Genomic DNA, 106,194 nt, shown 5'->3' with positions numbered 1-106,194 from the left:
ACACAATGCAACAGATGTCTCAAGCTTTGAGGGAGTGTGCCATTGGCATGCTGACCGCAAGAATGTTTACCCAAGCTGTCACCTGTGAACAAAATGTTCATTACCATAAGCTGTCTCCAATGTCGTTTCTGTGAATTGGCAATACATCCAACCACACAGGCTCAGGACCTCCACATCCAGCATCTTCACCTGCAAGATCGTCTGAGACCCGCCACCCGACTGCTGATGTAACAGTTGGTCTGCACAACTTAAGAATTTCTGTCAGCCAGATAGAAACAGTCAGAAACCATCTCAGGGAAGCTCATGTGCATGTTTATCGTCCTCACCTGGGGCAACCAACACCAACCAACACATTTTCACTCTGACCTTGTCACATATTGACGTTTGGTCATGGACTTTGCATGTCCAGATTCAACATCAAAGGTACTCTGGGTGCATTGGTTGTTGATGTTCTGGGACACCTTGTAAAGTTCTGCCTGTTACATGCATTGTCTTCTTTTAAAATACACCTTTGTTTTCATAGGAAATGTACTTTTTACACAGTCTCTTCTAAAATAAATGCCACTGCGAATTGAGGTTTTTCTGCCGTCAACTAACGCACATGGTTTGGTTTAGGTTACAAAAGCACGTGGTTAGGTTTAGGAAAAAATAACAGGGTTTGGCTTTATAGTCTTGACGTGAACACTGCACTCCAGGGTGAAAGTCTGTGTTTGTTTGACCCATCCACCACCTCTCCGAGTGAGACCGGGTTCTTGTTGTCTACTTTGTTGTTGTCACCAACTTCATTGATTGTGTTATACTACCAAATTCACAGAAATGACACTGAAGACAGCTTATGGAAGTGAAATGAACATTTAGCTCACAGGCAACAGCTGTGGTGGACATTCCTGCAGTCGGCATGTCAATGACACACTCCTTCAAAGCTTGGCACACCTGTTGCAATGCAGCTCTAGCAAAAGTTCAGTCAGAAGGACAATACTTTTCATGCTCAGGCTTTAAGTTTCTTTCTCAGCCTGCCATTCACTCCTTGCATGAATGCTCACTCACTATCTCCAGGTGTCACTGTTTGGGTAGGTCAATTGAGTCATCAGCTGATTCGCAATCAACCAATAGCACAGCGACACACCTTCTCTATCAGCCTATCATCTATCTGCCGTAGTTCTTTCTTGCTGCTGTCGTGTGCGCCCTCCACCTTCCCATCACCACCCAGCCTTTGCAGATTCATCAGCCTCATGCGCCTCAGCAGTCAGCAGCCTTATCAACCACCAGCACCAGTGTCTGGACTCCATGGGGGGATTTATCTTGCTGCTGCTCAGATGTCCCTCAATCACAAAATATCTCCCTTTGGTGTCCAAGCACCAAAGACTTCTGTTAAATCTTAATCGGCACAAATCATCTATTAATCTGTACACTCATATTCTATATTTAATATTATCTTTACTTCTGACCATCCCAAGGCACCCCTGTGTAGTCATGATGCTGTTTAATCAGCATCTTTTTATGCCACACCTGTCAGGAGGATGCATTATCTTGGAAAAGGGAGAAGTGCTCACTTACATGGATTTTAACAAATTTGGGACCAAAATTTGAAAGAAAAATATATCTACTGAATGCATGAAAAAGTCTTAAGTCTCTACCTTAAATCTATGAAAAATGGTGTTCCATTCAAATTTTTGCTCAGTTTTTCTTTTCTTTACTTCCTTCTCTCTTGTATTTGACAATCACTGGGGGAAACCATGATGCGACACACAACAGTGCAATGATGCAGAGCTGTGTACGCAATCAAACATTTCAGTGGCTTTACAGGTCTTCGCATTTCCTCATTCATGAGGAAAATAGCTGTTTCGGATTTGTCTTCAAAAATAAACCAACACATTGTTGTGATTGCAGTCTTGTGCAACACTCACCCCAAAGCTGTGAAACAATGGAGAGAAATTCCCTCTTTGAGGCTCTAAATGAGTTGATGGAGCAAAAGGCGTGTCTTTAAAAGGTCAGAGGAAGACGGATGTTGTGGAATGCTTCTCTCACAAAACGAATCCATTTTCCAAAAATCTACTTTGAGTTACATAAGACCCTTCAAACATGGTGGATGTGTTGCTTTCTTCCAGTAGAAATCAAACTGCTGTATAAATTATATATTCAGGAACAGTGAAAACCAAGAAACTCGTTGTGTGTGTGATTCACATCTTGTCAGAGTGTGGGCTGTGGGACTTTGGTCACATACTTCATCACTTATATGCTGCTGTCATCAGCAGACATACACATGACACACATGGGTTCCCCCTAATTATTTTACAGTGAGGTAAGTTGTTGATGTGGTGTCATTTCCTATTCCCAGACAGAAATATTACCTCAGCCTCACTGGGATATGATAATGGATGCCTTTTGCTTTGATGTCACCTTTAAAAAATAAATATTGTCCTCTCACCCATTGTGCCATTTATTAATCTGTTCTTGTGTGAGCTGCCGAGTGTTGGAGATATCGGCCGTAGAGTTGTCTGCCTTCTCTGTAATATAATGGAACTAGATGGCACTCGTGAACAGTGTCATGTCAGAACAGTTTTCTTTCTCCCAAACTACACCCACCAACCATATCAAGCATGCATCTATTGAAGGCTCACCCACCGAGTTAGCTTACGTTACAACTCAGCCGAGGAGGATGCTGTTAGTGTTTACATCTCGCGCTGGCACAAATACAAGCTTCTCATCCTTAAGTAGATGCACACTTTCTTCTGTGTGGGGATACAGCTGGTGAGCGTAGTTTGGTAGCAAGAAAAAACAAACTGAGTGCCATTTAGTTCCATTGAATTCAAAAGAAGGGAGACATCTCTGCGGCCGATATCTCCAACACCCAGCTCCTCACACCAAAACAATCTAGACTGATAAATAGCACAAGAAATAAGAGGAAAAATATGTATTTTAGATTTTTCAGTGAACTGTCCCTTTAAGGAAAACATTTGCTTTTTACACCCAATTAATGAAAAAAGAAACATCAAACTTAGTATTTAAGTAACTATTTAAGGTTATTATCTAAGTGATTTTAATAACATTTGGGTTACATCAAATCCAATTTATTTATATAGCACATTTAAAAACAATCACAGTTGACAAAAGTGCTACCCAAATTAAAACACTGACACAAATATATAACAATATAACACGTACACATGTATTAAACAGAATAAAAAATATTATAAATATTAAAACCACTACGGGCAACCAAAGGCAAATGAAAACGTACGTCTTAAGATTTGTCTTAAACGTGCCAGTGGAGGGGGAGCATTTGATTGAGAGTTAAAGCCTATTCCAAAGCTTTGGAGCAGCTGCCACAAGGGCACGATCTCCCTTACCCAGCAGCCTCGATCGTGGGACAGTTAAAAGACACTGTTCTGAAGATCTAAGAGGTCGGGAGTTGGAGTAGGAGCAGAGAAGTTCAGCAATGTACGGTGGTGCCAGCCCGTGTATGGCTTTGTCACTATAGACAAGAATAATTTATTATTTTAAAATGATAACATCACAGTATCTGTATCTGAGATCATTTTGAATCTTGGCTTCCCTTGCAGATCAGGTAGACCCTATATGATCATCAGTACAGATTATAATTTGCTACTGTCATATAGTTATATCCCTCTTTACCCCTGCAATACACAAACTTCCATAAACGTTGAAGTATTTTTATGGACTTTGTCAAACGGATCCAATCACATCCTGGTGAAAGTTGACAGTGTGAGATACGATTAGAGGTTTTAGTAGCAGTCATAAATGACTCAAAGACTTCAGCAGATAAAATACATAACATCAACATCCTCTCTTACTGAAAAGGAAACTGTGTGTGTCTGTGGACCAAGCCCAGAGTTATTTTAAGTATGTCCTACTTCCCTTCAACAATAAGCACAACAACAACAGGTTTTAGCACAGCCAAAATGAGAAGGCTGTTTGGTTGAAAGACTTGTGGCCTTGACTTAAGTGGGGCTGAAGGGTGTTGACCTTTGCTTAGCATGGTGGAGATTCCCTGTGTGTGTGTGTGTGTGTGTGCGTAACACCTAGGTGTGTCAGTTAATCAACCCTGCAGTCCCTTTACAGCTACTGAGTGTGATGCAGTAGCTGTTGTTAAAAGGATTCCGGTTCATTTGTCTTTTTCTCTTCCTCCTTCCTTCTCGTCTTGCTTATAACTTACGGGAAACAATTATCAACAAGTTTAAGGTGTTCCCGTCAGATGATCATATTCTTGATGGGTTGCATTGCATTGTACTGCATTACAGTGCAGCGCATAGAAAGGCTGCAGTGTGTAGTATTATTTTAAAGAGAATATAAACCATGGGTGCGCCTCATGCAGAGTATATGGAGTTGAGTGTATACTGTACTGTAATACAAATCAAGTTGAGACTAGCAGAAGGGGACATTTGATTTTAATTCATGTCTGACAGAAAGGCCTTTTGATTAATAAAAACTACGCCCTGCTTTAATAACTGTATGTCGATGAAACTTTTGACACTCGTCTTGCAGGAACAGTAATTACCACATTCAGGGTGCAACAAACAGGGAATGTTTCCCCTGATTCACACACTATATAGTTTGCAACAGGAGTAAAAGGAAGTAAATATCCGTAGGAAGGAGAGGCTGATGCTGCAGCTCTACGATATCCTTATCTGAACTTTATGTTAAGTACTTACTGTAAATGCCTCCAGGCAAAAATCTGACTTCTTTGACTTCTTATTTTATAGATTAATGGCTCTTAGGTTAGCAGGTGAATTGCAGCCTGCTTTTGGTGAATACATCCTAAAACAGAAACATGATGATGTGTTTAATTAACATGAACACAACATAATTACAGTAAGTCATATGAGGTAAGGAAGGAAAATCATGATAGTATTTATGGTATGAATTGTTGGCTGTGTGACAACACAAACATTCAGCTGGAGGAGCTCGCAAAGGCTTTGATTAAAGAAAGGGTTTGTGTTGACACTGGATGAGTCAACAGCGTTATTCAGTAAAGGAATTATCCTTGAAATACCACACTTAAATACTTAAATCAGTATTTGTCTGTTTTGTTTACTCTCTCCACGTGTTTTATATTTTCATAACCCTGTGTACGTTGTGCTTATTGTATTCTGAGGTATGACATTTTTAGACTTTTCTGCCAACCATATCTGACAAAACAAACAGGATTAGTCTGCAGGTAAAATGGCCAGATTTCAGTGAGGATAACTGTGGTGATAAAACACCGTACCTTTGCAGTGAAACCACAAGGCGTTACACAAACCAGAGAAAGCAGATAAGTGCCTCAGTGCCCGAGAGCTCCAGGCTTATTGGTTCAGTTCATACTGTGCTTTAGTGGTGATGCATATTCCTAGTTGTTTAATATACTAACACAAACCTGTTGAAACGCTTAGATGGGTCCAGCTTTATCGGGTGACCTGATCTTGAAAACAGAGAACTGTTGTTACAATAAAAGTGTCAGGGGCCCTCTGGCTTTCACCTGCAAAATGTCACCCAAATTAATGCATACCAACCAGAAAGACACTCAAAATTGCCACAAAAAGATGCAAAGAAACTGCAAAGAGACACAACACAATTACAGACTTGAGACTGCACCAACTTCTCCCAGTTCAAATCACTCATCCAAACTCATCTTTTCAAAACGGCTTAATGTGTTAATGATGTTGTGTGTATTGTACTGTAATCTATTTTATCATAATTTTTAACTGATGTAAAGTGTCGTTGAGCACTATAAGCACTCTATAAATAAAATGTATTATCATGCTATTACAGAGAGAAACAGAACAGCAAATGGATGCATATTGATACAAAAAGACATAAAACAAACACAAAAAGAGGCAAAAATGCAAAGCCTGTGTTTCTTGCTCTGATGTAGGAGAGGTGGGGCCTTTTGCATAACTGCGCTTAGGGCCTATTGTGTCATGACCCGCCCATGAAACATATCCGATGTCAGTGTTATGTTATTATGTTATCAGATTAACATGTAAGCAGCATTTTAATGTTGTAGCTTGGCCGTGTCTGCTGGAGCCTATTATTACTGCTTTATAGGCATTAGCCTATATGTTATAAATAATGACTGAATGGCTGTCAGATCAATGGAGTGAAGTAGAAAGTTAAATATAGTAGTATAGAAGTATAAAGTGGAATAAAAAGGGAATACTCAAGCAAAGTCAAGTGCTTCAAATGAGTCCTTATGCAAAAATGCACTTATATTGTAGCACTAGCTGATGGCAAAAGCTATCACATAATTCTTATTGCATGAAAAATTACCTCTGTTTAAATTTAAGACAATGCTCGTAGATTTTAAAGGACTTTAGTGCATCAGTTTCTTATAAATCTGTCAGGTTTCCACACCTTTGGTACAAACACGACACATCATGGCAGATTTCTAACGGCGCTACACTGCTGACACCTGGCGATAACGGCGCGTCACTACACTTTAAAATGAAAGTTTTCACTCGAATATCTTAGCTGCACTAATATCATATTAATAATTTACACTTGATTGCTCGACAGTAAAACGTTTTATTTCACCACACCTGTACAATATCACCTCTGTGACACTGAAGTTTTGCACCTAACGGTTATTAACGCACCAACTTTCCCTTTAAGAAATCTGAGCAGACGCTCAGCGCCCAATCGCGGCGCGGAAACTGAACTTTGTTGTTGTCAGCAACTACCAGCTAATATGGTAGTGAGCTAGCGTTAGCCGACCGAGCAGCTAATAGCACACCCTCGTTTGTCTCATTCATAGCCAGAAAGAGGTAGTGTTCACTTACATTTCGGTTGTAACGGTCACAAAAGTCGGTCTCACCGGCTGTCCGTCTCCAATATCAGGAAACATGACTTCTTCACCGGTGAGTGAACGTTAGCTTCATGGAACTTGTCTGAGCTGAAGTTGGTTTCTTGTTTGTAGCTTTACAGTAGCTTCTTAGAAGTTAACGCTAATAGAGGCAATATTAAGTTATCTTGTATGATATGGGAACTTTCTCTTGTACATAATATACTCTAACCGTGTTTGCAGCAAGGCTTAATTAGAAATGAGGCTCATTTTACCCCTGTGGTGTGTGAGTTTGAGTGGGACTTTGTAATTAATGTGTATAATTCGACATAACATTAGGTCACAATGAATGATGTCACAAATATGGCAGTGAATTCCAGATAATATACTCTTCAGTCTGTAGGCTACAGGTCAAGTCTACAGAACAACTGCAGTAACATCAGAAACAACCCACTGTGACATGACACTTTGTTGTGTGACAGTTACATTGAATTACTATTCTGTTTGCGGTGCTTTCACATCAATCTATACTTTTTTACTTGTGTAATAAACATGGCATGTGGTTATGAAATTAGGCTGCATGTCAAACAATTTAACTTGCAGTGAACTGTGCAAATGAGAAAGTATTTTAGTTTATCATTTCATGTATGCTGTATAGCATCTCATATGAAGGTTGTAGTTGTGGTTTTGGTGCATTATTTGCAACTCTAAATTAGAGTAACTGACTTTGTAAGCAGACAAACACAAATAACATGATTTAAATATGTCAGGTAGTAGGGTAGATTCAGATTTATAAGCACATGCGAGGTGCTGATGAGATTTTCAGTGGGAGATGTAATACCTGGAGGAAGGAATCACATATGGAGGGTTTTTTTTTGCCATAGACAGTGTCAGCAACAATGAAGAATGTTGAACTCCTGGAAAGATTTCAAATAGATTGAAAAGCTCTTGAAAGCTGTAAACAGTACACACCAGGTTTTGACTGATTTTACTGTGCAAGTTACTTCTGTGTAGCAGATTTTAGGTGTGAATGCAGTTCAGTGAAATCTGCAGAAAACTGCATTTGTAAGAACCATCTAATTATGTAGTTTAAGATCGTGTTGCTCAAGTAGGTGATCTTTGTAGAGCTTGTTAAATACCTTCAACAGCTTGAATCAGTTCATTTCCAAGTCCTGGGTGTATGAGACAAGTGTGGGGAAGTTTATTCATATAGCAGCCTGATTCATGCATGTATGGCTTGTATCTTCATAGCTACCAACAGTGTAATCTCTCAAGACAGATTCTGCAAAAAAAAATTTTTTTACCGATGGATTTCCAGATTGCCAACAATGTAACTTATTTAAATTCATCCTGTGTTTATGTGCTGAAAAATATCAATGACAAATTCACCCACATTGGGTGCCTCATAACCAAGAGGTTGGCTTATGGATGTCAGTCAAGGTATAACATATAATTGAAAATAAGTTAGTGAGTAAGTCTAAGTTATAGGCAATGTAGTGTGTTGTAGGAAACATTTTCTTTTGGACAGGATAATTTGGATTTGAATCATTCAGCTTAACTCAAACGTGCAATAATAGGTCAACATGTGCAGTACTACTTTTAATGTATTTTTTTGTATATTTTTTGGATTTGGATGATTGTGTTATGTATTTATTACTGTCTGTTTTAAATTATATATATATATATATATATTTCAGGCATGGCACAGCAAATTTGGTTGTACTTCTTGTGCTATTCTAAATCATTTTTAATTCCTAGCTTATAATTAACAATGAAGAAAAGTATGCTCTATAACTGAGAATGATGTGGTTACTCTCCATCCATTAACTAACGCCTGCTAATCAGAACCAGGTTTATTGCCAAGTAGGTTTTCATTTACAAGGAATTAGCAATGGTGCATAAAATACAATCCATCTGACATTAGGAGAGAGTGGTCTCATGATGACATCAACAAGAAGCCAACTTCGTTATGACCATATTTTCTTTATTTACAATAACGTTAGTGTATAAAAACACAATAGAATTTGGAAAAAAATGTATAAAAGTGTACTAAAAACACAGAAGACATCCGTCCACCTGCACAATATAAAAGTTTCCAAAGTCTTTTCCATTTCACCGTGTTAACTCTCGACGCCATATTTGTCGAGGTGCCTCAGGATGATGCCGAGCTCCAGCTCCACGGTCCCCATAGCTTCGGTGTGCAGTCTGTATCTGTCCGCCCCGCTGTAGATAATGTCCGTGCTGCGGAGCTGAGGACCTCCGCCGACAAACATTTGAGCCAGCTGCTCCTGCCAGGAGCCGAGCGGCCTCCAGGTCACACAGCTTATCCGGTGGTGTCCGGGGCTGGAAGGGACGTGGCAGTACCCGTAACCGTACAACTCGCAGCGCCCAAAGGAGTCCTGGTGCCACACCTGGAGGTGAAGCTTTGGCCAGCCCTGGAGTCCCTTGGTCGTGTAGTGCAGATCAATCGGGTGACTCCAGTACGCCATGTCTCCTATCTGGGGGATATCCACCTGGGTCTGACCCTCCTTCAGCCCAGTCAGGAGACGCCATGCTCCTCCCGTGTGAACTCCCCATTTGCAAAATAGGCTGTTCTGCGGGAAACCACTGGCCCCGATGATTTGGCCTATGATGTGCAGCTCTGCCATGTTAGGAAACTCCCTTTACACAAAGACATGCAGCACCGAGAGTCCTCTCTTGTCCTCCCCCGAGCTTAACGGCTAGCAGTGACTTGGCCTACAGCTCTCGTCTCCTTGGTAACCCAGCCTGGTAACTTGCGGCAGTGGGAAACCCTGAGTTTGGCGTCTCAGGCAGCACTTCCTGTCATGGTGCGACCAGTTCCTGCGTGCTTCAATATGATTTAGAGACGTAAAGCCCGGCTATTGCAAGATTTGTGTACTTTGTCCCAACACAGTGTCTGACTAAAAGCTTGTTCAACTGGGGCACACTTCATGCCGTGGCATACATTTGAAAACTGTTGCCTGACAGGCAAAGCAGAGGGCATAATCAGTATAGTCTAGCTGCGTTTGACGTGTTTGCCTGTAAAATAACAAATATGGACTGGAGACAAAATAAGATATAAGGACATGTTCATTCATCATAATTGACCAGTGATGATGACTACATTCAGCCTCACCGCTGGTTTGAAAACTAGAATTGTTTTATTGGTTTGTCAGGAATTACAAGCATTGATTTAAACAGGCTTTGAAGTCTCGGAACAAGTAACACTGAGAAACAGCGCCACCCCACGGCTGCACTGCTTCCAGCTCCAGCCACTATGTTTGGTAAAAGAAAATGCTTTTTGTGTATGCTTTGCTCTGGGTCTGTTTTTCATTGATTTACTTCAAATCTTGTGGAACATTTTCCCCAGAGGTGTGAAGGCTTTTATGATAGAGTATAAATGCCCATGGTTAAGGAATTTATATATAAGGAGTTGCTGTTATAACTTTTATTTTTGAGGAGACATTTGACTTGTAGCTACTTGTACATGACCAATAACTCAGTTCTATTCAGTATCCCCAGCAAGTCATGGCAGTGAGCCAGCATGAACAACACCAAGACCCTTAAACTGAAGTAGCTAAATACACTGAACAGTTAAACACAACACTTTTGTTTTTACACCTATTTTTCACAGTTTAAGTTAAAGATTCAAGACTTTTTTTATGCACTCTCATATTTTGGTAATTTTGTTTGAATCAGTGTTAGTGAGCACTTCTCCTTTTCCAAGATAATCCATCCTTCTGACAGGTGTGACATATCAAGATGCTGATTAAACAGCATCATGACGCCACTGGTGTGCCTTGGGATGGCCACCAAAAAAGACCACTCTAAAATGTGCGGTTTGGTCAAATACAATGCAACGGATGTCTCAAGTTTTTAGGAAGTGTTTTATCGGCATGGTAGCGGGAAGATTGTTTACCAGAGCTGTTTTCCTGAGAAATGAATCTTCATGTCACCACCATAAACTGCCTCCAGTGTTGTTTCTAAAATGGATTTTAACAAACCTGGACCAAAATTTGATAAACGTATAACTTTGGGGAGCATAAAAAGTCTCAGATCTTTAACTTAAACCAGTGAAAAATGGGAGCAAAAACACGAGTTGCATTTAATTTTTTTGTTAAGTGTAAAATTCAAACATCATTGATTTTATTATCAACACCTGTGTTTTTTTTTTATACAGTGACTAGGAATAGGAATTGATAATATTTTAGGTGCCCTTATTGATTCTGCTTCTTGGTCTGATTCTGAACAGAGTGGATCAAAAGAGAGAATATTTTTACAGTATTCGTTTTTATTATTTTTCTTAGTCAAAGAAAAAATCTGCCAAGCCAGTGGTGCTAATGTTATTGTAACAGAATATTAACCCTCGCTAACAGACACGATGCTGCTAAGTTGGGCAGCACGGCACATAGACTTTGTCAAAAACATAGCATTCCTGGCAATTTAGCTCATATTACGTAGCAGATGAAAAGGTTTCCCCTGCTTTACATGCCTACAAGCTGAGTTGAAAAGAGATTACAGTCTGCCACAAACTCTTAACTCATTGCAGAGAATGTTATCAGTTTCTAGCTACGTATGACAATTATAGGGTTGTTTGTTTATGTTGCCAGGCTGCTGCCGATCATATCACACTCCCACACAGTCCTGATGAAGCAGAATTTTAATTACTGCTTATTTTGTCATGACTGTTTTATGTTACTGAGTAATACTTAAAATTTGAATCAAGTTTTCACAGGCTTTAATATGTGGCCGCTGCAATCTGTCTCTGTTCTCCTTATAGTCTGATCCAACTCTAGAGAGACATTTCAAGGGTCACAGGGAGACTGTGACGAGTGTGGACTTCAGCTGCAACATGAAACAGATTGGTAACTGCTACTTAATTTTACTCTTTATGTCTATTTGTGGCCAGATTATTTGCCGCACCTGTTTAATGTGTTATTTTATTTTCTGTATGGTATGTTTTCTGCATTTATACATAATGTGTTGAGTTCACACACACTTGTGCTCCCTCCTCCCCCAGCCACAGGCTCTATGGACTCCTGTGTGATGATCTGGAACATGAAACCTCAGATGCGAGCGTATCGTTTTGACGGACACAAAGATGCTGTCATGTCTGTTCAGTTTTCTCCCTCCGGCCACCTGGTGGCCTCGGCCTCCAGAGACAAGACTGTACGTCTTTGGGTGCCCAGCATGTGAGTTTGGAAGTGTTCCATCTTTTGCTTTGTTTCGTGTCTCACTATCATCTCTCATTATTATTGTAGTGCACTACAAAGCTGTTGCAGAGGACAATGATGCTGACTCATAAAAACAACAAAGCTAGACAGTTGTACTGAATCTCCTTTGCCAGCACAGAAGAAGGCACACATTTCTGAACACCCACTGGTTTTTGATAGTTTGTTTTAAACTTTGTCTTGGTGTTTGTGTGTGTGTTTACAGGAAGGCTGAGTCAACAGCTTTCAGGGCTCACACTGCCACCGTGCGCAGCGTTAACTTTTCTGGTGATGGACAGAGTCTGGTCACAGCCTCTAACGACAAGACTATCAAAGTGTGGACGGTCCACAGACAAAAGTTTCTCTTCTCTCTCAGCCAGCACATCAACTGGGTCCGCTGTGCCAAGTACGATGCACATACATACATACAGTTTTCCCAGTTAGAAAATACTGGCTGCTGCTCATACTTCTGCTTATTCTATTGTTTGTTGTTGTCACATATAGATAGATTTTATACATTTCTGAATTGTTTGACAACTTAAATGAATACATGTCATCATTAAACGTGAAACTGAAGACATAGATAATGAACAGCTTTTGATCTAGAATTTTCAATACATTTTTGCAGATTTTCTCCAGACGATCGCTTGATTGTGTCGTCCAGCGATGACAAGACCATAAAGCTGTGGGACAAGAATAGCAGAGAGTGCATTCATTCTTTCTATGAACATGCTGGGTGAGCACTTGAGACCAAAAAGAAGATGCATGGAAGAATCTGGATAAGAAATGTTCTGATATGTGTGGGAGAAATAATTGCAGGAATCTACATCTGTTTGTCAGTGTTTCTTCTGGTATGACTGTAAATGTTTAGGGTTAACACATTAACATTAACACTCATGTTTCAGCAACAACAGTTGAAAAAAGTGACAGGTCCCATAACCATGTGCTCTGTCAATATCCCTGTAACCACTGAACACCTACTCATTCATTACAAACGTGTCTAAAAGCATCCGCTAAAAGCCTCACATGTCGAGTGTTTTTGAACAGTGTAAAACATACATAGGAGCAGGAAATATTCTTTAGTGGGTGTCTCCAAGTAATATTTTTGATTAAAGCTTTTTTGTTAGTTTAATTAACCTGCTGGAATAACAAATTTTAAATACTTTAAAAGCTTGAACAAATAATAATTTAACTTTTAATAATGACGTGTCTTCATTTAAGTTGTCATGTTTTCTGTCTCTCAAGTTATGCAAACCATGTGGACTTCCATCCCAGTGGAACATGTATCGCTGCAGCCAGTACTGACAACACTGTCAAGGTGTGGGACATCAGATCTCATAAGATGTTACAGCACTACCAAGGTAAAGACTCAAAAACTGTATAAAGGAAGTATTTAGATTGCTTACATCTATCTCAAGCTCACCTAGCACCACTGAGGGAGCTAGCGTTACAGCTTAGCTAGGGAGGACACCATTAATGTTTACATCTCATGCTGTCATGAACACAAGCCTCTCTCCATGAGTAGATGCATTCTTCCTTCTGTGCTGTGATATGTAATGCACAAGTAGGAGAACTATGGTGGCCAATGTGTGAACGTGAATGACCCTATCTAGAGCCAATGTCTGGTTTGTGCGTTCTGGTCTACGGTAGAAACAACATGGCAGACTCTGTGGAATAGCACGCGCTACTTATGTAGATATAAACAGCTTATTCTGAGGTAATGAAACACAGTAATTCTTATTTTCAAGTGGTTATAAACTAATAAACATACATACTGGACCTTTAAACAACACAGGCGAGCTCTACAGACTTTTGTAGTGGACTGAATCCCTAAGGCACTTGCAAAACCACAGCCCAGTGTTTGTTTTTGGCTTATATATTTTATGGCAAACAGTCAAAGTCTTGTCATCCACTTCCACCAGACTCTGCAACACAGCTAAAGTAAAGCCTCACCTTTAAACACAGTGAAAAGTGCAGCGAATTACCAAAATAACACTGAGGTAAAATTAAGCTTTAAAGCTCACGATTCAAGTGGTAATCAAGATTCCTTGCATAGTCAATAAGCCAAATGTTGATGCCTTTTGTCAGTCTGCCTCTCAGTCTGATTGTTCTAATCAGCTCTCTTAAATGGATTTGAGTTGTGAGATCTAATAATGGATAATCACATCTGTCTGAGGAGATGGGGCATGAAGATAAAGCTTTTTCTCTCCTCTCCCTTTCATAGTGCTTCACTTTACATACTGTAGTTGATCACCAACTGTGCCAGTCTAAAGCGTGTAATTGTGGTTAAAATGTGGTGTGGTTACTGTTAGAGACAAAGGAGAATTATTGGTAATGGGTATGTTTAGTTGTCTTTGTTCTCCTAGTCATTTTGCCTGCTCTTTGGTGGGTAAATCAACTGGTTTTGATTTTATTGAGGTGTTTACATTGCTCACTACTCTTGCATAAACCTAAGCCATACCCAAATATTACCTTCCCCCTGATCTCGGTATAGCTGGATGCTGTTTTTCCAGCATTTTTTTGCACCTAGAGGTCTCAGCACATCTTATACATGTCATAGCACCTTGCAGCCAGCAGAGGGAACATGTTGCTTGTCGAATGACTTGCCTTCCTCTTATTTGTCTCAGTCAAGAACCCAGTCACCTCATGGTAGATTGATTTCAGGTCCAGGGAAGTTTTGATTTGCTGCTATAGGCTGCTATACTTGACGTAATAATTTGATGCTAATGTAAACCTGATGTTGAGCCATTCTCAAGTGACACAGCAACTAAGGCAGCCTGATGTACAGCAGCAGTGCACTTTAGTGGGATCCAGGCAACCATGATAGCAAGCATCTGGCCTGTTGAAGTGTCCTTGAGCAAGACACTAACTCTTAAATGCCCCTTAGGTGCTGGTGTATAAATAGAATTGTCATCTAATGTTAAATTTCAGAGAGAAAAGGTAAAGATTTCCAAGTGGCTTTAGATTTTTTAGGATTAACTTTGACAAACGTTAATTATTTTGTCTATATCTCAAATGTTATATATCTTTAAACTGTGCCACAGACATTGTTATTGTCATCATAATAATGTTCATCATAATCAATCAGTCAATCATAATCATTCCAAATTATTTAACAGGCAGAAAAAGGGAATTTTTAAAGCTGCAAAATACAGTACAATTACTTTATGTCTTTAATTGCACAATGATACACATTTGAATTACAATAACAAAAAGTGTGTTCTAGTCCTGTCATAATGTGTGTGTGTGTGTGTGTGTGTGTGTGTGTGTGTGTGTGTTTCAGTCCACAGTGGTGTGGTGAACAGCTTGTCTTTCCACCCGGCTGGTAATTTCCTCATCACTGCATCCAGCGATTCCACAGTGAAGATACTGGACCTTGTAGAGGGCAAGCTACTGTATACACTGCATGGACACCAGGTAGACACACACACACACACACACACACACATACACACACACGCTTATGACACATGGATACCATTTATATATCCTACAGGCCTAACTGTGCAGTTAACCCAGTCATGATCATGATAGGTCATGTCTGTAGTCTGCTGTTTCTCAGTGTGTGTGTGTGTGTGTGTGTGTGTAAGGTTTGGTGTGGACAGTTACGTGTGAGTGTGTTTGACATCTCCTTTGTGCATGTTTGATTCTGTGAAGTGTGTGAGCGTGTGTGCGTATGATGCCTTTTTTGTACGTGGTGTATTTTAGTACTTGCCAGGCGAGCGGGCTGCCCACTCATGATGACTCATCTCAGGGTTGTTGGAAGGAAACAGAACTGTGTTTCTGCCTCCGTTTCTCTGGATCCTCTCCTCCTCTTCTTCTCTTCCTCCTCCTCTCCGTTTCTGTCCCGTCCTTTTATTACGACTTTACCACTCCTCTTTGTGCGTTATCGGGATGTTTCAGCATTGCCGCCATCATTACCATCTTCGTTTTCCTCCCTGTCCTTCTCTATTAGCTCCCACCTCTCGTGCACTCACATTTTGGCTGGCTGGACCAGTAGGCCGGACGACTCGCTGACTGTATCTGTTTGTTTGAACAGCTGATGGACTGGCTTGCTGGCTAGTTGTGGAAATCGGTGGCTTGCCAGTACCACATGTGGTCCATCTGTTTATCTGTCCCTTTGTATACGTTGCCCGTCTCTCATTTCTGGCTTTTTTTTGTCTGAGTCTTTTGTCGTACTTCTCTTCAGCAGCTTGCCAACATTCTTCTTTTTGTCAAGATAAAAAAGCACTTTTCCCCCCTTCTAGCTTCACACCTCCAAATTTGTCATCTCCTTCACTCTGTCTCCGTTTCTGTTGTTGTTCTTTTTGGCTCAGTGGTGACTTTGCCAATCTGTTGGTGCTGGGAGCGCTCCGGGTGTTAATTGTCTCTCCAGTCGCATAGCTTGAAAATGGGAGAGACCCCCATCTGTTCAGTGTGGGTGTGTAGGTTTATATGTGTTTATGTGTCTGCTTGTCTGTGTATGTGTGCACACCCGTGTGCATGTACTCTATATGAAAACACATGAGGGCTCTAAGGGAGTGTTTTTTCTGTTGGATCTGACAAACGTGTTGTTTATCTCGCCTCAGGGGTTCCTTACCTGGCTGGGTAGAATCAGCGAAACTTAGGTTAATTTGTCTCTCTGCTCTGCTGTCTGACAACTGACTTTCACAGTGTGATCCCAAACTTTTTAATGAAGAAAGCCTTAAACTTTGTACACAAGTACACTTTAACTTTTAAAGACCCTGTGAAAGAGATGAGATGCAAGTGTTTAAATGCACTGCTAATTGAAACTGGTTGTAAGATGTAAAATAATGTCAGGTGAGATTTGATTTTAAAAGTTAAGTATGCAAAGAAAAAAATTATACTGATAGCCTTCATGCTGTTTTATAAAAGCTGGGGTGCTCAAAGTTTTTGTGACTAAATGCCCATTCACGAAGCCAGCAAATGATTGAGGGCCGCACAGGAAAATTATACACATCTCAATTCCACATTAAATTGCTAAACTGCGTCCTCAAAAACATCATCAGTGCTAACCAGCGTTGATGACAGAATGCAATTCCTGTAACACCCACAAGGTGCCGCTAGTTGCCATGCAGCCATTAGCGTTCTACAAGATGTCATTCCTAACCTGACAAACGCTTGTTGGTGGATGCAGTTTGATTCAGTAGCCAAGTAGTGTGTGAAATCTGAGCTTTTAAAATATAATAGGGCTATAGTTAGGGCTTTAACTATAGACTGAACACTAGCATTTTCATATGCCCGCCAACACAGACACAAAGAGTATAGAAGCAGATCAAGAGAAAGACCCGCCTCTCTTCTTTCCCTTATGAACTTGGATCGTACTCCAATCAGTTGGTAAAACTAAGCAGTGCTGATCAAATATAGACCAATATTCTGTTAATGCGTTGCTTATTTCTCCTCTAAAATGTCTTCAGAAACATATTCTAGCTAATCCTTTAACCATTATTTGAGATTGTTTGTTACCAGCTGGCGGCCATATTGCTTTCTATGTCAAAACAGACAAGCTTGCATTATGCCAACCACTGGTAGTGCGTTTATTGGTCATGTGCAGTGCTGTGCATTCTGGTAGTTGGTTGTTAGTTTTTTACCTCTTAATCAAAGTGAATGCCACAGTCCTTTTCTTCTGTTTTCTCAGTACAAGGTACCTTGTGGATTTTTTTTTACCAGTAGGAGTGCAATGAAGCAATGCTTTCAAGAGTGGGTCACTGTTGTGCTTGGTGCGTAGTGCATATGGATGATGTGATACACAGTCCTACTAAAGCTTTCATGCTGTTCCACCTATCAACAGTTAGTCGTGGTAAGAAATGTAACAATGCCCCAACAAAGACGAGGCAGAGGAGGACTTCAAGCAGGCGAATGGATGTAAACAATGTGGATTTCATATTCTTTCCAAATTAGTTTTTTGATAAAGGAAATTATTTGGCATTAAGGATACACATAATGTGTTGGATTTGATTGTTTACAGGAAACTCCACGGGGTACCTTTAAAATAAATGCCTATGGTGTACCAAGATGGCATCTGTTCATTTCAGTGCAATTTGCATTGCTGTTGCAAGGTGACGCCCAAATATAAACACGTTACTGGTGCTAGTGTGAGTTAAAGGACAAATGTAGACCTGCAGGTTTTCTGTGACGACAGAGTTCTACTGTTAACATCCTAAAATCTATGAATAGATTTTATTGGTTGGAATCTTAATGCTCCTGAGTGCCATTTATGTGTGATATACTGTATGTGTTTACAGTGGGAGGAAAGTGCAGAACTTTCTCCACAGTGTCAATTCTGACATGGAAACTTTTTAAATTGAATGCCTGTTTATCTCCTTTAAATGTAACTGGAGACATTCACATTCAAGACATTCTTTTTAAACGCTTGTGGAAATGTTAAATATTATTTTAGAAACACTACGAGACCGCATCATTACAGTTTTATAGCAGCATGGACTGGACACAGTGGATCAGTCATACATAAATGTAACCCTCTTTAACAGCTCTAAATGTATATTTTAAAGAAATAACTGCGTACAAAACATAACTAGTTCAAGCATGTAATCAGTTTTGTTAGTCATAACTTTATGGAGAGCACCGTGTGGGGCCTGTCTGCTTTCTGCAACCCCTGTTCATTTATCAGTACATAAAATGTGCCAGCGAGGTTCATTGCCCTGTCAGACTCCCTCCCTCTCTCTGTGTATGTGTGTGTGTGTGTGTGTGTGTATATGTGTGTGTGTGTGTCTGGCCATGGCAAGTGCCAGCCTGGCAGCAGGCATTAGTCAGAGCAGAGACAGAACATGCTGTCTGTCAGGCCGTCGCGTTGCCATAGTGACACTGTCTGCTTCTCTCAGGTGCTTCTGGGAAACCATTCCTCACCCAAACCAGCCTGTCTGGGTGCCAGCCGTAGGACACACAGCTCCTTTTTTTCCTCCCAGCAGCCTCCCCTTCCATTCCTCTCCCCGTCTTTTATTTCTTCTCTCCTTCATCCTCTCTTTGAACACAGTCAGAGGGCTCAGGCTGTAATCGTTGACCCTATTCTGCATTGTTATGAAGAGAAAAGGGAGGGGAAGAAAAGGTTTCTGAGTTTTTCAAGCTGGATTCTGTCTGCGCTCCAGGTTCATACACACACAACATGCCAAGCTGACATCTGCAGGTGATCCTTTTTGGCTCTGACCATGTGTGACCTCACCTCACCTGAGTCTCCGCTTTCTGTTATTGATTGCTCTGCCTCAGCCCCACACGCCCACTCCTTCCTCCACACACAGAAACACACACACATGCAGGAGCTGCTGTTCTTGAACATAATTCTCTTTCCTCAAAGAGGCAGAGTTTCCTAATGCTATGAGCTATAGACACAAAAAACACATAGTCTCCAGCTTCCATCTCATCATTGTACATCATGTATATAACCTTTGACATGAGTGTTAATTTATGGAGTGCTTACTTCCTCCCATTTTTGATATTAACATCTATACTTTCTTTGTAGCCATATTGTTTGTCAATTTGAAAATTAATTCATTCCATATTTTTTGAAAGGTAAACTTCACAGGAGTTGCTGTTTTTTGTCTGTAAAAAATATCACCAGCAAAAGCAAAAAACCAACCCCAGATTCACAGTCATTTGCTATATTTGTGTTTGTTTAGTTGCTGCGATTTTTGTAGCCTCCTCTTGGATCCGTGCTGCTGGCCTGGCACCTGGTCGCTACTCTTTTATAAAGTCTCCATCCCACCTGAGCACTGTGCCCAGGAACATCCTGACTGTAGCAAACAGGAAGAAAATTAAAAAAATACAGGCAGAGGGCCTGTATGTAACACCGAGTCGTTACCACCTAACAGTAAACGTAAATATGGGTTGTAAAAAGCTGCTTGTACAGCTTACCTGTGCAGTCATTCTTTGGGGGAGGACGGTCTTCTAGTATCATCTTCATTCTTCATCTCTCTTTTTCTCTTTCCCCTCACTCCAGGGTCCAGTGACCTGCGTGGCCTTTTCCAGGACAGGAGAGTACTTTGCCTCTGGAGGTTCTGATGAACAGGTGATCCTGACCAGATATAGCCTATTGATTAGCCATATTATATGTCTTGCTCATACAACTGATAGTGATGCAGAAAGGTGTATTGACAATTTCATCAAACAACACTCAAAACAATTAATTAAGAACTTCTTAAAGAGAAAGCAAAACTTTATTTACATGGCACATTTCATTCTTTGTTTGTAGGATTGTTGGTAATTTGTATTATTTTGAAATAAGCAATGATTTGCTTTCATCCTACAGGTAATGGTTTGGAAGAGCAACTGTGCTGAAGACAGTGATGGTGTCAGGCTGCAGCATAAAACTACTTCCAGCTTGCAGGCACTACCAGCCAGCTCCACAGCTCACCCCTCCTTTTACTCACATCCATCTGCACTGCGCAGCCAGGTAAGTTCAGACAGCTGGAGACAACCACATCCAACTGACAGCAAGTCTGCTTTGATGTCTCATTCAGATCCAGCTTTTTATGCAGTTACTTTTTATCCTAGACATGGACACAGCATGTACCCTTTCCTTTCCCCAACACACCTAACTCTTACTAGCACATGTTACTATGGTCTTTGGTGAATATTTGTTCCTGCACTGTTTAGATTTGATCAGGAAATCTCTGCATCATGTGTTTACATCATGATTATTGGCAGGCTCGGCTTTGATTGTTGATGTGATTTGAACCGATGTGAAGTAGAGTTTTGCCTGACTTCAACTTTTGTCAAGCAGTGTTGTTTGGTAGATTTTATTAAGGTTTTTTGGCATTTTCTGCTTTACTGGATACTTTGACAGTAAAGATACAAGGGCTGGATCTTAATATTTGACTGTTCGGATTTTCATTGGTTGGTTGGTATTCGAACACTGCTTTTTTTTTCTTTTTCTTTTTTTAATTTTGTATAAATATTAATCATATAATTATCAAAATACTAAATGTGTTGGAGTGGGTATGTCGTTTCTGCCCTTCTGTTTCACAGCACTTTGTCAGGCATTGTCTTAAATTCAGAGCCTATTGTTATGAGCATTTATGCAGGTCTGTAATTAACACATGATAAGCAAAATTGTCACAAGCTGTTGTTATGTCACAAATAATGCACTGATAGGACCTTATTCAACCAAAGGATTACAAACATGCATAAAATAAAACAAACCATTTGGAAAGTGTTTTTTAAATTATCAATTAGTGATACAAACAACAGTGCTGTAAAATAACAGTCCTCAAAAGTTATTGAAAGAATACCAAAAAATGGTATACTTTCTTGATAAAAAAAGATAGGGCAAAGTTGGGATATGATTTTACTGAACTATCCAACACGTCCTCATACCTAAATCACAGAATAGATCATTTGTCAGTGACTCCCAAAATGATATATACAACCTAGATAGATAGATAGATAGATAGATTAGATAGATTTAAGAAAAGACTGTGGTTTGTGTTAAAATAAGCATGTTTGTTTCGTGACTTAAGTTATGTACCTAAGTTAAAGTAAGTAAGCTATATCAATAAAAGTGCATTAGGTTGTGTATGCAAGTTAAAATAACTCAACACTGACTTCTGGTTACACATGGGACACAAACAGAGGTCTCATGTGTCAAAGTCCTGTGTTTGTTTGACCCATCCATCCCAACCTCTTCCCTTTTGTATGCCTCGTAACCACTAAGTCACCAAGATGCCCCATATTTCAATTGATTTTGCTCTTTGAAAATGTTTAAGGTTGATGATGTGATCATCTGGAACTTTATGATTTCAAGCCCATGGATTTCCATAACTGTTGCAACTCCAAAACCTTTTGATGCCAGAGGCTGCAATACATGTCTACCATGAAGAACAATTTTGGAGGTTATCAACAACAGAGTGATGACTTCAATATTCTTAGAGCTTTATCAGTCGTGTGGCTAAAATATGATTTTTTTCCTGAGGGCTGCTCAAGGAAAACTTTAATGAAGACTTCAAAACGATGTAAATGAGGGGTCATCTGCCAACTGGGAATAAACTATACACACAAATATACACACATATATGTCTGTGTGTGCAAGTGCTCACATTAGCACCAAAAAGACTAATTGAAACAAGCGTGCACACACATTTGCATGCATCTGTGGCAACTGGCTCAAAAATAAACCTAAAGAAACACGTGCACGTGCACAGATGCCCCTCAGTATTTCATGCTGCCTGTACGGCTGGCTTATTTCCTCCCTGCACATCCTTTGAAGTCTGCAGTGTGGCCCAAAGCTACATTCATATCTCACATGCAGGGCAAGAACTACCTAGTTATTCCAGCATCTACACTTTGATATGCAGGATGTTTTTCCCATCTTTCTGACCACATGAAATTAATGAAATATTAATCTGTGCCCAGCTTTTGATTACATCCTCAGTGCTGAAATGAGGCACTGACAAAGTTATAGGAAAGATGTCAATGAAAATGTTATTCCCTCAAGTGCACGTTATGCTAAGTTACTCACCTGGCTCGTTATGTTTATTTTTTCTTTTCAGAGACAATCCCATTTAAGTGTCTTTTATATTAGACGTCTGTAACTTACTACATATAAATGCTACAAGTTCTAATATCATTGCAGTACACGTGACACTGCACTACCCTGATTCATACTGTTTTTATTTAATTTGACAACTAAGAGGCTTGGACAATATTATGAGTCAATAAATGCCAGAGTCAGTTATACTTAAAAAATATTCGGATGGAGGTTTTCCAGACACTAAAGCTTATTTTGTGGCAGCATCGCCTCCATTTTCTTGACAGTAATTTAATAGAGCATCGGTAGAAGTCTCTACTTGCACTGATCCTACCACACCCTCTCTGGCTGCTATGTAAATATGTCCAGGAAGAAGTACAGATTTAAGCACATAGCTGTAGCACTTCAACCTAGTATTCAGTTTTAAGTGTGGATTTACTTCAGGTACATTCAGACTGGATGCAAAGATGATTTTAGTGGTGTGATTTGAGTTAGGCTGATGTATCATCAATAAAGACAAACAATGGGAACAGAATTTCAGTTTCTGCCCTGTTTTTGCTAAAACTGATTATTTAAGTGCTCGACTTTATTGAGTGGCTAGTAGTAACTCTCTGTAGCTCTACGGGATGCAAATTTGCGTTTCTGAGGATAGCCAAGGCAAAGTCTTGTGTAGCCAGCACTATCTCTGGTCTGGAATAACCAATTTTCTTTCTGCTTTAGGGGAAAAAACTGGCTTGTTTTTGTTTCTTAATCCAGTCACATTCGTCTTGGGTCACTAAACCCAGGATGCAACAATGGTGGTCTCACAAAACAGTGTCTGGGTGGACTTGTTTTGTTGGAACATTTGCACATGGGGAAGTGAGCATTCTCAGTGTGCAAAAGATAGTGTGATTAAACTTACTGGTAAAAGAAAGGCAAACACAATTTAATAATCAGTGCCCTGGAGGTGAAGCCTGACTGTACTTAAGCTCTGGAGGAGCTCACTGGACTCGTTAAAAAGCCAGACGGTTTGCTGACTGTATGTGGCTCCATAAGAACATTATTATGCTGATATCACAGAAGCTTGTGTGAAGTGGAACGGATCAGTACATTGGTGAAGTCAATGTCACTGGCTGTCACAGGTTGTTTTATTCGTTGTAGATCTTAACAATAATTCTCTGAAAGAACAAAGCAGGTGTGCCTTTTGGACAATCCAAATCTTTGTCAAAACAGGCCATTGTCAGTGCGCACGTTGTTGGCCCGGAGGTTGTCGTTATTTCCTGTGGTGAAGGGACTATGGAAACGGTCACATACAGACAGTGGAGGGAAGGGAGAATTCTGGGCCCAGGTGAAGGCTTATAGCCACAGTCTACATTTGGTGACTCAGACTAGCACATTTTCATTACCACTCAATAATACTTTTATTCCCATGTCTATATGGCAATACTGAATCTGTGCAGTTCACTGGTTTTTCAAGTTATTGTTTCTAAAAACAGCAAATTAACACGTTAGACAAACTGAAAACAGAAAATCCTTTCACGTGTGTTTCATGTGTGTGTTTGCAATAAAAGTTAAATGACATGAAGATGACAAGATCAGACCAAAAGATTTATGATTAGAAACAAACAGAAAGTGAGAGAATAGTGCAGCTATTAATGATGTTTAAACACCCAAAGACCTTGTCAGATGTCACACACATGCACACACACACAAACACACACACATGCATACACAAAGGGGACAAGGTGTCACCGGCTGGCGGGGGAGCCTCATGGAATGGTTTGGATTTCAACCCCTTTGACTGCTACAGTGTTACTTACATCAACAAGGGCACAGCCAAGGTCCTCTCTCTCCCTCACACACACACACACACACACACACACACACACACACACACTCGCCTTTGCTTTCTCTTATTGATCACTCTGCTGGAAGTTAAAATCCACTCACAGTGACGCTGCCTTGTCTTTACACTTTACTGGAAATCCAGAATAGCGTAAGACTCATAATTAATAATGTATGTAACAGATGAAAAAAACAGATGTGGTGTGATACTAAACCAGCACAAGTAAGGTTGTCAAAAGTATAAGTAAGTAGTTCTCTGATACCGAGTGTATATGTGTAGATTTTTATTTTGTATTTTTTGTTTGTGTTGTCTGTCTGTAACTTATGTTGCTGCCTGTCATGACCAGGACACTCTTGACAAAGAGATGTTAAACCTCAAAAGGTTTTTTCCTGGTTAAATAAAGGTTAAATAAAACAGCGAACACATGGACAGTTTTAGTTTTGTCATTGAAACTTCAAAATTCTGATGTCTGGTGGTTCTTTGGCCTTCTTAGGCCTAGTATTTGCAAGCAAGTATTTAAGCACCATATGCAAAGGCTGTTATTTCTAACATCTCCTTCACACTGACTTGAGCAGTTTAAGTGCTTTTAATGTCCTTTAAACACCTCTTTTCTTTATCCATGCACCCTTAGGGGCTCTTTTTCCTCTCCTCTGTCTGACTGTGCCTTTCTTTCTCGCTGCTGCAATACAGGATTGTAAACTGATTTTAATAGCTCCTCCACTCAACAGCCGTTATTACAGACGTGCCTCAAAGGGTGATTAGAAAATGGGCAGTTGGACCATGGGGGGAGAGATGATTAGGGCAATGCGTGAAGTGTATTCTCCTTTTCTGAGAACTACTGTTCTTGTAAAAACCCCACTGAAACCTTTTTTTTTTTGGAAAATATGTTGTTTGAAATTCAGCTGTCAAAAAGCTTCACTTTTACTTTGGCTGAGAAACAAGGTGCAAAATGGTTCAGCTGTTTGTGTTGACTCTATTTGAGAAGACACATTTTTGGCATTTCATAATCGTGATAGATGTTTCAAAAATTGCGATTACAGTAGTTACATGATGGTATAACTTGTGCCTGTAATTACAGTGATGCTATAGGTTTTTTGACAGTGCATGAATGCATGTAGAACGTCTCGTGGCTGAATAGACTCTAAACACAGAACCATGAATGTATGATCAGAAAAAAATCGATGCAAACCCTGTGCATGACTGAAGTGATTCATCACGTGTCTGCAAAGGCAACAAGTGTGTGTGGTTGTAATGATGAGGTTGGCTACAGAGAACAGAGACATGTAGGTAGAGTTTGACCTTTTGATTTTTTTGGCTTTTGTTGACTGCTGCATGTTAAACATGTTACTAATGTTGCTGTTACAACAGAGGCTTCTTGTGCAGTGACAGGTATCATATCCACAGGGATCACTCAGCTTTAATTGAAACATAAGTCATAAAAAATTGAAATGGTTGATACAATAATAACAGGCTGCTTTGGCATTTGACTTCACACATTAGTAAACTTCTGCTAATACCTTATAAATATTTTGAATGCTGCATATTTACAGTTAGAGTTTGCGCATACAAATGCACATTAACCTCATTAACCTGAGTCAGTTGCTGGCAGTAATATTTCTTTTATCCTCTTACGAGTTGTCAGATGCCAGTTAAAGTAATAGTAGTAGCTGCACCTGGAAGTGCGAGTTTCCTAGATTTTCCTTTTCATGTATTATTTATCCATTCATAATTTATTATTAATACAGGCCCCTTTCATCTCTCATAAACTGCCGCAAGTCTCAGACACGTGTTGCCTGAGAGGAAGCAGAGAGGAGAAAAATGTCACCAGCTCGCCTAAATGTGCTCGTTTCCTTTTCTCTTGGAAAGAATACTCCAAGGCTTAAAAAGTTTTAAAGGAGAGAATGAAACACAGATAGGCTCTCTAATTAGGGCTGAATGATTAATTGAATTCAAATCGACATCACGTTGTAATAGGATACAATTTGTAAGTTGCAAAAGCTGCGATAAAACACAGGAATCACCTGACACAGTGAAGCTTTCCAAGCTCGCATGCAGCTCTACACTCCATGTGACATTCTGGAAATGAGAGTAAATAAAGATAACAACTTGTTCTTGTGTTCGTAGGACAGTTGAATGGCTTAAAAAACGGACTACCATTGTGTCAAGTAGGCAGACTACCACCCACTAATGCTGACTTGTTTAGACATTTGGCAGAGCAGTCAGGTGTTGAGATTTGTTCATTTCAGTGTGTGTGATTTTTGTTACTGTAACTTAATAAGATTCATACTGACAAACTGATTAAAGAGAGGCACAGAAATCTAGATGTTATCAGCCTGTTTATGCTCACACAATCTTTAGAAATTGGTGGTTGTACATCCAAAACCCCATATACCATGGAAAATACACTGTATAAAACAATAGTTCAACAGCACCACTTACTACACTGTCCAAAATGACCATACAGTTGAATCATACCTTTCTAAAACTAACAAAAACAACAATATATCATTGATAAAGTTATGATTTATTGTAAGGTTGTTGTATTAGACAGAATTAGTTTTAGCTAGGCGTACCTACTGTGATACATCGGCAACTGAGTATGTCTTTTACCTTCAGATATATTTATCTATTTGTCCAGTGTAGCATTTAACAGCTTAACAGTGCGATTATAGGTGCGTTTACACCAAAAGTTTAACAAAAATGTAGTGATAAAAGGTAAATTTGACTAAGTGCAATGGAAACATACTCAGTAAATAAATGATGATGTGCAGTCATGACGTGCTGTCACTGCATTGGCCACTGTAAGCTCTTTTCATTGTCTCTGGATGACTTTTAACTTTCATAGTATTCACATGGTGCTGTTTCCGGCGCTCTTCAAAAACACATAGCTGTAATATTCGTTGCTCAAGACTCTCTGTTTTCAGTGTCCAGTGTGCTCTCTGTTATTCTACATCCACTGTTTTCCTTCATTTCAGGTTCGACTGGTGCTCCTTAAATTTTGTCATTGTTGTGCTCTCTTCTTCTGCAGTGGTGTTTTGGCACCTGACATGAGAATTAGAGCCACTTGCTACTTCTGAATCAACTCCCTCTAGCCTCAAGTGGTCATTTAAAGAACTGCAGTTTTTGGCACTTCCGCACTAGAGGTTGTTTCGATATGTGGTACTAATGCGCTCATAAAACAGTCAGTGTTTTATCATTAACATTACATGTATTATTTTTTCCAGCCAGCACAGTGGTAGATACCCATTAAGATGATAATATTAATAGACAGCCACAGGTCTTTTTCAGAGATAATTGTGGGCTGAGGCTTGTGGCACAGAGTCTGGTCTGGAAAGCGGGCAGAACGACAGCCCTCTAGTCTGGATTTAAATCATCTAATGTGACCTAGGTGTTAAAACCATCCCTCCTTGCTACGCTGAACATCTAGCGAAACACACAACCGCCTTTTGCTATGATTCATTTCACCAGGGAAGAAACTGACTAATGAGACAGTAATGCTGTATTTATTCATACAGATGCAAAGGCCACCCATGGCTGCTGCCCTCTCAGAATAAAATCCACAGGGATTTCATAAGTAGCTAATTTGATATGCTGATCCTTTAATGTACTTGGATGCGAAGCTCCATGATAATTTGCCAGTGATAGGCGCTCTGCCAGGAACATGTAGGCCTATTTGTTAAACACAATAAGCCAGCTTTAAAATGAGGTCTCTCCACCTAAACATTGAGCGCGCGTGCGGTTCAGTCAGGCTGTCTCCGTGCTCGACACAGCTGAGCAAATCTTTATGTGCAGCTCTTTGGGCGTGTGAGAATAGATGTATCAGTGTGTGTGTGTGTGTATGTGTGTGTGTGTGTGTGCGCATGAGTGAGTGAGTGCCAACCATTGCTGACAGGCAGATCAGCTCTCTCTGATCACATCCGCCTTAATCCCTCCATCCATCCCCTCCTCAACCCGCCCTCCCCCCTTCCTGTCTCTAGCTTCACATCTGGGTCTTTCTCCCGCTCACGTGTGCAGACAGACGAGCTGCACACTCACAGCAGGCTTCCCTTCACAGCTCAACACACACACACATCACTGCACCGCTCGACTCAGCTTTAGGATGTGAATCGGAGAGTGGGGAGGGTGTTCTGAGACTGCAGTAGCTGTATGAACTTCTGTCTCTTTCACCATCATTTATCTGTGCTATAGCAGACCAAACTTTACCAGCACTGTCGCCAATTAAAGACTCGACAAGCAGTGAAACAATCCACGAGGATATATTTAAGACCTCAGAGCAGTGTGCTGAAGACTGCAGTTTCTGATATAGTTTGTGGTTGCATGTGTTCATCTTTAAGGTGCTGCTATGGAAAGGCAGGTGGTATTGTTCTGACAGCGGGAGTTGAATGCATTTGACAGCAGGGGACAGAGGGAAAGGCAGGGGTGTGTGACAAGAGAGTGCTGAAAACAAGATAGCAATGGAGTTAAAGAGAGCCTAATGGTCTAGTGGAGCGAGAGAACATCAGCGAGAGGGAGAGGGGAAGGTAGAAAGTGGGAAAACAGGGCGAACACGTGAGCGAGCCACACAACATAAGCACACCGGTGACAAAAAATAAAGAGGGTCGAGATGGTCGAGAAGAGTGGCAATAATGACAATGTGAGAGCCATTATCAGAAACCTGTTAATCATTAAAGACAGAGAGAGAGAGTAAAAGAGATGGGTATCAGGAGAGATATGAAAAAGCGGGCAGAGAAAAGAGTAGTGGGGAGAGAAAAGGGGTTATATAAAAAACAGTGGGGGGAAGCAGTCAGAGAGAAATGGAAAATGAGAGTGAGAAGTTGACTAAGTAGCACTGATAAAGGGGTTTAGTGAGAAACGCCCTCCCGTGTCGATTCTGTAAGCTATAGCCAAGGCCAGAAGCATAAGTCAGAGCTGAGTCACGTCACAGGCTTCATTCATCAAAAAGCATCACTAGCAGTTTGTCATGAAATGTTTGCTCCACTGTAATTAACTGAGATGTCAACAGATGGTAAAAAGATTTGTCTACATCTTATGGCTGTATTGTGACACACACCCACACTCCAGCCTTACCTTTTCAATCAAAGAGAGAGATATTGTTTATTGTATATTTTAATTAGCCTCAGAAGATGGATTGTCTTTGCTTGCAGCAGAATGTTTCAGTCTGTGGAGGGTTTTTTTCACACTGTACAATAATGCACTGCCGACTTTGGCTTCCTCTACAAGATCTGTAATGGCCAGCTGTGCTCGCAGTAATGTAAAGGAAAGGGTGGGCTTGGATGATTGGTATGATTTAGAAGTAAAACACAGACATTATCCTTAAACAGTCAATTTAAGCTCTTAGACATGTTAAAGAGGGACAGCTGGTATGTACACACATTGTACTCCAGGGTCCATATTGCTGTTACTTACGGCATTTGTCTTCCCTCTGTAGATAAGTGGGTGCAACATTACATTAAAATGTCTCCAGTGGAGTTTAATAGGGCTGCCCCCTACATGTCAGTGGTTTGAATCATCAGTGGAGAAGCCCCCTGTGTCGACTTGCATTTTTTAGTTGAGTCACTGCACTTTTTTTAGACAAATTTTAATGCATCAGCCTGAAGTGCAGAGTCTGATTCGGGTACTGGTCCATAGTTTAATAGGAGAACATACAGCTGAACAACTTAAGAAAATATTTACTTGAGATTTTCCTGGCTGATACTGCAGTCGGGATTTAGATTGCAATATTTTCTATACATGAAACTACAGGCCTGTGTTTGCGGTCAGCTTAGAGTTTGTTTACACCTGATAATAATAATAATAGGGGTGTAACAGTTCACAAAATTCATGGTTCGGTTGGATACGACACAGTGGTGTCATGGTTCGGTACGTTTTCGGTACAGAAAAAAAGTAGAAATGCCAGGGGAAATTCTGTGATTTAAAAAAAAAAAACTCCTTTTATTTTATGTAATTTTAATTTAGTTATTTATTAGAACTAACATCATAAAGTATATGGCAGCACGGTGGTGCAGTGGTTAGCATTGTCGCCTCACGGCAAGAGCATTCCTGGTTTGAATCCTGGGCTGGGGAAGCCCCTCTGAGTTGCATGTTCTCCCCCCGTGTCAGCGTGGGTTTTCTCCGTAGTACTCCAGCTTCCTTCCACAGTCCAAAGACATGCAGGTTAATTGCTGACTCTGAATTGTCTATAGGTGTGAATGTGAGTGTGAATGGTTGTCTGTTTCTATGTGTCAGCCCTGTGATAGTCTGGTGACCTGTCCAGGGTGTGCCCTGCCTCTCGCCCAACGTCAGCTGGGATAGGCTCAAGCCATTGAATTGACTACTCAGCAACATTCAAAAGTTGCATCTAATAGATCTAATTATGTCAGCTGCATAGTTTGCCAGTTATGGCAGTAGTGACAAACTGGTAGTAAATCACATCTGACAGTGTTTTGACATCAAATTCACAACCCTAATGCTGCTGTTGACAGCTCTGTACTGTCGCTGCTTGAGCCAACATTGACTGACAGGACCGACTACGTCACCCCTCTGAATCCCGAAGGTCCTAGTTCAAAGCTGTTAAGATGATAACCTTAAAGTGATAATGCTGTGTGACTACAAGTTTATGAATTGTTTCTGAAAACTCTGTTCACTAGCCGTTTAGACTTATGATACAGACACATGAATGCATTATTATTATAGGCCTTTTTCATAGCAGACATTTGGACCTTTCATAGTGGAAAAAGCACAGGTGTTACTAATAACATTAATGGTGACTGTGTTTCATTGAGGTGTCCCTGTAAGCCGTGACAGTGTGACAGTCGGCCAGTGTATACAATACCATGACCCCGAAACTGAATCAGCTAAATAGAATCCAGCCATCATTCATTTTATTATTTACACCTGTATTCCTGCTGTGACATGTCAAAATGTTGTCTAAGAAAACGGAGCAATAGCCAAGAGCTATTTGTGGTTTTCTGTTGACACTTAATTAATATTAATTAGCTGCAGCTGAGTAAGTATGCCAGCTACAGTTGTCACTATAGCCAATGAAATCAACCGCTGCCCGTTTAAACCTCCACTACAGCTTAATGGAGCTTAATACGACATTCAGAGCATATCTATGACACAGCGTTTGAGCCAGAATTGTCTGCACACGGCTCTCAACAGAGCTAAAATTGCTAAGAGTGCTAGCAATGGCAACAATGCTGACAGCGGTAACAGTGTTAATGTGGGGTAGAACTAGAGGGACTGCTGTATGATCATGGTGCAGAACGATGACGATTAGCTAGCCAGTGCACGTGTGGAACAAAGAAGCTTGGATTACAACACACACAAAGGTAACATGCCTTCATTATCTGCTCCGAGCATCATTACTCCACTACATCTGTACGTAGCAAAGTGTTTTACTGCTCTGTTAATTCTCTGAATGCTGTATAGAAGTTATGATCAAAAGCAGCGCTCTTTGAAATTGCACTATCTGCATAGAAATGATGAACCATTCAGCATTTAGGAGAGCATTTTTACAAATAAAACTTTGGTGTTTACATTTTGTTCTAATGTTGAAAGAAATCCTATAAAAGTGTTGGAGATTGTCAGTTAACACTATCCACAATAGACCTGTGTAATGGCAGACATTTTAGACTTTCAAAGCACAGGTGTAACTAATAACATTAATGATGGCTCTGTTAGATGTCCCAGTGTGTATAATACCAGAGCTCTGGCACTGGTGCAAGGTCATGAAATGTAGCCATCCTTAATGTTATTGGTTACACCTGTGTCTGACATGGTGCGTATTGAGTAAACGGCATGACTCGTGCTCTTTCTCAACTGGAAACTCTTACTATCGCAGTCATCGCTGTTATTCACACATAAAACCCAGCTGAATGCAACAAGTTGTAAAGGGTCGGATATGCACCGGCGTCCCTGGAGCAGAAAGAGGATCAAGTTGGATTCAGGGTCATTTGGCAGATGCTTTCTGTTAGGAGAGGTTATACTTGAACCTGTAACTATCAGAACATCACCTTGCTGCGCCTGCTGTGTGAGTTTATGGATTTTTCAAGTTTTGGTGAAGATCAGCTAAAATGTCTTCATGGTATCAGGTGTCTTTAAGGTATATTTGTATTTTTTGTTTATTTATTAATCTGTTTACAGCCATCCTCTGTTGATATGGCCATTTTGCCTGCATATCACTCTGTTAAGATGGAAATTGATTGAGAAACCAGCTGTAAAGAAATTTTACACCTCTCTTCATATGAATGTTTCACTTGCTCTGTTCTCAAAAAAAATCAGGTGCTCTGTGTATAAATGTGTGTGTGTGCATGCATGTGGAGTGATGAACGGTTTTGTTGCAGCTCGCAGGGTGTATTGATGCCTCGCTGTGTCAGACTAAGAGTTTAATTTGGGCCTCAGGAAATTTTCCACTGTTGGTTTTTCCACTCCAGGTGATTCATTACGAGGGTGGTTACTGTGTGTGCCGTGTTTGCGTGTGCACGCGTGTGTACACTTTTGCGTATCAGGGTTTTCCCTGGATCCACGTAAAGCTACGGCGGTACAGGACATGTCGAGTTTGCAGAGGAATATATTGTTTTAGCATCAACACCGCTATGTACACATCATGTAGCAAAGGATGGTATGTAATAAGGTAAAGTCAGGGTACACTGTGTAAACTGTTCTAGTGCTTTACCTCAAATGACAGCTAGAAAAGTTTACTTTTTCATGACTAACCTGAAAGACAAACAGTTCACTCACAATAGTGTAATTTGGTCTGATTTGGCAACGTCAAACATGCAGTGAAAAAACTTGCTAACAAGTGGTGTGAAATTTTAAATGCAAGGAAAAATGCCACATTTATTTTTACCAGTATTTGATAATATTTTGGTTTAAATATTTTTATGTTCAAAACCCTGTGTGTGTATGTGTGTGACAACAAGTGCATATCTGTACGCGTGTATGCCTACGTCCATTTTTGCCTCTGCTTTTCTGTATCAGCATGTGTGTTTATCTGGGGACCAGCGCTCGGTGTGTGTTTAAGCAGCTGTTTTAATACAAAGCTATAAGTCGTACTCTCAACAAGAGTTAATCCAGTCTTGGTGGAGCTTGTAGGCTCAGCAGAACCGCTCCATTGTCTCCTCTCTCTTTCTCTCTCCCCCCTGTCGTTGTGCAGCCTCCAACAGAAGATCAGAGCAGGGAATCAGACTGGTAGCACTATATAATAAAGCACCATAGCAAAATTAGGAAATCTACTGATACTGTTTTTCATTTATTCATCAGGTTCACAGGTGATGATGATCATGTAGTTCACACTTGAATATAAATTATCAGTAGTACTGTGCCATAATTAACCATCTTCATTCAGCATTTTGAACGTTTCCTGGTGACAGAGTGGTCGAAGGCTAATAATACATATGTACATGTAACTGCACTGTCCCTGATTCTCTGTCAACTCTTCCTCCTCAGCTTTACATGAATGTGTCCTGCATAGCAGTTGTCACTACACCAATGACTTAACTTGTCTGCTCCATAAAAGTGTTTTCAAGTTGTCCTTCTGCCTCTCCCATTCTCCTGAACACGATATCCCAGTAAAGCCGTAAGAGAATTTCCTGAAATTTGGCAAAAACCTCCACGTGCGCTGGAATGACCTGATTAGAATTTGGTGGTCAAAGGTCACTGTGACTTCACAAAATATGTTTTGGGCCATCACTCAAGTATTCACAGGTTAATGTCTCACACAGCATCACACAGATGTCTAATAGGATAAAAGATGAAGTGATGACATTTGATATCCAAAAAGTTAAGGTCAACTTCACTGCAACATCATAATGTTTTCTGATCATGATTCAACGCAATACGTCAGGAACAGAGGGGGAGACATTTGGTCAGAGACTGAATTGGTGACACTAATTTTGGTTCTCCACCTTGAAACTGTGCTGATTGTATAGATCTGTGCTGCTGACTTAAAGATTAATGTGAAACATCATTTTTTTTTTAGAATTTGTAGCTTCTTTACAGCGACGTCCGCATTTGAAGCATTATACTGTCATTGGTACAACTTTGTGTCCATCACCAGCTCACTGGTTTTGCTGGTACTGAGCTTCAGATTTAAGTTGCATCATGTAATGAAGCTCTCTATCAGTCCTCTGTGCTCCTCTACATAAGTAGTCTCTAATAGCCTCTACGCTTAATATCTTTTATTAGATTCCCTTAAAGCCTTCTACATATATATTATATGAGTCTAGAGAGACATGGATGTAAACTGCAACCTGACTGGTTGCGGAGGCATGCAGATCAAAATAGTGCTGATTAAATTGGAGTTAGGTATTTGGTTGTATGAGCATAATTTACTTATTTAACATCCAAGTCATTACATGGGAGCATATGACCTGAACATCTATGAAGTTCCTACCTGAAGTTATTACAGTGTGCAGTGACAGTGAAGGTATATTCACTGACCTACTGCTGTAATTCATGGTGTCCACTTGTTGAATAGTCTGAATAGTTTTTGTTATAGATGACTTTGTTCACCTAATTCAAGCAAATATTAAAGCAAAAGAAGGGGCAGGAAAGTTAATCCAGTCATTTAAGGACAAACAGTATCTACATCACTGCACAAACACACGTGCACACTCTCATGGGTACATTTAGATTTTTTAGCAAAACACTGAGTGATTGGGCAGCTTCTTTTCTCTTTATCAGCTTCTTTTCTCTGTATCAGAAGTAACCTGTCTGCTCCTCAGTCTAGGCATGCACCATGTAATATATTGAAATCACACTGAGTACTGAACCAACTGCAAGTTGGTGGCAAAGTGCTGAAGGGCATTTAGTTCCTCCTCTGACATTTTCCTTCTCAGCAGTTGCAATTGATTGTTTCCGTGTGATCTCATTTTCACATCTAACACTTCCGTGCAGAGCGAGCTTTCCTACAACCAACCCTTTGTTTCATTCTTTATGTAATATCTAATGGCTTTGTATCATTTGTTAATCATGTTGATACAGTTTCAGTCAAGGAGTGTCACATTTAGTGAAATTTCTTTCAGTGTTTATTGTTTTATTTAGACAGAACCAGCACAGGAACACATTTAACAAGTCACATCAAGGAGCACCTCATAGCTCGTCATACATGACTGTAGGGAATTGCTGCCCATTGTATAGTGACAGTACCGCTGTCTGTGGTGAATGTGTAGAGCCAGGTGACAGCTGACAACTCTGCTCATCTGGCTTCATTTAGGAAGAGCACAGTTTGACACAGAGGTCTCGAACATGCTTAACTGAGTGTGAATAGAATTCCTGTTGCGTGGTGATGAGTAAAACAGTTGTTGTCTCCCTCACTGAGATGCAGACGAGATGTTGTCGTCTTGGAACAGATGTACACTCACACACATGTACACACACATTGTTCTTCACAACCAGACAGAGGTCTGCCGAGACAGACAGAAATATGGAGACACCTATAGATGTGTGCACACAGTTTTTAGTCACATAGACATGGTTATGGAGAGATGTGGTCACTGACCTCCATGTGTTTATGTCTCACTGAATTAATCACAGAGCAGACAGACTGACTGGCAATTTCAATGTGTGTGTGTGTGTGTGTGTGTGTGTGTGTGTGTGTGTGTGTGAGTGAGTGAGAAAGAGAGAGTCGACAGTTTCCCTCTTTTGACTCAGTCATCTGAAGTCTATGTAAAAGGCTCCGTCATGGAAACAAAATCCATTTAAACAAGGTGTTGATTGTTTTCCAATGTCGGGTGCATTTAAGTTCTTCCTGTGTTGTTACACTCTGTGAGAAAATAAAAGAGAAGTTAATTCGCACTTTATTATTATTATTATTTTTGAACTGTTGTTTTTGTCATTAGTACTTTCCTGCAGAATGTAAATATTATATATCAAAAAAGCAGGGTTTTTTTAAATTTTTTTTGGAACAAGGTTGATTTTTCAGAGCTTTTAAACTACCAATAAAAGCATCAACCAGTCACACTGTATGAAACAGGCCTCACTTCACAATGCCATGGCAATGGCGAACCTGGTGCAAGTGTTGCAAATTTGTTGTGCTGCTGTTATGGCTTTGGTGCAGCTAAATATGTCTCATTTTGGGTCATTTATTTGTCATACCTCCAGTGTGTAAAGAGTGCTGAAAGTCAATTAATCAATAAGTTGACAGAAAAATGAATTGAAAAAGAAATAAAAAAAATATATATATACAGTACAGGCCAAAAGTTTGGACACACCTTCTCATTCAATGCGTTTTCTTTATTTTCATGACTATTTACATTGTAGATTCTCACTGAAGGCATCAAAACTATGAATGAACACATGTGGAGTTATGTACTTAACAAAAAAAGGTGAAATAACTGAAAACATGTTTTATATTCTAGTTTCTTCAAAATAGCCACCCTTTGCTCTGATTACTGCTTTGCACACTCTTGGCATTCTCTCGATGAGCTTCAAGAGGTAGTCACCTGAAATGGTTTCCACTTCACAGGTGTGCCTTATCAGGGTTAATTAGTGGAATTTCTTGCTTTATCAATGGGGTTGGGACCATCAGTTGTGTTGTGCAGAAGTCAGGTTAATACACAGCCGACAGCCCTATTGGACAACTGTTAAAATTCATATTATGGCAAGAACCAATCAGCTAACTAAAGAAAAACGAGTGGCCATCATTACTTTAAGAAATGAAGGTCAGTCAGTCCGGAAAATTGCAAAAACTTTAAATGTGTCCCCAAGTGGAGTCGCAAAAACCATCAAGCGCCACAATGAAACTGGCACACATGAGGACCGACCCAGGAAAGGAAGACCAAGAGTCACCTCTGCTTCTGAGGATAAGTTCATCCGAGTCACCAGCCTCAGAAATCGCAAGTTAACAGCAGCTCAGATCAGAGACCAGATGAATGCCACACAGAGTTCTAGCAGCAGATCCATCTCTAGAACAACTGTTAAGAGGAGACTGCGCCAATCAGGCCTTCATGGTCAAATAGCTGCTAGGAAACCACTGCTAAGGAGAGGCAACAAGCAGAAGAGATTTGTTTGGGCCAAGAAACACAAGGAATGGACATTAGACCAGTGGAAATCTGTGCTTTGGTCTGATGAGTCCAAATTTGAGATCTTTGGTTCCAACCGCCGTGTCTTTGTGAGACGCAGAAAAGGTGAACGGATGGATTCCACATGCCTGGTTCCCACTGTGAAGCATGGAGGAGGAGGTGTGATGGTGTGGGGGTGTTTTGCTGGTGACACTGTTGGGGATTTATTCAAAATTGAAGGCACACTGAACCAGCATGGCTACCACAGCATCCTGCAGCGACATGCCATCCCATCCGGTTTGCGTTTAGTTGGACGATCATTTATTTTTCAACAGGACAATGACCCCAAACACACCTCCAGGCTGTGTAAGGGCTATTTGACCAAGAAGGAGAGTGATGGAGTGCTGCGGCAGATGACCTGGCCTCCACAGTCACCGGACCTGAACCCAATCAAGATGGTTTGGGGTGAGCTGGACCGCAGAGTGAAGGCAAAGGGGCCAACAAGTGCTAAACACCTCTGGGAACTCCTTCAAGACTGTTGGAAAACCATTTCAGGTGACTACCTCTTGAAGCTCATCGAGAGAATGCCAAGAGTGTGCAAAGCAGTAATCAGAGCAAAGGGTGGCTATTTTGAAGAAACTAGAATATAAAACATGTTTTCAGTTATTTCACCTTTTTTTGTTAAGTACATAACTCCACATGTGTTCATTCATAGTTTTGATGCCTTCAGTGAGAATCTACAATGTAAATAGTCATGAAAATAAAGAAAACGCATTGAATGAGAAGGTGTGTCCAAACTTTTGGCCTGTACTGTATATTTTTGCTTTGCTTCGTAGATGATTTTTTTCTCCAAATAATTTCATCAATGTGTGTTTTCATGTTTAATTTTATAGAACATTTTACGATCTTTATTTATTGTTGTTTTGATTTTTATGTTTAATTGATTGTCATACTTTTTAAAACTGACTTATTTTGTTACCAGAACGAAGTTGCACATTTCACTGGATGCATCAAACTGGAAGATTGTGATAGATTCAACCCTGAACATACTGTATATGCTCAGTCAAGTCAGTTTTATTATACAGTTCAATATTACAAATCGCACATTTTCCTCAAAGGCCTTTACAACTTGCACATGACATCCTTTACCCTCTAGACACTTTGGTTCAGGTAAGGACAAACAGAATAGCTCACTCAGCGTTTTTGTCCACTCATGTGGAAATTTGTCTTCAGCTTCACAGACAAACCTACGCTTAAAAACTTCACAGACAAAACTTCCTCTGCCATGGGTTAGAACACATGAGATAAAAACAATAAATAAGTAATAAGTGGGTCAAATGGTTGGGATGAAAGAGCTAAAATATTAACAGTTACTACATGTCTTAAATAGACATAATGAAAAACAGCAGCAGGCAGTAATATCTAATGAAATCCATTTGTTTAATAAGAAGAGAGAGGATGAAATTTTTTTAGTTGCTGTGAATTCCCTTCATTGCTTCCTGTTTACAGTGAAACAGAAAAACTTCAACATGAAAAGAAAGTAAGAGCAACAGAAGTGTGCACAGAATAGTTCAAAATTACCATATGGAAATCCGGATGACAAAATTATAGCTAGACATACTTTTTGTAAGATGTTATTAAACAGAAAGAGATTTGCACACAGTATATACAGTTATACGGAGCATGAGTTGGTGGTAAGTGCATTTTTAGTCCGATAAACATTTGAGTCACAAATGTTTGTGGTATCGACACTCAGCCCATAAAAAATATTCTGACAGAGATCTGAGCAAAATATGTTGCTCATACAAGAGAGTACTGCGAGTAGGAAGTGTGGATCTACTGCTAATGTTACAGCTCAGCCGAGTAGGACGCCATTAATGTTTACATCACGTACTGTCACGAGCACAAGTCTCTTGTCCATGAGTAGATGCACAAGTACCTCTACACAGTGATTTGGCTGGTAGGTGTAGTTCGATAGAAATAGAATAGTTCCTACATGAAACTGCTCACAATAAGGTCTGGAGATTATCTTGAGTAACCAGGTCATGATTTCAGGCAAGAGACATTGCTGTTGAGTTTTTCAAATATATGAGTTGAGTGGCATCTAGTTCTATTATATTGGAGAGAAGGCAGACATTAGCCCTTTTTAGATAGGAGTTGTGCAAATTTGCAGGAAAGCCCAATCAGTCTTCGTTCAGCATTGGCAGTATAAAAACAAAATCGGGGAGTGCAGCGAAATGCCGCCTGCCTACTTTTGTTTATACAGAATGCGCCTTTTTCGGGGCAATGGGGGGCGTGAGCAAGTAACAAAACATGTAGCTCAGCGTGTGACGTAAACAGTGACGTGGAGGGAAGCCACGGCTAGTCAGTCCTTAGGAGATTCTCTCATTAGTCGGCCCGTTCCTCACCATTCCTGTCATTATGGCCTCTTCGTTTGCAAGGACAAGGAGGGTACGCAATTTCTTGTCTCCTCAGTTGTTCATCTTTACAGTGTCCGTCAGGTTTGTGTTTCCCTCTTGCTACTAGCTGCTCGCTAATTCCTGCTATCAGCTGTTTCCTGTTTATCCACCGCCAGTGGGTCGCACGTGCGGCATCATCAACACAAGTCATCAACAGCCCCTCCCGTTGCAGAAGGCCGCCTCGGGCTGTTTGAACTAAAAGGGTTCCGCCAATATGTCTGCCCTACAAGGCGGAAAATTGGGTACCTCAGATCAACTCGCCAATCCGGCTCTGTGTGTCTAAACGCTCGCAGCTTGCCGTCAGAATGGCCCAACATTTGCGGAAAATCTGGCAGTGTAAAAGGTGGTATCTCCACGGGCGATATCTCCAACACTCTTCAACTCACACCGAAACAATCTAGATTAATAAATAGCTCTACAGGTAAGGGAGGAAATGTGGGGTGCACTGTCCCTTTAAGAGAGTTGTGGTTGAGGATTTAAACAAATTACAGCCTGTTTCATTATTTCAACCATTAACTTTTTTCATGGTACACTCAAGGAGCACGAAACAGATGGTGTAGCGCACATTTCAGTGTCTCTGCACAATACAGTATGTAATGTAAAGCACATCAAAGACCATCAGAGCTTGTAACAACTCGTCACCCTTCTTCCTCTCTGATTTTAGGCGTCTGAACCATCAGATCAGTTCAATGGACAGGACTCCCACACACAGAGTGGCAGCCACAGTGGCAGCCACAGCAGAGCGACTCATTCCCAAACCAACAGACACCTCAGCACGAGCACCACCTCCACCCACCAGACACAAACCCAGGGTTTATCGCAGCATTCACCCCACGTTCAAGCACAGTCCCAGGCCTCAGATGGAGGGGTCCCCCCTGGTCTCGCCAGCACCCTGGAACACATCATAGGTCAGCTGGATATTCTCACTCAGGTAAGCAGAAGATGTGTTAATCTCTCATGACAAACTGCATGAGTTGTGCTTTGGCTGTGCCACCTACTCACTCTCTTTTCAACCTGAGGGGCAGAGATGGTTTCAGCAACACAGACACAAATACATCACATATCTGTTCTGTTTGGCTCTGCTTAAGACTGGCACATTGGCTCTACACAGGTGTGTGTTTAAATCCTCACACATAGTTACGTTTCAGTATTTCATTGGCAACTCATCATCATTGTCAATCATCTACAGCAGATAGAAGACACTGATTCTGTCCACAGCAAGTTACCTGGGACAAAAGACACATCACTGTCAGGTTTTAGAAATGTAACTGACCCTTTCACCTCTTGCAAATCTCTGCACTTTTAATATGCATGAACTGACCCTCTAACATGCATACATACACTTTAGAAACAGCAACAATTTGAGGTACAGGCAGCACCATGCCCGTTCTCCTTAATTCCCTTGTTCTTTTTGTCACTAATATCGTAAATTGCACTCAAGTGTTCACATGAGTTTTTCTCTATAATGTTTTTTTTAATTATTATAATTATATGAGATAATGTATGTGTGGTTTTTATCTTGTGTGTCTCGCTCTGTGTTGTTTCATTGCCACTGCGGCAGAACCAGCTGCCCCTCAGGGACAAATTAAGGTCTTGAATCTTGAATCTGAATACACACCAGAGTGGCAGATAAGCGGTTACTGTAACACTAGATTGCACTGAGACAGACATTTGCACATTTATTCCTTCATTCATTACTTGGGACAAGTAGAAGAGACTGTAATGAGGCCCATAGGTTGCTTTGGTTATTGCCAGTCATTACTGTAATGATTATCATTGCACAATCATTTTTCTCTGCATCCAGCCTGTACAAGTGTGACATATTCGTGCCATGATCCTTGCAGAGATATTTGAGTTAAAGGGACAGTTCACCACAAAATCAAAACACATATTTTTCCTTTTACCTGTATTGGAATTTATTAATGTAGATTAATTCTGTGTGAGTTGCTGAGTGTTGGGGATATCATCCGTAGAGATGTCTGCCTTCTCTCTGATATAATGTAACTAGAAGGCACTGAGCTTGTGGTGCTCACAGTGCCAAAAATACATTTGAGAAACTCACCAACAATGTCTCTTTCCAGAAATCATGACCTGGTTACTCAAGATAATCCACAGACCTTGTTGTGAGCAGTTTCATGTAGGAACTATTTTCTTTCTACTGAACTACACCCGCCAACCCTATCACCATGCAGAAATAATTGTGCATCCACTGCTAGTTCACCAAACACCACTGAGCAAGCTAACGTTACAGCTGAGTCGAGGAGAACTCCATTAATGTTTTTACATCTTGCACTGGCAAGAGCTTCTCTTCCATGAGTAGGTGCACACTTCTTTCTTCGTGGTGATACGCTTGGCAGGTGTAGTTTGGTAGAAAGAAAATAGTTCCTATGAAACTGCTCACAGCAAGGTCTGTGGATTATCTTGAGTAAGCAGGTCATGATTTCTGGAAAGAGACATTGCTGTTGAGATTTTTAAATGCATTTTTGGGGGGCTTTGAGCACCACAAGCTGAGTGCCACCTAGTTCTGTTATATTGAAGAGAAGGCAGACATCTCTTTGCGGCCGATATTTCCAACACTTGGCAACTCACACCAAAACAATCTATATTGATAAATAGCACTACAGGAACGAGAAAAAATATGTTTTTGATTTAACTGTCCCTGTCTGTACCAGTTAACTTGGTGAAATCCTAAATGTACACAGTGAGGACAGAAAACTGTTTTGGAAAGCCAGACCACACCAGAGCCTGCAGGACTAAAAATAGATCCTTGAACAAAAAACAGAAAAGAACAGCAAGCACTTAATCCGAAGGTCTGCTTCTTATCAATTTATGTCTATTTTTATGTTGTTTGCGTTTGTTTAGCTTCACAGATGTGATCAGTGAGGCTCTGTGAGGTTGCTGTAAACCTGAGGGAAACTGCAGTTACAACTTACTGCTTTGAGTATGAAATATGAAATGGATTGACTGCACTTGTTGAATCTTCAACTTGTATAAATCAGTACTGTAAACATTAAGTGCACTGGACATCAATACATCTTTTTGTTGCCCTTGATATTTTTATTCAACTGACCCAATTTCCTGGCAAAGCCTGAGGCTGCAGCCCGTGGCAGCTTTGCACCAGACCACACCTCACTGCAAGGTGTTCCCAGCACCTTTCTAATTTATTTATACTTTGTTTTTTTCCTTTCACGGCCGGAATACATGGGACATGGATGCAGTGTGTCCGTTATAACAAAGTGAAGCTGCTACACTGACCATAGAAACCGCACTGCTCAGCGTTATTTTTACATGTCTGTTCAATTATTTTTCCTCTACTCGTAGCTCCATGGCCCTTCAGCAGGTAGTAACTACATAGAACTGTGTAAAACTGACTGTCTTTTTTAACAGTGACAAAAATGAATACCTCATTATAACAGGAAATGTGAAGCAGCAGAATAACCTTGTGTGTGTTTTTACATTTCACAGTAAAATAACTCAGTCAATGTAATGCATCCTGTAGTTAAAACTCTCCACTTGATTAATTCACTCCCAGTTAATATAGCCTATGCTTCCAAACTCTGCATAACCAGCTGCGTTATCGCTTATTAAACCTCAACACACACAGTAAAGCTGACAGCAACCACACACCGCAAAGACAGAGCCTGTGTAGCAGGTATAAAAGCTCTGCCTATGTGATGCGTTGTGTCTGTGCCCCATGTATTTCAGCTGTCAGTGATACTGTAAAGGAACACTCTCTGCAGATGATTAGAAGCCATAATTCCTGTGGATTGTAAAACGTGCAGCTGTGGATGTCAGATACTGAAAAGAATCCCCCATTAGTTTAAAAGGCAGTGCATTCCTCATATAATCAAATTAAACTTTTATTTCTTTTGGTGATCCTAATGCGTCTGCTGGCTGGGGAGTGTTTGATTAAAATCATTAATTTACATTATTTAACATCAGTCTATAATTGCTGCACATTTTCTCCTCAGTATTTAGTTTGGACTTGTTGAAAGGATCACCACATGAGTGATGTTGCACCAAAAACAGACTTCTGATCTCAAGGCAACATTTAAGACCCATTTCTTTTATTGAATACCACCAACTCTGGTATTGATTTGAGGATGTGTGCATTTTATGCTGATAAACTGTATTTGATCTCATAAATATAAGACACAGTGGGCCGTTTCTCACAAGCTCACGTTATAAATATAACTGTTTTCTCCTCGTAAGCAACAATACCTCTGGATAATGGTTCGAGTGCTACAATAAATAGTGAAGGATTTGGACATAAGTGCATCTATAAAAGCAGAAAGAGAGAGTTTTTTGCCTCGTTATAGCAAAGAGTATATTCACAGAAACAGCTGAATGAAGGAAATGTTTGAGTAAGGTGAGGAGGAGACGTGGAAGAGGAGGAACAGGAGGAGAGATGGGAGTTGAATGAGGAGTAGAGAGAGCACAGGGAGGCTTGGTGTGTGTGCACGTGCGTGTGTGTGTGCAGGGTTTTAGCTGCAGGTTGTGAATGTGCCCTGAGGGAAAATGCATCATTCATATATGAGCGCTGGCAGCACTCTGCCTCTCACTGATAGTAAGTGTAAATGCTTAATGGCAGAAACACTTCTTCTTCGTGTGTGTTTCAGGCTTTTCTTGTCTTCTTTCTTTCTTGCTCCTTTTTCTTTCAAGCTGCAGTCCAGCATGTGGGAGCATTTAATATTGGCCCAGTGCAGCCAGGCAGCTAGCTCACCCCTCCCGAGGGGGGGAGTGCCAACCTCTTCCTTTCAAGCCCGCTGTACCCCAACTCTGATACCAGATGGATCGTCTGCCTCTGGTTTTATCCTTCTGCTCTTTTCTGGATTCAATCTTCTTGTTTAGATTAGGACAATAGACTGAGGTGACTGGTAGGAAATCATGTACAGTGTTTTTTTTTTTAAATATTGTATATAAATGCAAATTTCTGACCACCTCTCTGACCATATTAGGCTGTTATTGAAAAACTGTGCCCTTGTGGCTTTGCAGTGACTTCAAGTAGTGTCAATCCAGTACAGAACGTTGTCATTATTCTTTATATGGCTTTTAACTTGTGTTTTATAGGCTTTTTTTTACTGAGCTGTTGCACCAAAGAGAGAAAAACTAATAAAAGAATAAAATAAAAGAATCTAAGAAAAATTTAATGGTGCCATGTGGAGACCTCTAGTTCTCTAGTAGCGCTATGGAGCTGTTTTTTGTTTGTTGTTTTCTAAATATTTAAAAATTGTCTTTGCAAAATAGACCTCCAGGATATACGCAGCGAGTTGTGGTAAGTAACATCAAATATAAATGTAGTATTTTTTGTTCAGAAGAAAACTCTACAGGGCACCTTTAATTTTCCTACCAAGGTGTTGACTGGAATGTGAAACTGAGGAACCTCAGATTGGCGAGAGGATCCACACAGTGAATTATACATGTGAACCTGCGTAGAAGCTTGCATAAAATTTGATATAAATGGAGCAAACAGCACAGCTGGTACAAGCTTCGACTCGCTTTTCCACCCATACAGATGTTAGCACTGACAGATCAGTGATATGCACATCACCCGCTGTTTTATACACAGTTTGTTGATGAGAGTTTTAAAAGTGGTTTCTACAGAACATGGTGTATTTTACGCAACCTCTAGTTAAATGTGATCAGCATTATGTTGTAAAAACAGCATGCAACTACTCATTCAGACCACTGGAACTTCAAGTAATTATGAAATGTATGAAATGTAACAAGCAGGAAACAGGTTTGTGAAGCACAGAAATGGCTCCACTCAAACTAAAAATCAGTTTTAAGAGTTTTTTCATCGCTGGAAAGGTGGTGCTTTTACATAAAACTGGGCTTTTTATGCAGCAGAAAGACACAGATACTTTTGAAACTGGTGTTATATTACTAGAGAAAAAGGTCTGAGGCATTTGCTTTTGCTCAAGCGGTAGAAAACTTACAATTACCAGAATGCACTGTGCTGCATCAGCCCAACAAACGCTTGGATGTTCTGACACCAAATACAATATGGTGGCCGTTAAGTTAAAGCTAAACAGCGGGAGGTGGGGGCTCTGTCTCTTGCATACATATGAAAATGCAGAAGCACAAGGAGCCAGCAAAGATCCAGACTCCACCACATTTCATCCACACAGCCTGCCCACTAGAGCCCTGTACAGGACTGTTTTCCTAATCCTGCTCCTGCCTGCTTCTGCTGGGTATCTCACCATTACCACCTGCTCTCGGGTGTGTTATCTTTTTCCACCCACTACCTCAGGGTGCATGTCAGCTCCCGCCTGTGACTGCAGATATTCTGATTAAACATGTCTGCACACGAGACTGATTATCAATAGATTGAGTCTTCTCCCTTCCCACAGAGAAACATGGTATTTATTGTGGTATTGAAAAGATATGCATACCTGTCGGTGATAGGTAGCAAAATTACGTTCTGGTGCATGATTACATTCGTACTAACAGTTATTCTGGTGTCTCTGAAATTCAGATTTGTTCTTATTTGTAATATTCCAGAGAAATTCCTCAAAATGTCTGACTTTTCCCTGCTTTTATCTTCTTTTCCACTTCACTTGTTGACGTCTCCACCTTCATCTCAGTCTCTGGGACCCGCACGTTTTGGGGTTTTTTGACAGATAGAATCACTCGTCGCCATGAGATCTGTGTTGGGTCTTGTAGTGCCTGCGGGATCCCGATTCGAATGCAGTTCTTTACGACCCACATTGCTATGATACACAGCTTGGTGAAAATCGGTGAAGTATCCCTTAATATACTGTAGATTAAAATGTTTGACAGTGTGCTTCATTTAGTTTGCAAAGCACAGTGTAACCCATGAGGCTGTCAGTTCCCTAAAATACAGACTATGCAAACAAGTCATGTCATATGCAGCCCATTTACAAAGCCCAACAAGGTGTGAGTAGAAATAAATAAGCCAACACTCTTGTTCTAATTTCTGTTCAATTTTGGCTAACATGGAGATTTAAACCACTGCCCCTCATCCTCTGGAGATCAGGCTGACAAAGCAACATTTATTTCTGCACGATATTCCTGCTCCTTTTTAAGTCTTTTCCTCTGCATTATTTTTCACTATTACAGCTCTTTGTAACTCTAATAGTCGAGCAGACTGAGAGAGAAGATGATGAATCATTCAACGTTAGACTGAAGCTTCCAAAGCCACAGTTTGCTGTGTTAGCTGCTTTTTACTTGTCTGCCCCCCCATTCTCAACCCCCCCATACCCCTTTCTTTTCTCTCTCCCTCTGTTTGATAATTCATCACTTTTACATGTCCTCTCACACTAAGCCTGCAGTACTCACACTTATCCCTTCTTTCACACTCTCCCTCTTCATTATGAAGAATCTTGAATGAAGAATTGCGCACACGCTCTCTCTCTCTCAATTTCGTTTAGCAATTCGAGTGCATGGCGCCCTCTCTTCCTCAATAGACCATTAGACAGTAGGTGAGAAAATCGCAAGGGGAATAAAACTGAAACAGAAAGTCTTTTACAAACATTTGTTGCTGTAAAACAACATGTTTTGTGCTCTGTAATTCCCCCAAAACTACCAGAGTATCCAGCTACAATTCAGCTTTTGTCTGCCTAATGTATGTGTGCATCAGAGTAGATTTAAGTAGAAGTGGACCACTACACTGAATTCAGATTCCTGTTAAAGCAGCTACAAGTGAAGCAGTAAGGAACATTAGCGGAAAGTGGAAGAAACAAGTTCCTGTTACTCAGAAAAGATTGAAACAGTTTGTGTGATGAAAATGTACATCACAGACTTTTAGGAACCACTAAACCACTTGTTAAGCAAACACTGTTTGAAGTATTGCAAAGCTTTCACTACAGTGTTTGATATTCTGAGGAATTGAAAGCAGTTGCTAATTTGTTTGTTTATAATTGTGCTCTGGGGGAGTGAAACACTGCAATAAAATTGCACCCAGGACAGTTAATTTACTTTCACTCTGAGCTGTAAAGACAGACGGGAATAAAGAATGTATTCCTAAGATAAGTCACCATAATTCTGAGAAATATGGTGACTAAAAATACCAAAGGGGCGCCTTCATCATACATACTGTCTACTCATCATTATAACATCTGATAGTCTCTTATCAGTAGAGGGAAACGCTTTTTGTCGGTCCGTATATGTAACAATACAAACATGTCAGTATGACTAAACTACAGAGTAACTACTGAAAAAGTTTTAATAAATTACAACCAGTCAGACTCATGTCCACCTACTACAGCACATTGTGCTGAGGCAGATTCAGACACTAACTGTCTTATGTCAGCCTCATGTAAAGTGGCACGATGTTGAGAAAAAAGCTTTGCTCAAAACTGCAACTTTTGTCTCAGAATTTTTGCCATTTTGTCTTTTAAAGCAGTGGTTCCCAACTGGTGGGTCGTGGGTCCATTCTGAATGGACCACAAGTGACTTGCACACATGTCAAGTTTCTAAAAAAACACACTTCATTTTGATGTGCAGTGAATTTCCAGCACAGAGCTTTTATTTTAAAGTGGCGTTTCCTGTTGTCGGGTGAGTGACTAATGGACAGCTACTTGACAGAGACAGCAAACTAGCTCGACGACAGGGCCAAACCCAAGTACGATGCTGAATGTATCACACTGTGTGGACCTCGAACTAATGACTAAGGAGAAATCTGGACCCCCTGGCTGGACCAGTTGGGAACCACTGTTTTAAAACATATAAAATCCTACATCCAATCCTTACATTTGTTGTAAGGATGTTTTTTGACTTTTATCAATGATGGAGCTGTACCTGAGTGATAAAGAACATGAGAAAAGGTCTGCACACTGTAGCTCCCTTAAGTGCAATTTATCGGCACATCCAGAAGTTACGTTTCAAGATGAATGCTCTTCTTCAGACTTAATGACTGGATGTTTGAAGAAGAGCATTCAGCTCAAAATGTCTCAATTGATTACACGTAAGGGAGCTATTGCTGTATTTTTTTGTCCAGCACCTGCCTTGAACTGTTTTCGGATGTGCTGGACTACCATGTTTTTCATGCCGTACCTGAGTGACCGATCTTCTAGGGTGTCATCTTAGCAGCATATAAAACATAAGCAGCTCCTTATAAAATATTAAACATGAAATTGAAGTTCTAAACAATAAAAACAAAAACAAAAATTCATTGTTTTATTATTTTTTTTAAATATTAAAACTAACAATTTAAGCCTTTGTCTTTTGTACAAAGTAGGAATTATGATCAGGCTGAAATGGGCTCGTGAAGGAATTTTGTAATAGGGCTTGAATACATTAATCATGTTCGTAAAGCCTGTGTGTTTTCCATTACAGAGTCGGGTCTCATATCCGGGGCTATAAATGTAATCGGCAGTCGGCACAGTGATTTCTCATGTCTTGTGTCATGTCGTGTCTCGTTTGGATCAGTTGGAAATTGCTGCCTAAATGCTGCGGGGATAACGTCAGCATGAAGCATTTGTGTTGCTCCTTGTCTTCATCTAGTAGCACCGATGGACACACTGGGGTGAAGCTGGCGTAGATGTGTTGACATGTTTGAAGTGTTCCCACTGATGTAACCCTCTGTCGTGTAGCAGATGCAGCACACCATTGTTTTTTATCCACCACTCCTTCACCATCTTCCTCATAATTCAAAGCAAAACCAAAGTGGCTCCAAACAACAGAACTGTAGGTTATCTGAGAATCTTCTGTTTCTGGTCTGGTAATGACCATCTTGCAACGAGCTAGCTTAGCATAGCATGCCTGTTATGTCATGTGGGCTGTCGTGTTAAGAACATTAAACTGAACACAATTTAAGCTGTACATTGTATTGTCCAAATGTAATGGGATACCTCAATGTATCGTTCAGTTTGTAACACATACTGAACCAAAAGCCTTGTATGGAATGGTTCAGTACAAATCTGTGTATTGTTACACCCCTAGTTATTATGAAATTGATTGTTAAAAGTAAACAGTTCTTTACATTTTAACAACACTGTGGTTAACTTGTGATTATTTTTGCACAAAAAAACCTCTTGGTTATGGTTAGGAAAACATTGAAATACCTGCTTTTGGTGGCAATGTCTCATTTGTTGTTTGTTGGTCTCGAGCAGTAGTCTGCCTCCCAATGACAAAGCCAGCTTTTATACTAAGTCACTTAAAAACGTTAATATGATACATATGAAATGTACAAATGTAACGTATTTGTGGTTTGCCACAAACTTTTCCTTCTGGCGACTGGGCTGCATTTTTAAAAAGAGGGTTATTATAAATTTTGTAAAAAAAAAAAAAAAAAAAACTCAACCTGCACGTTCTTCTTTGGGCTTAATGCTGTCACAGCATGCTAACAGGCTATGGTTAGCATACTGACACTATAGACTGATGCTTGTAACTTATTACTGTTTGACTTTCTATTGGCTTTCTGCCAGTACAGTGTATCTGAAACTGGGTTATGGATGCAAACACCTCCGCAGCGTGTGCTCTCCACACCTTCAGTTTCTTGATGTTGGTTCACTGAGTTATTCACACCACCTGTCTATCAGTTTGTGTGTATGTGTGTGTGTGTGTGTGTGTGTGTGTTTGTTTTTTAATTAGTTTTTCACCAATTGTGCAATGATTACTCTTCCTTTTTATTCCTATAACTCACTTCAGTAGCGGCTTGTTTTATTAACTCACATCACTTAGCTACATTTATAGAGAAGAAGTGACTCTGCCACCTTTCACCAGCACCAGTTTGCCTTTCTTTGACTTTCAGACTATTGTAATGTGGGTCATACCAAAGCTATGAGACTTTGTAACAGAGGCCAGTAATGCTCAGGGCGATGGAGAGTATAATGTGTTCTGGAGAGAAAAGAAAAACAGCTCGCTCTATTTTTAGGAGCATAAAGATTTGGTTTCTACTCCAGATGAAAACTATATGCCCGTATAATGTTGCCGCTGCCTGGGGACACGTGCAAAGTCACAAACACACACACAGACATACACACATACACACCAATAGCTGGCTGGGCTGAGGATAGCCATATCAGGTTGGTAAGATAAACAGGGTGGTATTGATCTAGAAAACAGAGACAGGCGGAGAGAGAGGCAGAGAAAGAGGAAATACAAGCCCTTTCTCTCCCATGATGCATGAAATAGCAGGAGATGTTATCTAGTTTGATGACCCAAAAGAAGACACCACTCGCCCACACATTGTTAAACTCATTGGTGTGTGCTGAGTATGAGATTATCTAAGGGGTTTAACTAACTTTGTCGATTAGTGCACATTTGCTTGTTCATGTCATGTCTGGTTGTGTATGTGTGCGCGCGTTTGTTTGTGTGGCACTGTGAGGTCAACGCAGGACCTCGATAGTCAATTACCAAATGCAGCTGGATCGCTGGAACATGCTGCACATGGTGTGTTGGGTTTTAAAATTACTACGTTTACATGTGCACTAACAATTGAGGCGAATATTGTGATGAAAATAGAAGTTTTTCAGTGTTTAAATGGTTTGTGGTAAACCAGAACATCCAGGTTCTGTTACAGAAATAAGAAATCTCACTCAAAATCATGTTGACATTTCTAATAGCCTGAATAACTAAAAATACAGGCTTGGAAGGGAGCCTGACTCAACAGTATGTTGTGTGGCTCGCTTCATATGCGAGGATAGTAGTGTTTTGAAAAATGAGCCACTATTGAGTCAGTATTTTGGTATTTTAGCAGCCTTTAACAAATACCATTTCCGATAAGTCCTAGACCTTTGCAGGTCAAAGGTGCAATGTGTAATACCTGGCTACATGCTCCAAAGAAATGGGGGGCAGCATTTCATGGATCTACCACTGAGTCATCAGTTAAATAAAAACAAAGCCAATGACTAACAGCAGGGCAAGAATACACAAAATTCGACTTAACTGCTCAAACTCTAAGCCAATCAAAATAACACTCCTATCTTACAATCTTCATGTATGCCGTCAGCCTTTAGTTGCCTTTCTCATTTCATGCAAGACCATAGCAGCAAGAAAACAAACACATTAAAACCATTTGGAATGTTTTTCACTATGATTTGTGTTGTCATTAGCTGCACTAAAGATACATTATGCTAAGCCAATGTCAGATGTTACTTACCAGACTAGAACAAACTTGAGTTCAGTGTCCAACCGCCGATATTTCCTCGCCAAGAGCTCTCTCCATTGATGAAAAGCCACACCAATGCTTCCCCTTGTTTTTCTACTTTTTAAGATATATCACTTATTTTCTTTGCTGCTGTACATTGTGTTTGCTGTGTCACTAAATGTGGGCTCTAGCTCAACTTCTTCGTCCTCTCATGATGGAATGAGGGTAGACTGAATGCTGCAGTGACCTCTCAAGGTACAAGTGATATTACAAGACAGGAAAGGCCGGGGCTAGCTGGCTAGCATGCTCATTTCAGTAGATATCTCGGACACATACATGGACATCTTTGACATTAGTTTAAACTGTTACTTCTTCACATTCTGTTAATAGTGTAAGTTAAAAAGTTCCTTTATTTTAACGTAGAATTTTGGCATATTGTGCACATTGTACCTTTAATCGTCACCGCTTGCCAAAAGAAGTGAGTTGCATCTACTGTTAGCTCACACTAGCTAATGTTACACATCAGCCAAGGAGCACACCATTAATGTTTACATCTCGCACTGTCACAAGCACGAGTCTCTCTTCCTTGAGTAACTCCACTCCTCCTTCTGCGCAGTGATACAGTTGGTGGGTGTAGTTCGGTAGAGAGAAAATAGTTCCTGCATGAAACAGCTCACAACAAGGTCTGTGGATTATCTTGTGTAACAGGGTCAGGATTTCTGAAAAGACACAGTGCTGCTGACTTTTTCCAAATGTTTTTTATTATTATTTTCAATTTACTCTTTTTTTTTTTTTTTTTTTGCGCTCTGAGCCCCTCAAGCTGAGTGCCGTCTAGTTCCATTATATTTGAGAGAGGGCATCTCTATGGGCGTCTCTATCTCTAACACCTGATAACTCACACCAAAACAATCTAGACTGATAAATAGCACTACAGTCCCTTTAGGAGATTATGCAGGATAAGTTTGATTTGTGGAGGGAGAGCAATACCAGTGAAATAATCAACTAATCAAGTAGATTTTTAAAATTCAATGACAGTTTTCCAACTAAGAAGTTCTTAAATCAACATTGCAAGATTTGCCATGCTTGTATGAAGCGACCATTCTTCCATTCCTGGAACAGAAATAATATAGGAGATAAGGACTAATTGTTCCGTCAGCATCCTTTTATTTACACTCTGCGGTTGAGGTGTGTATCATGTAACACTTTTAATGGATTAACCCAGCGTCAAGTTGTTTCTCAATGCCGTGATTCATACCGACCACCTCTGAGGTAAACTGAACTGGTCTGTATTTTCATGTCTGTCTCTCTATCCAGTGTCTCTCACACAGCTGGTTATATTTTCATAAATGACTCATCTCTGAGCTGCTTTCTAGCAATTTCAAAATTACACTCGCTGGCACAGGGAGGGACGTAAAATTACAGGTCGAGACATGTTGACATATCTTTCACTCGCTGGCCCAAATCTAGAGAGCCTTGTCTGTGGAAAGGGGAGACATGTTTACCATACGATTGTTCCTGCCTTGAACCAAATTTTTGTTGCCAAGCACTACTGTCTAAAACTGCTTACAAGCCGGGATTGTGTTTGTCACCAGGCAACATTAGCTCAGTAAACAATTATGTCAGAGATGCAGAGGGAGCTGTTGCCACTGTGGTGTTTTCAGAAGAAGATCCATTCAGATCGTCATGTTTTTGTTTTTTTTTATACTGCTTTGCTCCTTTTTATCATATTTTCCTCCTGCAGATTTCTTTGGTTCAGATTTGCAGATTTATTTATTGGTTAGTTTACCTTTTTTAAAAAAGAGCAAAAAGCCGAAGTATCAATGAACACTTCAGACTCGTGTCCTTGTGTGTTCTGTTGGGTACATATTTATAATTGCTTCTCTGTGTAGCACCTTTCACACACAGAGGACATTTAAAGTGCTTTGCATTATGTAAGGAAAATTATAAAAAACAAAATAGAATACAGCGAAACAACAGAAGTGATGTAAACAGAGATACTGACAGATAATAGACTAATACAGGAGGAAATAAAAGTGCTGTAGAGGGCACAGAATAATAGGTTTTTAAATTTAGATCTGAAAGTGTGTTTGTTATGCAACATTTACATCTTGGTTGTGTAAGATAAACAGTAATTCACACATTATTGTTTCCTCAGTTTGTCTTCGGTTTATCTAAACAAAATATCCATCACCAGAAGGAGTAATTTTATGTTAAGATAAACCTACAAAGCCTACAGTTTGTGATCTATTGTGCTCATTTTCAGGTTCATATTTGTATTTAAGGTTTCTATTAGAGCATGTTTATCTGGATTAATGTTAAAAAAACACTTTATTTTCCTCATACTGTGACACTCATACTCTTACAGTCTGCTCTGGTCAGTGTTTGCGAGTTGTTTGTATCTTGGCGTCTCTGCACATCATTGCAGACGGAGAATGACTGTAATGAAGAACAGTGGTACTTTCTACCATAAAAATGACCAATAAAAGCTTCTAAACACAACTTGACATGTTCCAGTAGTATAATATGATCAGAAATCAAAGGAACATTAACATCAGCAACGAAGATTACGTGTATCCCTGACGTCAAAATGTAGCTACATTCAGCAGCTTAGTTAACTAACTGGAAGCCTGTATAAACATTTAAGTACTGTAGCACTGGGCTCAGTTCTCCTGGTTCATGTTAGAGCTCATCTAGAACTTGTCCGGACATGAATCCCCTAATTCTTTCTATTTGTTTGAGATGACAAAAGGCTCATTAAATTATTTCCTTAATGTGGCTTCAGAAGTTTAGATACAATAAACGATAAGACAAGTCAGCTCTGAGCCCAGCACTCGGTTCATTCAGATGGTGAAACTACACCTGGAGACCTCTGATAAACATGCTCAGATGACACAAATGCACAACAAATACTGTCACTGTCACAGATGCTGAGAGGAAAAGTATGTCGTACTGTGATCTCACTACCCACACATGCCCGTCCTGTTTCGGATAGCGACCTTCTTGTATTCTCTGTGTGCGTAAGTGTGTTTATGCAACTGTGTGAGCGGGAGAACAAGAGAGAGTGCGTGCCAGACACAGAAACTCTGGTGTTTTCGGCTCAGGCAGCAGATCTCCCTACGATAATCAGCTGGATTGTCTTGCACGCACAACATCTGTCTCAAACACACACAGAACTGCCTCACACACACGGCCTCACACACACGGCCATTATATAGTCATTACTGTCAGGCTGATGCTGTACAGCCCTCTCTAACATGCCCTTTCTCTCTTATCCATCTCCTTCCTTCCCCCCTTTTCTTTCTTTGTCTTGTCCCTCGCCTCTTGTTCCTCTCCATCCAGACGGTTTCGATCTTGGAGCAGCGGCTGACACTGACAGAGGACAAGCTCAAGGAGTGTTTGGAGAACCAGATGGAGATCGGTCTGCAACTCCAGAGACGAGAGGAGGCCTAAAGATGGCGGCACCAGAGAGCGGTTGAGATGTGGTGTGAGGGGGAAACTGGGTCACGCAAACACCATTAACAGAAACACGTATGCAGTACTCTGTCATTGTTGTTAGATCACACTTAAAATGTGCGATCTAGCAAACAGTCCCGAACCGATTTTTCCTGACTGGACTTAAAATGCACAGCGAGCCTTGCTGCTGATGTTCTGTGTCTGGTTATTTTACAAAGAGATATCTGAAGTGAAGGAGTTGAATATTAGAGAAGTTGTTCTTCTACAAGAGTGCTGAGAGAGCAGTCCCTTTTCTGCTGACGAAGGACCTGCTGCTAGTAGCCACTGTGTGTGTGTGTGTGTGTGTGTGTGTGTGTGTGTGCGTGCGATGGGTTGCCTCTACAAAAGTTTAGACACATGCAAGAGACTTTTGCACTTGCCTTTACGATACTCGTGTGGGCAATTTTAAAACTCTGTATTCATGTATGTGCAGGCTCACGCGGACATGTTGGTATACACAACCAACATGTCCATGAAGCACACTCATTGTTGTAAACCCTAGTCATACAGCACTAGTATTACCAGGGGACCTCGTGTGATTCAGAAATGACCCACCCACGTCTGTAGCCCTTTTTACACTGACATCCCGCCACAGAGCTGCAACAATGTCCCTGCATCACACTGGCTTTGGTTTTTAGTACAGAATCAAACAATGCAGCATCGTGCCGCTCCAGTGTGTGATTTTCGAAAGCATGCTGGCGTTCTGGAAGCAAAAGAGCCGTGACAGGTATGATGTAAAACACAACAGCGTCGGTCTCCAGCGTGACTTACAGCACATGCGTAGGGCGGTGTTTTCTGAACAATAACAGTGGCATAACATGGCAACAACAATCATTTACTGTCCCTGTAATAAGGTGGCTTATGTTGTCTTCTGCGCAGAGAGTAAGAAGCTCATGGACCTCATTGTCCCCCCCCAATTTGCGAACATTTTCAGCTGCTGTTCCTCTTTGAGTTAGCTTCTAACTGCTGTTTAAATCTCCCGGCAGTGGGTTGCACTCACAACATGTTGTCAAAACATCACACCTGTCCTGTCCATGGTCCCGTCCAGGGGGCTCTACCTTTTACAGACCCCAAATCAGTGTTGTTACCACCTCTGCTGCCGGCATAAAGGCAAGATAACTCTGTCCCCTTATCCGCGATCGTGTCTTTTATACAGAACTGCAAGGCGGAATAATGACACGACATTCCCACCTTGAACCAGCAGCACAAAAGGGGCTTGTATTTCATTCAGTGTATTCGCACAGAATAAACAAAGTCTTTTATTTTTTTTATTTGAATTCACTGACATTAGCCTGCAGATATGATGCACACAGTCATTTGTGCTTAACACAACACAGAAACACTACATAGCACCACTAGTGGAGATATATATTGTGTTCACCTCCTTTTTTTAAGCAAACAGCTGATTCTGCCACCACATCATCCATCTCATCATCTTTTCAGCTTTTGCTTTCCTGAATGATGTGAGCATGCTCTTTCTGTAAAACTCTCTCCATGCTATGTATTGAGAGTGGAACATATTATGGACATTGCAGATTTGCGCAGGATTAAGATCACAGACATCCGTCGCAATTATTACAAATTACAAGAGGTCCCCAGGTAATATTAATATTAGTCCTGTGCGTAGAGGGCTTAAGTTGCATTCAGGCCTGTGCAGGCATTAAATCATTTTCAAATTGCAAAAAGAGGCTCATTGTCAAAGTCAATAAAATAGGAGCCTGAATTTGACCTAATTCACTAAATGTGCTGTCCTCCATTCATCTACCATCATTAGTAGAAGCAGTGATTTAAATCGACAAACCAAATCATTAATCCAAAGCCAACATGGTGCCTTTATTGTGTCCAGACTGGTAAGCTTGTTTTGTTTTTTTAAGAATAAGTCTGGTGATGTTTTATATCTTTCCTGTTGTTGACAAATCTGTAAAAAGACCAAAAACCAAAAACGAATTCATTCTCATATCAATACAAGCGCAATACAGTTTTTTGTTTGGTGACGTAGACCTCCACTGTTCTCACACATCACTGAGCCACACAGTTGCTTTTGATGAAGTAAATTTGTTTTAGTCAATCCCAAATACACTGTTTTCCTGCTGTAAATATTGGGGATACACAGATTTTATACGTGGGATTGGTATCTGCGCACCAGTATGGACCTAATTATGCAAACTGGGCTAGGCCGTGACGTCACTCACCACAATAAATACTTTCTTTGTCAGTGTCATGATAAAAATGTTGCGTTTCCACTATCAGTTCCAGGATGTACCACAGCAACGCTTGGCCTAATGTTACCTTACTTAAATTTTATTTCAATGAGTACTGGTGTGCAGTTTAAGCTCTGTGTCTGAGCTGAGGTATTGAAGTCTGTATCAGGAGAGAGGCTGACTTGGTGCATCCTTAGTAAATACTGACTAGTGCAGCAAATAGGTGTTAATCCAGGCCTGAAAATCCACTCAGGAAATTCTTCTTTTTCAGTAATGTTTGTTTTTAGAGATTGAACCTGGGAATGGATGGGCCTACAGCTGAGAGCAACACACAGGTTAGGAAAGCCAGGATGTTCTGAGAGATGAACTAACATGTTGGTAGATTTGGTTTTCTTTATAGATTGTTTACAATTAAACAAAATGTAAAATAACAGCAGTTTTATACTTTACGTTAAACTGATGGTGCTTTTTGGACTTTGTGCTCTGTAAGTGCAGAACAGCTGATTGGAACTACTGCAGTTTAAAGACAAGCGTCTTGTTCCGTCCTTTTATATCCTGTGTCTTAAATTTTTATACACTGAAAGTAACTGACTGTGTACCTTCTTAATAAATGTTTTTAACTCTTATCTCCGACTTGAAACTAGTTGATAAAATGATTGCTCTTTCACAACACTGAGCTCTGTTTGTGGAATGACTGAAAGAGTTTGTTTTCATAATTGTTGCCAAGTTGATGATGTCACCGGGTTACTCTTTAAGAGACTGTTTCCTGCTCGGATTGGTCCACAGAGCCCAAGCAGTTACCTAAGTAGTCACGACTGTTGTGTCTTTATTGTCCTCAGCAGTGATGTTAAGATCATGAGCTGTGAGCTGTGTCATCTGCCGCTCATTTTCAACCCTTTCTTTGCCAGAGTGACAATTTATTACAAAAACATGGAGGTGGCGGCTAAATACGCCTGCCCTGCTTGTGTCCAAAATCCTTATGTTTCACTCCCCCAAGTAATTTACGTAACCTGACCACTGATGCTGGATCAGTACTTTTATTTTTAGAAGCTTCAATGAAAATGAGCCTGAGGCCACGCTTAGACGCCCGCTGTGCGTTCTGGAGGAACAGATTCATCTGAGCCATAAAAGACCTATTCATTCATTCGACTTTTTTATTTAACAAACCGGTAATATGTTTACATACTAATGTAATGAATCATACTGAGTCCTATTGTGGAGGTCTCAGAGAACAGTTTGGCGCCATTAAAATATTAATGACTGTTTCTTTAAGACCCGGCTCAGGCTCTGCACTGATGGAAAAAGAAGAAAAACAAAACCGGAATTCTGGAGCTGTGCTGCCGGGCCCACTCTCTTCCTTCCTGTCTGGGGCCTGAGGACACACATACACACACACACACACACACACACACACACCACACACAGACACACGCACTCATGCCAGAGAAAACGGTTCCCTTTACTATGGGCCTCAACCAGACGGCCTGCCAGGAGCTCTAGTGGAGGATAGGAGGGGCTGAAAGAGTGGGATCAATAACTGCGAGTCTTGACTCTGTGTGTGTGTGTGTGTTTGTTTTTCTTTGTGGGGACCAAGGTTAGTTTTAAACCTAGGGAGTGAGGACACTTCTGCAAAATGAGGACATTTTGGCCGGTCCTCCCTTTAAGGCGAAACATTCAAAGGTTTTTTTGAGCATTGAGATTTGTTTTAATGCTGTGTTGCGGCACAGCAACAGGCTAAAAGTCATTTCCAGTGGAAGCCAGTGACATGAAGCAACAAACTGAGGACCAAAACTTGTCACTGCGTATCAAAGGGAAGCATTACAAATCAATGTTGAGCTGACCTTAACTATTTTCAGCGCTCCAATGAAGCGTTAACCAATGACATGTTTTGGTTTCTAGCTGTGGTATAGTGGTACGTAGCTACGTGAGCTGAAGCCATACTAGCTTTCTCTGTGTTGCCCTGTACATAGGGATGCTATAGAGCGGTGAAATGTAACGTTAAAATGGTGCTCAGTCTTGCAGACCCAGATGGTGTGCAGTGCAGTAAGCTGAAGAGTAGCAAAATTAATTCATACATCGACATGCGCAACCGGTCAAAAATATTCTTGGTGATTAACTGTTAATTGGTTTAACCGTTGACATCCCTAGACTAATACCAACTTTAGATGACATTTAGTCAAGGTGCTCTGTTAGTAGCAGACGCATAAAACCCCAGGGTGACGTAACTGCGTCAACGAGCACTTGAGCAACATATCAACGACAACTCGGCAGGCCATGCTGTTGCTTTGTCACTTGTAGTGGGAACACAAGATAAAGGTTAAAGTTACATCTGGTGTGGGTTTGAGCTAAAAACATTGAACAAATCCTAAAACATTTATTAGTCAACAGAAAATGAATTCATATCATTGTGAATTGAATATCTTTGAGGTTTGGACTTTTGTTCAGACAAAACTAGACATCGCATTGGACTCAATCAAGGAAATAATCAGAATGAAAATAATTTTAAGTTGCAGTCCCAGGTCAGTTTAGGAGTGAGGCCCCTGTGCAGCATGTTGGCATCTGATAAGCCCTCAAACTAATGGATGTGTCACTCAAACTGGACTTTCCTGGATCATATTTCATGTCTCATTGGTACCTGAAGCAACACCCCACCCCCACCAAAGCCACCACTTACAGTTAGAGTTAGGGATTTAGTTGTGATGGTTCAGGTCAGGGCTGTAGGGAAAGCTTTATGTCAAAGAGAGTCCTCACAAAGATAGTTGTACAAATGTGTGTGTGTGTGTGTGTGTGTGTGTGTGTGTGTGCGCATGAAAAAAGAAGGGAAAAGAAGTTGGAGAGCAAGCCTCTGTAATATGTAGCCCATGTGTGGCCCGCAAGTGTGTGTGTGTGTGTGTGTGTGAGTGTGTGAGTGGGAGGGAGGGGGTTGGTGATCCTATGAGGAGAACATCTGGATATGTTTTTCCTGGTGCGCTGTGGTCGCTGCCACTGCTGCCTGAGTGTGTGTCAGTGTGTGTGTTAGTGTTTTACTAGTTCAGTGTGTCAGGTTTTTGTTCTCTCCTGCTCCTCTTGGCTTTTTGTGTCCTCAAACATTGTGTCATATTCCAACTTTATGAGATTTTTCTGGGATGGAGATGTTACCCCTCAGCCCTCACGGTCAGACTGTTGCTGTGCCCTGTTGCAGCAGGTGGAGGCTGAGCTGCCATACATAGTTTCTCTGTGGCTGCAGGGTGAAGAAACAGCCGGATTTCCTAAAACGTCTATTGCCAGTGCGTATTCTTAGAACTGCAAGTTGTACTAGTTTGTGTAATAACCTGTCTTTGGTGATCATGACCGAAACAGGACACTGAAAGGAACCACGTTTTTTAAAAAAAAAAAACATACAATAACTCTACATGTTGCTTAAGATGTACAAGAGTTTCCAATGAGTCACAGCCGAGCAGGTGCACTATAAGTTTTTACAAGCCCAAAGTGATGTTCGTAAATACAGAGAGAGCCATATGCATGGGTTGACTAAACAATGTGGACACCCAAGAGCTACAAAAGTGGTTCACATTACTCTGAATGTCCAATAAGTCCTCCAACCCGTATGACCACATAGGTGTTTGGTTTTACCCTCTAATACAACCCACAGGAGCGTTTTCTGTATTAGCTTTCCTACCAGTGGCAGTAGATCAACACGTCCTCATACCTCAGTAACAGAGGTCATTTGCCAATGTCTCCCAAAACAACATGTATAATCATCAGCCGTTGCAATTTTAAACACGTGTTCAACGTTGTCAAATGGTTTAGGAAAAGATCACAGTTTGGGTTAACATGAGTATTTTTCTTATGTAAATTAAGTTATGTACATAAGTTAAAGTACATTACATATGTATCTTAAGTTAAGCACTTTACCTAAGTTTAGTCGCACACGTGATTAAGAATAACTCAACGTTGACATTTGGTACACATTTCACTGTCCTGTGACAGCTTCTCTTTGTCGACCTAGGTTTTACCAGACCTCTGGGAACAGCTGACCTAATAGGTAGAAAACAGTAGCTAAAGTTAGCTAGTAACATTAGCCTGACAGTGGTGCATCCATGTACAGAGTTGAAATATAAAAGACAGCTACTCCCAAGCACATTTACCCACCTGCCCAAAATCAGGACAGACCCAACCGCACACAAAATAGTCATCATCCTCTAGACTCCTGTACACTTTTATCGGCTCGCCATGTAATTAGTAATGTTAGGAGGTGTTAAGGAAGGGGTAATTTGTAATAACAGTGGTGTCCACACCAGGGAAGTTGTCACTGAACCAACGAAGACAGCGGAAGGAAGGAAGAAGGAGGAGGAAACAGCAGAGTGTTAGTAGTTCGTCGATAGAGAGTAGTGAAACCTTTATTTATTTATAAAGTTTGCGAATGGACCACACTTACTACGCAACAGGAGAGAATGAACCCGAACCGTCATCTGCGAAGAAAAGAAGACGCAACTTCACTCCTTGTGATGCACTCTCTGCGGCGCTTTTCCTCCTGGTGATACATCTCCCCAACGATGGTAGCAGTAGCACCGAATCCCATTCTGTGCAGCAAAATGGGAGCGGAGGATTCAGCCTCTCTTCTCGCCCGCTCAGTATCCAAGTTCCTCATCTGTATGCTCCGGCTCAAACAGGTATGGCTCTGGGTCTGTGTCCGCTACAAGAAACTCTTCAAACTCTTCAGTCGTCCGTTGCAGCTACTATAGTCCGGAGATATTGCTAGGCTAAATAAACAGCTGAGCTCTGTTTACCGGCTACGCTGTCAGTCAGTGTGCGGGCTGGAGATTGGTGGAGCAGAGAGGGGAGAGGGTCCCCACTCGGTATGGTAAACGAGTATGTGTGTATGAAGTGTGTCTGTTACGCTAGAAGAGTCAGAGTTTGGGACGGAGTCTTTTACCCCCTGGAGTGTTACCAGAGTTTTTGGAGTGCTCAAATAAACTGGCCTTTTTCCCGAACGCTACTCTGGTCTCCTGATCGTGAGGGATTCATTACAATATCATAACATGGCTTAGATTTCTAAATAAATATTCACCTCGTCGCTAGATAGACCTACTCCTGAAAAACTTGTGCGCAAGGCTTTTTGTCCCTACGAGGCCACCGTCATTTACCCAACGGGAGGGGTGAGCGAGTGAGCCCTGCAATCTAGAATTTGACCACTGATGTCACTGCTTTCAACCCATTTTACACACTGGCCCTTTAAGGTAAGCACGTTACCTAAGTTCAGTTGCACACATGACTTAAAATAACTCAACGTTGATATATGGTTTGATACAGGACAGGAACAGCGATCTGCAGGGTCAAAGTCCCAGGTTTGTTTGACCCATCCACCCTGACCTCCTCTGTACACAGTCACTGTTGCTCTTTATACCACTTCACCTGACCTCACCCTTTGCTTCCATCATAGTTATTATGGCCATTAGAAGTTGATGGCTAACAATAAATGTAAATATGGGTCGTAAAATGCTCTGTGTACAAACAGCATACTGGGTTGTTTTTTTGGGGAAGAACAGTCTCGGATGTAAGGTTGTCGGCTATAAAGAAATCTGGCGGTAAGTGAGTTTTCAAAGCAATATGAGCCAACAAATAAAACCTCAAAGATGCCACGTGTCCAAACAGCAGGTGCATTTTTAGGGAAAAGAACAACATTTTTTTAACATGTTAAGGGAGTTGTGTAAATCAAACCATGACAACATTCAGTATGTAGATGACAAATACTGGTAATCTGCATGCTAACTTATTATAGCCCACATTTGAGGCCGTGTTTGTAACAATACTCAAAGTATAGTTTTATTGAGTCTATTTACTGGGGTTTTAAATCGTGGGAAAGGGATGCCTAGCTTTAAATAAAGACCACATCCACTAACATCATTAACATAACTGTAAGTGGAAAAGAGCAGAAGTGCCGTTTCACTCACCAAATACAGTGTATTTAATCAGTGGCTATTGTTCAGACCGGTGTTTAATTTGCTCTGTATTTCATTGTGGTGACTTACTAAATTAAAACAAGTGTAGATGGACCTCTCAGCCGCACAGCCACATTAAAGTCACATTAACAGTGTATGCACAGGTGTGGAAAGTATTTACAGAAGTTTTGTCACAGAACCGTCAAAAGAGGGGAAACTTGTTAGAGCCTCAGTCGCTGCATGTCTTCTATGACCACTGCTGGATTTGGCAAAACTCCCCAGTGCCTCATTTCCTGCTTCACCCCTCCTCCCCCTCTTTGTCCCCCCTTTCTCTCCCCTCATCGCCTCCCACTCCTTCTCCCTCAGAGACTGAGCTGTGCTTGTCGGCAGCGGCTGAGGTTTGGCGCTCTGCTCCTCCAACCCACACCTCAGCTTCTGCTCCAAAACTATCTTTTCCATTCCATCCCAATTGGAGTGAATGGACGGAGGGAGTGAGCTTTAATTTTTTTTTCCTCTGTTGTAAAACGATACAACAACAAAAAGGTTTTATAATCTTATTGACAAACTTGCCTGTTATGGCAATCTGAAAAAGGAGCTGCAGTTCTTCTAAAATCAATTTCTGCTGCCCGCTTATCATCAGTCTATATCTGGATTCATCTCAGCGGACAAAAAAACTTTATTTTTAGCTGCTGCTCAGCAAAGATTTTCTTTCTATACACATCTATAATTTATATTTGCTTGTATAATAGTCCTTACAGTAGAACGTGAACCCACAGCGTCTGCAGTGTTAACCTCAATGTCAGCTCTGAATCACACATGACCTGTGGTGCCGCTGCTCAGGTAACACAAATAAAACCAGCTCACACACGCTTCAAGGTGTGTAAATGTGTGCTGAGTGTAAAATTGATGACCTACTTTACAACGAACCAACCCATAAAACAAATCTGCTGATAACTTGGAGAACACCCCTCCTCTCAAAGCCTCGCTTCACCTTAAAATCACCAGCCTCTAAAGGTCAACTGCTCATACACGCACTCACACACATACACACACACCATGAAAGGAAGCCTTTCAACAAATGGTTTTGTCTTTTCAGTTTCCGAAAAGGGGTAAAAATGCCATCATGACTGCTCTGAGAACAAGGTAGAGTCCAACTTTGAGTCCCAAACCAAAAGATAATTTTTATGTTAATAACAATGATATAAAGCACAGAAAAACAGCAATTTCTTGTACTTGAGAAACTGGAACAAGCAAAATTTATCTTGACCAATAGCTTCTTTGTAAATGACATCATACATCAGTGCACTGTCCAGATGAAGGACAATCAACTGGCAAGGACTACCAACACCGCACAAGTGTCTGTCATTTGCGCTGTTTATGGCTGTTCCAGTTGATCAAATTTTGAAAAAACAAAGGCTAATAAAAAAAAAAAACTCACTGAGAAACAGTGGCAGATTTGGATCAAAAATCTCTATCTTCAGTTTAGAAGAGGACGTAACTTGAACAGTTTCCTTCAGTTTGTTTTGCTTACGTTAGCTAATGCGCTAAAAAGTTAGCGTTACAGAGAAATCCAATATTCCTCTTAACACCTCCCCTGTGTCTGATTAGGTGGACATGATAACCCTTAAAGGATAACTTCGGTATTTTTCAACTTGGGCCCTATTTCCCCATGTGTATGTATGCTATTTACAGAGATAACACTGGCGATCTGAACCGGTCAGTGGCAAAAAAAAGCACTTTTAATGCACAAACTTATACGGGACGCATTTGCCCCCGTTACCGTTTTAGCTTGTTTCGCGGTTCCAGGCTGCATCCGGCTCACTCAATACTGAACCAATTTTAGAACGAGTTGTACCTATGAATCATATGCACACATACACATGGGGAAATAGGGCCCAGGTTGAAAAATACTCAAGTTATCCTTTAATACACATAACGTTATTCATCCCTACAACAGTAAATACTTTTTCTCTAACCTCTATCTAGTCCTTGCGTCGTATTGCATTTAGCCATAGTGGCCTTCATTTTTGTTCATGGGCTCCTCCTGTCCTTAATCTGAATTCCGTGTGTTATAATAGTCACATGATTGCAAAAACCTATTGATTATCTAAGTTGTTGACAATTCATTTTCTCTACGTTTCTTGACTATTTGTTTCAGCACTGAACTAGATCATGAAAACTGATGTAAACATGAACTTAATTTTAACCTGAGTTGCTGCTTCTACAGAGTTGAAATGTCCATACAGCACAGTCATTACTTTACCTGATCATTTTAGCATTAACCTACAACATAAAAATGAGAAACATTAATGACTTAATGGCTTTCGTTAAGTGTCTTTCGGTTATTCAGGTCACTTTCAGTGCAGAGAGATCACTACTCTGGAGATCTCTGTCATAACAACTTGGCATGAGTCAACGTTCCATAAGCGTGTCATGGCAGGTCACATCTAGTAAGGGTTCACATGATGTCAAATGACCTTCTGACAGTGTCATGAATCATTTACTTGACCTCAAGTAAAGTGGTAGCATTTTTACAGCTTTAAAAACTACAGTGCAATACCACATGATTAAATATATGATTAATTAATTATGGAAAATCATAGCATCTACCTGTAAGGGTCAACCAAGTTTCAAAATCTGGGTTGAGGGCACCCACTCATCTCCAACCCCTCTCAATGCATTCATACATTCACTAAGAGACGCTGTCAAACAATAAAGGGGTCAAGACACTTGGATCTTTCTCACGTTAACTGAAGGTTTTCATACCTTTCATATGTTTCAGGCAAATTGCTGTTTAGGTGTCGCGCTCTTTTCAGACCTCTCCCACTTTAACAATTCCTCATAGTCATTCAGCTGCTTCTTCATAGAGATTAAAGCCAGCTTCACTGTTTTGTGTCAGCTTTCAACATCCAGCATTTACACCACATTTCTTGACAAAGTGCCTTCTCTAGTTATTGATTGTATTGAATTAAACACCTCTGTCAACTAACCTGCCACAGCATATGAATCAAAGTACCCACTCACAACCACCGTCAGAAGCTTTTTAAGGTTATTACTTTGTTCAGTGTTATAAGATGGTCCAATTACAGTATAACTGTGAAAACAACAAACGCAATAAAACCTAATTACATGCAGAACACGTGGCAATGCAATAGCTGTTTATTATGATAGTAGATTAAATATGTTTGGGGTGTTGGATGGAAAAACAAGCAATTTTCAGATGTAACCTTGGAGTCTAGGAAATTCAGATTTTTGCCCTTTTTACAATGTTTTATTGACCCAACAGTTTAAAATCAGGAAAATAAGTGAGATTAAGTGACAATAATTGATGTGATGTTATTTAAATTAATAACACTCAATCACATCAGTCAAAAATATGTGTAAAATTTAATTCAGGTTCAGGTTACTTTCCACCGGTAAGACTTTTTACACTCCTTATGTCAGCTTTTGTGACCTTGACGTAAAAACTTGTTTCACAATGTCTGCCACTGTGTACTGTAGCTGTATTATCATGGACAGTATGCCAACTTACATTCAAACTGATTTTTTACATCCACATATGGCAGTTACATACCTTAATTTTAAGCGTTCAGATCTTTCATTGTGTTAATGTAACAGCAGTAGTTATGAGGTCACCTCTACATGCTTTAAAACTGTTGAATTAATGTGTTGATGTGCTGGTCTGTACCAAGCTGAAACACAGAAAAGGAAAGTGAAACTCTTCATGAGACAGAACAGATTGTTAGAGTGTCATTTGGGCACCTTCCACCATCTGTCTTCATGTCCCTACCTCTCAGCTGTCATAGTAATATAATGGGGTGAGGCTGAAGGTGTGTGTGTGTGTGTGTTAGAGAAGAGAGGTGAGGACTGAGTTAACACACGATGACTCACCTTGGTGCTTTTACAATCTTGCCTACGTAGGTACAGTGTGTTTGCTCTGCACCTTGATTAGATACACTAGGCAGGGTGAAGATTACAGACGGTTTAAAAAAAAGATTTAAATGTTCAAATAAAAAAGAGTCAGACAGAATTAATGTTGCTTTTGTTGTGTTGGTTCAGTGATTTATTAAATACTCACTCAAACTGGGAACAAAACCAGTCAAATGTGTTTTCTGGATCTGGTCCAGACTTGGAGAGTAGCAGAGTGATTTTGAGGACAGGTTGGGTGACTCAGTTTTAGGATGGATTTCCACTGTTAACTCTTTAACAGACGGTGTGTCTGCTTACTCCAGTTAGATGGATAAACTTTTCATTTTTCTTTAGCCAGACTGACATGTTGCTTGAATCTAAGAGGTGCTGATCCAAACTCTGTCCTCTAACCTTTATGTGACAATCTTATCTCTTAAAAATTGTGTTCATATACAACCAACTTAGATTCGCAAAAACCTTCTGAGGTAACTCAAAGCACTTGGTTAAAGTTAGGGAAATAATTAAATAGTCAAATACTGAAAAACATCAACAGTGAGTTTGGACCTTTTTACACCTGAAAGTCTGAACCAAGGTTCAAATCTTTGTTTTATTGTATACATTTGATATGGTTAGTTTTTGGTTTCACATTGCTATTACGCGAGCACACTAAAAATTATATTATATGACAAATGTATGCCCTGTCCTGTCGTCCTACACGGGCAGCACCTTGCTATACTTGACACTGATTGGTTTTTTAGATGGGCTCTCGCATCGTCTTGTATCCCCCTCTTTCTCGTCTTTGTGAGTTTTTCCAACTGACTTTATAAATTTGTTTCCTCCTCTCCCCCTGCACTACTGCAGCTCATTTTGTGACGTTGCATTCTTCGTGGACAAACTGAAACCTACTCTGTACAAATGCTACCAGCTGACAACTTGCTGCTAATTTCTCACCTGCTTTGATCACTGCCACCATCACTCTCTCTGGCGCTAAACCACACCTGAACTTTTGGTTTGGATCAAACTGAAACATCCAAGTCTGGACCAAACAAAGACGCTGTTAAAGGACCCTTAAAACACAAGTGAAGAGTCTACAAACGCTATGTTTTTATGAGAAACAAACAGGACAGAATTGCTAATTCCATGATGTTCATTTGTGAAGATTATTTTGCTGAACAAAACGTCAAAGTATCATAAACGTTGGTTTGCCGCAGAGCTTATTTTCTGTAATAATCCAAAATCCAATCGAAAAATTGGAGGCTTTTTGACGAGGAAACCAGTACGATGCTAACTTCCACATCTGCCTACAGAAAAAGGTCAACCATGGGGTACTTTATAATATCCTGACCTCACCTGCATGCTGTGTCCAAGAACGTCCCAAAATAGGTGGAGTGTCTGCAGATAAATACACCACCACACACTTCAAGTGGGTCATAAGTAATGATTGAAAGGGATTACTTCTGTATGAGTCCTGCATAGATTAGCTTTAATCAAATTCTTTAATAAAACAAAAACACACAAGACAAGCACCTGGTTTCCGTTGTCTAAGTCCTGGACTTCGTCGGTCCAACTGTCCTGACCTGCTCCGTATGACTTCTGTGGAGGTGAAACTCCTCAGTATGCTTTATCTGTATGAAAGTGCCTTCCCACACATATTTTTGACATTGGAATTTGAAGATTCATTGCATCTTCTCAGATATTTTGACTTAAGATGTGGTTGTATGAACTAGTCGTTTTATGTATACTAAGACCTTAAGGTTGTCACAACACTGCCAGTGAATGTAATCCAGGCAGCAGTCACATTTCCTTCAGCCAATTAGTACTTTATATTTAAATGTACAGTCTGTTTAAGGATCAAAGAATGGCAGTAAAGGATGGCGTACAAAATATGCACAATCATTAATGTTTTATTTAATTGTTTCCTCTCATGATCACTGTGACTGAGGCGATTTATTTGTATAAAGTTGTATTGAGTTGTATAAACTGATTTCTCAGCCAGCTCCTCTTTAAACCAATTCTCCCTCAAGATTTTTGTCCCCAGCTCACTCTCTCACCATCTCTGTAGTTTGGTCTTTAATAATGAATTCAGCTGAGAGACTTTGCACGTGTTCACCGCTCTCCAGCAGACATACACACACCATACAGAATATACACTTAAATGCACACACAGCCACACTTCGACTATCTCTTGGATTCCTGAAAAATTCATAGCAGTCAGTGCTCACACACTTCCACATCAGCGTTAACACTGGCCTCCTTTTTACTTCTGTGAACACTGAGCGCTCCACCAGTTAACCCCACAATCTCAGCTCAGATGTTTGAAGCAGCTACATGTGAGAAAGTGTTCTGGTATTTTATTACACTTGTCCAAGGTTAAGCACCTCTGTCAGGGGCAGGTAGCTCCATGTTTTATGTGCTTTGTTAAATTTCCTCACACAAGCCTTCCCCTCGATAAAAAGGCTTATTTTGTGTGTCATGTTAGTTGTATATTCCAGTCATGCGTCCTGCCCCTTTTAACATTTCAAATGGTGTGGTCTGCAGTGTTGTTTTCATTATAAATTAATGTTGATTTTTTTTTTTTTTTTTTTTTTTTTTTGTTCATGAATTGTCAGAAAAGGTTATGTTGTCAGATTTCTCTATTTGCCTAACAGTCTAAAACTCAAAGATATTTAACATACAGTAATGTAAAATGGTGACGAATCCTGCAGCTGAAAGAGACTGACAATAAACAAATTAAAATGCCTGTCAGTCTTTGCGGAGCGTTTTAGATGTGGACAGAAAATGTTGCTAATAGTTTAACTTTCTACCAACCGTAGCTAAAGGCTCACAACTGCTGCTCTGAGCTCACTTTCATGTAGCTAACATTAGCTAAAGCCTTGACTTGTAGTGTGTCCTCCACCTCACTCCCCGCCACCACAGACCACCTCTTTGGGAGTACAGCATGCAGCAGTTCCAGAGGCTGACCCTCAGTCTGCAGCAGCAGCAGCAGCAACATGAATCCAGCCAGCACAAACACCAGCTCCCGGGGACCAGACAGCCCCAACTCTCCACCAGATTAGCAAACTTTCTGTTGCTGCTGTTACACAGGTTAGACCTGGTGTTGTTGCTGGCCACCAGTCCACTGTGACATGCTGGCCAAATTCATACCACTACAGCCGCCATTCCCCGGGCCACTACCTCCTCCTGGGAAAACAGTTGACATCGGCGGGGAGTGAGGCTGATGGACCGCGGGGAGCTAGCTAGTTCATTCTTGGCTTATTTGTGTTCAGATAAGCAGAAAGAACGAGAGTGGGGTAAGGAGGGGCGGACAGAATGCGCTGCAAACAGCTCAAAAATGAAATAAGGTTAAATAAAGAAATGTATGGGAAACACTGGATGACTGTATGAAGCATGTCTATATGCCCATGGCCGTATGGTGGGAGGAGCTTAGGTCAGAGAAGGAGCTGCAGGAGGAGGGTGTATTTGCAAATTCTGCTTTTTTTTTTTTTTTTTTTTTGGTCCTGTTTTGTTTTGATTTTTTTATATTTTATGCCTTCTCCAGATATCTGCCAGGCCTCAAGAAAGCTTTGAAGCAAATTGTTGCAGTGGCCAAACAGTAATATTGCAATTTCCACGGTCTGTCACGTGATGTCATTGGGCCCAAAAAGACTCTTGCCCAAAGACTTACATTGGGAGAGAGATGTCTGTAAATGACTGTATACATTTTTTTTAACGTCACAATCCCTATGAAATGACTCGTCCATCAAGATTGAATCCATTTGGCCCCATAACATTTGTAAAGTCTAGAAGAGCCCAAGATTAAATTATTTTATCCCCAATCAAGTTAGCAGAGCACTAAACCAGAAGTCAGTTTCCCAGCCAGCGGAAGTCGGCTACTTGGTCGTACCTGGCAGTTGTTAAATCTCTAGTGTGCCTGCTCTTTGGGCCCGATGACGCAGAGGCTGCGCCGATCATCCAGGGTAATTTCATACCACTGCAAAAGAGCTTTTTTTGGCTTAATGCGCCATAAAGCAACTTTCATAGGAATGGACGGGGCCCTGCAGCCAGTGCTTTTTTAGTTTGTCTTTTGTAGAGCACTATGGTAAGTTTTTGTTTTTAAGTTCCACTGTATACAGGCCCTCAAGATAATTATTGCTGGAAATGCGCCTAACCCACAATTACTGGAGAATAATACCTGAATAATAATAATAATAATGGTAATGAAATAAAAACTTAAGTATATGACATTTCTTTCTTACAAAGAGCTTCACATGGAGTAAGACCATATTGAAAATGTGAGGAGCAGAGGAACATTGTTGTACTATATAATCTAATGTAATCCAATCAGTGAACTATACTGCAATGCCTTACAGTAGCCTGGTTTTAAAAAAGTATGTCTGCTGAGCTTGTAATTTTCTGACCAAAGTTGAATGACCACCTTGAAAATGTATAACCTAATCAGTCACTATTCAGTCACTATATGAAAACCTAAGCATTTCACCAGTAAGCCTTAAAGACACCAATCTCTGTCCCTGCATTTGTGATTAATGAATAGATACAAATCACAGAGCAGCTGAACTGAGACGGACAAAATGCCTTGATACATTTTCCAGGCCTGTTTTTTATGTGTTGGCGACTTGTGTGTTTGGGGGCAAAGGAAACAGCAGAGGAAATGCCAGCGTTAGCGTGGGAGAGGGGTGGCCACCTCACTCCATCACTGAGGTGAGTGGGTTTAAACCACAGTCTGCCTTAAAGAGACCTCAGACAAAAACATGCAACAGCGCCGAGTGCCAAGTTGGTATTTCCCTAGATTTCTCTATGAAGAACTGTGATGTATACGCATGTTAGGATAACAATACCAGACAGACATTTAATTCATAACATGGTTTTTATCAGAATTTGAGCTACGAAAGTCTTAATGAACATGAACAGTTGAGTCTTTTAAACATGAAGTTTAAATCTCTGCGGAAGCTTGAATCAAGAACATTTTAATCTTTAAAAAAAACAAAAAGGATTTGGAGCCGTTCCACTGACAATGAATGGGAGACTTTTTCTGAATACTGGATACGACCCAGGGTGATTTTCCAGGGATACGGGCAGATTTTCTGGTTCAGAAATGATCAATTTAAAGCTGTTCATGGGTAAGGAGACCCAGACGGGTCCACAGAGATCAGATTAATCTCCCATTCACTGGCGGAAGTACACTTTTTTTTTCCCTATAGATGTTCACTGAAATGTTTCCCTTTTTTCAACATAAACTGTATGGCACTGCACTTTTATGCATACTTCTAGTGGGAGTGTCTACACTTAAAACCTCCTGAGGATGCTTTTGGAGCTGACTTGTAAATGGATGGTAAATGGACTTGCACTTGTATAGCGCCTTTCTAGTTCTCTGACCTTAAAGTGCTTTTACACTACATGTCACATTCAACCATTCACACACACATTCAAACACTGGTGGCCCATACATGATGCCACCTGCTACTCAGTTAAACATTTACACGCATTCACACACTGATGGCTACATCAAGAGCAATTTGGCACTCAGTATCTCAACCAAGGATACTTTGACTTGTGTACTGGAGAAGCAAGGAATCAAACCACCAGTCAACGGATCAGTAGATGACCCACTCTGTCAACCAACGGCGATGGCGGAGATTTTGAGCGAGATTCAAAACTGTTATAAATTTCATTCTATGCTATTATGTCACATTATTAAGTTTTGAAGAAACCTCCTAGATTTTGAATATGTGGTCAATTTATGAGATAAATAAAACAGACAGTAAATATATTGTACTATTGTACTAATTAGGCTAGTAATTAGGAATGGTTTTAGACGCAGCCCTAGTTAGCCTACCTTGCAAACATCCGCACTGATTCTGACAAGGGATGTAAAGATACATTGATCTGAATCGGTGCATTGATTCAGTGATCCAATATTATTGATGCAAAGTAAAAACATCTATACATATTGTCATCTTTAAGATATGCCTTTATTTTAAAATTCAGATAGAACGTCTATGTCACCTTACCATCCAAGCACATCTCCTTCCTAAACATTCAAACAGTGCTAATAGCTTGGCGCCAGGCAGATAATGGTCAGTAGCCAAGAAAAAGACAATCAGGATATTTACTGATATTCTCATACTGATTGCAGGCCCCTGAATTAAATGCAATAGAAATCGTACTGTGGCAGACTTTGTGATATCAGCAAATATCTTATTGTTGTCCAAAGAATCAATATAATATCATATCATGATGAAACTTGTGATTTACAGCTGCTACAGCAGCTCCCAAACACTCAGTGCTTTGTTTATCTCATTTTATATAAAGAAGAAAGTCCAGTTGTGGTTTGTGTGCGTCGAAGCTCACAGCAAAGAGTAGTCTTGTCCCATCAACGCTCCATTTGTCAATCCGTAATTGGAATCACATCACGCAGTAACAGGGAGTGCTCAACTCACAGATGCAATTAACAGTAAATTGCCAGAACCAACATTGTCGGTCGGTACCAAAATCCCCGCCCACTGGGGAACACTAATGTAGGGGGCGCTATCACAGCAGAAAAATAAATATTACTTAAACTTCTTTTTGCTAATTTCAGTTTTGACCAAATAAATCAACGTATCCTCACATGTCACTTCGTATATCTTATGAATTAGTGCCTTTACTGGTTATGTAGGTTTAGGAAAAGAATCATGGTTGGGCACCATCACAATATGTTAAGTATGTAACGTGATGACTCGACATTGCGTAAGTTACTTAAAATAACTCAACACTAACTTGTACTTTCACACAGTACATGAACCCAGGTTCTTCTGGGTCAAAGTCCTGTGTTTGTTTGACCCGTCCAACACCCTGACCTTTCTCCCTACGTGGACTTTGTTGCTTTTTATACTTTCTTACCCGACTCCCTCCTTCACTCCCGTCATATGCTGGAGGACAGCCTGCAGGAACTGCGGCAGACTTTGAAGCCAACTTGACAAAGTAGCCAAACCATGTAACTATAACTTCCAGGTCTGTCATGTGATCCCATTGAGCCCAAAAGGATTTTTCCCTGTATACATACATTGGGAAAGACACATCATCAGTGGATACATTTTTTGAACGCAAAATGACACGTTCCACTACTTGACTTTAATCCATTCAGTCTGATAACATTTAGAAAGTCCAGAAGAGCTGTATGATTAAATAATTTTTATCCCTATTCACATTAGTGGAATGCTAAACCGGAAGTCAGCTGCTCGGCCAGTGAGGGTCTAGTGCACTTGCTCTATGGGCCCAGTGATGCAGAAGATGCGGGTGATTTTACACCTGAGAACTTTTTTGGCTTTATGCACTACTGAGCAACTTTTATGAGAAAGAACATGGCCCTGCTTTCACACTGCAGTCAGTCTCTTTATACATTCATGCCTGCAGTGCAGAGGACACTTGATCACAGCCTCCTGGCTCGCTATTATATTGGTTATATACAGATTATAATACGATACTTTTCATAGGTGTAAGTGCGAACAGTGAATGAGAACAGCAGAATAACTACACAAGTCAAAACACTGAGGTGATACGTACTGATTTCTTTGTGAAAATTTAAATGACAGTGCAGATTTAAGGAGTGAGATGTGTACATTCAGTATATTTAATTGTGTATTTGTTTTTCCGGATGGATTTGTCACATTAGGTGCTGTTAAGCAGGATGTAGTGTGGTACATCCACCTCTTCCTGAGGAACAAAAACTGCTCCTCATCTGTTTTGTTTCTGTCTAAATCCCAGCTAAGACAACACTTCCCCTACCAAAGAAATCTTCACATAATAAGATTTATCTTTGTCCTTGTTTTTCAGGTTCTGCATGGATTTGTCTAATATTTTTGGTATGTGGCTTTTCATTCAGAGAAACAACACTTCATACAGGCGGGGGAGCTTGGTTCCAGTTCTGGATTTATAAATGGGACTAAGGGACTGTGTGCGCTCATCTCAACACCATGCTTCAGAAAATTACATTACCATTCTGGAGTATAGATTGGCTCCTCCATCTGGCAGCAGGAGTTTTTCCATTAGTGAAGGATGACTCTCTGTGTCAACAGCGAATAGATTCATATTGCATATATTGGTTTTCCAGTTTGAGTAGGTTATACTGTACGGACGGTTCTTCATATTCCATTTCAATATGAGAACAGTGAAGCTGATTAAAACCTTCAGGAGTAGTGATGAATGAAGGAGGGCAGTTTCTTAAAAACTTGACTGTTGACACAGATGAGGTATTGTGAAACAGGAAATGTGTGTGCAGACACTCTGAAAGCTTCTGTGCTTTCCAAAATGGCAGATTAAAGGCTGCTGATGCATGTATGAGCATGTAGAGTACAATGGTTTTTAAAGCTGCTGATGAGTTCATGTCTTTAGTTGCTCAGACAGCGATGAATGCATCATCTTAACATAAGCATAAAGCATATTTGTCTTCTTTATGAAGAAATGCAAGTTAAAGGCACTCAAAACTTATGTTCTAGCTTCTGTTTTCAATCAGCTTCTTACTATGAGCATGTGGCTCAACATCAACACAAAATGTTTTGTAAAAAAAAAAAAAATATGTTGCATACTTCTCTTTTGAGTACCACTCTGGATTTTGCAGCATTTAAAATAAACATTTGACAACAGGTGGTAGGTTGTTTGCCTATGTTGACCAAGTCCTCGGGAACAGCACCAAGCTTTGAAGCCAATTTGACATAGTGGTCAACAGTGGAATTACAACTTCTGGGTCCATCACAGGATGCTGTGGGGCCCCAAAAGACCTTTTTGAGGTAGCTCAACTTACCAGTAGGAACACTTCACTGGCCCTTGTTTAAATCATTATTTCCTAAAAGTTGTAAAATTTACTAATGCAGCATTCACATGGAATCTAGCAGATGGCAAACCGAATATCATTTCAGTCGACAAGAGCAGGACTGCCATGTGCATTTTCACCTCTCTGGGCTCTGGGAAAGTTTTGAAAATTTAAAATCTTATGGATTGAAAATTTAGAAAGAGCAATAAATGACCTTGTTTGCAGTGTCCTGTCAACTGTTGAACAGACTGGTCTGGTGTGGAGATGCTTTCTGTGCTTGAGGGGATTTTGTTGTTGGTGTAGTGCTACGGTTGACCACAGGGCCAAACTGGCAGCAACGCTGAGTAACGACATCCATACCAAAATTCTATAACGTGACTGTTGTGACAACAAATGTTAAGAAACCAGCCAGTCAGAATATGACATGGCATGACTAAAATGACATGGCGGCGGCATGGTGGTGTGGTGGTCAGCATTGTCCCCTCACAGCAAGATGGTTCCTGGTTCGAATCCAGGGTGGGGGAACCCTGCTGTGCGGAGTTTGCATGTTCTCCCTGTGTCAGTGTGGGTTTTCTCTGGGTACTCCGGCTTCCTCCCACAGTCCAAAGACATGCAGGTTAATTGGTGACTCTAAATCAGCCGTAGGTGTGAGTGTGAATGGTTGTCTGTCTCTATGTGTCAGCCCTGTGATAGTCTGGTGACCTGTTCAGGGTGTTATCCACCTGTCGCCCAATGTCATAGGCTCCAGCCCCCCCAGTGACCACCAACAGGATAAGCGGTGACAGAACATGAATGAATGACTAAAATGACCGAGCTAACATAAGAGCATGATCACACATAAGCAAATGCAGGCGAGTGACCATCAGTTGTCGATACAATATTCGTACTGTATGTAGACAATGCCTGATGTCACAGACACACAGAGCTAGCTTGCCAATAAATATGTCAATATATCATATTATTGGAACATTTTATATTTTCTAACATTACATGTCTTTCTCCTAACTCACCGTGGCCAGGCAGCATCTCTCATGTGGGGCAGTTTGTATTTTTCATGGCCAATGTCAGACAATATCAGCTGGTTAAACACGGCAACACTCAGTGTCTCCTCCACACATACTTCTTTGCCATTGGTTGAGGCTGTGTCATCGCCATTCAGAGCTCACCGAAGTTGAACTCCCGTGATGCGAATATGCAGATTTACTTTGCCAACAGTAGCAAGTGTTTTATTCACTCCTTTGTTCGCACTGAATAGAAGCTGACAGGAGGCGAATGTTCACCACTGTTAATTTCACTCATGTGTGACGTTAACCTTATGCTGCTTATAAAAAGCAAACTTATGTCAAACTCATTTTTCAGAATAAGTATTTCACATCTCCCTCTTTGCCCTGGCTTCACAATCTCCCTCTTCTCTTAAAGATTTATTTATGTATAGTATTCATTCATCACACAATCTGATAAACCCCAAATGTATATTTTACAGTACTGACACAAACTGCCACCAAGATGCTCTTATCACACAGCAACAACTTATCGTCTTGTCGTCCACTAAATTCTTCAAACAAACTCTGTAGATCTTCATCATCAAGTTTCAATCCTCAGTCATAAAAGTTAAAAATAAGTGCTGATAGTTTTGTTTACTACTGGAGAGCGGTTTGTACACAAACACACACAGAGTGACTACACATCTCTAAGAGAGCCTGTTGTTGTCCATGAAGGGAGTGGAAACACAAGAGCTCTAAAGTTTGTGTGTGTGTCTGTTTGTGTACTTGTGTGTGTGTATGCATGTATGTCTGTGTTTTGTTAGTGTGTGTGTGAGTGTGTGTATAAGTCACTGGGGGGGATAAAGAGCCATTGTCTGCAGCTGGTGCATCCCCCACTCCTCCTCTCTGCAGCTGTGAGGAAATCAAACGCTCCTCTTTTCCCCCTCTCTGCCTCTGTCACAACCTGCTGATGCCTTATTAGGTCATTCATGGTGAAACATAGTGATGATGACCCAGTGCAGCAGGTACACCGGCACCATTGAGCTGTTACAAAATGTAAAAATACATAACTATAATATCTTCACATCACCCAGCATTAATAGTAATAATAAACTTTATTTAAAGAGCAACTTTTAAAACAGTTACAAGGTGCTTTACAAGAACATCCAGATTAAAAGAGTTCAGCTCTAAAATTAAACAGAAATACAGAGAATCAGAGAGAAATAGAATAAAAGTGTGAGGAAAAAACATTTCCTGTCTGTATGTTGCAAGTTTTAAAAGAAAAAACATAACAGTCCTGCCCTTTCTCTACTCGACTCATTTTCAAACTGCAATTTTGACACTCGGTTAGTGCTGTCGAGTTAATGGCCAAAGGCCAATTTTCAGTCAGGAATGTGTCCAGTAAATTGATTGGTGAGCGAATGTGTGGAGGTGTGAATGAATTATGGATGTGTGAACATAGTGAGTGATAGAGTAAAGGTGGTGCGGAGTTCATTGGAAAATGAACCAGAGTCACTCCTTGTGCAGAGGGCTCATAATTCTGAAGTACACCTCTGTCCTCGGGTAATTCATTAAAACACTGAGCGCATTGATAATAATAAATTAACAGGATGGTGTGAACCTACTTGTAGAGAAAGTGTAGATGACTTCTCGTGAACAAGTTATTAATATATGAATTGTCTGCCAACACAGGAAAGAAGGAACAATGTTTTTCGGCCTGTGATCTCATCTTGTGAGGAGCAAAAATAAGTCTGTGAGGATACATTTGTGAGCCGTATAGATTGTAGTGTTATCATGGTGTGAATTATGAAGAAACACATTTTCTTGTAGCTTTATGAAACATAAATTATCACCCTCATACAAGTACAAACATGATTCACTTCAATGAATCCATATAGCAGCCTGATCTTGTGATTTAGGCTTTATACCTGCAGTGAAAAGTAATAAATAAATAAAATAAGTGCATGTTGCAAAGGCTTCGCTAATAATTTCATTGAACCAATGCTTTCAAACAGCTCAAGAGCATTAAAGAGAAATTATTTTAGTGAGGTTTTTTTTATAGAAAATGTTGGAGTGCTGTCCCTGTTAAATCATCAGTACAAAAGATAGCAAATCAGAAAATATCTGGTTCTTTAATAAAAAGTCGAAGGTACAAGTCTTAATACTTAAAAACTTTGGGTTCGAGGTATTTTTCCTCTTACCTGTAGTGCTATTTATCACTCTAGACTGTTTTGGTGTGAGTTGCAGAGTGTTGGAGATATCGACCGTAGAGATGTCTGCCTTCTCTCCAATATTACAGAACTAGATGACACTCAGCTTAGGTTGCTCAAAGCACCAAAAACACATTTTAAAAAACTCATCAGCAATGTCTCTTTCCAGAGATCATGACCCAGTTGCTCAAGATAATCCACAGACTTTGTTGTGAGCACTGTGAGAACTATTTTCTTTCTACAGAACTACATCCACTGACTGTATCTCAGTGCAGAGGGAAGAGTGCATCTACTCATGGACGAGAGGCTCATGCTTGTGACACAGTGTTGCCAGATGTAAGATTCACAACATATTTGGACAATAATGTTACCCTCTTTACCACCTATGGTTAGTAAAGCCAAATAGCGCTGTAATGAACAATAATCTGATGATTTTGTAGCACTTACAATTACTAATTTGTTTCAGTCTGCACTGTTTCATTTTAATTCATTTTCCTACATGATCAGTAAGAACAGTAAAATATTGGTCCTACCTCTGTGTTTACACATCTGTTCTCACGTGACCTCTTTCCAGCCAATCACACTTGGTGTAGGCTATGATGAACATGACTTTTGAGCACAGCTGTCCTTCCGTAACTTGAACTTTTTCACTTAGAGATGTTGTGTTCAAGTAGAGTTGTTATGAATGCACCAATTAGCTTAGCTCATGGCCTTAACTGTTTTCATGCAGAATATGAACAGGTCTACAGTCGTGCTGTCTTGTAATTTAATTTTGTAGGAGAGGGTATTACCAAAACTGATGGACTTATGGACTCATGAAAAAAATATGTGAGTAAATTGTGTCAAAAAGTTGTTAATACATAAAATGTATTGTAAAATTAGACATTTATGCCTATTTGTTCTCATGGTTATGACTCACAGATGATAATTATCCTCAAAATATGATCATTTTAAACCTAAACCTGAATGAATTAATTGTTTATTTTCTTGACTTGCCGTTTCAACATGACCCACCCCTTATGGGATTATTTAGACACATTTAAAGAAAAACATTATTCTAGTGCCATCATGCTGACACAAAACAATAAATAACAGATAAAAGTTAACAATCCAACACAAAACACTGGCATAACAAAATTAATACCTAGTATAAATGGAAAGTAAACAAATTAAACAGATAAGTGTTCAGAGTTAGGAGGGTAGGAGGACAAATGGGAGAGACGACAAGCGACAAAGAAAGAAAGAAAGAAATAGAGTAGATGCACTCTTCCTTCTGTGCATTGATATGGTTGGTGGGTGTAGTTCTGTGGAAAGAAAATAGTTCCTACATGAAACTGCTCACAACAAGGTCTGTGGATTATCTTGAGTAACCAGGTCATGATTTCTGGAAAGAGACATTGCTGCTGAGTTTTTCAAATGTAATTTTTTGGCGCTTTAAGCACCGCAAGCTGAGTGCCATCTAGTTCCATTCTATTCCAGAGAAGGCAGACATCTCTACGGCCAATATCGCCAACACTTGCCACCTCACACCAAAACAATCTAAACTGATAATAGACTGTAAAAATAATTGACATAGCTACTGTGACATCACCCATTAGTCTTTGGACTCTCGTTTTGAAGCCTCAAGTTCGGCATTTTGGCAGTCGCCATCTTGTTTTGCTTTTTTTGGAGCCAGAAGTCACTATAGTTGAGCGAGAGAGACAGCGCAGACACCCTGTCACTCAAAGTGGCCTACCCTTAATTATGAGTAACTCAAAGCCTGAAAAAAAATGTATATAGGTGAGTTAAATGCGGCAAATCTCTACAGCCAATATCTCCAACACTCTGCAACTCACACCAAAACAATCTAGACTGATAAATAGCACTACAGGTAAGAGGGAAATATGTATTATGGATTTTAGGGTGAGCTGTCCTTTTAAACATGATATTAGGTAATTATTGAATTACTGATCGGAAACAATCTCACCACAAGGTCACTTCATTAATAGTAAAAGTATTGCAACTTTTATTAATGTAAAGGAAAGTGAAAGGGGATAAAGAAAGAAAAGAAAACAACATTTATTAATTGAATTTTACTGTCATTTGCAGATGTGCCGTGTGTCATTCAAAGTTAGAGCACGTTGTAGCCTATAGACTATCAATGAATGGATATGAATGTGGTGAAAACAGTGTGAGCTGGTGTGAATCTGTAGCAGCTCTGCACCTTTAAATCTCTCCGCTCCTCCCTCCTCTCAATGACAAGCCCGCAGAGCCTCTTTAACGCATCCAGTGGATATGACAAACCAGAGGCGCTCCACGGGCCAGCATGTCAAATAATAACAACAATCATGGGCTTTAGCGACAGCAGCTCGTCCCAACCTCACACCCTCACACACTAACGAGGCACCTCGGGGCCGTTTCGCGGGTCTGCGGACGCCTCAAAGTTGGAGCGCGCTCGGCCAAATGGACGTCGATGGACTGGAATGAAAGCTCCACTTCTGTCGGACTGAAGGAAGGAGGGAAAGAAACCTCTGCATGTTCAAGTTTCCTGCTCCAACCAGAGGGGCATCGGTGCGTGCGTGTTGGATGTGTGTGTGGAAGTGTGTGTTGGGTGCGTGTGTGTGTGTGTGCGCGCCTGCAGGACCAGCAGCAGCAGGAGCAGCGGCGGCGGCGGCGGCGGTGGTGGCGGCGGCCGCGGGGAAGGGAAGTTTAGCGCCGTGATTTGTCTTCTTCTTTGCCTCTATTCTGTCGTGTTGCTTTTAATGTCACAGCAGGGGACAGGCGGATTATTAACGTTTCCCTGATGAAAATTAATCATCTGTGGAGAGGCTCTGTGATCGTGACTATGATGATGATGTCGAGTAAGAGCGTGGAGTGGCTGCAGGAGGAGCTGGAGTCCGGGGCCAGCTCTCTGCTGCTGCTGGACTGCAGACCCCATGAGCTGTACGAGTCCTCGCACATCGAGTCGGCCATCAACCTTGCCATCCCGGGCCTCATGCTCCGGAGGCTGAAGAAGGGCAACCTCCCCATCCGCTCCATCATCCCCAACAACGAGGATAAGGAGAAATTTGTCAAGCGCTGCAAGACGGACGTGGTGGTGCTGTACGACGAGGCGACCTCGGAGCGGCAGGAGTCCGGGCTGGGGAGCTCCGTGCTGGGGCTGCTCCTGCAGAAACTGCGGGACGACGGGTGCAAAGCTTTCTACCTGGAGGGTAAGATCAGCTGTGTTGTAATTCATAAAAAAAAAGAAATCACACTGACGGAAATAAACGGTTTAATTTCTCTCTGATGTAATTAACTCAGATTGCCCCAATTACAGCAGGGCTGCTCTGAAGCACCAAACATTAAACTATTAACTCTAAAACAAAATAAATCGTATGATCTATATGTCCTGGGGTAATTTAATTAACATATAGGCCTACTTGTGTCCATGTTTTGTGCTTTTTTGGCTCTGTGGCACATCTGAAACAAAAAACACTTGCGATTTCTGCGCTTTTACAACATATTATTTGGGGAAAACACCTTTCATGGTTGACAAGCCACTCTTATTATTATGAAATCTATAAATATTAATAAAGGGGTGTTTAAGTGTCGCATTGTGGCGATGCTTCAAGTAAATTCAGCTGTTTATCATCCATATAAACTTTGTCTCTTGCTTATTATTTATGAATTATAACAAGGCAGCGACTGCTTTGTTTATTCACATCACAGTAACTATAATAGATAGGCTTTAATTTATAAACACACAAGCTGCACTCACTGTGAAGTCATAATGAACTTAGGTTGAGCACTTATTCCCGAGAGAAACACATAAACAATATTAATTTTAATTCTCATCAGGACAGAAGCTTTTAAATTCTAGTCTAAACAAAAGAGGAGTTTAATGGTGTCTTGATATGAAGAGCTGGGTCAAATATGTTTTCAATTAAATGCTGCAAAAATGGCCCCGCCATGTTGTGTTCCTTCAGGAAAAGACTGGCTCTTTTTTTCATGAATGAACAGGGAAACCAGGAGACGACGACGCACTGTGATTAATCCTCCTGCTTTAAAATAAAAGCACAGGATGGTCAGTGACGGGTGCAAAATGTGGTCGCGTTAGAAGATGTGCATGTATTTTAGATTTCTTGATCATGAAAGAAATGTTTCGCTGGAGTCACAGGCTCGAGCTGCCATTCACAAAAAGTCCACTGAGCTGAGTAGTGAGTGTAACAGCAGCAGCAGCAGCAGCAGAGCTGACAGTCCTGCTCTGCTGCTCATTCTCCCCAGGGCTCAGCTTTTCTCAATGGAGCACATCTGTCCGGCCTGTTTGCTTAGTCACAATGACGTACATATCATGTTTTCTGTCATATTAACATGTGAAGCAGTGGAGCATTAAAAAATAGCATGACTGCATGAGCTGCATTTTAATACAAAATCATTTTTGTTGTTTTTTTATTCACCTATAAACCCAAATCACGATAGAAATTGTACATTATTTACAATGTATTAATGTTTATGTGAGTTAATTATGAAGTTATGTAAAGTATTTTAGACTAAACTACACTACACTCCTACCTGGCTACTGTATGGCTTGCAATTAATATTGATTATAGTGGTAAAATATGTTTTAATTGATTTATCTATTGATAAAAATGCTTATTATTTATCACATATCACAACAGTCAATTTGTTATTTAGTTATTTTTTTCATTGTTTCTTTCTAATTAAATGTTAATTTCTTGTCCTTTAGTTTCATGATCCACCTCCTGTTTCATACAGACTTGATATACAGCTGCCATTTTGTAGATACTGTATTACACAATCTTGTGGTCATGCACAGGCGAGGGCGTAGGTTTCACTTTGACACTGGGGGGGACTCATACTGTATGAAACAGGGGGTTTGGGGTCCTCTGCCAGAAACATTTGAGGGTCAAACACTTAATTTCCAGTTCCAGTAAATTTTCTGCATGCACATCTAAATATTGAGGAGGACGTGTCCACTGTGTTCCCCATGAAATCTATGCCTATGGGTACACACACATTTTTTTTATACTACCCAGTAAAGTCGTAGAGTTGCTGTGAAACTGCGCCTACTTAGGGTGACAAAAATTTTGGGTACATCGGTACAATGGACAACCAAGAAAGACTGGCAGAAGAGATACCCGCACACCAATACAACTGGGCTGGACAGCCACAAAAAAGAATCACAGGCTGAGATCAATGCAAAACAATGTCAATTTATTTAGAATATCTGTGCACAAAAAGTGCTCACATATACCACCTAGTAAAATGATTTTCTGGCCTTTTCCTGACATTGACTTTTTCTGGTCTTTTCCTCGTCCTCCAGGGGGCTTCAACAAGTTCCAGTCGGAGTACCCCGAGCACTGCGAGACCAATCTGGACTGCTCCTGTCCCAGCAGCTCCCCACCAGCCTCCGTCCTCGGCCTTGGAGGACTCCGCATCAGCTCCGACTGCTCGGACGGGGAATCTGACCGCGAGCCGGGCAGCGCCACAGAGTCGGAGGGCAGCCCGCTCCCCAACAACCAGCCAGCGTTTCCCGTCCAGATCTTGCCGTACCTTTACCTGGGCTGTGCCAAAGACTCCACCAACCTGGATGTGCTCAGCAAGTACAACATCAAGTACATCCTCAACGTGACGCCCAACCTGCCCAACATGTTCGAACACGAAGGCGACTTCAAGTACAAACAGATCCCCATCTCTGATCACTGGAGCCAGAACCTCTCTCAGTTTTTCCCCGAGGCCATTTCATTCATTGGTGAGTAAAGGTGGAGAGAGCTCAGCTCATGTCTCTGTGTGTGTTATATTACAAGTTGGTCATCATGCTAAATTCTGGCAGAACAGTGCTAAATATGCCGAATATTCTGCTCTTCTGTGGCACTTTATGGAGCTCAGTTCATGTTCTCAGCCAGAGTCTGACAGCAGGCCAAACTGCAGCGCAGTAAGCATGATTTATATGGCTTAAAATGTGGGTGGCACAAACAGGATTTTAAAAAGAGGGGGTCAGGTCCCCATACCCGCCATCCCCAGTGGAAATTACACCTCAGATCCAGGGTTACATCTTCAAATTGCTTGATTTGTCCGACCAACAGTCCAACACCCAAGCTACCACACGAGAAAAGCTAGAGCCATCAATTATCTGGTGTTTTTGCTTGACAAATTATCAAATGATCATCAAAAGAATTGGGGATTACTTTTCTGGTTCAACAACTAATTGATTAATTAAATAATTAAAGCCAAAAATGGTGAGAAATGCTCTTTACTATCTTCCAAAAGCCAAGCTGACTTCTTCAAATTGCTTGTTTTGTTCAATCAAAAGTCCAAAATCCAAAAATATTCAATTTACCATCACATCACCAAGCAACGCAGCAAATATTCACATTTGAGAAATTGAAATTAGTGAAATTATCGCTGAAAAAGATTTCCATCTGTTCAGCTCACATCAGTCATCTTTATTGCAGCAAAGTGTACCAAGTGGACTGAAAAAGCAATCAATTTTAATATTCTAGTAGGCTAGCAAAAGGTTAATTTGAATTAGCAACACTAATAATTTATACAGTAGAAACTGATACTTAGCATAACGATAAAATATTGCCTCACAAAATATCGCGATACGATGCTGTATTGATTTTTTCTCTCACCCTATTCACATCGCTTCAGTTTTGTTATGTGAAGCATATCCTACATTATTATCTCTGCCTACTTTTTTCCTAGATTATAACCATATATTATGATTTAAAAGTCTTTTTCTGCCATATAATAGGTTTTTTGGAGCTGCATTTCGACCATCAGCTGCCTGTGTTTTACTATTCCTGATTAAATATGAATTCAGTATCACAGACTATAAGGCAAAGTTTTTAATAAAACATGAAAATAGATTCTTTGAGAATGGGGTCATACTGAAGCCACAAGAATTCTAAGCCCCCATTTTCAGTATTTCCCGTCATTCCCATCATTCCCTGTGACTTAATTCCCAGAGAATGCGTAAATTCCCTCTGATGAGTCAACAAGACCGAGAGTCTTTGTGTTCATCCCAGACTGTCCAGAAGCCCCCTGACATTTTTCTTTCTTTTTTAAGACTAATGTCTCCGCTTAGGTGGGAGGAAGTGTGACATATGCCAGAGCCAGAGGTCGTGGCAGATTTGGGTCATGCTGATGTTAAATGTTGCTGTCTGGCTGGCTGTAACGTGCAGGGATTACATCAGTCCTTTTTAGTAACAGCAGGGTAATTATGGGTGAAGGAGAGAGAAGCTTGGGCTGTAAAGGAGACCCAGATGTGACCTTACAATGTTCTGTTGTAAACTGCGGATTCCTGAAATATCTGGAATCATTGTGTGTGAACGTGTGAAGACGGAGGAATTTGATGTTCTTATGCATTTTAACAGGCTGATAAACGGACAGTTCTCGAACAATGCTGCACAATCTGAGGATCAGTTCGGAGCAGATTAACCGCCAGTTACGTATTTGACTTCTGAGCCTCGTATAGTCGTGGAAAGTGAGCACACGTCACATATAAATTTAATTTGGCATCCGCTTGGCAGCCTGAGCTCGTGAGCCAACTGACCCCAATCCTACAACAAGAGATGCAGGCGGAGAGAGTGAGGAGAGGCAGAGAGAGAGATAAAGGAGAGGATGAAAGAGAGAGCGAGGAGGAAGAAAGGAAAGAAGCACTTAACTCTCTCGCTCTAATGGCCTGTAGTGATGCAAGTGCAAGGGCTCGAAACTGATAGAAGGTAGATGGATGTAGCCTGTTAATAATGCAAGATGTTTCGTTCTTAATTCAGGTTTTTCTGCAGACCGAGAGCTAGAAAGCAGAATGAAATGTGGCTTTCTCGCTGTCATTGAGAAAGGTCATTCTGGATTGAAAACTATAATATTACGACATGTTTAACAAGAAAAATCTAATTGTCAGTTCTCGTTTTAAAGCACCTAAGAGCTTGTTTTTAAGATGTCTTTTTTTTTCATGCCTAAATAAGCAACAAACCAGTTTTAAAGTTAGAAATTAAAGAACATTTTGGGATTATTTGTTAGCTTTCACACTCAAATACCCTCAAATCTGATCAAAGAGTGTTCTGGCATCGTGTGTTTTTTCCAACTTAGCACTTCCAACTTCAAACCAGGAAGAAGAGCACAGAGAAAAAAAATGCATTAATATGTTGTGAAACCAAAACTGTCCCAACGTTGGCAGAAAATTGCGAGTTCATGTAGGAGTTGCTCGTAGTAACAAGCTTATTTAGAAAAGGGAAAAGTTTTCAGAGCCTTTAAACAGAATTTCGACTGTTTTTTAAGTGACTCACATTGATAATCTGGAAATATTGTTCATTCTTTATTACGATCTATTTTCGTTGTTACCTTAGCAACAACTGCTCTTCCTGGATTAATGCTTACACTGTTTAGTGTAAATAAATCAGCTGCAGTATTACCATTAGTATGAATACATCTCAATTAATTTCAATCAGTTCAATTCATAAGCATGTCCACACAGCAGATAAACAAAATAGAAAGTAATACTTATTCTGCTTGTTTATATTGTGAGCTTCTTAAAAAACATAACCTCTTTAGTTGGGCTGTTCTGAATACCAGGTTTTGGGTTTGGAAACTTTATTTAGAAATATTTGTGATTAATTGAAGCTCTGGGGGACACTTCACAGTTACGTTAGCAAAACTAGCTAGAAAAAACAAATACTTTGCGAGACAGCTGAGCTGCTTTTACCAAGCTAGTTGTAGTTTTGGGATATGACTGTTTCCTTTGGCGTATCTGACACTCTACTTTTTGGGGGTCATATTTAAATTCAGAAACTTTTCCATACACTTGACTTTTTCAGCATCTTGCTAGCGTAACTGTGAGCCTGTCATGGGCGGTCAAATTGTCATAGTCTCAGCGCTAGGCCTGTCACTGAGTAAAAATGGTCTTGTCTGAGAATACCTAATAATTATAGTTGCAGCATGTGAATTTCGTTGGATTACCATTTCTGTTTGGGATTTTTGGGGAAATGGTAGAGGAAAACAGAGCATCAAATACTGATTTGGACATAGATTACCATGGCAACAAGCAAAACTCAAAGCATTTGGGTCAGTTCTACTCCTAAATTGTTTCATTGAACCTTTTTGTGCAGGTTCTTGAAATTTTAAGTTTGGGAGATGGTCCTGTATATAACTATTGTATTATGATGTTGGTTTCAACATATTGTGCAAATTAACTCGAAACGATTGGTTAAAGTTAAAGACTTGTCCTTCTGCCTTATCGACGATGTTTACATTCACAAAATTGTCTAGCTTTTGCCCTTGTTCCAAAAAAAACCCCCAATATTTCTACTAAGCTATTTACATGGCAAATGAAAATGAATATTCCACTGATATTCTTGTTTACCTGCAGTCCTGCCTACTGTCATTATCGTGTCCTAACATGTCGTTTATCGCATGATCAAAATATGGAAAAGTGGAACGGCTGGAGCTGCTTGTGCCGTTTTGCTTCTTTGCATCAACATAGAATTTTTTTTCGACCGTGAAAACGCAGCCTCAGTCATTCATTCCTTCACCCGCACCTTCTTGAAAAGGTCGTTGTTGCGAAATTTGGGCATGTCCAAAAATCTGTTGATATCCAAGTCTTTCATAATGTTTAAAAGTAGGCATGTTTCTCCTTCTAATCAGAAATGTGGGCTTTTCTTTTGGGCATGCCTGTCTACCCCACAGCCTTGCACACTGTTGGCTAATTGGTTTGTGTACAACGTATCCATGACAACGCATGTAAACAGGCAAGAGGCCATATGTCACAAACTGTGTTTAAAACTCCAATTGAGATTTAAAAAATGCTAAATTCGAAAAAAGGCCTAATTCAGAATATCTGAACAGAATATATAACAGTGTAATACTAATGTGCATGTAAATGTAGTCTTCGATAATTTGAAGGCCAATGTGTATGACTGAAACACATTTTATCAGTGATCTAATCCTCTCATGCTTTCCTCTTCTCATCTTTCCCCCTCCTCTCTTCTTCACTTCACTCATCTTTTTTCCTCCTCTGTCCCTCCCTCTCCTCCGCAGACGAGGCACGCTCAAAAAAGTGCGGCATCCTTGTGCACTGTCTGGCCGGGATCAGCCGCTCTGTGACCGTCACGGTGGCCTACCTAATGCAGAAGCTCAACCTGTCGCTGAACGACGCCTACGACTTTGTCAAGCGGAAAAAGTCAAACATTTCTCCAAACTTCAACTTCATGGGCCAGCTCCTGGACTTTGAGCGGACGCTGGGCCTCAACAGCCCCTGCGACAACCACTCGACCTCCCCGACGCACGACCAGCTCTTCTTCACCACCCCGACCAATCACAATGTGTTTCAACTGGACACACTGGAGTCCACATGAAAGTCAGACAGGGGACTGTCCCTTTTTTGGGAGGTTAAAGGTGGTGTTGTTACCATGGTAACAAACGGCTGCAGTGGAGGGAAGCAGCCAGTTTTAATGAATGTTTTAGCCTCCTGAGGCTCGTTGTCTGAGAGCCTGGCCACGGAGCAGCGTCTGAGGGGCAGGGGAGGTCACAGATGCCACGTTAAAAAGGGGACGGGGTGTTTTTTTAACCCAGAGGGGGAACTGACATATAATGTTTACGACCGCGTCCTCCTCGGGAGTTGATTGAAATGGAGGGCGGAAGAGCCCCGATCAACTTGTCTTGTGCAACGAAGAACCGAGGGGACTTAACTGACTGAGAAACTGAGCGAAGGACGCAGCAGGACAGACAGCTTCATACAAAGATAGGAAAAATCTACAGTGCTCGACTTATGAGACAACAACATCCTCTCTGTCTTTCTGTCTCGGCCCTCGAGCCGAGCTGACTGGTGCCAAGTGGAGAATCTGGGATTTACTTGTAGGAAATCTCGCTCTACTGAATGTAGAGTTTTACAAACCAAGGAATTAACACACACATGCGCACACACATGAAAACAAAGTATGTATGTTTGTACTGTATGTACTGTATGTATGTTAACGTACATAGCAGAAAATGTATGGGCAGTCCTTAACAAATTCAGTATGTCTATATGCATTTTTGTATATTTTTGTGTACATTTACGCACAAATCTATACCTTATATAAATATATACGCATAGAAATCTTATCTATCCAATCCAACAATGGCTTAAGAGATTGTAAAACTAAAGAAGGGGAATGGGTGTGGCGACGCCAACAAAGAGGAACGTTGTTGTGATAGTTGTCTTTTTTTTTAAGTTTCGTTTTCCTTTTAGGTTTGTAATGACCTAATGCAGTTTGCACAGTGGTGTAGCCATTGACTTGTTGGCACTTGGAGCTGGTGCTGGAAGCAGGCAGATAAAGAGACATTCAGAGAAGAGGAGCAGAGAGGAGAGGCCAGTCCCAGGCTGCGACGAGTCCCGACAGCTGCACAGTGGAGTGGGGAGGGAGCAGGAACGGCCCCCCGATCAGAGGACGAGGTTCAGGGGTTAGAGGGTTGGGTTAGGGGTTAAGACGAGCAGCGTGGTAGGACGTGGGCATGGGGGTTGGGTACGGGTGAAACCACTACAGTGGAGCTGACATTTGGCCAACTGTTTTCAAGTTCCCAGTTCCTACTTCCTTCCCCGTATGACTGTTCATCCAGTTGCCTTACAAGAAGTACCAATTGTTTCCACCAGCTGTTTTGATTAGTTGTTTCATTTCAGTTAGAAACTAAACTACTGAACTTCCTCCATTATTTCATCACAGCATATTGTCTGACCAGTATGTTGTGCCAAACTGGTTCCTCACAGCTCTGACTTTTGTACTTTGAGGCTTGAATGAGAGATTGTTTGAGGATGCTAAGGCAACATTTCTGAGCAACTTTTTTGGGCAGCTTATCTTTGCAACCTTGGGCAAGGAGGTGCCTCAACACTCTTGTATTACCTTACTTCTTTTTGTCTAAGAGGAAGTTGTTCAATTCGTTGTCCTATCTTAGGTCCCTTTTAGGATCCAGGTACAAATTTGCCAAAAAATGGACTCTTAGTCAAGGGACTGTGATTATATCCCGGTCTTGGTGTTGGAGTTATGAAGTGGTGGACTTGGGACTGGCCTCAGCTACAGACTGCACTTAGCTACTTCAATAGCTTCACGTCCCTTCACTGCATTGGAGAAAACAGGAGGAAGGTCTTTCTGCAGAGGGATCACCCATTTCGTCAAAGAAAAGTTTGAGTTGATTCACCCTTAAGCCTTGGGTCTATGAAAGATATATTAAACACAAATTGATATAAATATATATATTATAGAGCTAATAGTAAACAAATCTATATTATTTTGTATACCTGAGCATGCTGTGGTACTGTATGCTCTCTAACAGTAGACGTAACCACGGGTTGGATGTTGCTTTACAAGGTGGGATGACGAACGATGAGGACCGTTTTTTTAACTGCTGTTGCTGCTGGACACAGCGGTACACAGCGTGTGGTTAAAGAGATTTCTGAGATCCTGTCCACATCAGAAGCACCTTAACAAGAGAGAATCCAAAAATGTGTGCAGATTTTCTGCTGCTGCAGGAGTTGTCCATTTAATGTGGGTCTCCTGGTATGAGTGGAGCAAAGCTGCAGCACTTAGAATTATAGCCATGTCTGTAGGTACACTGGGCGTCATGCAAGAACATTTCTATACCCTTACTCTAGATCTCTTTTACTGAGTGTTTGTAACTGCACAAACATGTTGTAAATAACTCTTTAACCAGATTACTGCCCCCTCGATCTTGGAACCCATCAGCTATCAGTCTTCTTGGGTGAATATTCTGGGTGTTCCAGTGTAGCCAGCAGGTATCTGGGCCAAGACTCCCTCTTCTTGTTTACAGTCCAATTAGCATTCTCAAAACCCAACAGCTATTGGTCTGATGATGATTTATAAACAATCATTATCAGACCGATAACTGTTGGGTCTAAAAAAGCGAATAAAAAGCTAAATTGTCATCAGATGATAGCCGATGGATTTCAAGATTGCACTTCAGCCAGTGCGTTCCACCTCTTTTGCTCTACACATGGACCGCTTACCAGCATGCAACCAAAGCCCTCTCAAACATGACTTTTCAATACAACTTAGTCTATGAATGGAAACCAGAATGCTTCCAATATCAAAATCTTGTCCCGTTGCTAACAGATTCTGCATTTGGGGGCACACACGTGCACACTGATGAGTTGTGATTGGTAGCATAACCATTGCTATATAAGGCTTTCTGTTCTGGTCTATTTGTGGGCAGGTTTCATTCCTAAAAATGTAAAAAAGCTGAAGGAATCAGCAGACATACCATTTTACAGTGGCAGAATAAGAAAAAAGAAAAGGAAAATAGGCTATTACTACAGCAGTGTGCGATGTCAACACAGAGCTGTACCATGACAGAAATATAGCGGGAATGGTTTGATATAAAATCAGATGCTTAAAAACATCTTAAAAACAGACTCACACCTACCTTTAGTTTTGATAGTAATGTTTTGACCAACTACATATCCTTTGGCCTGTTAGTCTGAGGAAGACCTGTACGTGGTTAAAATGTTGCGATTAAAACTAAAAAGAGAACGTGACAAGTTCTCTTAAATCACTCGCACGGGAACGATTTTGTTCCTATGAGTGTTTCTTGCATGAGGCCCATTGTTCATAGCAAACTACAGAGGTTTAATTGCAGAGCGGTGATGTGGATGGGGTTCAAACAGAAACACAGGACTGGGTTTCAGAGGGGACAGCAGTTGAATCTGAACAGGGTTGGTTTTAGCTGGCCTTATATAATCTTTCTAACTTGTTTCTAATGCTGACTGTTCAATACTTTGTATCTCACTTTAGAAAAACATTGTGTAAAAAGGAAAAAAAAAATGAACCTTTTGTTTATCTGTTATTTGAATCAGAACATGGTAATAATAGACAGCGAGCTGTCTTTTTACCGTTAACGGGTCACACAAGGTCCTCTTTGTTACTCTGCAATATATCAAAACACCTTTTTTGCAGTATTTTGTAGATCCAAGACCTCAAAAATTTTTAAAATCTATCTTCTTTTGTACTCTATCTATTCTATTATAATTATACAAGATTCAGCTCAATATGGCTTGTGGACTGAAGTAACATTTCACCTGGGGTGTCCAAAATGTTGGGCCGAAATGCCCATTACCAAGCTGAAAGAGGCCCTCACAAACACAAAAACACACACACACACACACACACACACACACACACACACCTTCACACAGCCAGAGCTGCTGTGGTTCAGCATGCCAGTTATGTTTCACAATAGAGGATTACACCACCCGGCTTAGATAATTACAAGGTCTTTTTCCGTCTTGTTTTGATATAATGTGCTCTATGCTATTCCTGTGGCCTTTCAATATGAATATATATCTAAGTATATATATGTTATGAATTTATATGCAAAAGTTCCTCTCCTATTATAGCATCAGAGATGAAAATAATACTACCATGCTTGAATGGCCTTCCCTCGTCTGTAGTCATATCCCACTTACAATAAGAAAAACGACTTGATCACTTGCACCCTAGGATTGAAATATATTTCAGTACGGAGCTTTTCTATTTAAAAAGAATATGGTTGATTTCAAGCTGCTTTCTTGTGTTTTTTTGTGTCTTTGTAACAATGAAAGAGAAATCAAGTCTTTTTCTCTGTTTGTAAATTTGCCAGATCACGGGAACGGCTGTTTCTGTGTCCTTAAACTTGTAGCTACATCTCGGTAAGAATGTGCTCGGGAGGGAAAGTCACGAGTGAATGAGGGCAGAGAGGTGGCGGCGCTAAAATACAAAGTGAAAGAAAAAGTGAATGATTTTAAAAATGTTACCTCAGTGAGGAATTTTTCAGGGATTTTTTTGACAATGCATCTTGCATCGTGTTACAGCTTCAAACACACGTTGAATAGCTGTTTTGTATTGTGCTGTAAACAGTTTTTAAAAAAAGATGCAATCTGTCTGTGTATAAAAACAAGGGGGCATGTTAACCGGGGCAGTTTCACCTTTCTGTCTACTGAAGGAAATACGATTGACCCTATGTATTGTACAGTATATGGAAACATCACAAGACATGTTTATACCGCAAATAAATATTGAAATATTTTTTTCTTTAACGTGTTTCAGTTATATTTCTTACCACAACATTACAAAAAAATATCTCTTTAAGTAGTAATTACAATGAATGCAGAGGAATTTGTCATACTGATCCACACACTGACCGCTTACATGGTACAGTATTTGTTGGATTTTTCTTTGGATTGATTGACTGATTGAACAGGTTGTATCATAAGACAATGGTTTCCGGCCCAGAGGTCAGGAAAAGCAGAAAACGTGTCTACTACACAAAATTATGTGTACTCTTTAATATAAGGTCGTTTTAAATGTTTGTTTTCAGTATTATAAACATACTAACTTCTCCTATGAAGACATTTTCAGTATTACTATCTCCACCAGGCACCAGCATTTGGTTGTGTGTGTATCAAACTACTTACGTCCCAAACTACTGGACCAATCAGCCTTTTTGTGTTCAGATTTAAAACTGCTACTCTTGTGTGGTTGCGCTGATTTACAATTGATGAAACACCTGTTTTTCACTCCTCTTCCCCGACCGACAGGGCCACAAGTCCTTAACAAATTCACATAGCACACAGCAATACGCGTTTCTGGCAATCGGTTCAGCTGAAAACAAGATGCCCTACTGTATATTGCAGACAACATTCTGGCTTTCATCTTGGTTCAAAAGCATCCATAGAAAAGCAGTTTTTAACCGCAGCATCTGCACATTAGTTTCATACCTGATATGTTATAGTCAACTAAAGTTAGGCACAATACCAGACAGAACAAAACATGTTTGTTTTTTATCTTCACTGCCATCGTGTATGCAAAGAGCCAGGAGGAAAAATTCCACCAAGCGCAGCTGTGCTCGTCTTTCCACCTGTGTGTTTTATTTCGCTCTGGCGGCCACATTGCAGCCAGAATGCATCTGCCTGGCGGAGATCTGCGCTCTACTGAGTGCACTTTTCTAGTTATTTTTATTATTAGTTTTACGTCATTGTCATTATCTGTTTGTGGAACAGCTTCCATCTACAAATCTACAAAAGGAGTTAAAGTTGTTGACCAAAGCAGTAAAAAACATGACTGCATACAACTACATTATAGTGTGTTATTAATGTATAAATGCTAAATAGAGGGACTTTAAGTGTCTGTTCTAGCAACAAGACTTTATTTTTTGCTGACTTCCCCTCATCTTTTTCCACAAACACACACACTCACACATAAGGTTTGTCTTGTCTTTCTAAAGAAACTGGCAGCTACGCATCCAATTGCTTAAACTGAAACTCTGCGACTTCCCTTTTCGTACTGTACTGTGTGTGTTTTGTACGCAGTTAAGAAGGAGCATGTTGTTTGTGTTTACCACTAAAAACAACTAAACCAGAAAAACAAAACCCATCTCAACAACTCTGATCACAATACCTGCTTTCATTTTCAATTTTTATTTCTTCTCACAATTTTCATGTTATGCACCAATGCACCATAGCAAATTCCTTTTATGTGAAAACCTATTAAGCAATAAACCAGATTCTAAATAAGCATATTTCCCAAACTTTTTGAATATTATTTCAAGTACATAATTGTTTTTGTGGTGGTATATACCAGCACAGTTTTTAAGTCTATATACTGGCGGTTGAGATCCAGCTGTGTTGCAGAGAAACAAGGGATAACAATTCTGTTTTCTCTGAGCTTCATCCTGTGTGTCCATTAACTGTGCTCCCACATAACCCAAACTGCCTTTCCTCCTTCCTTTCTCCTCAATTAGGGGGTAACAGTGGCACATGTGCACATGAAAGCTGACAGTGAGGGAGAGAGAAACAGCAAAGTGAGGAATCGAGAAGGAGGGTTGGTGGGAATAAAAAAGAGCATCTTAAAGACAGCGCTGTGAGCTGAGCTGAGCCGGCTATAAATATCTCCTCCAGTGTTGCCCTCGCTTCTCTTCCCTCCTTCTACAACGGCTCTTCTTTCATTTTTACTGTGACTTCCTGCGCTGAGTGAGCCATTCACCTCATGGTAATTCAGACAGGATATTACAGTGACAAGGGAGGTGAAATAACGGAAATGAAGGCCCCACCCTGTTTGAAGAAATAGGGGACAGGATGATCGACACCACCGACTGATTACTTTTTGGTCTCCTGGCAACGTGATGACAGGGTCTCCCACATGCCCATCATCATCATGAGAGTACATGTAACAGGAAATGTTTCCTGCTCTAATTTAGAATAATTAGACCTGAGGGTTTAACATGAATGGAGATAGTTAAAGGAATTAATCACCAGCCCTGTGACATTTCTGCTGTTGTCTTTTCGAGTGAAGCACTTCAGTGGACTTCAAGAACTGAAAACATGTTTCACACTGCTCGCTATAATAAGGATGCTTCACCCTGGTATCATGAAAGGTGCATGTTGATAGAAAATTTTTGCTCCATGTTCTGTAAAGTCACAGCACCTGCTTGATTAATTTCATTGTTTTGGTGCCCTCATAGGGGTGGCCAGATCGGACTTCTGAAAATTTTGGGGTGGCACATTTAAGCCAAAAGCCATAACTGAATTTAGTGAATTCAATTATGCTATTGAAATATATATAGGCAAGTTGAAAACTATATCAATATGAGAGTAAAGAATCGCAAACTGATATAATTTGATTCCTCATTATCAATTACTGCAGTTTAGGGGAGATTCGTGGGTACCCACAGAACCCGTTTTCATTCAGATATCTTGAGGTGAGAGATCAAGGGACCTGTGCCGACATGCCGTAGATGGGCCACTAACCTCGCACCTGCTATGTGTGCTCACCTTTTCTGTCTGATAACTTAAGACCAGACTTTCAGGAGATTTTAACCAGGAGCTGAATTATCCTCAGAGGTCTCTCCCATGCAACAATGCAAATGGCCCTATCCGGATCCAGTGTTTTGGATTGTCCATTCTGGGCTACTGTAGAAACATGGTGGTGCAACATGCCGGACTCCGTGGACGAGGACCCGTTCCCTCTGTAGATATAAATGGCCCATTCTAAGGTAACAAAAACACAGCAATTCTTATTTTCAGGTGATTATACACTAAAGATCATACACTTCTAACGTTATACTTTATTTCTACCAGTATGTCTCCTAAAACCTACACACTGAATCTTTAAGGAAAAATATGGCCTCAGATCCCAGGTCAGGTTCAGGTCTCAAATTTGCCCCTGCAGAACCAACACTTTTCTCCCTATGAACAAATTGTTCCACATCCTGTTAGTAAGAACATTTGTTCACTTAGTAGCCCTATGTTTAATAAGTACACAAACATTTTAAAGAAATGATTAACCCTGCTGCTGCTGATGATGATAATGCATGCACAACTGAGATGAAGTTACCTCAGAGAAGGAAGTTGGGCCAAAGTGTTTGTAAATATTAATAAACAAATAAAATGTGTTGGCAGCAAAAAAAAAGCAACCCTCTATGTATCAGTCAATGGTGACACCAATTCTGAAAAGCTGTTTCCACACAGTACAACCAGAGCTGTAAAACACTGTTATACAACTAACATTGCATCAACCAAACTGTTTGAGTGTTGAAACGATCCAAGGGTGAACGAAGGGTCACAGCAGAAACATATCTGATCTCAACACTTCCTCTTATATAGAAAGGCAGGTGCCAGCTGCAGCTCTGGACATAATGTTTTGTTGGAGAAGAAACTGTGTGTCTACATATGTGTGGGTGTTAGCTACCATTTTCGCAGTCTGGACTACATTAAATAGCTGTATGTTAGTGCCGTCATTTCTGAACCCAGCACGGACTTATTTCAGTAATGATCCTGCCTCCATCTTCTTTAAATGAGATTCTCTTCGTGCTCTCCGTCTGATTGACAGAACTGAAACTCGTAAATTACATCTGCCACAGTCCTGACACTGACAAACAGAGGAGCTCGGGTCTGGCTACTTTCACAAAAGCTCCACTGTTGCTGGCTCCTCTAATGGGCTCAAATAATTACAGTAAATAACTGCTATAGCTGCTGCTGTTGCTGCTGCTGCAGTACTTAGGCAAGCACTGTCCTCCCACTGTGAGTGGTACTGTACTCTCATGTACTGTACTTTCAGCTCTCCTTCACAGTTATATAAAGAACCAGTGCAGCACTCTCTCCAGCAACGCACCACTTCAAGAGCATAATGAGAGGGGAGCTGGGAGGGAGCGGAAGTGGAGGGAGGGAGGATGAGAGGAGCGAGGGAGAGATGTTTCATCATGTTGAGGCTTGCATACCTGTATGGTGGAAACTAAAAGGAAAGGAAAAGCAGAGAAGGCTGGGTGAGTGTTTCACCTAAAATACGTATTACTCACTCCTTGAAGGGGACTTATTATGGTGTTCCTTATCTTTAACTCATACAGTACAGGCCAAAAGTTTGGACACACCTTCTCATTCAATGCGTTTTCTTTATTTTCATGACTATTTACATTGTAGATTCTCACTGAAGGCATCAAAACTATGAATGAACACATGTGGAGTTATGTACTTAACAAAAAAAAGGTGAAATAACTGAAAACATGTTTTATATTCTAGTTTCTTCAAAATAGCCACCCTTTGCTCTGATTACTGCTTTGCACACTCTGATTACTGCTTTGCACACTCTTGGCATTCTCTCGGTGGCTATTTTGAAGAAACTAGAATATAAAACATGTTTTCAGTTATTTCACCTTTTTTTGTTAAGTACATAACTCCACATGTGTTCATTCATAGTTTTGATGCCTTCAGTGAGAATCTACAATGTAAATAGTCATGAAAATAAAGAAAATGCATTGAATGAGAAGGTGTGTCCAAACTTTTGGCCTGTACTGTATATAATGTAAAAAGGTCAGATGTTCACATTAAATGAGACCAAAGTTTAAAAAGATGAGGTAAACATATGTAAAAGTAATCCCTGTGAGCATAAACCTCAGGCTTCAGACCACTCTGAATACTCTGTTTTCAACATTTCTTTTATACTTTGAAGACAAGCTGATGTCAGCTCGTGATGGATTTCTTTACAGGGTCATCTGCTCCAGGTATGTTACCGTAAAGTGCTTACAACAGCTAAATGAAGCTACCTGCTAACATCAGGGAAACATGCTATTTAATTGTCGATGTTGTTAATGTCTCCCCGATTTCGGATCATAGCGAAGATTTTGGTTTGGAGGTTTTTATTGATGATTTCTCATGGTATAAAGCGCTGTCATACTTCGTTATATTCATTCCCAGGCTGCAGTGCTGGTGCAGTGATGCAGAGAGCACAGATAGGAAGATCCAGAAAAGCTAGCCAATCAGAGCAGACTGAGCTTGTTCAAAACAAGAGCTTGATGAAACAGGCACTAAATCAGAGTGTCACAAACAGAGACAGAAAACAGGTGTTCCATGATGATTAAAATAATGTTTTTTGAAAATTAAAGCATTTAAAGTAGGGATCAGCGAGTATACCATTATCTGTGTCTGTGTCTGTTTAACCAACTGTATCCATATATAACATGTACATATTGCCGCTTTCTCTTTCACCTCTACATATTACTCTCTAGGTATCCCTCTGCGTCTGCTGTTGATGTTCAAGGATGCGGCTACCAACACTGAGACATCAACTAAAGTACATGGTAAGGTTTATGCAAGAAAAGCATGTGGTTAGGTTTTGATAAAAACTTTTTGTTTGGCATTAGGGAAGTCAACACCAGGCTCCCAGGTCAAAGTCCAGGGTTTGTTTGACCCACACACCCTATAGTGACATTCCAGCTCCTTATATTACGTTGTTACCAGCAGCATTTTAACCTGTCGCTCTCCAGCAGCATATAGCTGTCCAGCCACGTATCATGCTTTTGCGAAACATGGCTTTTGGCGTCAGGTGTCTGGTGCTGAAATCACCAATAAAGCAGCGGTATTCAATGACTTGGGAATGAGAACAGGCTGCCATATCTGTACTTGGAATGAGTGGATATCAAAGTAGAAGTGAAAGAGGCGTAAAGCAGAAATGGGTGGGTCTCACCAGGAAATGTTATTTTTAAACCTTAAAATAAAATTGATTGAACAGAAGATGCTACATTTATTATTCATTAGAAAACTATTAACAGAACAACCTCAGAGTTGAGCTTCAGATCAGTTTTGATCAAGAGTGTAAGTGATTGACGTTTCCCAGAAGATTTTCCCTCATCACAAGTATGGACATTGACATATATTACTCAGACGATACTTGCTCTGTACCAGATACTTTTTTCATCCGAGTGTTTGGCTCAACCCTGAAGTAAACATGTATGGTGGAAACACAAAACACCAGTGTGACCTGAAAATGAGCATAACAGGCCCCCTTTAAATCCATCCGGCATACTGTGATCGCCATTGTCATCACATCTTCATCGCTAGTTTGCCTTCTGAATGTTGCTGTGTGTCTGTTATTATCTACTTGTTTTTTTAATTTAAGTTGTTATTATGTTAATGTTTCTGAATGAAACTACCCTCCTGCGAGAAAAAGGCTATGACGTGTGGAAAACATAAATATTGATCAGATCACAAACTGTGAACAGTGTATGAGAGCAACACCCCAGTTTGTGGTTTAATGGCGTGACAACGTACTGAAAATATCACATACACTCAGAGTCAGAGTTGAGTTTGTATCAGCTGGTTCAATTCAAAGAAGGGCTTGCATGTTATTCCAAATGTATTTACAATATTGAAATATGAGATCTACATTAGTATTTTAGAGGAACCTGAGACAGTAAACCCCACAGTGAGGAAGCAACAGGAGCATTAGATCACATTTTCTTCATGAAAGCAAACGACCTCTCTTCAAATTCAGTTTAGACTTAAGTACAAGACAAAAGGAGTATAGTCTGTACATTTTCACTCTAATTAAACATTACAGCCACACATGACAGTCATCTGCACCTCACTGACCATAAAGGGGGAAAGTAGGACTAGGATACACTTGTTTGACAAGAGCAGCTGGGTAATACACACCTCATCAGCCCACCTGTGTTAGCTGGTGGACTTCCTGCCAGCTCATTAAACACATACACACCTGAACGAACTTTGAGCTCATCAAGTCACTGACATCACCTCGAACACAGTGAGTGCTGCCATAAAAGAGAAACTCACAGTGAATTCGTTTTAAATAGATAGTGAAAGAGTTTTGCTCACAAATCTTTAACCCACCACCCAACAAAGTGAATGGAGACGTGGCAGTGTGGAAATAAATCCTTGCCTGAGTCATGTGGAGCAGATTTATTGAGGCCAAATATGGTTAAACACTTGCTGCGGGCCACAGCAAAAGATTGTTATAGACTATGATCTCAGACACTATATTTGTGTGTGTATGTGAGTGCGCGTGCATCTGAGGCTTGTATATATGCGCATGAGTAGCCACATGTGCCTATGTGAATGTTTGACTTTGACCCTGTTCTCTGTGAGCAAACATATGCAGTGCGTTCTTATCTCTTTGCCCCCCCCCGTGACATTACCTTAGATGCCGCTGTGTATTTATTCATTCCCATAAGGTTAAATGTGTTTCTCATCAGTTGTGTGCTCAAAATTATTCAGTAACTCCTGCTGTTATCTGTGGCATTATTTGATGATTACAATCACGTACATTAGATACAGTCTGTATTTATGGGAACACCCACATATGTCACATTTTACACCAAGGGGGAAAAGAAAGCACTCACTATGCTGAAGAGTTGCTGTGTGGCTTTCTGCACATCACACAGACTTAAAATCCAAAACTAAAGTGTATTTTTTGAGATGTTTTCTAAGTGACTAATGAGAACAGCATTTTTTGACATTAATCCAGTATTGAATGAGAGCAGCGGCCAGGCTCTAATGTAAACACATGTTTGGATCATCAATTTACATCAGCTAAAGTTGTTGCTTTTCCAGTGACACACTCAGATTGTTATTGTAAGTGTTTGGCAGGATTATTAAAGGAACCATATAGAGACAGGCCTTTTTGTTAAAGAGTAAGATCTCTTTTGCTTAACCTGAAACAACCCTGAATGCACTATCACCACACGTACCAGACTCCATTTCAATAAAGATTAATTTTATCATCATTGAATAAACTTCATTTAAAGTCAACAGCAACAAAATGAAACTCACAAAAATCATCTTGGGTCATCTTTCCACTGTTTTAACAATCATCAGCTCTGGTTTGCTTGAAGTCAACCCTTAACTTGCCCAGTTAAGTGTGAAAATATGCTGGCACAATACACACTAAAATTACTGTTTATTTGAATGGAGTCTGGTGGGTTTGGCAATGGCGATTTTGAGGCTTATCCAAACAGATTTTTAGTAATTTAAAAAAAAAAAAAAAAAAAAAAAAAAGATCTATATATTTTTTTTTCATGTTTGTTTAGTAATTTTTCATTTTAGTATTTTTTTTTTGGCTCTTAACACTTGTGGTGTGTCACTTTAAAAATGGCCACCCATTGTAATCCACTGTTGTCCACACACCTGTGCTCACTTATTAATAAAAATTGGGTGACACCCCATATCAAGCCAGTAACAATGTTTTGCTTGACTCCTGTCCACCCTTTTGCACCCTGATGAAGACCTTAGGGTCGTAACCAGTTGGTGTTTTAATGTAAGCAGCCATGCTTTGGAATAAAGGCTTTTTAACTTAATTCAAATGCATTTGTGCTTGCTCCATGCACGAGTGCCTGAGGTTCATTTTTTCCTCCCAGATTTTTTTAGTAACTGGTTAAAAGGTTGTAAGTCTCCAAGGTCCTGAAGTTCTTTAGGCTGCACATCCCTGTGTAACAACGCTATACCACATCCTCAAAACAGAGATTTGGCATTAACATTAGCACCGCTATACTGTGTTGATAATGTGCAAGGAATTCATTAAACATGCTGGTCTATTATATCACAGTGTCAATGCCTTTAGGGTACTGATATTATGGTAAGTTTAATAGTCAGAGCTATAGTAAATGTGATAGTGTCTCGTGATTTTAAAAAGCATATTCAACCAGCATTTACACGCTTCAGGAAATGCCAGGTTACTCCACCATCACCAGGCTGACTAGACAGTGAATGTATCCATTGTTATCTCTACGCAGTCTCGATCATGACACACGTTTGTGTAAGTTAACAGTAAAAGACACACGTGTGGAGATTTTCTGATGTGACTCTCTTGGGTCATACATGCATTTTAGATAACTAATGTAGACTCACGGTGTTCCGGACACTTGGCACAGTAAAAGTCCCATAAGATATCAATGCGCAGATAGATACGCTTGATTGGTGTGTCTTTCTCTGGGGGCAGGTCTTACACACATACCAAAGTTTGATTGACACATTTTGGGCCAATCATTTGGGAGAAATGTTGAAAAAACAGTCAGTAGTCACGCTGTCTGGATGACGGTGACTGCTCACAGTAATCCGGACAGCTGGCAATTTCCACTCACGGTATTCCGGACGGGTCCGGAAAGTGGTGTTAATAACACAGTAATGTTAATATAAGTTAAATTTAATGTTATGGCTTGAAAAGTTAATAACGTTAAGTTACAAATATGTGTAAATAACTTTAAAACAGCCATTTTAAGAGTGACATGATGTTTGTGTCTTGCTCGGTCTTGCTGCAGTGATGCGCCGTTGGCGCTCATATTCATGTCAGACAAAGGGCCTCTGTAAATGTGTGTATCCCTTCAAAAGGTCAAAATATTGGTAAAACTAAGTCCTAAATATTCTATGACACCTTAAAGATGTTTTTGCTGATGGGTTATCATGTTTTAAAATGGGTACTTTGTGGACATAAGCCTCTCCCCCCCGTAGCGTCCTGTCCGAAGACTCTCCCCTCCGGCCATTTCTGAGCGTCATACGTGCACGTTGGAAACTCGCGTTGATTTCTCCCAAACGACAGCCCCCTGAAAGTGGAGATTGGTCAGAATCGAAAGAGGCGGAACCAAAGATGACACAGACATATATATATTACTCATGACCTGGAAGTATTTATTCATTTATTTGCGGGTAAAGGTCAAGTGTCCAGAATACTGTGATGTCCGGAATACAGTGAGTCTACGTTATTATTTTTTGATGCATTATTGATATTTCTATGGTGCGTTTATTATTCAATATGTCTCTCTATACTAAACTGAGAGCGCTGTTTCTCAAAGAAAAGAAACATTCAAGTTACACATGAATTAACAAACTGTTAAGTTCATCACACATTCACACTGCTTGGCGCTCTGCTGTTCCGTCTCCCCAGCCGAAGACAGTACGTTCCGAGAGCGCGGTGCTCTGGATAACAGAACAGTACATTCAACCAGTGCTCCAAATTTACTAACGGTCCAGTTTGTGCTAGAGTGCCCCCTGGCACTCGCAGTGAATATTTCTGAATGCACCATTGCCTTTGTAGCTGTACTCTTTAAGATGTATACTGTCTTGAATTGACCCTTCTCTGAGCCCCTCCATAGAACAGGCACTGTTAAATGCCACATTAGCAACCGTAACTAGGTGCAGGAGGCCTGTCAGGATATGGAACCTTTAAGTCAGACAGCAGATATCCTCAAAGTTTAGAGGGAGGAAGTCGTCTGTTTCACTTTTTCAAAGCCAAACATGGAAGAGGAGAGATGTCAGATATGGACTAAATAATGTGCAAGACCCCACTCACACCTAAATCCATGAAAGATCAACAAAAACTCCTGTTTCATCCAAGGTAAGACGCTAAGTAACGTTAGCCAGTTAAGCTAGCAAACAAAGATGGTTAGAATTTTTTTTTAAGTTACTTATGTTTTAATTTTAGGTAAGATAGTTGTATATAAATTGAGGCTATTTGCAATTAAACAAATGGAAAAGTGGTATAGTTTAGTTTCACTTGCAATAGGCTAAAAACTACTAGCTAACGCAAGCTAACGGGAGTCACAACTAAACGTTAGCTTAAAATAAACCAACAATTGACTTACCCTGCTGTACAAAAACATTGTTGTTCCTGTATATGTTTATATTTTACGTGAATTGTGAAGATGTGGGGTGCCTGACACTTGTGTGGGGTCATCCCTTTGTTTCCAGGGTTCTATGTTCCCCACTTAACCCTGCAAAAAGCTTCTATGTTCCCCGCTTACACAAAAAGGGTTCTATGTTTCCCGCTCGGTTCAGCGGGCAACATAGAACCCGGGAAACATAGAACCTTTTTTGTGTAAGAGGGAACATAGAACCTTTTTTGCAGGGTTAAGTGGGGAACATAGAACCCAGGAAACATAGAACCCTGGAAACATAGATACTCTCCTGCTTGTGTTGGGTCAGGTGAGTTTTTCCCTCAATTTTATTTTTTAACGTCCTCTTCATTCACAATACTGAACAACTTATATTGTGATTGTAGCTCTATAAATAGTCCTCTCTATTTACATACTTTGTGGTATAACATTATTTTAGAAATTTTTTTTTTGTAAAGGTCTATTTTTTAGACCTGTAGAAACAACATGGCGGACTCTGTTGCTGTGTGTATATCCTGTATAATATTTAACTTTTTGACCTGACAAAGATCTGACTTGGATGGAAACATGTATTTGAATGAGTTTTATGGCTTGGAGTCAGTGTGCAGGTATTTTTTTCATCCACATAATAACATATTTAACAATGCAATTTTGATTTGTTTGTTTTTTGGTTAACAGTTGAAATAACGAGAAACCTTGACTTGTTTTTTGTAGTTTTCCACTATCAAAACTGGTTTATCAATGCTCATTACCTCACAAAAACCTCTTTCGGATTCCAGCAGTGAAATGTATGATTCAGTGTGAAGTCTGGCACACAGAGTGATAAGGATGAAGTCATACTAAGTTCTTTCACTTCACCCTCTCTGTCTTTCTGTCTTCTTTTCAATTACACTGAATTCTCACCTCATTTAACTTCTCATTTCCTCTGCCTCTTATTATATCTTAATCTTCTTTCATTTACTTTATCCTGGCTTCTTCCGTTTCTCTCATTTTGT

The 106,194-nt window shown here is 40.5% G+C and overlaps 3 protein-coding genes across 3 annotated transcripts; 2 read left to right on the top strand and 1 right to left on the bottom strand.

Moving 5' to 3' along the window:
- The first annotated feature begins 6,677 nt into the window (after positions 1–6,677).
- On the top strand, positions 6,678–58,112 carry poc1a (POC1 centriolar protein A). The gene is made up of 11 exons (XM_033625586.2): positions 6,678–6,857; positions 11,562–11,646; positions 11,802–11,973; positions 12,218–12,397; positions 12,620–12,727; positions 13,237–13,352; positions 15,275–15,408; positions 19,946–20,014; positions 20,255–20,398; positions 40,403–40,669; positions 55,133–58,112. The coding sequence occupies exons 1-11, from the start codon at positions 6,843–6,845 to the stop codon at positions 55,241–55,243; spliced, it is 1,401 nt and encodes a 466-aa protein (XP_033481477.1). The 5' UTR covers positions 6,678–6,842; the 3' UTR covers positions 55,244–58,112.
- Positions 8,745–9,725, bottom strand: b9d2 (B9 domain containing 2). The gene has a single exon (XM_033625587.2). It carries the CDS (start codon positions 9,427–9,429, stop codon positions 8,902–8,904), a length of 528 nt encoding a protein of 175 aa, XP_033481478.1. The 5' UTR covers positions 9,430–9,725; the 3' UTR covers positions 8,745–8,901.
- A 22,495-nt stretch (positions 58,113–80,607) lies between the features above and the next one.
- On the top strand, positions 80,608–94,343 carry dusp7 (dual specificity phosphatase 7). Its single transcript, XM_033626905.2, has 3 exons — positions 80,608–82,488; positions 84,603–85,031; positions 89,318–94,343. The coding sequence occupies exons 1-3, from the start codon at positions 82,080–82,082 to the stop codon at positions 89,632–89,634; spliced, it is 1,155 nt and encodes a 384-aa protein (XP_033482796.1). The 5' UTR covers positions 80,608–82,079; the 3' UTR covers positions 89,635–94,343.
- The last annotated feature ends 11,851 nt before the right edge of the window (positions 94,344–106,194 follow it).

The sequence above is a fragment of the Epinephelus lanceolatus genome, chromosome 1 (assembly GCF_041903045.1).
Source record: "Epinephelus lanceolatus isolate andai-2023 chromosome 1, ASM4190304v1, whole genome shotgun sequence".
Classification (NCBI taxonomy): domain Eukaryota; kingdom Metazoa; phylum Chordata; class Actinopteri; order Perciformes; family Serranidae; genus Epinephelus; species Epinephelus lanceolatus.
This window is presented reverse-complemented; position numbering and strand designations above follow the sequence as displayed.

What these genes read in the sequence shown, in the direction of transcription:
- poc1a (XM_033625586.2), top strand. An exon ending in GATGTTACAGCACTACCAAG is followed by an intron (nt 13,353 to 15,274) that starts GTAAAGACTCAA and finishes TGTGTGTTTCAG; the next exon opens with TCCACAGTGGTGTGGTGAAC. An exon ending in AGCTGGATATTCTCACTCAG is followed by an intron (nt 40,670 to 55,132) that starts GTAAGCAGAAGA and finishes CTCTCCATCCAG; the next exon opens with ACGGTTTCGATCTTGGAGCA.
- b9d2 (XM_033625587.2), bottom strand. Translation starts at nt 9,429, where the DNA reads ATGGCAGAGCTGCACATCATAGGCCAAATCATCGGGGCCAGTGGTTTC.
- dusp7 (XM_033626905.2), top strand. Translation starts at nt 82,080, where the DNA reads ATGAAAATTAATCATCTGTGGAGAGGCTCTGTGATCGTGACTATGATG. An exon ending in CAAAGCTTTCTACCTGGAGG is followed by an intron (nt 82,489 to 84,602) that starts GTAAGATCAGCT and finishes CTCGTCCTCCAG; the next exon opens with GGGGCTTCAACAAGTTCCAG. An exon ending in CGAGGCCATTTCATTCATTG is followed by an intron (nt 85,032 to 89,317) that starts GTGAGTAAAGGT and finishes TCTCCTCCGCAG; the next exon opens with ACGAGGCACGCTCAAAAAAG.